This window comes from Sturnus vulgaris, chromosome 6, assembly GCF_052056855.1.
Source record: "Sturnus vulgaris isolate bStuVul1 chromosome 6, bStuVul1.hap1, whole genome shotgun sequence".
NCBI lineage: Eukaryota > Metazoa > Chordata > Aves > Passeriformes > Sturnidae > Sturnus > Sturnus vulgaris.
Window position 1 is genome coordinate 29,635,020 of NC_142248.1, and position 144,179 is coordinate 29,779,198.

The 144,179-nt window shown below is 34.5% G+C and overlaps 1 long non-coding RNA gene across 1 annotated transcript; it reads left to right on the forward strand.

Annotated features, from left to right (window-relative positions):
• The first annotated feature begins 7,709 nt into the window (after window positions 1-7,709).
• LOC148223388 (uncharacterized) lies at window positions 7,710-99,648 on the forward strand. Its single transcript, XR_015804327.1, has 3 exons — window positions 7,710-7,947; window positions 90,579-90,684; window positions 98,731-99,648. It is a non-coding gene; the product is annotated as an uncharacterized LOC148223388 (long non-coding RNA).
• The last annotated feature ends 44,531 nt before the right edge of the window (window positions 99,649-144,179 follow it).

Consider the following 144,179-nt stretch of genomic DNA (forward strand, 5'->3'; position numbering starts at 1 on the left):
TTGGTTTCTTTGTTGAAGAAGCCATGGCATAAGTCTTACTGATGCTCATTTAATTTCATTTGACTCTCATCATTAAGATGCTTTTACACTCTCTCTTGCTCTCTTCTTTTCCTTTCAGCAGGCCACTTGCACCCAGCCAGCCAGATTTCTGCAATACCCTCCTTGCTAGAGATCATACAGGGACAGACGTGAAATGCAGGACATATATTTTTATTTTTAAATAGGTGAACCAGGTCGTATGAACTCCTTAATAAAAGACCACTCGGTCTTTCTACATTCTTAAAACTACTCAATTGTTTGTTTGTTTTTTTTTCAATCTCATCAGACTTGCTAATGAAAATTATGTTAACAAATAACCCACTATTATTTAGGACAGAAAATAATTTTAAGTCTATGGAAATAAACCCCTAACATTTCCAAATTACCTCAAATCAATATACTTGGGAAATATACTTGCAGAAAACTATGAAAATCAGAGAAATGAACTGTACTTTTTCACAGCTTTTACTAAAGAGAAATTTATAATTTTGCACTGCTTAAGTAGCCTAAACGAATATCATAGGACCACAGAATATTCTGAATTGCACAGGATCCTCCAGTCCAACTCTTAATGTGTGGCCCATATAGGGATCAAACCTGCAGCCTTGATATTATCAGCATCATGCTCTAACCAACCAAGCTAATGTCAGGATTGTTCTCCCACAAGTTCATGCTTGTCAGTTACTGAGCTTTGTGATAAGGAGATTAAGTCATGACTCAAAGCAGGTTAAATATTTCAACTTGTACTCAGAATCAGTAATTTGAAGATAAAATACTTAGTTTTGGTTTTTTTACCAAGCCTGTTGTTCTGTGAGATGTAGACAGATATATTATTGTATAGAGGTATAAAATTATATGTATTTTAGCATCCTCACCTTTGAAAAAGAATGCTGTTAAAAAAGATATTTCAAATTAACAACTAGATTTTGCTTCAAAGCCTCTGTTGACCTACTATGCAATTTGGATTTTGAAGACTGCATTTCCTCACTATACAAAGGAAGTACAGCAAAAGCAATCTCTATTGGATATTTAATAAAATTTTGTATCTCTGTTCATAACATAGAGCATCTTTTTGTTGAATTTCCTCTGATACATTCACACTAATTGGTGACAAATGAGAATTGTGTTTCAGATTCAATAGTGTTTTAAAGTACTTTTCCTTTTACAAGAGCAGGTATAGAATTGTTATGGAATGTGAGATTCCCATGTCTTCTACAAAGCCACAATACTTGCTTTGTTTTTTCTCCTAAATTTTTTTGCTGTTATTTTTATCCTTATCTTTATAGTGTATTGCATGTTTTTTTCTAAAAGAAGAGCTGTTCCTAAATCATGACTAGCATTTCCAATCAGCCACCAATGATGAATTCTAAATAATTAAAATAAAGTCAAGATGAAACTGAGATATATTCACACCTTATATACATCGAGCTATCTATAATGAATATTCTATGTAAGAACACAAAACGAAAATTTCAAAAGATAACATTTGTCTTCTATATTTTTACTGCTATATATTCCAGTACCAGCTGTGATTTCCAAACAGCTGGAAAGTTGAGATCTACTGCATTTAAGTTTTTCAACCTATTCTTTTTTATCTTGATATAGGTATGTGCTCTATAGATTAGATGTAGAAGTTTAGAAGACATGAGTGTATTTGAACAGATACTGTTAATACAAAGTGCAGAGCAGCTGTTTGACTTCATTTTTAAATCCTTCGAACAATTCATATGACTTAAAAGACTCAGAAGGTGTGACATTTAAAAGATTTGATTTAACCATGAGCTAAAGGCTTTGACTATACAGTTGCTAAGATATCTTTATATGCATAATGTGCTAAGGATCTGTAACATGCACAAAAATGGGACACTTAAAAACAATTTGATACCATTGAGCAGCATTTGCTCCTGAATAACTGGGTACTATTCTTTAATAACATAGGGGAAAGAGAGGAAATCAGACTCAAAGTATTAAAAGCTTTTAATTATGTACCTATTATTCTTCACTTTGGACAAATTTGTAGTGTTTTTGGATACTTGGTAGGTCAAGGGATGCTCAGCAAGCTCTTTCCCTCATGTTTAGTCCTTAAAAATATCTTTGTTTTAAATTTTTCATTTGCCTGTGATAAAAAAAAAAAATCTATGAGATGTACTATAGGAAAAACTTACCTCTGAGAAAAAAATTACACTTTTGCCAAATCCATAGCTAAGTATTTCTTAAATTGTCCAATGTCATCTCACATTTTTAAATCAACAACTTATAGCAATCACAATGACCCTCATTCAGAAAAACAAGGATAACCAAATTAAGCATCTTAGAGAATGAATATTTGTTTTTCCTTTTGACAACTTTAGGACTTGTAAAATTATTTTATACTGTTGACTAAGCTAACCTTTTGGGGTGAAATGAGAATGGATCATGAAAACAACTTCAGCAATATTGAAACTGACTCCAAGTCTTCTTTACAGAGTTGTTTTTTTTTTTAAAGATTCAGTCGATTAACCATAGTATCTATCAAAAGAAAAACAGTAATTGAAAGGACATTCCTTTTGTATTATGCAAGCAATAGTGTGAACTGGAATTCACTGCGAAATATGTAATTAATCCAAAGAGTGCTGTTTGTATTTCTTAATATACTGTACAACGTAGACCTAAGAATTGTTTTTCCATTCTTCCTCTTATTTACTCTTTACATTCAAAATAGATAGAAGTTTGTGCTATGTTACTGGTAAGATGTTACTGATTTAAACATATGACATAGTTGTTAATAAGTGCATGAAGTGCAAAGAAAGATGTGAATTGTACTGAAAAGCCAGAAAAGAGCACTGCTGTTTGATTGCTTTTTGCTTTTCATACTATGCTATCCATATTATTCTACATTCTACTGAGATTAATTAGTTTAATAAACCATAAAGAAGATACATAGAGATTGAAATCCAATGACTCTTCTATATGCCAGTTGGTTTCATGACAGTTCCTAAAAACAATAAAAGACACAAACAAGAAAAAGAAAAAAAAAAAAAAAAAAAAACCCACAAGAAAATCCCAAAAGACAAAAACAAAACCAAAAACCCCTCATCAACAAAACATTTTGGTGATTCTTTTATCATAGGTGACTTTGTGTATAGTAGTTTTCTCAAGACGGAAAACTATTACCAAATTTTGAAAATTTATCCCTTTATAAACTAGGTTAAACTAAGTTAAACTAAGTGGATAAAGACAATAGGAAGATTCTTAATTTTCTCACATTCACTTTGAGGACTTCAGTGTTAAAAAAATGCAGTTTTATAGACACAAACACACTGGCTCTTGGGCAGAGGTAGCCAGTCTAACTCTTCAGCCTAATCATGACGTCGCCCTTGTCAAAAAGGGTGTCTGTCTTTTTCCAGCCTTCAGCGTACTGTATTAAAATAAAAAGGAAAAAAAAAAAAAAAAGAGAGAAAATCAAAGATGAAAATTCAAGTTAATACCACCTGGGCCAAATAGCACTCTTGGCAAAAATAAACAAGATTGGAACTTTCTTCCAGACAAATAGATCCACAATTTTTTAGCTATTCAGTGACATGTGCCTTAGCCAAGCCTTTGGTTTTACTCTCACCTGTATCATCATCTGTTTTCTGAGGTGATACATGTCAGCTCAGCAATAAAAATAAAGCAATAGAGAGTTCAAACTTCTTCGTTTCTTCATTGCCCTCTGTACTGAGAGTGCTTGAATTGTTCAAATCTTACAGCTGACCCCCAGAATTCTGCTGCTGAAGATCTGCTACCACCTCAGTTCTAAATGAGCCATTTTAATATAAAAGCTTTTTCTGCCACATTCCTATGGTCATACCTATCCGTGACATAGGTAAGAGCTTGCTTCTTCCCAATCTTCAATTCAGAAGAGATCTCTTAACTTTAGGAAATGAATTTTATGCAAATTGAGAATCCATTCAAGATCCTTTAAATGTGATATATGAAAAATTATTCCTTGTAAATGGGATGTTTATAGATTCTGATACTCTAAATTCCATAGTCTGTATACTATCACATGGAAATGAATTCCATAAGTTCTTTACTCATTAAATGAAAATCAGTTTCAAAGTAAATAAAAAGACTATTTATATTCTTTGGGCTCTTCACAGATTTTTGTCTCTTTCTCTTCCTTAATTAAATCCCCTTTTGAGTAAACAAAATTTATCATCTCTGTGGATCATCAAAAGTTACGTTTCAAATGGTTATCCTAACATGTCATCAAAAATCTACCTGCTTCTTCCTTTCATTTTATCATATGACAAAAATTAAATACATGCCAATTTGATGTAATGACCTGCCATATGCTTCTATAACTGAATTAAAACACACCAACAATCAAAGCTTTCATGATCTTTCCCTAATCCTTAACATTCCTTCTTTTTGTTCTCCCCTTTCAACTCAGTTTTGTGTGCTGAGCACAATTTTATTGAACTCTCACCCTGAATCTGATTTTTTATTTCCTGGATTGTCTCAGTAGCAAGAGATGTTCACAATTTTCAATCTATACCTGAAGAGCAATAATAAAATTACCTAAAAGCATGATGAATGTTTGAGCATAATGTGTGACAGGCCAAAGTTAATAAACGAGAGTTCTTTTTGCTATCAGATTTGACAAACGTTCAGGCTGGCTGATACTCCTAGGATAGTTGTGCAGTTCATCAGTCTTAGAAACAGATGCTATATCAAAACTGAGATGAGTTAATTAAGATCTGGCCCATTAATATTTCCAAGTACTGAAAATTTAGAAGTGGACATTGAAAGTTCAAAATTTAATGGCACTGATTTGAAGAAATGGGGAAAGATTGTTTCTTTTCCCTCAATTAAAAGAAGAAGGTGGCATTTTCTTTTTTCCAAAATAATTTTTCATCAGGTTTTGTATAGTAACAGCATAACTGTTTCAGAGCTGGAGGTATTATGTCTGTGGCAAAGTTTGCAAGCAGAAAGCCAATAAACAGATTCCAAATAGAGCCATTATTTTGCCTTCTTTACTGGGCTGTTTCTCTTAATGATTGTGCTCTCTGCTCAGCAATACCTAGCAACAGTTTTATCTTATTTATAGTAGAGGTAGTTAGCTTGGGACATGCTATAAACTACACCTCTTAAAGGAAAGACAACATAAAATCTGTTATAGTAAACAAGATGTCTGAGGATTAAAGAGAGGGAGTGAGGAAGAATTAGAGGGACTTCAAGCTTATTTTTTTTTTTTTTTTGAGATGATACGTGATAATATATTTTCAGCCTGAAGACAGTTCATTCGTTTTTCATTTATTGTTAACTTCCAGGACTGAAAAAGTACAAAAATCTGAAAACTAGGCATCTCCAACAGTCAAAACTAAAGAAAACCTCTGTGAAAATTGGATTCAAGGTTTGATCTTAGGAAGCTGCAAAAGTCTGTCCCAAAGTAATCGATGAATAATCTTCTATCTTATAACTTTTTTCTTATCTTAAGTTCTTAATATTTTCTTATTGTATTAATCTTTGTTCCAGTAATGCCAAAGAGATGCTGCACATGCCTCATTCTCTGAAATCTGCAGAGGTCTTAAAAATAATACCATCACTAGAGACTTCATTAATGCATGAGCCAGAGACAGTAAGATAAAATAAAGTTATAAAAATCTAGTTCAGAATTTTGGATTCTTTGTCCAGATATGCCAAAAAGTCATTGTAAAAGTTGCAAAAGTAATTTAAGTTACAATCTACCTTGACAAATTTTTAGTAATTAATATTTAGTAATTAAACTTTTACTCCAAGTGCATCTAACCTGTCCTTGTAGTCAGTAGGGATATATGGGCACTTCCTAAAGACAATTCATGAAGTGTCTTTGAAATATATTTATTCATATGTACTAAGAAATCCTCACTGCAATTTCCTGGTTTTCTGCCTTGACTGTAGAATGAGCTTATCCACCCAAAAGTTATGCAACACTAATTCTATCCATATTTATACCTCTATTTTCATCTACATAAAAGGAAGCAAAATTACAAAGAAGAAAGCTTATTATTCACTGAAGAAATATTTGGATGTGCCATATAAAAATGCACTATGAATCCCAAAGCCTTCAGCCTTTCTGAGTGAAAGAGGAACTGAGGTATCTATGTCGAAATCTGCCCTATGATCTGACCTCCACTTTATATGTGCACTTCAGATGTATAAGTACCTCAGAATCTAATTACCAAAAGTTCTAATATAAAGGGCCTGGGGCACCCATAGATGACAACATATTTACTGCTGTATCCAGATGCTGTTTGGAAAAACAGTATTTTTGCATTTGCTTAAGTTTTTCTATTGCTAAAACATGCTATTGTACACCATCAGCCCTTCTCTTCTCTTGAACAGAACAGAACATACTGTATTCTGCAGGTAATTGCAGTTTAAAGGCACAAGCAGTATATTATTTGCTGTAAGTGCTGGGACTTATGTCCACATCTGTAACCAAAATCAATACTCATGCTTATCTATTCCTCTTTCCAAAGACCTCTTTATTTATAGGTGATAAAATTCAGCACTAGGTTTAAAAGGCTCTGAATCTCAAACTTAATTAAAGCACCTGTTTATCACCAAACATAACAAGCCATAAATTATATAGATGTTTCAGTTTATTTTGCACTACAAACATGTCACTTTGATCGATATGGATTTGGCTTCTCTCGTGTACAGAAACAGTCTTGAAAGTGACAGCTCACTTTTTTTTCCAGCACAACAGTAGGAAAACTTGATGAATAATTGTCAAATATGATTGACTGGGGGGAGATTTTCAAAGGCACAGGTGCCTGATGCCTATTAGCTATCAGTGGAATGTAGGTGCCTGGCTCCTGCCTGTCTTTGAAAGTCTCCTTCTTAGATATATCAAAAGCCTTAGACAAAGTTATTTATATGAATTGGAAATGACCTTCCATATATTTAAAACGGGCTGAAATTTATAGAAAATTCAAAAGGACTGTGTAGTAGATTTATCAGTTAGAAAAGTTGGAAATTCTGCTAGAGATGTGGGAATTTCTACTGAAATTCAAAAAAGGATACAGTATGTGAAAGCGGGAAGATATGATTTACAAGGAAAAGATTTAGGCTCTAAATCAATAGAGAGAAAACTAATTAAAGGAGTTGATTCACTTTTGCTAACCTGGAAATAGACCTTAAGAAAATTGAATAAGCTGCATAAAAACAGAGCACAACCATACCTTGGAAAGGAGAGCAGTATATTTCAGTTCCTTCAGGATAATTTTAATATTTTATTAATTTGGGGAGAATAGGATATTATTCTGGAGTAATATAAGTTCCTCCTGCTTTGAGTGTTCAGTAAATAGATTGTACTTTAAAAATTGAAGGAATTAATTGCATATGCCTATAGAGTGACAGTAAAAAACCTTTACCTAAACTATTAAAGTGCAAGAGGAATTACAGTGCAAGGCCTAGAATTCCCAGTTTAACATCTTAATTGCTCACATTTCTTTTTTATTTACAGTCTTATTACTGCAAAAAAATGAAGAGCCTTGGTTTTGTGTAGATGGGTTATTTTAAGAGATGTCATCTAACACCTTTGTATGACTGAGAGTAGCTTTCCTCCTACCTTAGTATTTTTAGTACATCTAAAAGGTTTTGAGGCTTCCTATTTGGTAAGTGCTGCCTATGGAGACTGCACAGCCCCATTGGAAATCTCAGCAATCCAAGTGTGAATCTGACAGATATGAATCAGGACCTGATGATGAGAAGGAAATGTAGGAACACTTCATAAATCTGGTTGATTGAATGCAGTGAAAACAGCTCTCATTCAAATTCCAGGAAGCTTGGTGTTTTTCTTCATCTCTGTTTACCTTTCATCATTCAGTCTTCCTGGACATAACATCTAAATTGGTTTTTCTTCATAAAATATATTGAGAAATGATTAACCAAGTGATAGTAAGTATTGCTTTTTTAAACTGTATTTTTCTCTAATGATTTAGTCAATCAACAAAAATAAAAACAGTTCTATGTGATTCACCTTGCCATCCATTCTCTGTGAATAGAAGAGACTGTAGTGCAGAAATAATCCACTTAATGATAATTATTTGAAAGTTATTAAATTTGAAATGATTTATGAATATTAAGATTAAAGAGATATATTTACAGAACTTTGGTAGTATTCTTAAATAAGAAACAAATAGGGAAACATAATGCTTAACTGACTGATTCACTTTGTTAATTATGACTCCTGTGCTAGTTTTGAGCTTTGTGGATTGATAGAGAGAGGTTTAGATGAGATACCATGATAAGAATTTGAGGATTTGAGGAACTTTGAGGATTATTTCAGTAATTTCTAAATTTGTACTTTTTTTCCTACTTAGAAAAGACCTTGTAAGTCTTTTTATATCAGATATCATTGAAAGTAACCCCTAAGGAATAAGAGTGAAAGTGTACAATATATTTCAATGAATTATGTAAATTTACTATCTAAATATTTTTCAACATAACATTCAAATGCTTAGGGCGCTTTCACTGATATACTTAAATACTTACACTAAAATAAGATCAAAAATGTCTTACTTGTAGTGCTGGTAACTGTAATTCTTCTTGAAAGCTTTTTAAAATCTCACTACTGAAATTTTGGGTGGATTTGTCTTTCTCTTTAATGTGATCATTAAATATTTCTTCCCTTCTAGTTCAGCTGGATTGTGAGCTAACAGAAATTAGCAGAGACATGGAGTAATTTTGTGTGTTTTTGAGCATGTTCAGTGTCAGATAGAGGTTGCTAGGAAGCTGGATATATGATTTGATGTAGAGCTGAGAAAACTGTGCTCTGTGACATCAGAGTTTCAAAGATGGCAAAAATTATTTTGACAGCTGTTTGCACAGTAGAGAATTTTATTCTCTTTCTAATAAGATAAACTATGTGATAAGCATTTTAATTTTTTTCGATATTAACTCAAGCATTTCAATTAACTAAGTGATCCACAAGTTGCTTTTCAGCAGCATAATTTTCTTTATTCTTTCTTTTTCTTTATTTTTTCATGAAAACATTATATCAAGGCTGAGTTCTGAACACCATCATAGTAGTCACTATATATGCATAAAATCTAGACAATTTTTATCCTGTTGGTCTTACAATGCAATATAGGAAAGCATAGTATAGAGCCTTGAAGAGATAACTGAGAAAGCAAAACAGGGAATCAGTCTATTCTAAGTACCACACCAATATCCTCACTGCTAAACCATGCAGTCTCTCTTGTCTCTCAGCCAGAACATTGACTCAAATTTGAAACCATATTTATTTAGAACTGCTTTGACATGCTGCCATTTCTATATTTATTTTTCAAATATTATAAAGTTAGCCACATGGAGGTGAGATGGGAGAACAAGTGAGAAATGAAAAACAAAACAAGAAGAAGCAACTGCTCGGCTCTAACACAACTGGGCCAAACAATGGTGATGGTGTGTGAAGCAACAGTATATCCTGATGAGTTTTATACAGTCTTTTTGTCCAACTACTTAAAGTGTCTTAAGTGCAGGACCTTATGTTAAGAAAGTAACAATTAGACACTTTATTTTTGTTGTTTAGCAGTAGACAATCATTTTGTGTAAGCAATTATCTGAGGTTTACAAAAGATAAAGGCTTGTAGATGTGCAAATTGAAAAATCACCAAACAAACAAAACCCCTCCTCTTCACTTTAATTTCCTTCTATTATCTCAAGAATATCATCACATTTCTGTAAGTCTGAAATATGAGGTAAAGCTCTAGAAAAGGTTTCTTTTCAACTAAGCACAACCAGATTATCTTGAAATTATTAATCTATATGAGTATAACAAAGATTTCTTATTAATTTACTGGAGTTTAGCAGAGGGGTAGAACTCACACAGAGAAGGAAGTTGTTTTCTCACAGGAACATAAAGCTGACAGATAAGCCAAACCATCCAAAGCCTTTTGAATATTTCATTCCTCTATATCTACATAAAGACCTGAATAATGGCTGCCCCTCATCTGACCTTTTCTTCTCACCTTCATTTATATTGTCCTCTGTTGCAATAGACTTTATTTCCAATTTTCTGGCAGAATTTAACAATTTTTGTTTTCATTTCTGTATTCTTTGCTCAGTAAACATCTTGATTTGATGTTTTCTTTTCTTTATTCCTCTCTGCTCCTTTTTACTGATGGATGAGCCCTTACAACAGAAGGCTGTTAGAGGAGATGGCCATGGATGATGTAGCTATGAAATTTGGGAAGAATGTACAGAGTGACTGATTATGGTTGTTTTAAAGGATGCTGACTCATTGTAAAGGAGACCAGAGGGGAGCCTTTGCTCTCTATGAATGGCTAAATCAGATGTTTGCTCTTAATCCCTTCATTAATCAATAATATAAAAAAAAGAAATATGTGACATAGAGAATTTAAACAGAAACAAACAAAAGACCTGTGAGCAGAGCAATGATCTTGATCTGGCTGTTTTGGAGTGTTGGGGGTGTCTAGTGTCTTGATGATGAGCTCAGGAAATTTTTGTTCTATTGTAACCAAATGAATTGCTTCAGTCGGCTAAGCACAATTTGTACTTGCACTCTAATTCAAATCAATTCCTGCATCTGGCTATTAAATCAAAATACCATGTAACTTAAAATAACTTAAAATAAGTAAATTCTATATCAAACATTAATGTCCCATGTGTGGAAGAAGAAAAGAAACAGGTCAGAGTCCTGCACTCTGGAACCACCAACAGTGCAGAACATCCTCCCTGACCTCCAGATTCCCAGAGCACATCTATTCTTGTCAATGCCTGCACTCATCAGAGAACACTGTATTCCCTCGGCCCCATGCAAAGAAATAGTGCAGTGCTTTTCATGAGAAGTTCCTCACAAAACACACTTTTGTTGTGTTATCTCAGATGATTTCACAAAAGAAGTGGTAAGTTTCATAAGCTAAGGAAGAAAAGCTCATCTTTGCAAGCAGATTGTTGTTACATGAAGTGCTTCCAAATCTATATGTGAAATCTTTCTATCTCTCTTCATTTTCCATGACCCTTAATGATGAGTTTTAGGTCAGCCTTTAATCCACAGCTATGAAATCAAGGAAAGGTTCTGAACAAGTTTAATATCTGTGTCTTGACACTTTTAAGCAGTGTTTACCTAGTGAAAAAGAAAAAAATCTTTTAGAAATAATCGGGTGAAATTAAAAGCTAGCCAAACTTTAATTGAAATAATTGCTAATAATTGTCTCTGAATGACAATGAGCAACATACAATAGTAGCACAAGCTCTGAGGGGCTGTCCAGAATTTACTTCCTTTGACATTCTGAAGAAGATAAGCATTTGAATACTCAAGAGGTTTTGGCTTCAGGTGATAAATCTGCTCTTTGCTCTGATCACATGTGTTTTCTAGAATCTGCTCAGAAACCAGACAAAGGAGATTTTACTTCATGCGACATGTGGCTAAAAGTGAAGCATTCTGCCTTAGGAGATTATGGGGAAAAAGTTCATAGATGTTCTAAACCTCATTGGTTAAAGCTGTAGAATTCAAAGGAGAACAACTGAATTAAAGATGAAAACACACCTTATTCTGAGAGTCCTTTAACCACAGATTTCTGTGGGAAGTATTGGTATATCCTTCTCTTTTTTTTCCAGATTTACAAAAACATTTTCTATTGTCCATTTTAAGAGACAAATCTCAAATTATCTTTTCCCTGACTGGTTGACTCATTCATCTGCTCTAATGTTTTTTACAAAGCACAGGAAAAAAGTACTCCTAGCTATTGCAAAGATGTCACCTTTGACATATATTAGTGGAGGGGGTGGGGAGGGTCAGGCAAACTGCCTGAACTTACAGGATGAAACCTGCAGAGTCAGCAGACTTTTATTCCTTCCCTCCTACTCTGTTTCCTCTATATCTACTAATAAGAGTATAAAAGAGTCTTCAAACAACACTGCATAAACTCTGATTTATCTGCCCTGTGGGCAGGGTAGATGTGCACATAATTCCTAGAAATCTATAGATGGCCTGCTACCATTAAAAAGAGGCCATGGAGAAGTGGGAAAGTAGATGGCAAAGACTTGCTTCAAATCACTTTTTCATCCAGTTCTTCTAAATGTTTTGACTTTGCAAAAAAATATTTGATTATAAATCTGTGCTATTTATATGCAGAAACTAAACATGCCAGTAACAAATAGCTGTCTGTGAAAACAGTAGATGACCCCTTAATACAAATACCATGTGAAGGGTACTTAGTTTTATAGATGATTTGTTAGGTGAGAGGATAAAAGCACTGCATGAAATTCCTCAGTGATTTGAATTTGCAACAATATGTAGAAAGCCATATGGATGTTATTGTAAGGGGAGGTGGAAGAGTTGGTATCCTTTTGAATTCCTAATGGCTCTTAGCATAAACTAGCCCTGGGTTTACTGAAATAATACATTTACCAATATGTGATCCAAAAGTTGACTACTGCTTTTTACTTGGTATTTGTGTGATCTATATTATCACTTATTTTATCACTGTAATCACTACAAGGTGGCTCACTGAAAAAAAAAATTATTTTATGATATATTTTCCAGCTCCTGAATGACTTATAAAGGTGTAAAATTCTTAAATAATTATTTAGGGATATAGCTTATGCTGCCCTGGAATATAAACTGATTCAGAAGACTCATTCTCTGCATTTGCTTGTTGTCCTTAGCTGTTTAATAGTTCTCAAACTGTCACTGCAGAGAGAAAAACTAGGGAATGAATGTTGGGATTGAGACAATAATGGTGCCAACTATACCTCAGAGAAAATATGTTTTCTAGATTTTCATAACCTCTAGAATGTAGTTTACAACTACTTATAAACACAACAACAACTCCTCTTTTAGGCAAAATAAGGCACATATTTGAAAGTCTGATGTTAGTGGAGATTTTAAAAAATGACGAGTGGTGATGCCAAAATTGATTGTACATCCAAAATCCATACTAATATTGGGAAAAATTCCAGTATGGGATTAGTGTAGGGAAGATAGATAAAGACTGAAATGAATAGTTCCACTTTCAAATATTATTTAACAGGAAGTATGCCCCTTTAAAATCTCAGTCTTGGTGAACACTCTGTTGACCAAAAGTAATAAAGTTCTTGTGCACGGTGGTTTTTTCATGTCCAGATCACAATGCATTGAATTCTCTTAGTGCATGTAAACATTCTACTTGATAAACAATAAGCTTATTGTATGTGATATTACATATTTGGATACAACATTTCATATTTTATATTGTGAAGAATTTTCAGTTCATTTATAAGGAAAATAAGCCAAATTCAACTGCATCTGAAAATTGCTATGAAAGAATTAGCAGACAAAGTGAATAGCAACAGGCAATTGCACAGCAACGCTACAGACTACACTAATTAAGATGAACAAGGAAAATTATACACCCTCACAAAAGGAAAAGCAGAGAGAACAAACTGATGTTGCTTGACAGCAAATGAAAAGTAAAACAAAGGAAGGTGGGGTCTTTTTATACATACATGCATACATATGTAGCTAAGCTGTAGAACTCATTGAGAAAAAATTGTGGATTTCTTGTATTATTAAAAAAGTAATAACTAAAATGTAGCTAAATTAATTAAAAACAGATCCAGCCTTGGCTGTACTAAATAGAATGGTTCAGTTGAAACTTTCTTATACAGCAATTTTCTAATAGTAAAATCTCTGCAGTGTAGGATTTTATGACATGGAAGTATCACTTTATTCTTGCCCTATTTTTAATATATTTCCTGGGCCCACATGCTTAGTTCCACTGGACAACAGTATTCTAGACTGAATTATATTTGAGATGATCAATCTTCTGTTCTTCTGTTTTAAAGGAAAAAAATTCAAATCCCACCTCTTTAGGAGAACCTACAGGAAAATAGATATACATGGAATGTGGTTTATATTTTAATTTCAGACAGCACAGTAGGTTGGGTTGTATTGGACTCAATTTGTCTGAGAGATGTATTTTTTATAAAATAGTGTGAATATAAGTCTTTGAGATTTTAAAACATAGTCCTCAATACCTGCAAGTTAGAGAGAAAGAAAGGAGAAGCTGTTGATTTAAGAGGTGGTAGATCTCTAGGAAGGCCAAGTTCAAGATTCATATCCCTCTCAAGTGACTAAATCGAAGAATAAGGATTTTGACTTCTGCTTTGGGTTTGGTGTTCTGAGGTACCATAAACTAGCAGAGAAAATAGTTCAAAGAATAACAGCAATAGGTTAATAAATCTGTATCCATGGAATGGGGAAACTTAGTAAAACTCCACAGCTGTTACAATTTTATCACTTAAAAATCTCATTTTGTTGGCTATATTCAGGTGCTATAACTTCTCTTCTAGTCCATGTATTGATCATCTATGTTTTTAAGTGCCTTAAAAGAATGAGAAAATTCTTTTTACCAATATTAGGTAGAAATCCTGAATGAAAAGATTTTATTTATTTAAGTGGTTCAGCTTTGTAGTAACAATAAATTCTTCCATGTACTTGTTGTAGCAGTTATAGGTAAATCCACTTTGCTACAAGAAAATAAACCAATAGCTTTACATGAAAGAGTTTGGCTGTCACACAAATCAGGAAGAGCTCAGAAAGAGCTCACAAATTTGTCAGTTTTCACCTCACTTTTGAAATATTAGTAAATAACAAGAACAACCAGGAGAAAATATTTAGTTTTTTGTTAATCCTGGATGTCTTCATTTCTTTGTACTCAGGCTAAGTTTATGAATATTGTCATCTGATTTTCAGGAATGTTTGGTGCTTCAGTCATCTAAGATAAAAATTGAACTGATGGATTTTCAGGCTCCTGAAGAGCTACATCAATTGCATTCAGAGGTTGAAATGTGTATGTCTGGAATTTTTTGGCCACATATTTTTAGAAATATTTTGTCTAGTAGCAAAAATTGTCAGGGTCAAAATATATGGGGGAAAAGTCAAAGTTGTGGGGAACCTATACCAATAAAGGTCTGAACCCCACCATGGAGATGGACTCTGATACTCTCTACATTTGCCCAAAATGCTAGTCACTCATGGCTAATGCTTCTTGTTTTGCAGTGAGCTGCTGCCACTGGTTGATCTTGACAAATGAGTTCATAAAAAGGATATTCCTTTTAATGCACGGGGTATGCTGGGTCTGGCGTTGTCAGGCATTCATTATTTGCACAGAAACACATAAAATATTTTCTTGAGAGGGGAGACACCCTGCACTGCAGGTCCAGTAAAACAGGCTAATCAGGGGCAGATTTCATGTCTGTCTGCCAAGTTAGAAACAGAGCCAGTGAGTATACCACATACCTCTGATGCATTCAAGTGTGCACCTGGTGTTAGTTAATTGAGTGAAGACTTTTTTTGCCTGTGGGTGGAAAGGATTTAGTGACTGAAGTTTTTTCTATTCTCCCACTACCCCTACCCACAATGAGAAAGAGACCATGATTGACTGGCCTGTTTTTCAAGACTGTCTGGTTCAGGACTGGGGAATGTTCAAGGTTAAAAGGAGAGTTATTTGATTTCAAAAAATAAATAAACATGTTTTAGGATACATAAGGCAAATAGAATTCTTGTCTCAAGTAAACCTTAAATTCTCACTGGCATGGAAATGGAGAGTGGAGTGAGAAGATTCATTATAGTGATTTTATTGCTGATTTCTCCAGCAAGGTGTTTGGAAGTTGGTAAAACACAGCTGGTTTCTTTTTCCATTGTCTATGTCTACACAGAGCATAAGGGCATGGCTACTGAAAAACAGCACACTGGTTTCTGACAAGGATAATAAATAAATGACAGTGTAAAAACTTTCCCAGATTTGAAGCATGCTAGAAATATTTAACAAAATGCAATTCACAGCAACCATCTATTTTGGTTCTCTTTTACAAGTGAGGGAATGGAATCACAGAGCTTTGAGGGCTATATCCTGCACACTACTCTGTGCTACAGAAGACCCTGTGGAATGCAGAGGTTGTAAAGTTCTGTTCAGAGACCCATTGTGATTTACAGCTCAAAGATTTGGAGTCACATGATAGGCAGCACAAACGTGCTGCAGCTCCTACTATACTGGAAGGAAAGCTGTGACCAAGCTAAAATACAAAAAAAAAAAAAAAAAGTAATTTGTGAATGTAAGGGTTATTCCTGCCTCATGCTGCTTTTCCAAGCATGCTTACTCATGCTTATAAATAGTGGGAAGCAATCATTCTGAGTCCTCCTGCTATAATCAAACTGCAAAGCAGTAAAAGATTCAACACATTGACAAAATAGGAAAACCTTGTATTCCACCAGAAAAGGTGGAAAAGCTTAGTGTTAGCAATGAAATTGCAATTTTAATAAATCCTCATTAATTGTCAAGCTCATCTATGTACTAACACATGGAGGAAAGTGTTGTGAGATGAGCCCATAGAGAATTTCAGACTTTTAAAAAGTTTTATATTTCAACATTTTATGAGACGGTAGACTACAACGGCAAATAAAAGAGCTTGCTAATAATAAGTGACAGGGAGGACTGTTGGGGAGATTTAAAAGTAAACTGTAATGATTGATGATACTGAATTAGGAGAATCTGTGGACTCCCTCAAATGTAGAGATGCTTATTTGGAAATCTGTAAAGCCTAGAAAGTTAGGTAATTACCAGCTGTCTGAAATTTAACAGAAAGTGATGCATTCTTCACCCAGGATAGGGTAATATTGCTAATGCATACAAAGAAGGGGATTAAAGGCTGGAAAGCAAAGAGAGCTGTGGGTTTGGGTTGATGGCAAGTTGAACAAGAATGTATCAGTGCATCAGGAGCAGCAATGCCTGCCAGTCAGGTAGGTGATTGTCCCACCCCGCACTCGTGTGGCCTTGTCTCAAATCCTCTGGGCAGTTTCAGGGCACCTCAGTACAAGAGCAATAAAACTATGAATGTGTTCACAGGAGGGCAACCAAGCCTGTGAAAGGTTGGAGGTCACTTGGCATGTTAGGCCTGGAGGAGACAGAAGGGTGATCTCATGGCAGCTTGGGCTTCCTCCCACGGGGCTGTCAGCGATGGGACCTGAAAGAATTGAAGGAATCTGCAAGGTTTGTTACAAAGGGGAGGTTTAGGTTAGACACAGGAGAAGGCTCTTCACTGAGAGAGTGGTCCATCACTGAACAGCCTTCACAGGGATGTACTAGGGAATTCAAGGAGCATTTGAACAGCTATCTTAGTCATATGATTTAGTTTTATGTATAACTAAAAGAGCAGGGAGCTGGACATGATAATACCTATGGATCCCTCTCAACCTTAGATATTCTAGGATTCCATAATTTCTGAAACTGTGGAACCAATTTCAGTAATTTTAGCTGGTTGCTTAAGAGGTTGTAATTGGCCTGTATTACTATGAGCTTCAAGTAAAATATTTTTTGTCTTTTTTAAGAGAAAAATAAACCAGACCCTACTGAAGGCAGCTCTGTTTGTAAAAACTGCATTTATTTATAAAAGGAGGCACATAGATCAAGTGCTAATGGAACAAAATAAGAAATTCAATTTCTTTTGAAAGTGATATATGTTTCTCCACTGTGAGAATTTGGTGTAGCTCATAGTCATGTACAAGTGAAGTTTGTCATATTTATTTTTTTTTATTTTTCAGTTTCCTTTTTTCAGTTTCAGCTTTTTTACTAGGAGGTGGAAAAGGTATTAAACTTTTCAAAAAGAAAGCTGTCAAGATCTTGTCAGTATGCTAAGGTGTGAAGGTTGTAACCATGCATGCTGTGATTTTAGGCTGTGGATTAGGAAGGCAGTAAAAGAGCAACCTAAGAGAGTATCTGAGTCATCTCTTTGGAGTGACACATTTGAAAGAGCTGTCTCCTACTTAATGTGTCCTTGTCACTGTACGTGTTATGTATCATCTAAAATGAATCAACTTAAACTCTGTCCCCCTTCTTAACCATTTGTTCTTCAGCCTAAAAGAGAAATGGAATTTGTGTTGGCCATCTGAAATATTTATTTTACTAGTATGTGAAAAAAAAATATCAGAATAAATTGCATGAAATTTAATGCAAGGAGTTAAGTCTCAGGACCATTACAATAGCTACTAAAGGGTGAAACACATTAAAGCCTACACATTTATAAGTTTGTCAGTGCATTACAGCTCTCTGCAGTCTTCTATATCCTTCAAATGCGTAGGTGTAGGAGAACACAAAAAAATGTCACACTGTTCTGGTCGCTCCCACCCGTTTAGCAATTTCTCTTTCCAAAGTGCCAGGCTATAGGGACTCAGATTTAAACTTGAAAGAGGAAGCTTTATTACTCAGCTGCTTAGGTCTGGTTTTGCTTGCTCATTCTGCTCCAAGTCTCCCTATTTAAAGATTAGATCACTTAAAGGAATGAAGTTTAACTCCCTTCTGAAATAGTTAGTAATATCCTTTTCCTGAGAAGAATCACATGATTAGGAATGTCATAAATGTCCGTGTTAGTGGCATTCAGCAACAGGAAAAAGCATCAGAGGTTGAGGTGTTAGACCAATTTTTGGGAGATTTTTGAAGTGAATTTCCAATCAGATGTGTTTTCAGAGTTTTCAGGTTGACAATCAGATGAAGAATGCTGCACTCCTACAACTGAGCCTGATGGATCCCAGAGGATCTCTGCAATGTGATGCAATATTCATCTCAGCTCTCAGAATCTCATCGCAGATTCCTAATTTCTCTCTGATCTTTCCAAGGCGACTGGGATAGTGAGTAGTTTCAGCAGTGATATAAAGACAGTGAAAATACTTATAGAAAAACATCAAAAAAAGAAAAAACAAAACAAAACAAAACAACTTTTTGAGGGAAGCATAGACAAGATGTTGTCATGTCCCACACTTAAGGATGAAGTTTAAATAATGGGGTTTGAGGGACCACCAGCACTTTTTACATTGCAAGAATGAAGACAGAGAGGCAGCTATCTCAGTATTCAGATTCCACTGAAGTTGCATCTACTTTGTACTTAGTCATTCATTACAACAAAAAAAAATCTAGTCCAGGAAAGATAGATTCCATGAAATATTTTAATCTAATAAAAACAAAACAAAACAAAACAAAACAAAACAACCAAACCTGGTTGAACCAGGAATGCAAAAATAGGCCATGAAGGTTTGAGGGCAAGTTATGATGCTGAGATACCGAATTGTAACTATTACAATTTGAAAGGTAGATTACAGGATACATCAGTCCTTAAGTCATGGAACTATTTGTGAAAATGGACAATCTGCAAATAAGAAGGGACATTAGATATTGAAAATGCATTTTCTAGTGTCAGTGACTCACCTTTTATATTAGATAAACTTTTTCAGAAAATAATCTAAAGTTGGATTTGTTTTGAGGTGGTTTTTAGCATGAAAAATATATTTCTTGTTTCTGTAAGAAATTGTGGTCTATGTTCATACACAACCCCAGTGAACTCAAAGTCTTCTTGTAAACCTTGTGTAAGTGCAGTCCAGCAGAAGACTTGGCTGAAAATTCAAAGTAGCATCTAGAGTTTGTGAGGATGCATACTAGTATCACATAATAAAAGAAGAAATATTAAAAATGTCACCAATTAGAATTGTGAATTAGCCTTTGGAATTATATATATATATATATATATATATATATAATTTTTTATATATATCATTCATATATAAAAAATTATTACAAATAGGTATGGCTAACCAAAAGGGTCCATTAGACACAGTTTGATCATCTCTAGTAAATGCTTAAAGTCAATTTTCTGCTTTAGATCAAAAGGAGAAAGAGCAATAACATGAGAATAGAAATAATATTATCTTTCCATTTTAAGCAGGTTAAAAGCTATTTTTAATACCAGACATACTGAGGCAAGACTTGTTATTTTTGAACTTTCAAGTCATTCATTCTGTTTTAATCTGTGATCTGATATTTTTATGAGGCATTGTTGAGCTTGGAGGAGGAGGGTTTCCTGTCAAACTGCAGCTAGCAACTTTTTCTTCAGCTTTCAAAATGAGAGGTCCAGCTACAGTCATGCAAAAATTATTATAATAAAAATGTGATGGAAAGCAGGAACTTGGAATTCTGCAAGAGCATGACCTTTTTACCCTTCCAAATCTTGCTTTTGACTCATGTCTTTAATTTGTTGGATGTCATTTTCTGTGGATCATCATCGACCAGCATTTTGTCCCACAAACTTTTTGAACTTGCTCTCAACATTTGTCTGTCTTGAGAAACAGACATTTTTTGGGGAGAGAAAAGGTAGAGCAAGGAGAGAGAAACAACCCCAATATTTATACCTCATATCCCTGGTATTAATCCCTGAAATTAATTCTGGTGTCAAACACTCTCTTTGACCCACTGATTTCAAATCATAAAACATTGTACCTCGTGTTTGTTAAGTGCTAACTGCATAATCAGCACCTCTCTCTGTGCTGTTCCCTGTGGATTCTTTCCTGGCATTCAGCAGAGTCATCAACTCCTTCTCTCCCAAAATTATCAGCACTTGTAGCAATACCAAGTGGAAATTTAGGGACAGATGTGTTAGGTCATATCTCTCTCCTTCTGTGTTGCTATGACCCTGTCTTATATACAGTCTTAGTTTTGCTTTATATCATCCATGGCTCAGTTGCTTAAGGAGTTATCCTTATGATATCCTACAGAAAACATCTGTCACATATATTCCCAGTTATTTCCAAAGGATGTAGAAGAGTGCTAGGGAATAAACAAGAGCAAGCAAAGTGCAAATATTTCGAGAAATAAGAAACATCATGAAATATTGATGAAACAGTTGAAATGTCACCAGTCAGTAGATGAGCCAAGTCCCAAGGGTAGTAATTCTTTGTATGATGCACAAAGTTAACACTTTTCAATGTCCTGATCTTTGACTACAGGTGGGAAATAAAGCAGTTTCATAATTAGAACAAGGGGTTCATTCAGGACTTCAGAGCTGTTCTTGAGTTCACGTTGATTCATAAGTCAGTCTAAAAGAAAGTCTTTCCACTTACCTGCAATGGACTTAAGAGGCCCTGCTACTGGATGTGTTGAATGATTAAAGTTCCAGAAGGAAAAATGTTGTAAGATTGTAAAAGAGTCTTAGATATGAGCTCAAGAACATCACTTTGCTCTTAACAGTCCAAGTTGTAATGCCAACAATCATAAAATGCTCTTCTCATCTCCCTTGTTTCTTATAAAACTCTATTTTCTGTGGTTAAGGGCTACTTCCCAAGATCTTATTCTCTATATACTATTGTGTATTCAACTTACTGAGGATAAAAAAATGAAAGGGGGTGGGGGGAAGAAAGGAGGGAAAAAAGAAAATAATGTGGGCATTTGTCTTTTCTCTGTCTTCACAGAAAATAGCACAGTACCCAAGTTAAGATGTATCTTGACAAGACTTATGAAGAATCATTAAGGAATGAAATAAAATAAATGAAAGAACATTAAGGAAATCATGCAATAACTTTCACTGGTTATCATCAAAGCCATAAGAGCTACTGATTTTGTAAACTTTTGAAAATGCTGGATAAAATTTGCACTTAGACTTTTCTGAAGAAGTGTGAGATTTAGCATGACTGAGTTTATGAATTCCTTCCCCACTGTTCAGTATAGCTTTTAGATGCAAATAAGACAATAAATGCAGCATTGCAGGAGAGAACAGATCATCCTTTTGACTCTTTAACTGTTACCTTCAAATTTTCTCAGACAGACAAATAGTTATTTGTAGTTCTCAAGTCCAGATATCATCTGATATATGAAGGTAAAAAGTACTATGAAATTAGTCCTTCTCGCCTTGAGTGAGTAACTTGATTTTTGTAGATATAGCCACCTGAAATTTCATGTTTGTCATCATATGGTTTTAAAATTATGATTAAGGGATTGTCAGGAGTGGGTTGCTCCAAGTTTAGCAAGAATGATGAAAAAACCTGTGTTTTGTTGAATAGGAATAGAATAGGCTGAAAAATTCTCTAACAGAAATCCAGTTTATTTTGAATATTATTTATCACACACTATATATTGATTGATTTTTCTCATGCAAATATAAAAGAAAACAAGCTGAAGTAAGTAGCTCATTAGTTCTTTCAAATGTAAAAAAAATCTTATTGATGTTAATGCCAGATACTGCACTGGTGATCTAGACACCAAATTAGTGGTGTTGTTTTCACTATGGCTTGTTGAACTACAGACTGTTTTATCCTTCCTGGTCAGTTTTACCTCATTTTCTTCAACATTGATTCAAATCATTGCCTAAAAATGCGGGTTTATGGTTGACAGTGGGTTTTTATCTTCATGATTTGTTATACATTTGACCTTTGTAGAAGATTCATTGGGGTTTAATTCTGCTGCGGGTGTTTGCTTACCAGGAGCTCAGAGTGAGATGCATAAAACCAAGTTTACATAAGCTGAACGGTCATTAGAGGATAATGACTTTCAGTCAGTTCTCTTTGAGACTGAATTTGAAGCAGCATCTTTAGGGTCAAAGGCTTTGACTCGTATATCCTTTTCCTCTCCTTTGCAATTTACCAGACCTTTATCTTGTTATCAGCAGCTGTTCAAACAAGGATATGAAGACATGTATTTATTCCCTTGAAAGAATCAACAAGAAGCATTGTGAGATGCTGCTTCCTTGAGATGGGTTTGCAAAAGCTGTTTGAAAAGCAAAAATAATATTTTGCAGGGGTTTTTTATTGACTTGAACTTAATAGTGATTAAAATAATGATGAATTCCTGAATATAGAGTTCTTGTATTTAATGGGCATGAAGGGTGTTAAATCAACTGTGGGAATCACATTCCTCTCATGAATTAATGAACAGCAGCAAAAAAAGAATTATCTGATATTGCTCCATTAATGCATCTTTGTTTTATCATCAATTTCCTATAGAGTCAGAAAAAGACTCTGAATCCCAGAAGTCTTCCTGACAACACCAGCAAAAGATTATCTTACTTCTTTGGAATTTGGTGGTTTTTTTAGTATTACTTTTGTGTAAGTGTAAGACTTTTGAAATAATTTTTCCTCTTCCGAAAGCAGGGAAAAATAATACTGTGTACAAAACTAAAGTATTAATTGTTTCTAATTATTAGTCTTGTTCTATTTTTAATTTAGAAGCAAGAGTTCAATTAACCAGTGAGCAGACCTATCAGCAATATCTAATGAACTGGAAAGTTGCTTTACTTGAAAGGAATAGTGATAATATCATTGCCTGCAACAGGCTTCATATTTTTCTATGTAATATGAAAGGATTTTAAAGAAATATTGAAATTTTAAAGAAATACAGCTTTACAGGGAAAACAAAAAGAAAACACTCCAGACTGTCAGGCATGGCCCTGCTTATCTAGTGTGTAGATCCTAGTAAACTGCTCTAAGTTCATGAAGAAATGACTTAATTTGCAAAAGTTTATACTGTAAGGATGTGAACTAAATCATTACAGACCAAACCTAAGATAGACTGAACCTACAATTTAATTTTTTATTATAACTTATTATTTGTATTGGAAAATGTTCATGTTCTTTCATTTCAATGCTATCAGAAGCAGTGACCTGAAACTGGAAATTTAACAAGTAATTTTATTAGATGACTCCACTTACAGAGGGATCCCTAAGTTGCAACACGCAGGTACCTCCTTACCTTCTAAAACTCTGTGAAAACCATACTCTTCTTTACTTCCCTGTGCTTACTATCCATCCCATTTCCTTGCATAATCCTTGCTTTCTTTGTGCCGTGTGCACACCCACAACTGGTGGTGTGAGGTCCAGCATTAGGTCTTTTACCTGTCTTTGACATGTGTTCTAGGTTCCCTTAAGTAGCTTTCCTCCAAAAAGTTAAAGCAAACAGATAGACTAGACAGATGTTTCAAAGAATGTATGCTTTCATTGAACGTAGTGCTTTCTAGAAACTGGTAAGAATACATCATGCATTCAATGAAATACCCTTGCAATATAATGTTTCCAATCTGTTTGTAAAGAAGATGCCCACAAGACCTTGGGTACAAATACCAAAACTTTACAATTAATACCTGCTTATTCGGCCCTTGATATGTTATGAATGAACGAATGACCAAAAACTTGTTAGTCAAGAGTACAGCTCCTAATTGATCATAACTTTTTAACTAGCTATAATGTTAGTAACATTAGGGTAGAAACATTGTAACAAGTTAAAGAAAGCATGATCAAAACGTACTGCTCTTTCTGTCCAAACAAAGGGTAATTAACTTGAATAAAAAATCTAACAGCTTTCATTGTAGACAATTGTAATTTGTGGATTTCCAAGTTCGTAGAAAATCTTTAATTCTATAATTGTGAAAGGAGAAGAATTTTAATAGTCAGATATGGAAATATATTCCTCAAAATCTTCTGTTAAATTAACTTCTGTAAAATATTAATTTGAAGTTCTACTTTCTTGGATTTTTTTATACATCTGATAAAATGGATGTGATGAATTCCTTTCAAATCCATTACTTTGTAAAAAATGCTGTGCTTGCAGTTAAAGAAGGTATAAAAAAAGTAAGAGAGCAAGACTTTTCATCCATGAAAACTGTCAGTCAGTGCATTTATACATTAAAAGAAAAATAAAAAGGCCATTTGATTTGGAAATATAAGAAAGAGTCTTCATATGAGGAGTGCTCAGGGAAAGTGGTCAACATCTCTAAAGTGGTGCCATATCAATAAGTAGGGAATAAATACAGCTGAGGAAATCTGACTTCGGAATGGATTGTATTGCTAGAGGACTGATTGGAATAAGTTATACTGAGATTTCACTACTGACCAGGCAAACTCCAAGGCCCAGCTGGGATCTCTGAATGTTGGTAGCTATACAGGGAACACAGTCCTGGTTTGTAACTGCATGCTGCTAATTTGCAAATGACACAAGCCTATTTTTGAAAGCTCAGTGCAAGTCACTCCTATTTCTCTCTTCTTCAAAACCCTGACATTCCATAAAACACTTTCCATTAGTTGTTTTTTCTCACTTAAAAAAAAAAAAAATCTTTTTAGCTGGTTGTCATCTGTCCTTATTTTTCAAGAAAAGTTGCAATCCTGTAATTCTCAAAGACACCCTCTCACTAAGCTCCCTGGTATTCTAGTTACTTTAGCAGAATGAAGTCTCCTGAATATGCCATGCTAGAGAATTTCTGGTGAAGGTCCAGTCTTTTATTACAGAGAACCGTAAGCATCCTTCTCAGGTTCACATTCAGAAGGCAAAAGTTTTGCTTACCGATTGATTGATCAATTTTGGATTCATTTTAGCAGACTCCATTAGCAAAAGTTACTTGATGTGTTTCTAAGTCTTAGAACATGAGAGAAGAGTCTTTTCAAACTTGACATGTAAATTGCAGTGTAGAGAAGTGACTACTGACTGCATTTATTACCCACATTATTGGCCAATTTGTCAGCTGCTGCTGAAACCACTTGCTTGCTCTGCCAGAGAAAGAAAACTTCCCACATCAAGAGTAGATACGAGGTAAACTCTGAAAAATGAGTTTGTGATGTACCTCTACAGCACCAAGTGATGAGACAAGGGAGGGACAGGAAGATAGTAATATCAAAGCATTTATGTATTAACAATTTATTTATATTTCATTCTCCCACCTCCTGTATGTGCATGTGTGCTCTTTTATTGAATAATCTGTTGCAGGTAGCTCAGTTTGCAAACTGGTGCAGATTGAGGTGCAGATTGAGCTCTGGGTGTGAGTCAGAAACAAGAGGCCATGAAGAGTGAACCATTGCATAACAAAGGGTCAGTGAGTGAATGGACACTGGGAGACACAGCAGGAGACGAAGACTTGGGTGGAGGAATGATCAAGATTTGTGGTGGCTTGGGCTGTGAGAGGATAAAAGTCCATGGGCCCTTAGCTCAGGCTCCTCGGTGCAGTGAGTGGAGCAGTGAGGGAGCCTGGTGTGTGTGAGTGGGGTGTGCAGACACTCAAACGGGACCATGGGAACAATGGAGCTGCCCACGAGGTGAAGGGGCTTTGGTCCCAGCACTCAAGGGCTCTCGTGTTGGGAGTGTGACAGCCAGAGCATGAATTCAGGTCAGGCTGTGAAATTTCCTTAACGCTTTTACTGCACAGGAGCCAAATATAACTCGGTTGTTCAAGTACTCTTGTCTCAGTGTCTAGAAAAGAGAAGTGATTATTCATGCAGAAAGATAATTTAACCACTCCCTGTTTTCTACCAAAATTGCCACTCAGGTGAGCAGGTGTCAACAGTTAATGAGACATTTAAAACCCTCCCTTCAAGTAGCCCAATAGCAGCAGTTAAACCTCAACTATGTCTCTGGCATCTCATACTAACAGGACTTGTTCCTATGAAGAAAGCTGTTCACTTGCTTGATGTTTTATCTGGCACTTGTCCATGCACAAAAATCAATCTCCAATTCCTTTTAATGTTTAGCACTAAATCCAGAAACAAAACAAAGCATATGAGTCTTGCATTTATTATAGCAGCCTCCTGTGTTTGGCTTCAGGGCAGCCTTCTAATCAAGGGAATGAATAAACAGTCACTGACTGACTTTCAGGGAATATGGGAGACAGCTCAATCTTCCTGAAGGTCAGCACAGAGAAGGGGCCTCCAAATCATACATCAAACCACTATCATCCTGTTAATTTATCCTGACAATTATTAAGATGTTAAAGCATTTATACTAATATCTTTATTGATGGAGGCTGAGGGACAAATTCAAACTTCCTTTAAATCTCTACCTTCATGAAAATGGAAGTATCTTATAACCAGTATAATATTTTCAAATACAGTTTCCCTGACTTTTTTTCTTAAAGTTTTCTTATTGGTCTCTCTTCATGTAAAATCTATAGAAGTATAAACTTGTCCATGAGCATATGTGAGTGTTTCTGCATGCAAATAGTAATAAATAGGCATAAAATATGCTTTACAAGACAACGAAACTTTATACCCGCAGTTTTTTTGTGGAGCTGATTCTCTAGATAGTTACAGAATTATATTTGCTCTCATTCTTACTTTGGTTGTAAGAATCTTAACTACTGTGATCCCTTCAAACTGAATAGATTTCCTACAGATTTTCCTTTAGACTACTCCAAGGACATATGTGTATGATCACAAAAGACCCTGGCCATTAATCCAGGATATGAAAACTGATGAATGTCATATTCAAGTGTTCTTTTGACCAGTATTTGCTAAATGAGAACTGGGGCTTGTTCCAGGTGTATATATAAAACATTAGTTTTTATTCTTCATGGCTTCAGGATCTCCTGAAGGGTCTAGTTAATGAGAAAAAAAATGTAACCATTTTAATCTCTTTACTACTGTTTAATATCACAATTTTCAAGGCCTATATTAGGGTTTTTGGGTGATTTTTTAGTGTTTGAAGTTGGAAATGAGCTTAAAATGAACACTTATTTTATTTCCTCATATCTTGAAAATTTTCTAAAACATTAAATGATGAATTTTTGAAATTTCACCTGACCTTTTATTTTTTTAAAAAAACTTACAGTATAATGTCCTTTTGCTATGTGATAACACAGATAGCAATCTGTTCCCAACAAAAACAGTGTAGTTTTTTCACAGTTGTGCCAATTTTGATTAGTGAAGCAACACAGCAGACAACCTGCTGCTACAAATACTTCTGAAATATTGGAGTTGATCAAGAAACTTGCATTACCTTATCCTTACTAGCTGAAAATTTAGATTTCAGTCCATAGAGAAAATGAAAGGATGAAAAACTAATGTCACAGAGAATAGTGGGAGTTCAGTAATCCCAGATGGCTCATCAGGCTAAACAGAAAATGAAGCACATGGTTTCAGGCAACAGCAACTTTTGATTTACCTGCCCAAAGGGGGAAGACAATATTTCAAAATATTTCCAGTTTATGGATTTTTATATATTTTTAGTGCTTAGCTGCCTGAATTTGGTAGTTTTGAAAAATTAAAACAATTTTTAAAGCTGCAGAGATTGCTTAGAACATAACAAAATGTACATATTCATCAAGTCATATAAATATATATATTAAAAAATATATATATTAAAAAAAATACATATATTCAAAATATATATATTCATCAAGCCATTCAGCCTCACTGGAAATCCTAATTTCTTGTAGTGTCATAGAATTGTGCATCATTGGTTTTTCAAACTGTTCTGTTTGTCACAGATTTGTCATATAGTTTTGTGCACAATTTTTTAAATTTCTTGCTTGCTTGTTTGCTTTCTTTCCTTTTTTCTTGTTTTCTTTTGCTGACTTTCTTTAATTTCTTTTCATTCCATTCCTTCCTTCCTTCCTCTTCCTCTGTCTCTTGCTCTCTTTCTCTCTCCTTCTGTTTTTTATCTCTCATTTTCTTTTTCTCACTTTTAAAGGTAGAATAAAACTGAATCCAAGCAGAAACTTTTCAAATACATCTTTTTAAGATGAAAATATCCTGGCCTTTCCACTATCTATCCTATTTCTTTATACAAAGATGAAATAAATAAATGAAGTAACTAATATTTCAAATATGTCTCATAATTAGTTGTTGAAAAAGAGATTCTCTTGTTTTAAATTCTACAAGCTATAATCAAAGTTAGTTTTCCCAATTTATAGAAATTTCAGGTATTTTGAATTATGCAGAAAACATGAATCAAAGCAAGATAATTTAAAAGGGAGAAAAAACAAAGAAGTAAAAGAAAGATGGAATACACCTGCTTAGCAGAATTTATAGTTCAAGTCTCTTGGCTGTACCAATCACTTAGAACATTAATTTGTCTTTTAAAGGATTAATGTGTTTAATTAAGTTTATGAAGCAATTCCTTAAAGGCTAAGTCTGTATCTGGCAGAATAATAAATTCTTTGGAAAGGAAAAACCCTACAACATAGCTTCACCCTAAACCAGTTTTTGTGTCCTTTTTCACACAATAAAACCTTTTGAGTAAGTTTCAGAGTAACTGATGGTTCCCTCCATTATATTTGCTCTTTATTCTATATTCAGATTATGTGTCTGAATAAAATACTCAAGCTTAAACAATGTTTTCTTTTATATGCAGAGTCCTCACTAACTGTTGAAATCAGAATAAATATAGTAACTGTAAATGACGAAAATGTAGCATCATCTATTGTTGGTTCTGTCAGTGGCTTACTTGACAGGCATTTTCTTTGTACAAGTATGAAAACAATTATTTAGTTTATATTGGTTATAGAGCTTTCTGAGGGATTCTCAACCTCTTAACTTGTACAAAATAATTACGAGGAAATGCTGCCATTGACGTCTCCAAATGTTGAAATCAGCTTGACTCTAACATTTTGACTGCTAAAATGTCAAAATTCACTGTCTGTATTTCAGCTTGACCTAATGTTATAAAATTGCAATATACAACAATCTACTAAGTGTAAATATCTTGATTGACTTGAAGAAGAAGACCTTCTCTGACAGTCACATACCTTTTCTGTGATTTTTTTTTAAGCTCTACTTCAGACAATTGAATTCACTGGCAATTGTCCCACTGTTCTTCTGCTGATTCCCAGAGAACCAAATACACAAAATGTTAGAGAATCATGTCTTCTGGTAACACATACTATGTTTTTCAGCTACTAAGTAGCAGTATAGATGGGGGAAATGTAGCTTATGAAGCATGTTATCTGTAGGTGATATTAAAATTATATTAATTTTCTGTGTATGAAAATGTTTGAAAGGAATTGAATTACTATCGAATTGAATGTGTAATTAATATTATTTCTTTTTGTGTGTAATGATCACTTTACTCATCCCCTCCCAGAACTGGAAAACAAAACCATACTCATAAATAAAAATAAGTAAGATTTTATATGTCAGATTATTACAAGACTAATACAGAAATGAAATTTATTCCCATAAATGCTTTTTTCTGCATAATTAGATTATGGAGAATTGTATCTGCAGCTTGACAAGGTGGACTCAGGTAATTTAGATAAAAATTGTATTGATCTTTGTACCAATGTCTGTTACGGTTTTCACCACTTCTCTATCATAATTTAAAAAGGAAATATTACATTTAAAAATACTTTTCCATAGCTATGTTTAGTCCAGTCATGTTAGTCAGTATTAAATGTATGTAAAGTTCAACATGCAAATGGTAAGAATGCATTTTTAACATCAGTGACTTGGAAAATTGTACACTAAGGAAGCTAAAATGAGGATAGTGGGTATCTCCATATGTTCTGTGAAATTTGAATTAATATTAATTCCAGTCAAGGGGCAGTGAAATCCAGTGATGTCAAGAAGCAATTCTGTAAACGTTTGAATCTATGTCTGTTTGCTTGGCACGGTGTGCCCAAGATGTGGTTTAGGAGGTGTCACTGGCATCCTGCACATTCTGAAATGACAGCCCTTGTACCCAGAGGCATCTGAAAAGGCACCAGCCTTGGGGCCTGACTGCTTGATGCATTGCCCATAGATTAGTTGGACTGTGTGTTTTTTGTAGAGTTACAGATATGGATCTGGAAACTATTCAAAAATATCAACTCTTTGAAAGTATCATCAACTCATGAAAGATATTCTGTTCCACACTTCTTGTGGGCCAAGCTGTGTTAATTATCACAATTCTACCCTTTTTCCTATTAATACAAATTGCTGAATTTACTGAAATAAGGTGGTAAAGTTGCAATTATATTAACATCCTAGAATATACTTCTCATAGATGAAATCTTTCAACTTGGAAAATTTAAACTTGAAAAGAAAAGCATAGACTTTCTTAATTTTTGGAATAGAATTTACAGTCCTGGGATGTTAAAGTTAAATGCTGTAATTTAAATCAAAGAAAAACTTTTGTAACGTTCCATTGTAATGAATAGGACAAAATAGACTGGGAAATTCCCTTTTGGTGATCTCAAAAATAAGTATGTTGACACCTTCAGAAGCATCTGTAAACAGTGGATTAATATATTAGATTTTTTAGGTAGGATATTAAATTTATTCTTGTTGCCATAAGAATAACCATAATTTCTGCTTTTTAGAAAGTTTGCGTGTAAAATTAGAAGATAATATATTAATACATTCCAGAGTAATTTACATTTTCAGAAGCCTGTTTGGAAGTAAACAAGAATTTGAATACTTTGGAAGCATAAAACATAGGATTCCAGTACTAATTTTTGTAGAATATTTTCCTCTGTTCATTCTTTTGCATAAGAAAATCTATTATGACCTAAATTTAGTATCAGGAATATGAGAGGGGCTCTGAGTGTTTATAATCACTAAATTTTAGGGAAAGAATTCCATATCTTCTCTATCTAAATTATCTCCACAACAACAGGACATATACTTCATCAAGCATATGACATGAACTAGAGTTACATTATTGCAATTTCATACTCTGAGTAATTGGGAATAACAGGAGGTAGGATAGTTGACACATCTAATTTAGCTATCTATATAGTCAATAGAAAGGAAGTTACTACATTACAGTGAAGGATTGAAAGTATTTATGACAGTACTTTCTCTGAGTTCCTCTATGGAAAAGACTTCCAGAGACTTCTCTATGCCTGTAAGAATTTGGAATAACTAATCATTTCTTATTCCCAGACGAGGGAATATCTGTTGATTTCTGTTACAAGGTGTGATCAGCCACTGCTATTCCTCTAGAAATAGCAGGTTAATGTGGAGCTCAGCTGTCTGATAGCACGTGTTACTAAGAACTTACTGGAAAAAAAAATTCTATGTGAACTTTTTGATTGGAGTTTTTTGGGAAGGTTGGAAAGATTAGATACATATTAGAATATCAAATTCTAGCAGCAATTCTAGTTCGCAGCCCCAGTTAAGGTGGCAGAGTTCCTCTTATCCCTTCTGTTTGATGTGTCAGTGTCACACGAGTGAAGGGTGAGACAAACATATGTTACAAAAGAGAGACAAAGCTGAAATACAAAAGCTCTCAGTTATTTTTTTTTTTTTCCTGAAGTATGGAAAGAAAAATAAGAAAAACTATGCTCCCGGCTGTAAGACAAAATCATGTGAAAGCAGGGTTTGTGGCCTGAACTAGGACTGTTCTGGTTCTGGTGAGTCTTTGGCATTCAGATCATCCTTGTTCCAGCAAAGTTGGGATCACTGCTTGCATATGAACTACTGCCTGTTTGTGTTCTGCCTATTTGGTCTTTTTCACAGTGAGACACTCCAATGTTTCTTCTCTTGAATGTTTGCCCTTAGTTGACTTTTATCCCTTAGGCTGACCTCTCTTGTTGATAACTTCGTGGGTTGGTAACAGCTTGTTCAAGATTTCTGAAAGTGATTTCCAGACTTTTTGAAGAACATATCTAATTCAAGATAATCCCCCATATTCAGTGCATTGTGCTAATCATAACCAATATTTTTGCAGGAAAAAGTGGCACAGTGATCCAGTTAATATTCCAGTTTTGTTAATTACGTTAAAGCGTCAGTAACATAATTATTTTATGAGATATTGAATATTATTCTCTCTATTGCTAATTTGAAACATGAGTTATAACTCATCCCAGATTCTTCAAGGCTACATCCAGTGATTCCTTTCTATTGCTTACTCTGTGAAAGTGGGATTGTTAATCCTCATTGAAAAAGATACTATTTATAATAATTCCCTACTGTCTTTTCTAATATATATCCTTGTTTCATTTAAAAGTATGAAAAATGACCTGCAGTTGAAGATTGAATTAAATGGCACTTCAGCTTTCCACTCCAAATGAGTACAAATGCTGTAGTAGATTTTAAAAGTGTATTTGAGTCTCCAGCCCTGCCAATGGCTACCGTGTTAGTAGTTTTGATATCCTATAGCTCAGTGCCAGTATTTAAAATGCAAATATAAAGAGGTGCTTGGATCTTAAAGTTTGCAAGCATAATGGGAGCTATCTGACAGTTTCTCAAGACACTGTGTGGACCATGAAAAAGGAAATCTCCAGCTGTTGTTTTAGGAATTAATTTCCTGTCAGTGACGGTAAAAAAGCAGCAAAAAGTCAGTGCATAATCACACTGTCTTTGCCCACATTCTCTTCAGTCTGAACAAACAATTTTCCACTCTAAGACTATCAGTTTCTATCTCTAAGATCACTCATTGCAGGAAACAAACATGAGAAAGACATTAAGACACTGTGATGTCACTAAGACACAATCAGTTCAAAGCTGGACATTCTCTTCCTCACTGTCTTTATATTTTTTTCTTCAAAATCTACCAGTCTTCTCACCTCATAAAAACTTGCTAATAGAGACCCTTGTTCTGCCTAAACATTAAAAAAGTTTCCTTCACTTACATGTGCAAATCTTTATCTCCATCTGTTTCTTATTCCATGTTTCAAGCCCATCTGTCTTCTTTATGATCTAGATGCTCTTTCTCATAACACTATCAATGTGGTAACTATGTTCATTTTTTTAATGATCTGGAAAATATTTTTGCTTGACTTTCTTATTTTTTATATCCTTCTCTCTATGTCAAATACTGATTTAAAAAACTTGTAAAGGTCTTTTAGGTCTTAAAAAGTCTGTTTCCTCTTTATTCTTCCAGACAAGCTTCCTTAGGTAAAAAAAAGAAAAAAAAAAAAAAAAAAGAAAAAAAAATCTGCTAAAGAGTCTTTAGTAGTTCTATATAGAAGAGGAATGGAACATAAGTAAGTAACTGTCCAATGTTCATTAATCCGTGGAATGTTTCCAAATTTGCAGTACTGCCTGTTATCCTGTTCCCCATACCTGCTCCTTACCAATACCCCACCTTTGCAGAATCTCTGAAGATAATTTTACATCATTTAAGCAAATAAACAAACAGAAATAATTATCCTTTTATAGTGTTACAAAATGGAGGGGAATTTAAAAAAATGTATAGAATAAAAGGGGAATGTTAAATATGCATAGAATAAAACCAATTTTTATTGGATTCAGAATTTATAGATACATATAGTAATTTCTATGGGATTATGTTGCATTAATCCATATTTTATTTGAAGGAGAGATAGGATTTTCCATTAAAAATTAGGGGAAAAACAGCAAGATGGAAAGACAATTGGAAATGGACCTCCTCCTGCTCCACTGAGTACATTGACTTCACCTCACGAAAACATACTTTATGTGATGCAAGAAGATAATCATTTAACAGAGGCCTAGAAAAAAAGAGTATTATATTTCATTATTATTTCCCCTAGCTCATCATAGAGCTTAGCACCACTGGGTTCCTTAGTGCAAATGTAGGTAATGCTTTTTCGCTTACTCGGGTCATTAAATGTTCTGCTTCCAACAGAGTCTGAACTCAGATACTGATTCTCTAATGAGGCTGATATGGCAAAAGTGATGCAACAGCAGAAAGAAACAACAATTCCTTTAGTTAGAGGCTATTTTTTGTCCTATTACTGGAATACTACAATATCGATAAGGAGGAAGAAAAAAACCTCAGTAAAAGCTTGCATATACTGATCCATGTAGAATGGATAACCCTGTTATTATGGCATTTGCTAAAATGGGGACATCCATATTTTTAAAAGACAGTTTATTTAATTGGAAACAGATAATTGAATCTGTCTTCCTGTGAATGCATGGAAAACATGGTTAAGATACCATCTGACTTTCTAATAGAAATAGTAAATAGATTTTCCTTTCTCTGGCAAACCATGGGTTTTTGTATCGAAACATTGCCCTGTTAGCTTTTTATGATTTTGTGGTTGTTTTAAGTGAACAAAGTTTTCTTACGGAGAATTCCATTCTAAAGTCACAGAAATGTCACAAAAAAACTCTGGTTAGTCCTGAATAACTTCCTAGACGGTGGTGTTGGCATGTTTGTGTTGGTTACTTGGTTTTCTATTGTGGATTGCTGAGATATACTACAGAGTAAACAATTTCCTAAATCAGCTCTGAGATTAAGGGAACAGTGCACATACATAAGCCTAAGCTGTTACACTTAAAATCCTTCAGATCGTGTGTTGTCAGCTCTTTCTTACCTCTATAAAAGCCAACAAATAGTTCTGTGATTTGGGCTACTAAAAAATTCTAGTGTTAAAGATGTAGAATCTTAAATGGCTTTATGGTTAGATTATTGCTTAGAATGATGCTTTTATATTAATAGTTATCTGGTTTTATTTATTTATTTATTTTCTCTAGATTGGCTTGTGAATTCATAGTGTTATTTAGAAGTTGTCCAATAGGTTTATGTCACGTACTAAAGTACTTGAGCAAATACCTGTTCTAATATACATGCTGTATTAAAAAACAAGCTTTTTACTTTTTTTTTATTTTCTGTCTTTACCATGTTCCTGTGTCTTACTGTTTTTAGGGTTTCTGAAATAACAGTTAAAGTCACTGTTTTGAACAAGCTGTTGGCACAGCCTGTTTTCCTCCAAGAGCAGCTCAAATTTGGAGAAACCTCCTTGTGTAAATAACATTCCACATCTACTTTGTTCTAATGATACCACAGTATTTGCTAAACATAGAGACAAAAGTTCATTGGTCTAATTGGCTAAACCTGACTCTATTGTGGTAAACCATGTTCAATTTCATAATGAAGACAAGAGCAAGCCATGTTATTTTACCATGTGTGAACAGCCACATAAAACTAGAGTTCAACTGTCACTGTTTTCCCTAAAAAAGGTCCTTCTGCCAAGAAGCTGAAATCATCTGGATGTAATTCACAACCTGTTGTGTGAAGTCTTTTCTACCTAAAAAAAAAAAAAAAAGAAAGAAAATAAATAAGTATCCTCCTTCACTTTTTGACCAACTTTGTAAAAAACAACTTTAGAAAATAATTTCCTGTGCTGCAGAAGTGTTCAGAAATCATGCTTCCTTTAGAGACAGCATAGCTTCTTCCATACAAATTGAGAATTCCTCCTCTTATTTGTCCCTCTGTGCTTTGTATAGAAAATGGCAAGAAAAGATGTTAGAGTCACTCTTGATAAATGTTCAAAGCTGGAGTCAATACGGGTTGCAATACCTTATGTACAGATCAGTTGTAGAAATAGGTATTTGATATTGCCTCTACCAATAGCATTTTGAGTGTACAGATGTGAATCCTTTAGATAATATTTGTTTAAGATTGTAAGGGTATTAATTTTAAAAATAACATTTTAAAAGGAGAATTTCACTTATCATGAAGTCAACATTTTCCATTATGCTTTTAATCCTTCTTTCTTTTTGCTCCAGATAGTTTATTCTCATGAAATTCAGCAGTCATTAAAATCCAGCAGACTTTTATCACCAAATTCAAAATAGACAAAATTTTATCCTGCGATTCTAGAGGGATTAATTTCAGTGTAAGGAACTATTCAGCTTGAATAGCAGCAAAAAAATTTGGTCACAGAATAAACTAAACTCTTGGGTTTTCGTTTCTTTTTGCCATTATAATGCTTTCTTGTACTGTAAAGGTAACATTAGAAGTTGTCCAAGACCACATAGCACTTTAAAAAGCAGCCAGATAAAGGATGCCTTCAACACGTATAATGTGAGGTACATGGGACAACACATGTCTTAATTCAAATGTGAAGGAATTAAAACCCACATTGCATTTGTACAGTAAGCAGTTCAAACTTTTCATTTTCTTGGCAAACTGCCTCTCCTTCTCCTTAACAGCATTACATTTGTGTTTATTTAAAATATTCACATGTCTTTCACAATTTAGAAAGAAATCTCTCATTTATTTACCTAAACTAAGGCAGTAAAATTGATATACTCTATAGGGGTCTTTATTCTAAACTTCGTTTTCTCTGATATAAGGCTACTTTGGCTTAGCTTTCAATTTTTGCATCCTGTAAAAGCTTACAGTCATTCTTTTCATCATCTCCAAGTAGTGCTCCTCTCCTTTTCCAATCTATATATGGTAACTGTGAAAGGCACTAGACTGCTAATTGATATTATCATGCAGTGGAAAAGATGAAAGAAAAATAAGAGTAAAGAAAAGTTTTCCTTGATATTTGGAGCCAATGAAAATGTGTTTCAGACAACATCTAAGTGGTACAGAACAAGTTCAAGGTATCATTATTGTTAATTGTCTTTGCTTGATATCATTATCAGCTACTCCAAAAATGAAGTAGTCAAACAGTAGTTTTCTCTTCCATTAAATATGACCTAATAAAACTTAGAGAATATGCTAAATTGTGAGCTGCAGTACAAGTATATAGTGTATAGATAAAAGGACAAAAACTCAGTCCAGGTGGGATCTCAGCATCTCCTTTATATTTATGAGTCAGCATAGTTTGAATTCTCCTGTGTACATTGCAAAATAAGCAATCATTAGCATTCAGGAATTTGTTGATGAATGCAGTCTAACAACAGGTTACAAAGTCGGGACTCATAATGAAAGTGCAAGATGAACAACTTTTAAGTCTATGGAATTGAAATTATTAATCTGCATTAATTTACAAACACATCTAGATTATCTAGGATTTCTAAGACAGTTGGTTCATCACTTATGCTCCTACAAGTTAAAAGTAGGTAACTAGTTCAGAAATTGCAATAAATATCAGTTAGAAAGTAAAAAAAAAAAAAAAAAAAATTAGTATTTTTTGAAAAAAGCTACTGACTAGTTTTAATTGTGATATTTCCACATTTTAAAAGGTACCTAGTGTCAATAAAATTTTATGTGTTAAAGTTCCATAAAGTGTTACTTGTGCTTATTTTCTGTGATTCAACGTGGCAAACTATTGAAACTGTCAGAAGGGCTGAATATACACAGATAGACAGACAGTGACTTTAAGGAACAGAGAAGCTGCTGTAACGTACAACAAATACAAAGTAGTGTAAAAAAATAAAAAGTACTGGGCGGCATTTCAAATAATTTAGAACAACACTTATCTAGAAATCAGTCCCCTTTTCACACATTTTCCCATATCTTTAAACAGTAAAACACTCAGAAGGAACCTAAGGATAATTTTTTTTCCCAGAGATGGAATAGATCAATCAGAATATGTCTTAAATCTAAGCAGATGAAATTGGTGATTTTAAACTTTTTTCATCTTCCATCACAATCAGATGGTCTATTTCTATTTAAAAATAAAATTAACTCCAAAACGTCATCATTCCTCAGGTGCTCACATGAGAATATTTACTAATTGTTTTCAATTTTTTTTCCACTAAAAATAGTCAGTGAATCCATGTGAATTAGTTTGGTATGCTTTTTTTCTTCTAGTTCAGCAGAGCTTAATGAACTCTGACCTGCTGATGATAGATGCTTTGTTAAGTAATAATTTAACCAACTCATTTTGTCTCATTTTTGTTGATATATTTTTTGCTTTTTGTGATTTGATTTAATAATTTGTTGCCATTAAAAAAACCTCTCCTTTTCTTGGATTGAATTAATGAATTGTTATTTCCAAGTTGCTAAATAATGAAATAGTAGTTACAGGCATTTATTATTAACACGACTATAATAGCAGAGTAAGATTTATAGCATTATCTTTTGGCCTTTGTAATAAGTGAATAAAACTGGAATCAGGTTGTTGATTAATACTTGTGTTGATGATGATGGAAAATAATCCAAAATTGTTTTAATCAATTACTTTGCAGTATTCATTCCAAAGATTTGTTTACAAAAATATTTCAGGCAACAGACTCATTTCTTGGAGTATTCCTAATCAAAGGAAATTAGAAAAGGAAATTGTTTAAGAACTTATATATATATATATGCATACATGAGGGATTTTTTTCAAATCAGTTTCTCTTCCAAAGTTAAGAATCAGCATTTATATCAGTCCTTTGTCTAATTTCCTGAATCTTATATAAAACTCAACTAACAAGATGGTAAATGATCCAGTATCTTCCTTTGTATTTGAAGATCTTTATTCAAGGCACTTCTAAAGTACCTTGAGGAGCTGAGTATCAAGGAAAATGGCTACTATGCTTGTATATGTGTGGTAGGTTTTCAGAGGTGCCCATATTCTCAGGACTATTCTTTCTTTCATGAAATTTGCTGTTCTTTAACAGAATATTTCTCTTTTTCAACACAGCAGGTGAAGCTTGTTGGGATGAACTTTGTCTAAAGAAATCTGCATCTTTATGTATTTAGTATACCATGAGAATGATGTGGTTAAAAATGCCAGATTTGTAGATCCTTTATAGGATTATTAATAGCAGCCATTTACCAACATTATTTACAAATATTTTTCTTGTTATCATAAATGTTCATATATCTAGTGGAATAACTAGGTATACATCAAGAAACAAACAGCAAGTGGGGGGAAAGTAATTTTTTTTTTTGAGTGACTAACCACAATAAATTTTTAATGTGACTAGTGCATGCTTGGAGTCCATTAACAATTTTTAAGAGGAATTTTAGAAACCAATTAAAAACAGGTTAATTCAGATATTTCCTATATCAGTCTATCTAAGTGAAGTTGCCAAAGGAATCTATCCTTTATGTCCACTGAAAGATAGTTTTGAGATTTACACTCAGTTCAAAATTCTGATCTAGATTAATTAGTTAAACGTTTTAAAGAATTTTCCTGTTTGAATATAAGTAGTTAAAATGTAATTGACATCCCTACAGGAACAGAGAACATCACACTGACTAGAAGGTTTGGCACATCAAAATGACATCTTAAACTTCATGGCAAGCAAGAAGTCATAAAAAAAATCTGAGAGTAGAGTGAAGACACATGTATACTTGAAACATTGTTTAAGTGAGAAGCTTAAGTTTGGAGGAACATCTTATTTAAGATTCAGAATTCACCCCTAAACGTAAAGACATATTTTTCATTTTAAAAAGATGAAGTAAAGCTCATTCCTGTTTCAAAATATCTGATTCTAGAAAGATGGTTAATTGGTTGCAGCATATATTTCTTGTAGTGATTCCTGAAAATAGAACAATTACAAACCAAATAACCAAAAGATCTAGGATGAATCATGAATATGCAGGACTTCATCACGGTAAGTGGTTATGAGCTTTTAGTCTCTCCATTTCCCTTATTCATTCCTGTTCATGTTGAAATTGCATCAGCTCAGGCTAAGGAAAGCACAGACTTTTGAACTTTGGTGAATTTCTTCAAGCATCTCAAACTAGTTCATTGGAATGTGTGCACAAGCACCAGCGGTGAGCACAGTCATGTTTCAAGGGAAAGTATCAGATACCGATGTTACTTTATGGAGGGCCTGATACAAAGAATGTTATGTTAAGATCCACCGATTACAGACTCTCCACTGAAGCAACACCTGGTTTCTCTACCTTGATCAGGCTAAATCATTATTTGTAAGTGAAATTTGCTCGGACTGACAAATCAGAGGCTTCGCTGCCACACATGCTGAAATGTACAGCAGTGAAGACGTTGGGAATTTAAAATATAAAGCCTTGGCATTGAACTGCTTTCCAAAAATAAATGTATACCAAACAGGGCTTTTTGTCAAGGTCATATTTTCAAGCTGGCTAACTAAACTTCATCATTCTGCTTAAGTTCTTTGGATGCCAGTCCTGGTAAATAAGCAGGGCTGCAAAGGTATGCTCTCTATTATGAGTTCCCAGCATGCTTGTCCTGTAGTCAGAGCCAAGCTTCTTCATGAAACCTCCTGTCTTTGGCCTCATGTGATTTATGGGTAGAATTTCTGAAGAAGGCCAGTGCAATTTTTTTCTACCAATTGCATGTAGCGTATTTGATGTAACTGGAGAATAAAGAGAAAAGTGCTGAGATTAACATAGCAATTTCCTGCACTGAACTGAAACCTTGCTAATCAATTTTAAGTAACCAGCTAATGCATTTATATAATAAACTATCAATCTCAAATGCACATTTTACCATTTGGATTGAATTTAATAACCCAGCATGCAATTAAGTGACATTATTGACAATGGTTTGAACATGTAATTGGTGATTTGATATTACAATTGGTGTTCTGTGGTGTTCTCAAAACAATTTTCTAATAAATTCACTACCATTAATTTATTCCTTCATATTATTCTACAGGACATAAAAAATATAAAATACTAACTAACTTGGAACGCATGAATAGCTGGGATTTTAACCTCCAAATTCCTCACCTAGGTTCTGTTTCCAAATATTTTGTAAAAAAACCCAACCAAACAGGACATTTTAAACAAATGCTATCAGCATATCTTTTTCTATAAATAAAAAGACTAGCAATATTTTGCAGTATATTCAAGTGATATCAAATCTGAGCTGAGTCTATGTTTGTTTCAGACATTTTCTGCTATGTTTAATGGCTACAGAACTATGTACTTAATTCTTGTAAATTTTCACAACTAGCATGATACTAGCAGTGCTGCAGTAAATATAGAAAATGTCTAGAAATATACAGGTACAAATGTGTGTCACAGAATAAAGAAAGTGTTGACATTTAGAGAAAACTCAGAAGTTTTGGCAACCAAACCTTTAACTAGCTGACTTATTCATTTATTCATGTCCTGAACTTTTTCTGTGTGAAATTTGATGTTTCAAAACCTCTCAGGTAGAAGAAATCTGCTTCACCAAGAGAAGGTCAATATTTCAGCTGCACAATCTATCTGTTAGACACCAAGATCCATCTACATCATGGCAGAACAAGTTGTTGTTATCAATAGCCTATTTTTTCTATTTGGTTACCTGTTCTACTCATTAATAATTCCAGTTATGGCATTACAAAACTTTATTTGACAGCTTATTCCACTGCGTTGTTTAATTCTTCTTTCAGCAGTAAATCTTTTGTCCTAATATTTAGCCTACGTTTTTCCCACTGAAGCTCGAGGTAATTATTTCTTGTTCTGTCTTCCTTGACGATGAAGTACAATTAATCTCTTTCTTCTTTATAGCATCCTTTTATGTTTCTGCAGTCTTCACCAAAGTACTGTTATATAATTAATTCATATTATTTATTTCTTTCTCAGCACATAGATAGTAAATAAAACATGAATGGCTGAAAGCATAGGAGATTCAGAAAGAAGGGGGCTGTGTATGTGTGTATGTTTGAACATTTATATATTTTTTAAATGTCACAAAACAAGTCAATATTACCTAAAGCACAACTTTCTGTAAAATTCACAGGGCTGTTCAAAGCCAATAACACATTGTCTCCCACTTGCAGGCTATTTACCTTCCTAAGTACAATCCTTTAACACATGAAGATGAAATAACATTATCAAGAGGAAATAAAGTAGATAAACCCAGTTGCCAGTAGTTTAAGGAAGAGGGACAAAGTACTTAGATCCCTTTAAAATTTTTTGAATGTTTATATCACTGAAATTTCAATTAACTAGCAGAAAGCTCTTTATTCATATGCAATGGTTGTAAATTGCACCTGATTTACAGTCAGTATATTGATATTGTTATAATCTGTATGTTTTGTAGCTAACTTAAAACTAGCTTAATTTAAGATGATTTATAACATAGGAAAAATATTTTTATTACAAACTTTAAACACTCATTACACCCAAAACAAATTTCTTTGAATATCTTGAATATTGAATGCTCTGTTCTAAAAGTGCATTAAAATTGAAAGTTTTTGCACAGTATTATGTGATGATGTAGTGTGCTGAGTATCTTATATGAACATAAAATACATTATGTTTTAAGATATAAGCATTTTTAGACATCAAATGTCAACCTTATTCCTATGTAATTTGACAACTGGGTATTTAAATGCATCTCTTGCAAGTCATATTCTCTGTGCTATCAGTCTCTCTCACTAAAACTCACTTGGTTTCATGAACCCACCTGGTTTCAGCAGTGACAAAGATAACTTCCACATGAAATATCTTGTACTCCAATAGCAAACCCACTCATCCAAGTTAGAGGTTGTAGAGTTTGATTACTCTTTATCACTGTAAAAGGGAAAGTTCTCATGACCATTGCAAACTGGTATGTCTTTCTTATGGCAGATAACAATAACAAGCTCCTAAATCTCTACATATTGGCAGAATTATTTGGTCGTTCTGGTATGAGACATGGTTAAACAGTGCATGACCTGAAAGACATCAGTGCAGAAGCAAACAGCTTTGTCAGTGAAATCATGTATTTCTCTCATACACAGACATTTTGAAGGATTTGTAAGTCCCTGATGCTTATCAAAGCATTTTGGTTTCCATAGGCTATTACATGATAGTCACCATATTCACGTCCTGCAAAGCACCAGGCAAGTGTTAAAAGGTCTTGTTGTGCAGGTAGTATGCTCATAAAATTCAGCCATGTTTTGACTTCTTTTACTTTTTCTCATATTACACAAATTTGACACATATTCTAACAACTTGGGCTCTATCTGGGAAAGAATTTGACCTCCTGCACTAGGATATGATCTGATAAATGTCAAGGTTGTTTGGTAGCTCTTTAAATGCAGTAAAAATGGCAATGACAGTATGAATGTGTGCCTAGGAAGAATAAAGTTTTCTCACACTTAATGTTTGATCTGTAGCACATGAACGCTATGTTTTTTCTGGTCCCAAGACAGATTTTATTGATTCATTCAAGGTATGATCTGGTCAAAGAAAATGAAAGCATGATGGGATGCACAGAATTCTGTTTATGGAGTTTAAGAGGGGGGAAAAAAGTAAAGCAGATATAAGCCTGTCCTTAAAGATTACTTTTAGCTATTATAAAAACAATACTACAATATCTTGCTGAAAACGTGCATATATATAACTCTTTGCACTTGGGGCTTTCAAAGTGTTTTATAAATATTTTAATATAACAGTATACCTGTTGGAGCTAGGGAGAGAGCTGTTGAAGGGAACATCTGGTTTAATCACCTGATGTGCCTCCTTCCCACTAAGAGAGAGTCTGTTCCTTCCACCCCAGTGGTGAGTGAGGGGGTGTAGAATAACAACCTAGACATGCCCACATGGCTCCAGTCTTCACCCCTCAAGTCTAGCGTAAAAAACTTCTATTCTGGCTGAAAAGCAAGACAGGACTCACTGTGGAAAAGTATATCTTCATTATATAGCTTGTTTATGGAAAAAATACAAAGTACACAAGAAAATGCTTTAAATGTAGGATGTTTATGCATGGGAAAACAGAATTTCTAAGCTGGAGAAACATTTTAAGATTTTTTAAAAGATGTGAAAAGGGAGAAATATAATTTGGGAAGACTCAATAAAAGTGTCATTATTTACTTGATTTAATATATATTCCTTTGATTCAATATACTTCTTTATGTGTTGAGGATCAATGGCACGTTATAATCAAACCTGTAGCACTCATACCATGTTGAAGTTACATAGGTTTCAAGTAAAATACCTTGAATTCCTTTCAGATATTTCCAAGACCCATCTGACTCTCTAACGTGAAATGCACTTATAGAAATAGAAAACTAAATTATTTATTAAAATTATCCATTTAGAGCATTTGAGGTAAATAAATTATTACAGAGTCACAACAGAATTTGGCTAATAGCACAGAACAACATGAAGAGGATAAAAAGCATAAGGTATGACTACAGGCTAACCAGGTTCTAGGCATATACTTCATGTACTTCTCTTTTCCCTGTCAATATTGAACACATTAGTCAAGAGCCTGGTTTAAAAATGATTCTTTCCATGCTGAGACCAATCTGTTTATTTTTGATCTAATAAAAATTAAAACATTGCATTTGCAAGACTGAATGTTTTCAAAGGGGAAGGGAAGAGTTTGAGTGTGGTGAGGAAGTGAATCATCATCATCATTATGGACTGCTGATGAGGATCTTTTCTGCAGATATTCCTAAGAAAACTGGAAACAGCTTCATAGCTTTATTCTGAGCAAAATGATTAGTGATTAATCATCCTCTATAACAGAGAAATATTCATATTCATTATTCCTATACATAAGCAAGACAGCCTTACATAAGTAGCTTGAGAAATACAGATTTGATCACCACCCAAGTGAACGATACATAATCTACTTTAAATTCAGTTCCTGTCCTAGAAAGAAATTAGAAAGTTGTGGAGGTTTTGTTTGTCTGGTTGGTTGGAGTTGGTGTTTTTTGTTTATTTGTATATTTGTTTCTTTCTTTAAACTTTTATTAAGAGGCTTTTTGAGTTTAGCAGTATGTTTGAAAGCCATCATGCATGTCTCCTAAATGAGACAGGAAAGAAGTCACCCATGCTTGTTCTTCCATTTTCTCAACCCTGCTTAGAGCAAGACAGCCCCTGGCTAGAGCATAAATCAGATCAAAAGAAAATCCTTTGTGCTGACGTGACTGAAGACAAACATAAAAAGATGTAGGGATAAAGAACATTAAAACAAGAACAGAAAAGCACTCTCAGCTGATTCTTCTCTCCAGATAGAACCAATCCTGTCAATCAGAGCTGCTGTCTCTGTGCCCGTGTGAATGGCCTCTCTCCCCAGGGACAGCTCGTTCTCCCCAGCTCCCGTGTGCTTCGTTCAGTTTTGGAGGCAAAGGCTCCTGCTACGTACATGAGGTCTTGTATATCTTTTAGAGAAACAGATGCAGTTCTCTGATGACAGGCAGAGACGAATTTCTGTCTCCTGAGGTGGTGAACTTAGCAGTGATGGCAGCTGGCCTAGTGCCCCCCTTGGCCTTTGACCAGCGTGCTGTCAGATGCTCCAGCCATCATATCCCCAGGCACTTTCGCCATTTCCTTGGGCCTGAATTCAGACGGCTTTTCTGTCTTGAGATTTCTTGACACATATCTCAGTGCAGACCCTCTGCATAGCACCCACCACCAGGATTTGACTGTAACTTTCCAGACTAATTCTGAATTCTCAGATTCCCTCTGGAGCCTCAATATGCAATTGCTTAAATGGCAATAGTGGGTTTTCATTAATTCCTTGCCTTTGAGCTCACATAATTAATGTTATTTCACTGCTCGGGTTTCCCTTTTTCGTTTGGACCCTTCTAGGTCTTTTAACTTTTTAAAAAGGAATACTTTTTTTTTTTTTTTTCTGTTTACTTCTTTATAGTATAGAATGCCAAAATTAGGCAAGGCTTTTTGCAGGATAGTCTGCAAGCACATGTGTGAGCACATATACCTACGGTCACTCTGCTAGAGTCCTAGATCAGCCTGATTTGTGGTAAATGCCAGGCAAATCACATATTGGATATGGGTGTAATAAAATCCTCTTCTAGGTTCTCTGTTCATGGAGTGCATATGTGAGGTGATTTTTACAGCACTAAGGTAATGAAAAACCTCACCTTGATAGATTTAGAGGTTCTGTACCAAATTTTTCCTTTTTAATAAAAAATTTATATCTATCTCTCAAATTACAACAGTCTCCTCCCCTCCCCCTTTCTTAAATTTCTTTTAAAAAATTCATTTCAAGTTAAAGGGAGGGAGAAGCAAGGCTATATCTTATAGCAAGAATCCTACTGTCAGCGCAGCACAAAACTCCTTAAAGAATTCAAACAAGTCAAATTCAGTAGTGAAACTAAAACAAAGATTAGTGTCAGCTTGTTTTTGGTAGATGAAAACGCTTTCATTATGAATTTTGTTTCCAAGATAGATTCTTTGTTCTCTGGTTATGTGATTTGATAAATTCGGTTGCTTTGTATGTCTAAATATGCTTGATTTTTTATTAAAGTGTAGGGGAAATTCATACTTGACTGGTGGATCCTGCATGTTTGTTTCTGTTCGTTCTTGGCCAGCAAAGTAACAATGCTTGATATTTATGATATTGTCTGATAATTAGGTGCAAAACTACTTTCCAAATATTTCTAGACAAAACTCTTGTAACAGGTAAGCAACGTTCACTTATCATCACAAATGGCAGACAACCAAAGCCTGCAGAGCTTGTTTATTTTAAAAAGTCATCCCACTCATAAACAGATTTTCAAATGAACATTATACATGGTCACATGTAGCCTATCCCTTATAGTAGCTGCTGAGAGCTGTCTACTTTTGAAACCATAGCTACTATTATATAAATAAGTAGAAATTTTTATCTTTGAAGTCAGCTGTGGCTCTTGAGCACACTAGAATACAGAGCTCAGGACTCCCTTTAAAATACGTGCTGAGGGAAATCACAAAGACCTTATTCCAAACCAGAAGTATATTTTCTTCAGAAATCACTTCAGAAGTTAGGCCAATAATGCCTACTTCTGTAATACAGGCAGACATAATTAGTATAAATGAGCTATTGACACAAAAACAGAAGCTCTTTTTTACCCTCTGTGCATCACTTATAATTGATTTTATGTTAAAGTGCATTGCTTAAAATGTCTCTGTTGCCAGATTTCTGGGACCAAATGCAATTTGTCACTTTGACTAAAAATTGCAACATGGAAAGAAAAGAATCCAACAAAACAGCTAAATACATTCTGCCCTTATGAAAATACAATTTTTCTTTTTAAAAATTAAGTGTACTAGATAACAAAAACCTACTTTATTTCTAATGCAGTTATAGGTACTTTGGTGACATTTGTTTGCTTGTTTGTTTGTTTGGGTTTTTTGGTTGTATTGTTTTTTTGGTTTGGTTTGGTGGATTTTGTTGTTGTTGTTGTTGTTGTTGTTGTTGCTGTTGTTTTAATGACACATTCCTGAACAAACTAAAAAATGCCAGAGACAGGTCAGAGTTTGTTAGTCTGGGACACGACAAGACATTTGAGTCTCCAGATTCATATGTGTCTGCTTGTGTGTGTATATATTCTCTGCTAGCCTTCAAACATAGAAATCTTGTTAGAGTTTGTCTTGAAACATTTGCCTTGTGTAATTTAACCCAATACAACAAAAAATGCATGATAGTGGAAAATCATATGGAATAACTGATGGTGAAGGAATCAGTTAAATCTGAAAATGGCTATTAAAGCAATCTTTATCAAGAAAAAAAGTACAAAAAATAAATGAGATTTAGCTTTGAAACTCAATTACCATATTATCTCTACATATCCAGAATAAATGCTTGTACAGCCTCCAAGACATTAATCATTATTATGATACTGTGATGTTTGATCAAAAGTTGGTTTGTTTATTTAATTTTGTTTAATTTTTGTTCTGCTTTCCATTGCTTTGTTTCAAGATGTTTTACATGGTTTTGCTGGAAATAACTATTTTATTTTGGACAAAGAATGTTGCTTGAAACAAAATTCCACTGAAAGCAAAAGAATCATTACACCTGTTAACATGAGATTGCAATATTTCCAACCCTTTCCACAAACAGTTCCCCTGTCTCAGCTTTCCTCTTCCTCCTCTCCTTTTCTTGTCTCTCGAGTCTGTCCTTGTAATAGTCAGTGCTTTTTAGTATTGAATATTTACTAAATAATCTACCAAGTACTTCCTATATTTTAGTATTAGAAGTGTCAGAGAAAAAAAAAATTGAAAAATATTTTTCCCTGAAAGCAGAAGCCACTTAAAGGAAGTATATTCCACATGAAAATGAGTGTTGATTTAAAGATAGTTACAGTGCTTTTTAAACAGATGCATATAATACATACAATTTCTTAATATTTCAATACTTCTAAGGTATTGTTTTCAGATTTCTATCGATAAAACTCTGAAATTCTTACTGATTCTCTCTCAAAAAATAGCACTAGAATTTTAAATTAGGAATTTCAGGTAGGGTTTACATACTCCCTGAAAGAGTTTCTACTTAAAAATTAAGGTAGGAATTCTTAAGAGTTGACTTTAAAATAGCCTTTCTTTTCCTTGGAGAGACACATTCAAATAAATTCTGATTTCTGGTGGCCTCATAACTGTTATTTGTATTCGTTCCACTATTTTATGTTTTCCTGGTATAAAGAGCAGGATGTTTACATTTTCTTGCTTTAATAGGATAGAGTACTCCCAAAGGCAACAAATGCAAACTGGTAGTAATACTAATAATGAGTGGCAGTTTTTGTAATCAACTGTGAAAATGAATCACAATTTTCAAGTGCAAAAATGCAGTGGTAATTTCCAAAGAAGTGTTTGTGCATGGCACAATCCATGGACTCTTACAATGTTTTGCATCATTCTTCATTCCTTTTCAGAGACCAAACTGTTCTAACTGTGTGTGGAGAGACTTTCATTTCTCACTTCTTGGAGAAGAGAAAAAAGAAGCCAGAGATTGTCACTCCTCTCTCACTTAGGAAAAGACGTGCAAATGTAAAAAATAGATCTGTGTTCCACTGCTGCTGTAAACAAACGAGCAAAGGGGGAAAAAAAGAGACTCTCTAAGGAAACACAGAAGAAAATGATTCCTTGTCTGCATTAGGCTGCAGTTCAAGCAAGTGACAGAGTTTGGAAGAGATGTGGAATGACACTCCTGTCTTGCTGCAGCTGGCAGTGGGAATGTCCTCATCTGTTTACAATTCACTCTCCCTGTTAGGGTTGCTGTAAATTTGCTATAAGAATGTGGTTAGCTATCTCCCCTTGACATATTTGCCATGGCACATATATATATATATATATATATATATATATATATATATATATATAAGTTTACTTTTTTCCTACTCACTGAGGCCATACAAAAATTTTTCTTAGTTGTTTAACCAATATTTTCCTTTTTGCCATATCCTTATGAAACTGATATATATATAACTGTAGCCCACAATTTATTTCATTTAGTGTAAGAGAGAAATGCCTTCCCTTATCTTATCCTTTAGTGCTTGAGTCAGATAACCAAGGAATGCATTAATCCTTAAGATATAATTATATGCCCAATAAGGATACACAGGCACGTCTTAACAAAAAGAAATTTCCTTCTCAGTGGAAATAATCATAATAATTTTTACTCCCATATCAAGAAAAATAACAAAATAATTAGGAGGTATTTTATATATAATTTCAAACATTTTAACAGTACAGGAAATTTTTTTAAAAATCACCCAGTTCTAAAATACATCTCCTCCAAAAAAATCCTCAATTTTCCAAAAGTTGTCCATCAATGTAGTAAACTGAAGACTAAATGATTTGGCATCAAATTTACTATGTGTTTATTTTAAAACCTTTAAAATTGCAATTATGATTAGTTATGTATGAGGAACTTTATTTATATGAACACAAAGTTATTACTGTAATAAAAGAGGTCTGAGAAGTCTGCAGTGACAGAATTATTAAATGTAAGTTATACATGTCTACTTATTTCCTATGGAGACTTTGGAATCAAGCCTAGGACAACTGTGGGTACTTCAACCAGACATCTCAAGGGAATATGCCTATTTTACTACTAGCACAATCAACCCTACAAATTTCCCTTAGGTCCTCATGGATTTGAAGCTGGACAGTTAGGAAAAGTGTTTAAAGGCTAATAAGATACCTGAATGCCATTGTTCAAACAAGAAAATTAACTCCAGTATTTTGATACCCTAAACCAAGGAAATTTATAAAGTTAGAAATGCATTACACAAAAATAATTTCTTGTGGCTTATATGACTCCAGAAGGACAACGAATTAAAAAAAAAAATAGTAAATATTTAATGTAAAAATACTTAATTTGCCATTTGCTATCTTCTCAAAGATTTTTTTAACCTCTCTATGTAGTAAGTGGCTTTGGTTTTCTTTTTTTTTTTTTTTTCCTAAGGGTGAATGCATCAGGTTTTCAATAGGATAGGACACACTATCTGTAGGTTTAATGTGAGAAATACATTTATGAAAACAACTTGAAAATTGCTTCAGACATTTTTTGATCAGGAAACTCTGTGGAAGAGTGAAAACAAAGAAATGTACTTATTTGCAATGATATTGAGGGTTTTAAGGCCTTGCATCTTGAACATCGAATGAAGAAATCATTTATTAATAAAGCAATGTTGTGCATTACCCAGTAGAATAAGTAATAATTTCATGGTAAAAACACATGCAAGAACACAAATCTCAGTATCATATATATCAAGCAATCCAAGCAAAAATGCGATTAATTTGTTTTGAAGTTCCCACTCCTGGCCAATATAGTGTCTGGGTCTGAGATGCTTATTTCCATATACTCTTGAAAATGTAAGGAACCTCAAAAATAGTGAAAAAAATTAATAAATTCAAACATTAGAAAGAAAAGGAAACAAACAAAACCAAAACAGAACCAGAAAGCAAACTATATTGTCATGATATGTAACAGTTACTTCAATGAAACATGAAGATTAGCTTAAAATAGTGGAGAAAAATTACAGAATGGGTAAGAATATTGTGGGGAAAAGTCCTCATTCAATGCAAGTAGTTGTCAAGAATCATCTTATTTAGCTTCAAGCTAAAGATAAAAGAACAACTGATCATCAGGAAGAACAAGTCAACTTTTGAGTAATATTGAACAAAACTTCACACTTTTTTTTACTAATATATGTTCCTATGCAATAATTATTTGCATTATACTCTTTCCCTTGGAGAAAGTTTTCAAAGAACCTTAGGGTTCTTTGCCTCCTAAGTGGTGATCAGGGTAACAGGGCCACTGTGGCTATGAACTCTCAGACAAGTTTGGTGAAGTTTCTTTGAGTCTCAGAGTTCTACTCTCAGTTAAGATATTCCTTAACTTCACCAAACTCTAAACTAGATTGTTTATTTTTTTTCATTTGGAGGTCTGTTTGTCTTTCTCTCTTTCTTTCACAAAAAAAATGTAATTTCATGCTAAACTAACAAGCCTTTTTTGTAAGTATTAGAGAATTAATATTAGAAAAAGATAAGGCTAACTCAGAAGTTATTCTAATGAGTCAGTGACATTGTGTTAAAGCAAAGCCCGAGAACAAGTTTAGAATCAGGCAGATTGAACTAAGTAATGCAGTATGTCAGTCTGCAGCACAGAAGCAATTTTCTACCTCCTGTGTACCTCTGGCAGCTATCTACATTTGCTGCTCTCCCATCAGCATCAGCAAATGTAACCACTTAAACTAGATCCTTCTGTCCTGATCAGTTATATGGAGAAAAGGCAGTAGAGATCTGTCTTAATCCATGTGGGATGCCCTTAATGCTTACCCTAGAGTGGACAAGTTTTTTCTTACTAGAATTATCTGCTTTCTGTTTCTTACACTAGCTATTTATCTGCTTCCATATCTCATAAGGGATTCTTGAAAGCTTCTATCTAAACCAGGTCCTAGTTATGTAGAATTAAGAACAGGCTGTTGAAAGTTCAGTCACAGAACATGTGCTGTCACTTTCAATACCATTGGCAATTCCTTGAATTGGAGAGGATTTGAAATAGTCAGGAGTTTTCATCTGCACTCAGAATATTGAATATTCTTAGTAAAACATAGAAGTCAAGTTATCTTCAAAGTACAAAACCTATTTGTCAGAGATGAGATCTGTATGGAAATGGTGAAAATCCTGTTTGGATAAAACCCTGCAGACACATACGAGCAAAACCTGGGTTCTGACACTGTAGCTCAAATTCAGAGTGCAGCATTTTTTGTGAGCCATCTTGATGAATGAAAACTAAGTAAAAAATTTGCAGGTGAGGTTCACAGTGGGAAAATCTGGCATTCTGGAAAGTGACACAGGATCTAGGTACACTTCCAGTCATTCCACATATTATTAATTTTGAGTAGTTGGAGGGGTGTTATCTCACACAAAATATAAATCAAAATATAAACATAGGGTCACACAAAATATAAACATTTTCAAAAAAGCCTGCTCAGGCTTTTTGAAAAGTCATGCGTGCACTGGTATTATTTTATTGGGACTGTTGCTTTAGGTCTCCTGTAGGATGCTCTCATATGTCCACTTGTCTTTAAGCAGAGGAGAAAACCACAAGAGTACCTGACATATGCTTGCCCTTGCATGGTGATGATTTAGCTCATCTGGTTGTCTATTTGTTGTTATTATCCATCAGAGGCTGAAATAGCTATCACTGTTCTATTCCTATCCATCCTCATAAGGATTTTATGCTCATGTAAATTTAGACCACACTTCCTACACATTCTATGAAGAACAAGTGAAGATAGAGATTGCATAAAGCCAACTTTTGGCAAAGGCATTATTTTCATTCCATTTTTGCTTAGAATATTATAATATGTACAAATCTTACACAAATATGAAAAGTAGTTACTATCTTCGTAATGAAATATTATTTATCATTTTTATCTATTTATGAATTACAGCAGATTTACTAGAATCAGAGTCTGTTTTAGAGCGAGAAACCAAGATTAAAATCACTTGCCCTCAATGGCCTAGGAACTTGTCAGGAGCTGTAGGAAAAAAAGGTAAATGCTTTTGAATCCCTTTCTAGTTCAGAAGGAGAGATTATTTTTCCCCTTCTTCTTTCAAAATACCATTAAACTAAAATCCCCAAAAAATTGACCAAATGTGTCTGTTTATATTTTGGTCACCAGTTTAACTTTGCAGTCAAACTTTTTCGCAGTAATTTGGCCATCCTTTCAAATGGTAGCATTGACAAATAACAGCTATTTGAACAGAGAGCACTATATATCCAGAAGCAAACTCCATGGTGTATATCAAAGTATTCATCTTGCACCATATCTTGAAAATTCAATTCTTATAAAAGCAAAATCATTACATAGACACAAATGCTCTGAGGACAGAACTGGGAGCACATGGGGGTTGTTTTCAATTGAAGCATAAAAGAGTTTTAAATCAATTTCAAAGTTCAATACCCTTCAAGGGAGGGTAATGAGGAAAGTATATGCAGCAACCCTGTTTTCCTTGAGAATATTTTGTTAGTTTGCTGTGTTACCTGGGAGATTTTACCCTTGCTTTTTCTGGATGAGTAAGTAAGTGGAGAACAATATGGAAGCATCTGAGAGGGTCAAAACACATAAAGATTAATTCTATATTCTGACAGCCCTTGCACAGTTGAATCCACAGCCCTGACTTAAATTTTTATGAGATTAACTTGGTCTATATGGTGAATGAATAATACCTCTTTAAATTAACTAACTGGCCAAAAAGGGCAGGAAACATGCTGAATTGGAGAGGTAAAGGAGTTACTTCCTATTTATTGAACTCTTACCAAGTAGTTCATTGGCTCAGAGAAGAACTTTGATGAGTTTTTGTCCCAGTTTTTTCAAAGCCAGCAAAATAGGTATTGTGGGCTGGTGGAGAATTAGTTTGAGTTTAAACTAAATTAATTCACTTTAATTCATGTAAAATGTTTTGAGACAGGAGAAAAGAAAAATGGACATTCATATAAACATATTTTGAAGACATTCTGCTACTTGAAAGGTCAGAAGCAATCTCAATTAAGACACCATAGAATGAAATAAAATGGTCCTGGTAACATAAAGAATGCAAAATAACACATAGATACCAATATCATGTATAAGACAGAAGTTAAAAAGTGGCCTATATATGTTCTCTTTTCAGTATATTGAAATGAATGAGAAATTATCTTTACTTAATATGGATGATGTTCTCTATGTCATGGTTTAAGATGACAAGGCAGCTAAACACGACACAGACTCTTGCTCACAACTCTCCTTGTAGTGGGACGACAAAGGAATTGGGAAAAAAAAGTAAAACTTGTGTGATAAAGACAGTTTAATAGTACAGAAATGGAAGACAAAATAATGATGATGCAAGTAATAATAATGATAAAAAATTTAGACTATACAAAGCAAGTGATGCACAACATAATTTCACAAGCTCACCACCTGCTGACTGCATCCCTTAGCCAACTTTCTCCCAGCTTTATATGTTAAGCATGATACCACATGGAATGGAATGTCCCTTTGGCCAATTTGCATTAGCTGTTCTCTCCATGTCCCCTCCCAAATTCTGGAGCTCCTCTACAACTACTCACTTGTGGGATGGTTTGAGAAGCTGAATAGACCTTGACTTAGTGTAAACACTGATCAACAACAACTAAAATATCAGTTTGTTATGAATATTATTCTCATCCTAAATACAAAACAACTCTACACTATCTACTTGTAACAAAATTAGCTCTACCCCAGATGAAATCAGGACAGTGTCCAAAAAAAAATGTTATTAGGAATTCTAGTGTTAAATCCTTTAATTAAAGGTGTTGCTAATACTAAAAGTCTAATAAAAAGATATTTAGTGACATTTTGCTTCTAAAGATATCCCTCAGATAAGCCATACTTAACTGTTATTCTCTGTGTTAAATAATGTGCCAGTATTTATTTAACATATAACAACTGCCTTATTTAAACATCAATTAAGTACATATCAGAGATAATTAGTCTGAGGTGTTACTGTTAATATCAAACTTCTTGTTGTTTTTCAATGGCTATGTGCAAAATATGATTGTTATTTAGTAAAAATAGTTCTGTTCAGTTTAATTTACTAGAATTCGACCTTAGGATTCTTTGCCTCCTAAACTGTGATCAAAGTAACAGGGCCACTGTGGGCTATGAACTCTCAGACAAGTTTAATGAAGCTGCTTGTAAATAACCTGTGAATCTCTGCTGAGAATTAATATATACCACCAGGATGCACTGTCCCTGGAAGAGCTCAAGGCCTGATTGGATGTGGCTTTGAACAACCTGCACTAGTGCCCATGTCAGGGTGTTGGAACTAGATTATCTTTAAGTCCCTCCCATGATGAACCCGTGAATTTATTAATACCTGTGGGATAAAAATGTATCCTCTTGGGAGTGTGTCTGAAAAAAAAAAAGAATTTGTGCTCACACTATGAATTGAAATCCTCTTCTCCCTAAATTTAGTAATTTTCATTAATTCTGTAACAAGTCAGTACAATGCAGAAGAGAAATTTCGTGTTTCCATGAAATTAAGAAGCATTTGGGATTTAATTTTTTATTTTAAATCTCTTAAAAGAAAGAACACATCTCTTTATACAGCATTAATATATGTCAAATACAAGCCTTACAGCCAATACAATTAAACATCTAAGCAATGCTTAAGCATTTTCAAAGTTAATTATTTATTCTTAATGCTATTTATATTCAAATTTCTGATCTTACGAAATTGCTCTTTTTGTAGATACATAAAACTTATTTATGTATCAAATTCTTTATGTAAGTATTGAAAGTTTTCAAGAGTTGATTCACAGCTGATCTAAATTCTGATGAGAATAATGCTGGCTTTAACAGAATTTAAAAAATCCCTTGGCTTAAACTGAAACTTGTCTGAATAAAAACTGGCTATAAGTAAGGAAGCTGTAATTTGGCCTGAAATCAAAGAAACTTTCAGACATTTATTTTAATCAGCCATCAGTCTTGGTGTTTTTTCCTCTGAAAAACTGTGATTAATGTTAAATCTGAGTTAGTATAAGAATCCTAAATTAACATTCAGAAGGAAACAGTAGTAGAATATTGGAAAACTCTTCTGGAAAGAATTAACTTGCCACTCTTCAGCAGTCCAAGGAGAATATTATATCTTAGTTCTGGAGAATTCTGTGGACTACTTTTCTTTGAAGCAGAAACAGAAAAGAAAGATTGTGGGTTTATGACAGGCTCACTTAAAAGTGTGACCAAAAAATTAAATTTAATGGCCACCATTGATATTTTTTATACCTAAAAGAAGCACAATATCCACTCATTGTTCACATTTTTTGAGACATAGATATGTACACAACACACATATATGCAGAAATATATACACATATACATAGGCACATGCAGACAAATACATTTTTCACACATGGCTATGAACTGAGGAATGAAATAAAGAATCCATGCTCATGAGAACTACCTCTGGGGCTTTCTTCACAAATGAAACATTTTCAGAAACCTGACATTGTCGGGCTGGGGGGAGAGGGTTGAGCAAACGCTGTAGAGAGAGAAGTGCTTGCTGACAGGCTGACAAAAGTACATGTAGCCTTTCCTTCTAGAGGGGAGAGGTTAGGCACTACACCACCACAGCAGAACCTTGGGGTATTACACTGCTATCCATTCGCAGCTTTCACAGTGATGAATGAGGTCTTAGCAGATGCCTTGCAGAGAACTGGCAAGACAGAGAAGCAGAAAGGATGAGATTACTCATATGTCTGCCCTTTTACCCTCTCAGCTTGGGTGAGGCAGGTGATTAAAAGATAAAGTCTTGGGTGATCTAATCAAAGCCATCTGCTCCCACTCTATTCAAGTAAGAGAAATTCTCAGAAGCTCAAGGAACATGAAGAGTTGGTTTAATCAGAACTTAAACAGAAATATTATTGTAAAAGCACTCAGGGGCTCTGAAGACAATCCTCCTATTCATTGAGGAGCTCCAGATAGATGGATATAACTTTCTTAAAGGGTTCTCAGACTTCAAAATACCCTCAGCTACATTAAGCAAAATTAAGGATTCAATAAAATCTGATGGATTTGAGCATGAGGAAAAAAAAGGCAAAACCTGTCACCAGATACTTACCTTAAGGGGAATGAGGCTTCTTACAATTTCTTTTAAAGCATTGAATACTGGCTGAAACCATATGGAACATATCCATTTCTGTCTGGTGATGACAAGGCTCATTCAGAAGATTATTAACAATGAAATTAATAAATGCATCCTTAATTTGAATTTTTTCCTAATCTTTCGTAATAAGCAGGAGAAAAAATCCTAATAGAATATTCTGGCATCTTCAGCCTTTACAATAACCAGGAAGAAACATTTACAAAATTGACTACTCCTTTTAAAAGGGAAAAAAGTAATTAATAAATACCCCATAACCCAAGGAAACTAGAACTTTATTCTGTGTACAGATCTCCTCCACAAAAATGTAAACTTCTAATTTCATTAAATTGTAAATGAGAAAGGATGACCAGCTTTTTCAGTTGAAATTCCTGTTTTAGTCTGCTTGGGTTCATGCATGTATGATAGTAAAGAGAGACATGGGCATTTCTGATAATCCTAGTGAAATGCCTGGTATTGCAGCAGAGGTTTGGCTGCCTTGCACCTATTTTTATTATATTATATTTTCAAAGGAATGTTAGTATGTCAGCCACAGTCTTTCAATGAAATTCAGTAGTATTTTGAGATGCACAAAATTTTCATCATTGCATCTATTTGTGGAGACAACATATATTCATTCTCCCTAATCTACCTCTAATTCTCTATGCAAATACTGCCAGGCTCACTCAAGGCCACTGGATTTAGTTACTCACTTGACTGAAAAGCATGTCAATGCAAATTCAGGCTGATAAACCAGCACACAAATCTCCAGGGCTTCAGCAAGTTATAATTTAACCACAGTATTAACAAAACAAGATAGCAATTATGCAAGAAATCAGCTGAAAGGTTATTTTTAATTTTAAATTTCTGCCTCTGTACAGCTGGGCGTTGGAAGCAAAAAGCAAGACGAGACACGTGTCCCCATTAGGCAGGCCTTTGGAAACCAAGCAGCATACTGTACTAAGCATTATGCTATGGATGTTTCACAGTAAATTTATCAGCACTAGCCCTGAAAGCAAATGCTTTTCTGGTGTGGTGGAATGTTCTTTTTAATATTAGTGTATCAAATATTTTTGGCTCTGACAGTGACAGCAAATTAGTGCTGACTTCATAAAGGCAGAGTTGTGTGCAAGCTTGAGGATATTACAAGGGCTCTTCTGACTACCATAAGTCCTCACCTCTAGGACTGTCTTGTCCTGAATTCAAGCTTTACCATGAAGTCAGATCAGCTGAATTCTTAACTTTCTCATTCTTCACCATTTAATCACTCCTATATTATCCTTGTAGAGGTCCTCTAGCAGACCTATTTACATTAAAGATTTGATTTTATATACTCCCATTTGTTCTTGGTAAACTTACTGCTCCTCCTTATTCATTAGCTGCTCAGCAATATCCTTTTACTTAGAGCTGGTACAGCTCCCGTGTAGTCCCAGCCCCTATAGGAGGCTGTTCTGGAGCCTCTATAAGTCTGTGAAGATGGAGAGGCTGCTCTCTGGCCCCTGACAGTCCTGTCTGCCCCTGCCTGACCTCTCCTGGGGCTTCTACATCCTGTCGATGACCTAGGACTCAATGTCAGCATTCCAGGGCCATCAACCCTCCTCCAGCAGCATGGCAGGGCTGGTCTGCAGCTCTCCACGGGCCTGGCCAGCCTGGCTCACCTGTGGACCCACAGCCCATCCTGTCCCTGGCCCATTTCCACCTCCATGGAAGTGCCTGATGGCTGGGGCTGGGCTGTCCCCACTGGCCCACAGCTCTGTTCCTGGCTGGGACCATGGGCTGTCAGTCCCTGCCCTATTCCCTTGGAAGGAATCCCTATGAAGGCCCATATCCCTGTGAGAGCTGGTGACACAGCACCCTGAACACATGGTCAACATCTCTGTGAGACAATTGAGAAGAGGCAGGGAGTAAACTCAAACACTGGAAGTCAGCTGATTGTACCCATGAATTGTTAGGATGTTCCATGTCCAAGTTTTGGCTGCTCCAAGACAGCTAGTACTGTTCCAAACGTCCTAGTCTGGATATTAACCATTTCCAGCAGACAGGGTGTTCCTACCTAGGAGAGGACATAATAAAATTGATACTAACTCAACCTGGTCATTCTGTACCTCAGGTCAGAGAAAAGTCCATGTCACTCTTAATAGAATAAAGGCAAAATAAACTCTCCATTCATATTACAGGCTTGATTCTGTTTCCTGAACATACAGTTGCTGGGGTTTATTGGAAATAAATTGAGGAGTATGTAGCCTGAACCTCAGCAGCCACAAGGGAAAGCCTTGGGTAAACAGTAGGTTTCCCTCATATTAGTCAGTTCACATGAACATCTCATAGATCCTGAGGCATCTGAGATGTCACTTATATGATAACAAATGTTCAATTGAATTAAAGCCTTTGTGCTTACACAAGCACAGCACCCCTGTAATAGACAGGTTTCTGCAATATAAAAGCTTTTGAAAAATGTGACAGGTAATTTTAGTTTGGAAAAGTGCATCATTGACTTACTTTTTAAAGTTCTAAAATCTTGAGACACAGTTTTGTAAATCATCACTTCTGTGTAACACAAACGAAAATATGATCACTAGAAATGTTTCATATAAGAAACAGCTTTAAATTAAGAGGCTTTGATGGTGCATACTGTAACTAGTTTTCTGTTCTCCTGCTGATCTGATTTAGTCCGGCCTATTTACATTATATAGCCAAACACACAAAAGTAGTTTTTGCATGTGTGGAATACAATTCAAAGTCTTTTGAAATCAGTTGGACACTTTTCTTGATTTCCCAGGAGAATTAGGTGTGTAATGAGCATCTCAGATATTCAGATGGGAGGTTTCAGCACATAGAAATAGTTTTGTTTTAACTGGACAGCTTTGACTGTCTCCATATTATGTGTGAACTTCCATGTTCATGACTACACATTTTAATTACTTTAAAAATGCCTGAAGCCAGAGGCAGACACTTCAAACTGCATAAAAATGAATGAATGAATAGCAATAGTAATGTTCATTTCTTCTGATGGATACACAGACTGGCCCACTCTTAATATAAACCGAATGTTTGTACAATATACATCAAACTTTTAAGTATGAAAATTAGCTTTCAAATTACAAATCCTGGATTCAAAATGTTTTCATAAGTTTGACTTGACAGTTGAGTATGAGCAAGAAGAGCAAAATAAGACATGCGATATGAAAGTCTATTTGCAGACCTGGAGTTACTCTCACCACATCTTCACCTGCGTTAGGCTAGACATTATGATACTATTCTCAACTTTAATACAGCTCTTTTTTTGAGCTGTTTAGGTAGTCTAGTAACAGGTGCTTTTACTATTTCCTTCATCTTCTTACAGATGGATTGGCAGAATTTGAAACTAAACTGGAATTACACCATTCCTGTAAACTTAGCGCTGGTCTTTTCTCCAGCTACTTCTGTGGTTTTGCTTTCCATCTGGTTGCCATGCAAGCTTCTGAGTATTCAGAGCCAGAAGAAAAAAAGAAAAGGAAGAAAAAAACCTTTTGAGAACATACTGCCCAACTGATCACAGATCAAAATATGCTTTAGTAAAGGCATTGCTTATTTCTATTCCTTCTTCTTCCCCCACTCCAGCACTTTTCATGATCCTATTACTGAGAAGTTCATGACATTACATTTGTGACTGCCATATAATTTTATTGAAACATTCATATTCTCTTTTATTCTTTTGAAGGGCAAAATATTAAAGTGATATCCCTCTTGTTTTTTGATTTGGTTTGGTTTGTCTCCAAGGGGAAAATAAATATGTCCCTTTCCTGTGTGTCTGGCCAGCTTGCTAAAGCCTTCATTTCTCTTCTGAAAATTCTACCTGGCAATTTTAAACAGAACTCCTGCAGCCTAAAGACAATTGCCATTGGGTCACAAATGAGACCTTTTATCTTTTCTTTTTGTTCATTCAATTTTTTTGTTTCTGTTCCCACAAAAATATTTTGCATTTTTTTCATCTCACAAAAATAAACTGTAAAATCCAAAATCTAAACCAAAATGATGGACAGAGAATTAACAGGTTTCTCTTCATTTGCCTGATCAGACTATTCAGATGTGAGAGTAGCACTAAAAAAGAATAGGGTAAGGAAATGGAGAATGTTTGTATTTAAGTTAAACCACACACCTAAAGGTTGTCACACTTGAAAATTCCAGAGCCAAGATTCATAAAATGTAAAAGTATTCTTGCACTGTTAGAACTTGGCAAGGCTATGAGAAAATAGTAAAATCTTGTTTTCCATTTATTCTGGCTAGCTGACATTTTTGCCTCAGTCTGGCATGCAGTAATCATTAAGAGAACCTGGCATTTCACAGAATTTGGTAAATGAATGATGACTTTGGGGACATTTTCCCCTTTTTATTTTTTTTTCCTGGGCATATAAAGCTGGTATCAAATGTGACTGAAAAATTACATTTACATGCACACACCTACATAAGATTTTTTGTCCTGTAATTACTATAGCTATTTTAAATGCACACTCTTCACATGTATATATGGATTTATTCAGGCACAATTTTGACATAGTACATGTGTGTACTATAGTTAAAACAAGATTATGAGCTTTTGTACATGAGCAGGAAGATGGGAGTTAGGACTTGCCCTAACTTCTGTATAGGAACTACCCATTTTTTAGGACAGAAAAACAGAGGAAAAGTCCTTTGGTAAGGTTTCCCAAGAGAGTAGTGAGTATGTACATGTGGGACACCTAAAAGTCAGACCACTGAAAGGAACCTGCCTTCAAGTGTCTTAATATCAGTTTCCTGAAAGGACTGAGAAATTACTATCTAGACAGAATTTGAGTGCTTATGCTTTAAAAGCATAAATCCCAGATTTAGCAGGATTCTGGAATCCCTCACTTATATGGACCATCTAACTCTAAAACTATCAATGTTTAGTTTTTGCCAGAAATTTTCCAATTGTCTAAAACACTATTTCTGTTTTTATGAATAAGTATTTCTTTTGGAACAGGACTAGGTTACTTCCCCAACTCAGACCTCAGTATAGGCAAAGTAGATGCTTTACCATATTATGCAAGGCTAACTAATTCACAGAACATCAATTTTTACAGGGTAATTGCATCTACTGTTGCTGGGAAAAAGATAATATTATCTCTTTCCTTCTCTTATTGCTTTGGTATATTAATACAGTGGTTAGGACTAGCATACAAAAATTCACAGAGTCAGAAATTGACTGAGGTTGGAAAAGATCTCTGGAGATTGTCTACTCAACTCACCTTACTCACAGTAGGGTCAACTAAAGAACATTTTTCAGGGCCATGCCAAGTTGAATTTTGAATATCTTCAAGAACATAACCTATGAGAATGACTTGTACCAGTGTTTGAGCTGTGCAGAAACAAACAAAAAAGTTCAAATAGCTGAAAAAAAAAAATTCCAAATATGAACAATCCCAACTCTTTCAGCATTGCCTCATATTTGGGCTGCTTCAGGTCCTCAGTCATCTTCACGGCCCTTGGCTGGAGTCTCAAATATTCTTAATGTAGAAACTGACATAAAAAAATATATAGAGATTTACAGGATAAAACTATTCCTCTTTTGTCACACATTTATTTTATTTTAAATAATTTGAGCCTTGTGCACCTAAACTGTTGTTTATTGCTGTGTGAACTACAGTATATTTCAGGATTTGGCCCCTCTGAATTTTTTTTTTTTAGCCAGAGAGCAAATAAAAGTGTTTTGTGTGGTTGTATCTTCTCCTTTTGCCATGTCACAATGCAACTCTAGAATACATAGCTGTGTGATAAGAAGTGCATTCTTCCCAGGTTTGAAAAGGAAAAGCTGTTTCTCCACAGAAGCCTAGATTTAATTTTGCTGACAGGGATTTTTGTATCAAATATTATGCACGTGTGCTTTCAAATGACAAAAAATACTGCAGGTTCTTCATGGACAAAATTTTACCTTCCTTGCATATTGCTTGGAAAACTGCCCCTATGATTACTGTAACATTAAACAATATTCTGGAAGTTAACACATGTATGTTTTTGCAAATAAAGGCTTAATTAATTGTTAAGAATTGCACTGTCTTGTTGAGTGTTTCAGGCAAAATCTGTACTAAGAATGGATATTTACTTTTGACTACTGAAGGTGCAAAAGCATACAGCATTTTATTTCTGTCTACTAATTAATTTTCACTCTGAAAAAGTAGGTATCATCTGGGTGCCTGATTGCTCAGGTGGACAGACACTTCTGTTCTAAAATTTGATTGACAATATTTCCCATCCCTGACCTTCTCTCTCCTCAAAAACTAAAGTGAAATCACTTACCAAGAAAAAATAATTTTCCAGAAGTTACTTTTAAGCTAAATCAAATTCAGTGAGAAATTTGATATGAAGACTTCTGGAGAATTCTGGAAATTAAAGTAATGACTGAACAAAATCATTATAGGGTCCACTCACTCAAGATTTTTCGCCTGTTTGATTCAGCCCTAATCTGGAAGACAGATTCTTCCACAACTTCTTTCTCCCTGCTCCACCTAGGAGAGGAGAAACAGAAAAAAAAAGAGTTAAGTCCATTGTTGAGATAAGAACAGCTTAAGACATGAAATATAATAAAATACATTACTAATACTACTTGCAATAATAGATATGAAAAGGGCTATCAATAACAAAAAGAGAGTAGAAGAAAACTCAAGGGAAAAAAGTGATGCACATTGCTTACAAGCACCACACAGCAACAATTTAAATGTCAGTGTTATAAACATTATTCTTATACTGAATCCAAAACACAGCATTGTACCAGCTACCAGGATGGACAATGTGTCACACTATTTTCTTAGATTCTCAGGTAAGACTAGTCAAAGTGGTGCTAGATTACATCAAAGTGTACATTCACATATTTGGCAACAGGAAAATGCAGTGAACTTAGCAACTTATTTTATAGAGATCATAAAACAGCTCTCATGAGGTAACAGTCTGAGGTCACTACTACCCTGGACTGAAAGTGAAACAGTGACCCATGGTATGTAATAAAATGCTCCATATTCCATTATTATTAGGGTGAGTTCCTTTTATCTTCATTCCAACACTCTTTTTTTGGCTGTCACCAATCTTCTAAAATTTAAGGCATGGATTGTAGGACACATATTGAGAAAGTAAGAAAATTACATCTTGAAAAATATTCCAGGCTGGAGCTTTTCAGATCTCTTCCCAGTCGATAAGCTGGTCCATCTCAAGGCTAGGGAGAATTTCTCCCAAGGTGATATCTTGGTCAAAATAAAAAGGAATTAATAACAAAGGTAGAGCACCTGTTGTGGTGTGTGACCAGGCCCTGGGAATGGGGTGTCTTCTCTCTGAACCAATCACCTTCTCTCTACTCTTGGAATTGCGAGTCATGCTATAAAACCAAGTGTGTTTCTAAATAAACTTGTCTCTTTCTTTCTATCATGAAAGATGACCATGTAGCTGTGCATTTTATTTCCGCCACACTTAAAGGGTTAAAACCCCTTTCCACAGCTACAATGGATCCTTAAAATCTGGGTTATTGCTAGATTAACACCTACTTGTATTAAGAGGAAGGATAAAAGATAGCCTTTATTCTGAAAGAAAAAGAAAATTAGAAAGAAATATACTGATGGATTAGATTTGCTTTGTCCTTATGTGTTTAGGATCTGGCAAAGATGTTTTGGTTAACATGAGTGGTTTTTCACTAGGTTACTTTGAGGGGGGGAAGTTATGTATTATCTATTTCAAAATCTAGAGGAAGTATTCAAGGCAGACAGAATAAAGCATATGAAAGAAGGACTTTATAACTATTTGGAAAACATTTTAGAGTATAGAAAGAAGTCATGTTTATTGAGCAAGTACTCTTTTATACATGTAAAGGAAATCTTCCTTTTGTTTGCTTATCCAGGCACATTTTGCATATGGCATAGAATTGTTCCCCCAGACCTGGATCCAGATTCCTAATCATGAGCAATGGTGTTGTCCTTGTACTGAAGCTTTGTCTGGGAAAACAGTTTTGGGAAATGATTTTTGTTCTTTAAAATTGTGACATTTGAGGGGTAAAAGGAAAAATATCTAGGGGGCAAGGGGGTGACAACATGACCCAAAATAAACAGACATAGGAGAATGACCCAAAAATTAAATTACCTTAAAATTAAAATGTTAACTTTTTCATTCAGGTAAAATAGCCTATAAACTGATTGAAATGATTCTATAGCAGGCCAATGTGAAAATAAACTGTTCAAGCTTCTCATCACAATAGAAACATGGAAGAATGAAGTAATAGAGCTTATTATTTTTAATGCTCATATCCCTTTTAAAATGTCTTGTGCAGGAAAAGACAAACACTAAAAACCTCCAACAGCATAGTTGAAGTTTACTTGGCCATAAAAGCTAAACTGTACAGGGTAGTTTGCTAGTACTCCTAGTATTTGTACTTAATTTATAATCAATCACAGAATCAGAGAATAAGCTGAGCTGGAACGGACCCACAAGGATCATCGAGCACCATCTCAAGAGTCACACCATGATCCCAAGAGCGTTGTCCAAACTCTCAAACTCTTGAACTCTGTCAGGCTGGTGCTGTGGCCACTTGTGCCCAAACACCCTCTGGGTTTTCCTGATATCCAGCCCAAACCTTCCCTGACACAATTTCAGGCTATTCTCTCAGGCTCTGTCACTGGACACCAACAGAAATTGGTGGAAAGCAGATCAGGTTTGATAGCAAGGACTTTCTTCTCATGAAGCCATGCTGGCTGTCACCAATGACTGTCTCATCTTTCAGGTGTTTTTCAATACCTCCCAGAATAATCTCCATAATTTTAGCAGGCACTGAAGTGAGGCTAACAGGCCCTAGGGTCATTCTTCTTGCCCTTTGTGAAAACTGGGACAATATTTGCCAACTTCCAGTGAGTTGGGACCTCTATAAATTCCCAAGACTGCTCAAAAATCAAGAGAGGTTGTGCAATGATAAATCAACATCTAGGGCACCCTGGATGCTGTCTAATAGCTAAATTAATTACAAAAATTATTTTGGGACAAGAATTTTCTTCTGGCAGCAAAACCATAGATAGGAGCTCTGAAACTTCTCTTCATCTCATTTTCCCATCACACCTACAGACTCACACAATATTAAATTGAGGATCTCAGCAGTAAATATGAATCTCACAATAGTGATTTCAGGGATACATTTTCTGCAAATAAACCTGGGTGGCCTGATTTGTGACTATATCTCTTCTTCATACTTCAAACAGCATCTAAATAAACAAATTAAAGAATTTGGACACACTAGTCTGCAAAAATGAGGAGACCATGAAATCAAATCTTTGGCTGAAAAGTGTGGCAGCAATCAGTGATGGGTTTATTGGAGTCTCTGCTATGGCAAGTGGTTTTTCCTCTTTTCTTTTTTCTTTTTTCTTTTTTTTTTCCTTTTTTTTTTTTTTTAACTTAGACACAATAATAATAAAAATAAGAATAATAGCAGTAAAAATGGTATTTTGATTTCCTAGGCAGCTTTCAAACTGTCAGAAATGAAAATTAAGTTATGTGAACATGAGATGAGAAAAACTGTAAGAAAGCTGTAATCTGTCACTTCTTGGCTCTGAATTACCTTATTATTTAACAGTTACTAATATTGCTTAGGGTAAAATACTGATCAGCCTGAATAAAGGTGGGAGAATCTGGGGTCATTGTCAGGGGAACACTTAGACCTTCTCAGCATCCCTGCTATCCGACAAGGAAGTAGATTGAAAACATTGAGAATCTTGAATGGGAGTTGCATCAGTACACATTCATGCTCTTTTTGACACACCTGGAAGACTAGGAGGAGGCTCTACCTTCATCAAGGAAAGAATCTAATGGAGCAAAGTTGTGAGGCATCTTTGTTGTCATCTAAAACTCAGCTTTAAAAGCTAACAGTGAAATCCAAATTTCTTCCCTTCCCCTTAAGGGTGGATCATCACACCTAAATGTTACTTGTCTTGATTTTGGATGCAATTATTTTTAACAAAGGTCACTCAATTAAATGGAGTCAACTAAGTTTCAGAAATCAAAAGCACTTCCTCTCTAGACATTTCATCTGTGGTTCAGGAGAGCACGTTGCAACTCCTATCTCAGTTGTGCTGATGGATCATACACTTAAGCCTCTGGATGCAATTGTCTGCACTGTTTGCATCCTTCACACTTTGGGGTGGTAAGATCATAGTGTAATGAGCATTACCCTAAGCTAAATCCATATTTAAAATGCAAAAGAAAGCCGTGTTAGCTTCTGGTGTGCCCACACTTTGTCTGAGATGCCATTCATAGTCACCAGCATAGAATTATACCATGTAGCCTGTTGCACTTTGTTCAGCATTCTCAAAGCTAGACAGAAAAACAGTGTTTAAATATTTCTTCTTTAGATAGGACTTTATGGGCTTTCAGTCTGATATCGATTCCATGGTGATGCTGTCTTAAAAGCAACAGAAACCTTTTCTGAACAATTCGATCTTCACATAAGTTTTTGAGGTCAGTTTCATTCGTGGGGTAAAACTTTTTCCTCAAATCAGAAAAAGCCTTTGTAATAGAAATAAAATACCATCACCTTCAGATTAAAAACTTTAAAAGCTTGGTATCCATCGCTATAAATCTCAGATATATGCAATTTGGATAAATGTAATGAATACACCTGATGGAACCTGATGGTTTATTCAAAGTATGCAGGACTCTCTGCTTGCACTAAAAGTTGCAAATATTAATAAGTCATAAAGATGTTCTTTGTGGGTTTTTTTGCAGGGCTATATTTGAAATGGAACCTTTACTTGAACTTTTTTTAGGGAGTCAGTGTTGATTGCTTCAGGACTAAACTGATTTTAGACAAAGCTCTTTGAATGTGTAGTTGAAAAGAACATGTTAACTATCTTAAGAAATCATCTAATATCAAGGAATCATCTCACCAATCCACTTAGAAACCTAATACTTCCTCCCTGGCACGTTGGACAAAGATGGCTCAAAAGAATCAGTGATTAAGACATTTAAGAATTAATATAGACACACAAAATACTTCCCAAAATATGTGATTCTATAAAAGATAAAATTTATAATACATTAAAATAAATGTGTTTTTTGGTTTTTGTTTGTTTGGTTTGGTTTTTTTTTTTTTTTTTGAAAGAGAAGAAACAATTTGAAAATTTGTAGTGATGGTAACAGGAAAAAAGGAAGTGCATTGACCCAGTTTTGGAGGGAATGATAAACAACTGCAATATTTATGTCAAGTGTCTTCAGACCAACTACAATGTATACTTTGATATGGGGACAGTATGATGATGAATTTTCTTTCTACTAACAAATTATAATAAAATCACTACTGCCACCAATAAAATGACTAGATCATTGTTTTCCAGTTTCTTTAGACAAGTGCTTTCTTCAGCTTCCTGCTTCTATGAGAAGGAACATAAGATTTTTTCTAGACATTTGTCAGAACATAGAAATCAATTCTCTGCACCTGTGGCCTATTACTTTCCTCAGAACTAAGACTGTTACATGCCAAGCAAGTAAAATCATTCCCAAATTTAAAAAATAATTTTTCTTGCCTTTGTACCTTTGCCCATGCAACATTGAAAAGTAGGCTGATTTTTTTATTTTTTCCACAGAACAAACAAAAACTCATTATTGTTTTAATCAGTTTTTTCATAATTTTCTACTTAATATTGCCTTTAAAATTGAGTATTGAAACAATGAATGGTTTGAAGTAAACTTGTTTCATAAAACTATATCCTAATGGTTGGAAAAGAAAATGTACTGTGGACAGTAAAAAGTAGGAAGTTGGGAGAATAATATTTGGATGTTTCCAGAAAAATGTTTCCCACATTTCATCATTTGGGAATTGAGGACACTGGTAAGAAAACATTGTAAATATGGACTTCAAAGGAGCGATAAAAAAAAAAAAAAGAAGATAACTGCCTATTGGAAAAATACATAACCATTGTTCTCATCCTTGATATTCTTAAAAGTCATGGGTTTATAATAATCTAGTTAAGTTTGCCATGCTGTGTATAATATCACTTTGTTATGGGTATTTCTCTGACTCACTGCATTGAAGGTCACTATGAGAGTTCAATGCCTCAAGAAACTTCCACTTTTGTTGAGATAACAATCTTTTGCTTTGTCCACTTAGAACCTCAACTACTTTCGTTCCTTTTCCCTGCTTGTACTTTTAGTAGGAGAGGTCTTCAGCTTTGAAATTCTATTTAATTCTACATATAGATAGAAGTCTAGAGTTTCAATATGTAGAGGAGCCAATAGGAAGAGTGGATAAACAGTAGGGTTTTAGATACATTAGGAACTGTAGAACTTTATGGACAGAGGAACTTAAGTAGAAACCAGCTGCGTCGTACTTATAATGGTAAAGTCACCCCGAACCCAAAATGCTCGAAAGGATTACATAAATCAGAAGTTAATAGAAAGCCAGTTGTTGCAGAAGAACAGGTAGTTTAGGCTGACACAGTCTGCAGATATCAAAACTAATGCTAAGTGTGTCTCCCAGACAAGAGGAAGGAATCTCACAAGGGAAGCATAGTGCTTTATGCATAGAATATGAAATGATAATCAGTGAAATAGGGAAAAACTTAGTAGTGTTTCCTTAATTATGCTAGGAGCTTGTAAAATAACACATGAAATTATTACAATTCTTGGAATCAAAACAATTACCCTGACATACCAGGGAACTCAGAGATCTGGTGGAAAGAAGATAAGACATGGAATGTTGTGTTGCCAGGCTTCCAGCTTCATAGAGATTCTGGACTAGGACATAATGGAGGAAGAATGAATCTATGAAACTTAGGGAACATTAAATTATTAGGATCATAATTTAAATGCATTATTAATTTTGGAATAAAAATGTAGAATTAACGTGGAACTATGTCTTCCCGTATCAGAAAAATACAAAATGCTGAGTGAGATAGAAAAATTTCCAAGTTTGGGAGAAGTAATAAATGTGAGAGATTCTGATTATCGATCTAGAAATCTGATAGGATTGAATGGAATGAGGTGTAAAATTCCTTTTTTCTATGATGAATGTTTTATTTCTAGAACAATAAAAAAATCTTACCACTCAGAGGAAAAGATTCTGTTAAAAATGTGGTCTTGAGACATGCAGGAGGAACCGTTTCAAAAGATATTATTGGGAGATTTGTTATGTGATAGTGACCATGCCAGAAGGAGTTTTAAAACCGCGAAACAGGTTAAAAAAAACCCCAGAATATGACTTTTCAATTTTCAGAAAGGAAGAATGATTGACAAAACGAATGGGAGAGCAAACCCTGAAAAAAAAACCCAAATCAAACCAAACCAAATCAACCAAACAAACAAAAAACCCAAACAAAATGTAATAAGAAAACTCCCAACAAACCGCTAAAACACTCTTTTCATCTTGAATTCTACCTAAAAATTATTGCAGTGGAAGTCCAAGAAAAAAGAATGTGAAATTAAAATAAATCAAAATAGACCTCAAAATCTTATGTTAGGTCAGTAGCTCAGAACACAAGCTAACAATGATAACAGATAAAAACTCAGCATTGAAGAAATTAAAAACACACTAAATATGGATAACAAATGAACCATAAAATATACAGAACATACATGAATGGAAAATTAAAAACACCTCAAAAAAATTTAAATAGCCACTGCAAAAGTGTGCTTACAATGATAGTAAATCTTTCACTGCACATATTGGAGCACTTCCGAGAGGGAATTGGTGAGACCATACTGTGACAAAATTCTGAAAGATAACAGGTGTGACAAGGCTGTAGTAGATAAACACAATTAATACTTTGAATTGGTTTATAGTGTGGAAAACATCGAATAGATTCCTACATCTAAAGACCTTTTTCAGCTTATAGGTCAAAGGAATTAAATCACTGTTAAAAATATACAGGATACATTAGACAAAATAGATAAATTAGATGTCCATAAGTCAGGAGTACAGGGTGATATTTCACCCATGGTGTGAAGCCATGGGTGTATCATGGTGAGGCCATCACACATATAGAGAACAAAGGCTGTCAAGATTGTCTGTCTGTGATAAAACATCCAGCTAGGATTGTGGGAATTACAGGAATGATGAGTCTGAATCTATAATAGAAAAATAAATTCTTTAACATAGCAGTAAATAGAGCCTTTTTGGGAAAGAGTCAGCGTATCTTCTGTAAAAGGCAATCCCTCCTCACTCACCTACTTTTCATGATTTTAGAGACCTGGAGAAGAAAGGAACAATGAACCTGCCAATCTGCGACTGCTACTAATCTCCTTTGTGGAGAAGAACACTGAATTGGGATATTATTAATCCTGAAAGCTAATAAGGAGCTGTTGTTAACCAAATTGCAATATTAGAAATAAAAGTTCTTCAAATTAGAAGGAGGTTCTTTTCAGGCAGATAAAACACAGTCCTTCTAAAAGCAGCAAGTAGCAAATTTACAGAGTTTACTGCACTATAATGTTGTAGGTGGAGGCACGCAGTAAGCTGAAAAATAATTAGATGTTCATTTACTAAAATGTCTAAATAACAGTGTACCATTAAACAATAGCTCATGGCCATTGACAGAGTTTGGACTGCAAAAAGCAGCTAGAATGGTGTTCCCTCTCTAAACATCTCCTGCTGCCTGTGTTGAAGATTAGGATCTGGGAACACTGAGCTTTCCCATGATTTTTTTAAAAGTCTTTATTTGGGCTGCTAAACCCTGACATAAACAACTAATTATCTTGTATTCATAGACACAGTAGGCATGTTGGGTTCCCTGTTTTCCTTGTATGTGAACCATCCTAATATTTAAAAGAAGGTATAGCTTCTTTTTCACCTTAATTTTACCTTCATGTTTTGGGGTTTTTTGATTGTTTTGTTTTGGTTTGTTTGTTGGTTTGCTTTTTTACACAGATATACAGGTGGAAAATGGACTAAGCACAAAATGACCTAGTCCCTTCTTGCTGTTCACAACATCAGTATCGATATGCTGAAATACTGAGACACTAATGTTGTACCATGCTGCATATTGCTCTTTAATAAAAAATTGTGATCAATCTGATCATCTCCAGACCAATGTCTAGGAGGAAGAAACATAAAATCCAAAACCAAAGCCTAATGTACCAAAAATCATGTAAGGCATGTGCTTGTTATTTATTTTATCACTTTATATTTTGAAAAAGAGCCTTCAGTAGCCATTGAAACAGATGTAGTTGAGTGTGTCAGTAGATTACAAAATTTCAGGTTTATCTCGGTAGTGGAATCAGGGTAAGAACACGTACTGTTCAGTTTGCACACAAGACACATCTTAAACTTACAGATGCTAGATATTTTCAATAATAAAGGCAGCTGTCAAATTACCGAAGATGTCAGAGCAGATAAAATCCTGCAGCTGTGCTGAGCTCCAAAAAGGTTTTCTTTGACTAGTATGCCACTGCCTCCTTCACTATCATACTAGGTAAAACTTGAAAGACATCAATGGTTTCCACATGAATGATGTTGTCTTTGCTCTTTTCAATAATAAAATAACCTTATTTTTTTTTTCTTTTAGATATACCATTTAAATAGCACAATAAAGCACACTCTACATTTTTTTTTAATTTAAAGCTCTATTATAGCAACTAAAGGATTTGAAATGTGACCACCTTCAACACTCCACATGAAATTTTATATATGGGCTCTACAGGCTTCTTTGCATTAGCAGAAATCAACATTCCATTCCTTTAATTAAACAACAGACACTTCTTGATTCACTTTTGTCCAAAGGAGAGTAATAAAACAATGATGACAGTGATTTCCTAGCCCACATGAAGAGGTTAAAATGCTTAAAAGAAGAGTCAGGCAAAGCTGAAGAGGAAAAGGTGTAAATAGTGCCAACAGCTGGCAAAATATACTTAAGCCATTGCTCAAAACCAATCCAGGTAATTTACAATGCCAGCTGAAGCCCAGTCTCACTCTGAAACTTCACCCCAACCCTTCCCAAGTATTTACTAAGGTTCTTGTACCAAAAAATAGAATGACAAAAAAAGACATCAGTTTCTTGATTTTCATCCTGGTGATTTGAAGACAGCAAGGACATATGTAAAGAATCTACTGTATTTTTAGAGAAAATAAGACCAAGAAGAAGCCTTTTATATCATAACCTGTTATACTTTCTGTAATGGTGGACTATGGCTGGGAGTACTTCACTGCTTTGTCTGTTCTAAATAAAAGAGGCTCCAAGCACTTCTTCTTAGGAGAATCAATTGTTTACAAAGAAATAATGCTGTCTCAAATAGGTGTGTTTGGGGTTTTTTTTACTTGCGATGTATGGTTTGTTTTTTTTTAAAGTTACTTTTCATTGCAAATACCAATTTTCCAAATGTTTAACTCAGTCCCAGTTGTCTATCATAAGACAAAGACAAAATGACACATACACACATAGGAAATGCAAAAAATAATTCATAAAGAAAATATTGCAACTTCTGGAAACATTAATATTTTTATGTAATGCCAACCTATAAATTACGGGGACTAAACTCCAAAATTCACTTCATCCAGTGACATATAATTAAACCTTAGGAGAATACAATTATATTATCTGAGCAATGGTCTGTCTAAGAGAAAAAAGTGTTAATTTCCATGGATGCTAACAGAACTTGGAGCAAACGAAGGGTTCCTTCCTGCACCTCTCACTGGTTCCATTACCCTCAAATCAAGTTATCTCAGTCTATATTTATTTGGGTACATATGACTGTGAATATAAGAATAATCGTTAGATAATTTATATATAATTTGCAGGTAACTACTAATAGGAATTTACTGACTTGTATTTAAGAATGTAATATCAGTTCTTGAGGGTTAGAAGGACTATAATAATTGAATAGCTCTGGCTATTGCTTATCATTGAATTGTAATCTGAATGTATGATCAGCATTACAGGATCACACCAGAAGGAAAAGTCCCTACTTAAAGCTCCCAGGCTAATTGTACAGTCCAGCAGAGAGGACACTGCTGTAATGAGGTATTTTGATCCATCTGACAACATCATTTTGTTTTCTGTCATGAGGAGAAACACAAAGTGGGAAGACAGATGCAAACACCACAGAAAAATAGAGGAAAACACAGACCATTTTGAGGAGTTTCTCTTGTGTACATACTGGAAATAGAGAGAGTTCATACACTCAGCATCATACAGAACACTAAATAAAATTACTCCTGCACAAAAGCCCTCCTTGAGACAGCATCTCTTTTCCTTGGGCTCTTGACAGTTTTAAAGGCCATTACTAACACCTCCTCTGCAATCTACTCCTCTGCATCACATAAGTGTCAGGCAATCAGATCAAGTAAAACTCACATTAAAGTAAATTAAAGTCATGCCTGCATAAGGGACAAATGTAAACCCAAGAAGGATCTTTTGGTTTGGCCTCAGGAGCTCAGGAGCAGCCTCAGAGAGAAAGGATATACCCAATAAATAGTGCTCCAGGTCAGATAATTTTCTGGTCCATTAGGTTAAGTTCTTGAGAAGCGACAATCTATTAGTACTTTGTTCTCTTAAATATTCATATAGACAGATAATAAACTTATGATAATTATACCTTAGAGACTTATAAAGAGACACTTAAGCATGCATCTGTCTGGAGTTTTGATGAAGTGCTATTTCAATTCTGATTTCCACTTAGAAATTTGGACAACTACGTATTTTCTCCTTGTTTAATGGAGAGAAATGTATTTTACTGTTTTCAGGGATATGCAATGCCAAGAAAATTGCTTGAGTCTGATTTAGGTTGAATTTGGAGAGAATGAGAAACATATAAATTAAATAGCATATTAATGTATTGTTTCCTCGGTTTCATGTCACAAAATAACCTAGAACTAAACACATCAACTCAGGCAAAGCCAAGGCTTCCTGACTGAGGATAAAGTTTCCCTGAATTGCAGGAAGTTCTCTTGCAGAGTCAGTCAACTAATTTATGATTTTCCTATTAATAGTATTGTTTCAATGATTAGGAATTTGTTACTCAGACCAATTCTTCTGGCATGCTTTGCTTATCCTTCTTTCACCTTATGAATAACATAGACATTTCTCGTCCATCTCAAAATTAATAAGGAAATAAAAATAAATAGGTTGCTGCATTTTTTCCTAAATTGTGTGGAAAGGTTTTACAGAATCTGTTTTCAGAAATAGAAATAGCAACTCCCAGATAACGATGTATTTTGTAAACATCACTATTCATGTTCTTTAGTATGTTCATGGAATATTTCTTCATACTAAAGTCAGGCAGGCCATAAAAGAAAGAAAATGTTCCCTTCCCCCTCCTCCCTTTTTTTCCCCCCTGAATTGCTAGTGAGACTGCTGATACTGTGCCTTCCTGCACTTGTCATAAAATTCCATTGTGCTTAGATAATACATTTCTTAACCAGGAATAATTTCAAAGATGGAGGAGGTCCAGGTGATTGAACGGCTTTTTTGCATAAAATAGGCAAAGCACTGAATCTTTTTGTGCTGTAGTTTAACATGCTTCTGAGATTACACGTGAATAAATACATAGGATGTATCTGAAAATAAACTCACAAAAGAGTTTCAAAAACATAAATGGTCAGTGACACTTTGAACATTTAGGCAATTGTTCAGGATCAGAAGATGCTAACAGCATGTTAACAGTTCATGAGATAGATCTAGAGAAAGGATTAATTCATACTTAGATATACATCTCTTGTTTGTGTCCAGGGGCTAAAATATAGACATTTCAAATTATTTTCCCCCCACATGTTAGGAAACATTTCTCAAATTCTGAGTGTGGTACTGCTGTACATTGAATTAAGCTGTGTCTTATCTCAGGTTTCCTTGCATGGAATTATCTCTTGTTAAACTTATAGCTAAGATGAAAGTTAAAATATTAACAGAATTTAATCCATGTTGCTCACATGCCTCTACAATTTCCTGAAGACAAAAATCCTTACATTAGAAAAAAACCTGCAAAAACAATCAACAAAACAGAATGGTTTTTTTGGGTGCAAACTGGTCGGGAGTAATTTACTTTTTAGTTCTGTGGAGTTTTTTTGTGGTGTTTTTGTTAGTTTGTTTTGTTTGTTTGTTTTGGTTTTGTTTTTGTTTGTTTGTTTGTTTGTTTAGGGGCAAAAAATAAGACATTTCAACAGACACTAAGGACTTTTCAAAACTCTAAAAAAGAAAAGTGCACCGTAAATCCCATGCCAAATTTCAGCCTAGAGAAAATTACTGTACTGCAGTCTTGATGGCACAGATACACATAGACAGGCCTTTCACCATATCCCTGCTGTCGTTAGAAATACATAATCAATTGAATTAATGGAGGCTGACAGTTTCCAAGCCTTTCTGTTGAGAAAGTTTCATAGCAGCATATATGTACACCTCAACAGATTTCCACAAAACCCCACATTAGGAAAGAACAGATGGAGACCTTTAGACAGTTTTGGAAAATCAGCATCAGATGAATCTCTAAAGCCACAGTGAAAATTTCCAGAGGACTTACCACTGGCAAAGAGACATTTCATGGATTTTGTTACTATCTTCACAAATTGAGGGGGATGCTTATAACTTTATTTTCAGAATTGCCAATCTCTGAGAACTTATGCTTCCTTTGTTGTTGTTGTTTTGTTTTTTTCTTTGGTGTTTGTTTGTTTGTTTTTTCCAATTCTGTCTTGGTTTCAAGTATGTCCACAATAAACTCTCATTAGCAACATACTATTTGTTTGAATTGTAAATCAAATATTGCTCCATGAGCACCTTTAAATTATTTGGCAGCAGTTTGAAACTTTCCTAAAATGTTAGTCTGAAAACAAACTGCATCTTGACAAAAAGTTATACTTTTATCTCGTGCAGAATCTAGAATTTAAAACATTGGATCAACTTTTATAGTAAAACAAATCTCTTATGTCCTTTTCATGCACTATTATTTCATTTTTCAGCTGAGAAGTTTCATTATGTATATTAGCCTTTGGTCTGCATTGGGATATTAAGAAAATAAGTAACCCCATGTTTTGACTTTTTCAGGCACTTTGCACATGCAAGGTATGACAACACCTTGAAGCTATTATCCATTGATTTTGAGGAATATATGTTAAGGACATACAATGTTTTTTCCCTCTCCATTTCTCAGCATACATTTCAGGAAACAAGATGAAGAATAGGAAAGGATTTAGTCCACAGGAAACTGTAGAATGAAAACAATTACAGCAATAAGCACATTAAATACAATAACATATGAGCGATATTCTCTTTAACCCAGAGCTATACCAAAATGTTATAATTGAATTCTAAGCGTCCAAAGACATATGACTACATATGGTGTGTACTCTTCATGTTGAGACTACAATCCCTGAAATCAGTGATTGATCCTTTTGCCAATTTTTATCTTATCACCAAGGAATGAAATGGTGAAGCTGACTGCCTCATTCTCTGCAGTCACCATTGCTTTATATGTGCAGCTTTGAGAATTATTTTTCTCTTAGGGATGATGACAAAACATCTATCCACTATATAATGCTTATGCATCCTCACAAATGCTGTTTTCTATGTCATTAAGACACTTTGATGAGTTTAAAATATTCAGTACATTCAACAACAGGGAAGGGGCAGAACAGGCTGCAAGGAACTTTGGTCATGGGCCTTTCCTCCCCACCATTCAGAATAAGACATTTTTCATAAACGAGTGACCATGACCATATAGTCATGGAAAAATTAGCCATATTCTTCTACAATACTAAAAGTTACATTGCATGGCAAAATAAAGGTGTTTTCTTTGTGGATAATTGTTTAGATGTTAATATAATTTCAATTGTCAGTTTCAGTTGTTAGTTTCCAGAGAGTCTTTAACTGATCAGAAATCTCCATTTTCTTATCTTTTTACAGGTTCAGTCAACAACTGGGAAGTTATATTACAGTCTCCTAATTATATCTCCTTACACCTTTATCCTATTTATTTGTTTAGCCCAGAAACATGTGGATGATTCATTTGGAAGAATTTTCTGAATTAAATGTGAATATTATCTTAGTGCTTCTATAGGCATTAGACTAATGGTTAAGTAGTTATTATTTCCAGATGTCATTCCTTTCTATCTACACCTAGGTACTGCTCAGCTGTGTTTGAAGTCAAGGAATCTATTTACACACACAAAAGACAAAAAGAAAAAAATCCACATTGGAAAATGTTCCATACAGCTGAACTGTAGACTCATAAATTCCTCACTCTAATGTTTACATACTTCTGAATGGCTCCAATTGCTACCAGCCAGGGGCCTGGGTGTTCTGCTTGCCACAAAGAAATCTGAAACCTGGAAAAATTTCATAAACAATTGTCCTTAACCAAGAACATATGCTCACCCGGCCACTATGTAAGGCATTAAATATCCAGGGAATATAAAGAAAGGGGAAAGGGGAAAAAGAAGAAAGAGAAGAACACTGAATGCTCTGTTAAGTGAAGTAGGATTGTCAGTTAAAGATCACTGTTGTTCTACTTTAGGAGATTTTGCACCCTCAGTGTTTTACCTAATACATACTTTCATTTTTTTTGTCTGTCTGCAGCTATCTCCTATGAAACACTTATGCTAAATAAATGCACTTTAAATATCCAAAATTTGCCTTTATTGTTGTTTACCTAGTTTATTCCCCACACTGGATTTTCAAGCTTACAAGTCAATTTGTCACAGTAGTAAGACATACATAGAATCTCTCCCCCTTACTACATATAAGCTAGAATCCAAAAACAATGTTTAAACTGATTTTCCAACCTCCTTAAACAGTGAAAGTTTCTTTCCCCACAGTTTAAACTATCCTCAGCTATTAGGATTCCACAATTTCCTTTCAGAAACTATTTTACAATCTAACAGAGCCCACCATGGGCAAATTCTTCTTATATAATTGAGCCCACATTTGCTTAATATGTATTCTTTAGCTTGAAAAATTAATAGATTTGATTGTTAGTTATGAGAGATTAATCCTGTGGCTGTGTCATTCTTTCAGACTGCAAGTTCAGCTCAAAAAGTGGGAAATTTATTATAAAGCATAATATCTTTTTGGGGTTTTTTGGTTTTTTGGGAAGTATGATGCAATATTGTGAACTTTCATGGCTTCTTTTGTTATTATCTAAAAACACTGTATGTTTCTCTCCTTGGGAAGAAGCCTCCACAGAATCTGTGCTGCTTTGGCAGCATGATTAGGAAAAGTTATGGTGATTTGACTAATTTTATCCCTCCATTACTGCTGCACAAGTAACATCATGTGCATTGAATGCTTTCATGCCTTAACTTATTAACAGAATTTGACTGCAATTGAGTATATTTAAATGGGAAATATAAAAGAACTCTGAATATTGCTTGTTTAAGAGCATAGATAGTTTAGCAGAAAGATATCAGACTAGTTAATATGGCATTGTAAAGAGAGACTCAAGATCACTACCCAGTATACCTCCCATTTTACCCCATTTTGTGTTTCAGATGTGCTTTTAAAATTGATGATGCAAAAATTCCTAAACAACTTCTATTCAGTCTGAACAGGATCTGAAGTACAACTATAAAAATCAACTATAACAATCATTCTTACCTAAGAGGTACATACATCTACACAGACACATGTTTGCAAAAGTGAATTCTAAGAGCAGATATATTGAAATCAGTTTCGGGTGTTCTGTTCAGAAGGAGTAAAATTCATAAGGAAAACAAAAGCCAAAAAAATGTTTAGCCATATTTTCTTCCTGTTGCTTTTGTAGGATATAATCTGTCTTGCTTACATCACAGGTTCTTCTATCAGTTTTGTCACTTGGTCTCTCCTACTGTCTTAATCAACAAAACCACAGGCTTGGTCTGCCCTGCTATGATTGTACTACAAGTTTCAGATATACTTTGTTGGACCTCTAACACTTGATGGATTTTAATTAACGAGTCTTGGCAAATACTTTGTGAAAGTTATTTCACGAAGAGTTAAGAAGAAAGAAAAAACATGGATTCAAGAAGAATAGGGAGACAGAGCCCTTACAGAAATAAGAGAAATTGTAGTCTCATCTTCTTCAAAGTATTGTCTTCAAAGAAACATCTGAAAAGAAAATTTGCTAAATATATTACTGACAGACAGCATGCAAAGAAACCTGCTCACTCAAGCTAAGCTGCACTCTGAACTCTAAGAGCAACAAAAATGTGTCTGTTTTCATTCCTCCATGGTTTCTTAATTTGAATACTACCATATACTGATACTGTCATATGTCTCTTCTGGAAATGTCACTCTTGAAAACACCACATTCAGGCTCACCTCTGTTAAGTAATGACAGTACTCACACTGCAAACTCTTGGTGACATGTTGGTCCATCCACACCTCTGGTGATCTGCATTCTATTACTGCTACAATAGAAGAATAGAAGAATATAGTACAAAATGAAAATGAAGAAGCATATCTTTGATTCCTTGAAATAAATGTGGGAAACAGATGAATTAGCTAAACCCAAACATGGATCAAATCAGGAATATAATTCTCTATAGTATAACCAAGGTCAATTTGTCCTCTTTCCCATGGTTGTAATAATGACTTAATACAGAACAGGCTTTATGAGATATATTTCATATGCCATTATGTATCACATGCAAAGATAAACAAAAAAACCCTCCTGCATTATCCAGAATTGTTCTATGAATTTCAGATAGATTAAAAAAAAAAAATCAAACCTCATGAATATATTGTGATGACATTATGGAGAAGAAGCTATCTTTTACCACTTATTAACTAATGTTATAAATGTCATCCCTAAATTCCAACACAGGCAATTTATACTGGGAAATTTCTAAGTGATCTCTATATATGAAAGCTAAAGAAGAAAATGCTGTAAATAATTTTAAATACTCTTTCTCTGTCCACTTTGTGAAAAGACAGATAAATTACTTGCCTGAATCCTCCAGTATATATTGCATGTACATTGTTTGGTCTCAGGTCTTTTAATATCTCAGCATGTCGAATTCAGTATTCTACAACATAGATGAAGGATAAATCTATTTATTCTAATTGTAAGGAAAATATTCACCGAAGAGAGACCTTATAAGATCCCACAGTTCATCTGAAGTTTCCTTGTGCTACTGTGGTACTGAATAATTTGACTGAATTTTTTTACATGTTTAAGTTTCAATATGATTATATGTGCATATATACACAGTTTATTAAATGTGATCACTCAAGTATATGCAGAAAGGAAATAAAAACTAGGCCTATAGTGTAATTGTAGACGACTTTATCATGTTTTAATATATCTAGCATCAACTTTTATGCTGTTGAACATACTTAAGCAAAAGGAAACTTCAAAATGCTCAGAAATAGAATAATTATGCTCTTTGATCAAGCCTTGAAGGGGCAAATATAAACTGATTGATGCCACTTTAAAGGCTGGCTGAACAGTCAACAGCTAATATTATGCAATATTTCTTGATAGCATAAGAAAGAATAGAGAAAGGTTCAGATTTTTGTCTGAAAAAGATACTAGAGACTGCAGATTATTTTATATGCCTTGGTTTTTGTTTGCTTTTTTTTATTATTTCATTTTGTAAAGTGACAAGAAAGAAATACAATGGTTTTAGGAACAGTTTATGGTGGGACAAGATAAAGGGGCATGTTCATATTCTTCCTGCTGTTGTCAGCAATTTTCTTTGTTTATGCAAAGCAGCTTGGTATAATGTTCTTGAAATCCTGCTAACAGTTAAAATAACTCAAATGTTCCCACTTCAGGCTGCCAAATAAGATCACTGATGTCTTGCAGTTGTCACATATGAACTTGTCAGGCTTTTGTCTTTCTTGCTATAGGGCCAGGAGTTGGTGTCCCAAGGGAAGGAATACTCATTTCTATGCCTTAAATACACAGCTTTGCTGAGGTTTGCATTTTTGCAGTCTAGGTAACCCTGAGAGTCTGTGTTAATGTTAAACATAGCCTGAATTCCTGCTGTTAACAATCATTCATTTAGTCATATAAACTGTGTGACTTCCTAAAAAGAATGTCCTAACATAATTTAACTTTGAAATTATATTTTTGTTTACACTGATCTGATTTTTCCTTCTCTAATTTGCTTTCCTATTTTTCTTACTAGTTTCAAATTAGGGTTTTATTTGTCTCGATAAGTAGTAGTGTTATCTTTAGATCTAATCAGTCTAGTCCCATAGTAACTAGTAGAACAATAAAATTGAAATAAATGATTGCCCTGTAACTTATCATTGTATGCATATGTTCATGATAAGACTATTATTAGAAACTGCAGTGCCAGATGAGAACACTTTTTTATCTTGTTATTGTTTTAAGGGTGAGTGTCAGACCTAAGTTTCAATGCATGCTTTAGTGAATAACTCTAATTGAAAATGTTGTATGTTTTACTATGTAATATATCTTTTATCTATCTGCAGAACTCTTACTATGCTTCTACATACTTTTGGTTTGCCAAAGACCTGACTCCAAAAATCACTTTCTTGGTGGAAACATTTGCAACACTTTCTTATACTTCATGCAATCAAAAGTCTTGCCATCAGTTACAAAAAGGAGTATTCTTGAATTGGTTAGTTTGAAATAAAATCCCAGTGTAGACTAAAGAGTTTATAGTTTCCACTACAAACATGCAATCAGGTCAAGAAAAATTGAAAACTTCTCTGTAGTCTTTAACTGAGCATATGAACCTTGAAAGAATTACATTTTTCCTGGTCTTTAGTAAAATTTTATATTGTATATAACTCGTGTTGAGAATACACTTTTTCCTCTCTCACAGATAACACAACTGCATAGATTTAGTTAAAATATATTTCCCAAATTAAGTGGAAACCCATGTATGTCCCTTTTCACAGTTAGAGTCACCATGCAAATTATAAATTGTAGTAATTTGATGACACTGGTCATATTTTTTTTTGCTAGTTGTAATGTAAAGCAAAGCTACAGGGCAATTTGTTGTGATCAAAAGAGTGTTATGAGTGGGAAAATTGAATGTTTGAGGTCAGGATTAAGGAGTGTCAACAAAGACCTTAGAAGTTGGAGATCTGGAATAGCAGATCTTGCCACATTGTCCAATGACTGAATCTCAGTGTTGGGTTTTTGTGCCATCCCAAGTAGAAAGAAACATGCCCAGACCTCCTAACAGTTTTACAGTCATATTTCAGGAGTTCTCTTAAGGACTGTCAGTGTTTGAGCAAAATAAGATTTTTGGTTTTCTTCGGCTTTATTGAAAATGGGCCGTAATATTTTTCTTTACTTTTTAAATCAGGAGGCTCTTTTATGACAGAACATGGTGTCATTAACTCATGTTTTACCAATGGTTTGAAGTAAGTTGGCTCTTTCATCTTTTTTTTTTTTTTTTTTTTTTTTTTATGGTGACTCATGCATTTGACAAAGATCATATGACAAATTATTCCAAGTAAATTTTCAGATTCACTGGAATTGTTTCCATCTTAATTTTTTTTTTTTTTTAATTTAGGTAAATTTACTGTACTAGCAACAGGTACTGTAATAGCAATATGTAAGAATTTGAGCTTAATAGGGGTTTGTTTTTCTTTTAAAGCTATTTTTCAAAGGTGAGTTTTTTCAATCTAAGGAATGAAATTTGACTTCTCAGATCGGCAGTAACACATTCTGCATGAAGATAATTAGATAATTTTTTTAAAAGTTATCAAAACTTTTTATAAAATTATAAAAACTTTTTAGGATGTTACTTTCTTTCTATTGTATAATTATGCTGTGGTGTTGTAGTGGGTAGTGGTTTTAGTTTACCAATTTGAGATTTCCTGGCCAATGCACCAATTATTGGGTTTTCTTTCTTTATTTTTCATTATTGTTTGGTAATATTTGTTTTATTTTCTCCACAGGATTTGTATAAATTTATTTTCTCTGTGGCAAAGTCAGTTTGGCATACATTAGTGTACTCTGAGGTATTTTTTTATCTAGTCAATTAATAGAATTTAATGGCGTTCTATTTAAAGGGAAAATGGAAAAACAAAGGAGCCAACAATGAGAAAAAATCCACTATGATACAGAATAGAAAAATCTATTAACAAATACTTGATATTTCAAACTCTGTGAAGGTCCATGAGCACACAGGGTGTATGGCTTACTGAGTGTTTTAGTGTATCAAAATATAAGTTTAGGAACAATAATGAATTCTCTATTAAAAAGGAAAAAATACAAGAAAAAAATCAATACCTTCAAGTATTCAAGCTGACTAAAAGAGCTTCAAGTGACTAAGAGAGTGAGAACATGACAGTCTTTAGATCAGAGTTTCACAGATATATTTTTTTCCTTTTTTAATAACGTGTAAACTAGACCTCTATTTAGCAAGGAGAGGGATAAGAGGAACTTTTCAGTTCCTTTGCTTGCCTTTATCTTCTTCCACAATTTCTTTTGCTGGTAAAAGCACCAGCTTAGATCTTTATGATGATAAAACAATACTAAAAGGGAAAAGTTATCAAATATGTCCCTACTTGCTTTCCTCCTGCAATCCAAGAATGCATTTGATTGCAACAAAAAGAATTCAATGAAGAATTGAGAATTAAGGTGACATTTTGGGTAATTATTCTTAAATATGTCAAGTCACATTACTGAAAAAAAATTTGCAATTAGCTTATATGTTCTGTTTGAGAGCTACATTTCTGTATTTTTCTACTCTAATTATAAGATCTCTAGCATCTTATATGTAGTTATATAAAATCCTATTATATGATTTAAAACTAACAAGTGTGTTGTTCCACATGATGGAGAAATAAGTAGGCCAACTAGACATCAGCAAGAAGATGGAAACTGCACCCCGCAACACCTTCTTTGTATCATAATCAAAAGATAATTAAAGTTCATAGCTGACATTTTCTCAGTGTTCCAGTGATAGTTACAGTGAAAGAGAGACATTTTAATACGGAGGTGTAGAGGACAGTAGGCTTTAGGAAGAAGTTTAGCTGAGATTTACAGCTGAAATAAAGGTAAAACAAACAATCAAGCAAATTTCAGAAAAAAAAAAATCCAAAACCAACCAACCAACCATAAACAAACCCACAAAAACCTATCATCAAACAAACCTAAACAAAACCTGTGCTACTAAGTAGTATTACATATATTCAGATTTTTTTCTTTTACTTTTCAAATATTCCAAAGCATTATTTTTAATAAAATGGACTATTGGTGTATCAATAATTATTGCTACTGTGCAGATATAGAGTTTCAAGTGGGTTGTACCCCATATAGTTTATGTATGGCTAATGGCTGCTATGGTTCAGTAGTACTGAGAAACTTAAACCAGGAGCCCTGATGTCCAGACCACTTCTCCCTTCTTTTCACAGTAATTCCTTTTGACCTGTCCAGAATTAATTACCATCTGTCTAATGCTATCTTCCTAGCTGAAGGTGAACTAATAGTAACAACATGGAGGCTGCAATAATGCCTACCAGCAGATTTCATTGGGTTTCCGCCAAATTTACAGGGTCCCATCTGCTTTGTGAGGACATGTTGCAACAAACTCAGGTGCTCTCTTAATGACCTGACATAACTGTTTAAAGAGATGCTCATGATTGTAATATATTGCTCTCTTAATTACAGCAGCAGAAATTAGCTCTTGCTATGCTTTTATGTTGTTTGATTTTCTTACTTCAGTCTTCTTACTAACTGCATCACCATATAAATTATATCACATTAGATTCCCTTCAATCAATCCAAATTCAGATATGGTGCTTAAAAGAGTGTAAGTTTTAATTTCTTGCATGAATGCACACCAGAATGGCAGTGGTCCTCTTCTCCACCTAATAAATTAAGTGAAAACTTTTACTGTCCTAAAGTCAGTTTGGATGCTAATGAATGCATGGAGTATAGGAGAAACATGCATTTGAAACTATGAACCAAGTTGTTTTCTTCAACTTCCTCGTTCTACCTGAGCTGGTGACCCATTTTCAAATTTGAGTCACTAAAAAACAACTAAGCTTGTTTAGTATTCTCAGATGACATGTGAAGGAAGAAAATATGAACTGTAGAATTGCAGAGAACAGAAATTACAATGTTTGAGGGAAGCATCAAAGTAACCCATATAATCCATATGGGCATTTTGCACTTTTGGAATGTTATTCACATGGGTGGTATCCCCTAATTTGACTATTATCTCCATATGTTCTGCAGTTATTAAGGGAAGTTATGGTGACGGGATATCTATAATTGGGATGTACACATATCAGCTACAGGTCTATGAGCTCCATAACACATTTCTCTCTTTCAGGAAATCCATGTGGTTCGAATTTATTGAAGATTCATCATTCCACTGTCAGTTATGATGAGCTAAAATGAGGTGCTTGGATTGTAGTGCTTGTAATTTAGTAAATGCAAAGTAGAAAGAGGCATACTGAAACAATTTCACTCACTTTGGTGAAGCTTTCTGCTCCTATTTTTTTCTTTTAGCTTCAGCATCAGTATATTCTATCTTCTCAGACTGAGAGAGCTGAGAAAGACATAGCAAAACAGTTGAGAACTAATCACCAACTTAGAAAATACATGTCATAGCAACCTTTCTGGGCACTTTCCTTCAATTCCTCCTTGGCCATTTCTGCCAATTGGAGTACTAGTACCTCTCTGAAACCATTCCCATACTCACCTGATTCTAATACAGTTATACCATTGGAGTCAGAAATTGCCCCAGAATTACTATCCATTAGTAATTTTTAAATGATGTCATTTTTTAAACTCACAGTTCCTTTCACACTGCAGAAGAATGAGCATAGCTTCTGATATAACTGGAATAGATATAAAGGTTATTCCTTAGAGCTTATGGAACCCCACACCTGAGATTTCCAACATCTTCATGAATTGCCAGACACACAACACAGGCCATCCACAGGATACTTGTAAGACAGACAGGCTGTGTAACATGGGAAAGAAAAAGAGTGTCCCCAGTTAATGTTTGCTATGGAATTGCTCTTTCAATGTAGTATAAACTTTGCCTCTAAGTCTAAACAAATGAAATTGAGCCAAATTTGGAGAAGTTGTAGTCCTGAGAAAGAGAATTAATATTTTTGTCTCTGTTCTAGTAGCATAATAGATTAATTCAAGGAGCACTGATTGGAAAAGAGTTTTTTGGTCAGTCAGTCAGTCAAAAAAAAGTTCAATCATTGAAAATATGTCATAATATCATACAACGTTTCATTTATAACTCATAATTTTGATCTCTTGAGTCTTCATCTTGCTCTACCAGTGTCTCCTATATAATAAACTTAGACTTTTAGCCTTCATGTATTGAATATATATAAATACAGTGTGTTTCAGATTTATAGTGTCAAAAAGGCCTGTCTCAGTTGTACTGATTCTCCTAAACAAAGTCCTGTTTTATCAACACTCACATTTCTATATAGATGTGTGCATTCATGTGAGATCACGTATTGCCAAACTGCTGCACATTAGCTGCAGGTGTAAAACTGCCACCATTGGTAGACTCTAATGACAGAATATGTCTATCATGGGTCATCTTTTTCCTCTCCATATTTAAAAATAATGTTAAATTGATTTTTCTTTCTGCAAGCATTATTATCCTTCTAAATCTACTTAGTGTACATGGATTAGTTTAATAGGAGAAACTGTTTCATTAGACAACCACCATCTTCTTTCAAGGAACCATCTCCAGCTACAATCTCTTCAGGGGATTGAAGGGAGAAGCAAAGAATCAAAAGTGTAGAACCATGTATTAGGTCTCAAAGAGTCATTAGTCTTTCATTTTGAGTGCTTGTGATTAACTTGGCTGTCTGACATGTCAACTGAGTCACAGTCTAAAGTCCTCTAACCCTTTTTATATTGTCTCTGTGATCTTTTCTTAGGTGTCAATTAAAAAATTGTTCTCATCATAGACAGAGGGAAAGAGAGAAATGAAAGGGATGAAACAAGCTTGAGCGTAACTTTCTTATAATCCTATAATCAGAGAGACAAATTAGCCTCAAGAGGAGACAAAGTGAGAAAGGACATTTGTAGAACACAGAAATATAAAGACACTGTTATTTCATTAGTTTATTAGCTGCAAAGAAATGGAGTTTGAGAAAAAAGCACAGCTTTGTTGAAAAGAGGAAGTCAGTAATTTATTATTCCAAGTCTTACAGTCTCAAAAAGTTTGCAATCTCAAATTCACCTTTCCCACTCAATTCAACCTTAGAAACCTTATCAAAAATGTAATTTCACTGATGCTTTGCATATAAGGGTTTACCCAGCCTCTCAACCTGATACTGTGTCTCAGAGAAAGAAGAAATGGTTTCATTTTCTTTGCCAATACAAAAAATATTTCCCTCCAACACCACTATTCTCTTTCTATCCCATTCTCTTTAATCAAAATGCGTTTATGAGGCTTTCCTCTCAACCCCCATAGCAGCAAGATATAATTTTTTTTCTGATCCCTGATATGATGCATCAGTATGTTACTGATCTTTACTAGACATCAGACTTACTGTGAGTCAGGTGAACTTGGGGAAGCACTGGATGGATACAGGATTCCTTATTACAAAGATGCCAGCCAAATGATCAGGTCAAATTCCTTCAAGCCATTTTTATTGTGAAATTTATCTTAAGTATAATAATTAGGCTCCTCGATTTCAGCTGGAACACCTTTTAGTACTGGAGCAAATGACTCCCCAGATGGCATAAAGTTGATCTGACACATTTAGGCTGGGTCCTGGGAGGGGTAATCCATGATAAATTCTAATGTAATTCCTGATACTGCCACCATCAAACTATATTTGATTTTTTTTTCTGTTGAGGGGGAAGAAAAGCCATCTATGAAGTGCCCCTCACAGGTGAAGTTTAGCCATATTTGCCTAAAAAGGAAAAGAAAGAAATGGTTATTAAAAAACTATCTGGATTTCTGCAACTCATAGACAAAATATTTGGAAAGTGCCTGTATGGCAAATTCATGTTATCTTTCTATGACAAAATAAATGGTACATTTTGGCTACTGGACATTTTTAAACTTTTGTCTAAACATTGACATCTATTGATAGGGATCTTTTTTATGTCACAATTAAATCTCATTCACATTACATTTAGAAGTTTTATATATTTTGTATTCGAAACTGCTCCTGGACTCACAGGATACTTTTTATCTTTACTGTGTCAAAATGTCAATGTCCAAATATCTCACCTTATAGAGCTTTCTCACTGACTTAAAAACTTAACTTATGGTGCTACAACGAGGTGGGGTGGGGGGTTGTACATTAATGCAGGGATGGACTTCATAGGAAAGTGTTCTTAACCCATCTTTCTAAAATCTATGGTCATCCAAAATCATCAATTGCCATTATGCATGATTTCAATAAGAAGCTTGTAACAACTATATGAATTTCCTTGACTTAGATGTTTTCATGAAATATGTGTATTAATATATTAAAGTGTTATGGAAAGCAATTTTCAAAGTAGGAAATGCTTCATGTTGAAACGTAATAATGAATTACGAAGAGGGAAAGGGCAAGATTCATTATGTTTCATTTATTAATAAATCAAATAAAGCAGGTGAGACTTTGTTAAATTATGGCCCTCCCACTAAACTATGGCATAGCTACGAGTTGGAGACATGATGGCAGTTTGAGATCTGCCCTCCCTTTTTTTAAAAATTAACAGGTACAAGATCTTTATTCTTATTAGAATTGAATGCTGATACCATATGGATCAAGAGAGCTGATTTTAAGCACCTAAGGCAATTAAAAAAGCTTTAGCATTCAGGAAGAGTTTAGGGTACATGCTTAAACCTCAGCAGTCTTAATGTGTGCATCCTCATGGACTTGTTTGTCCGTGGTAAGGAAGATTGCCCACACAAGAAGAAATCTGATATCCTGAATAAGATTAAGAGCTATGAAAGAATAACTTTTACATCAGCACTTGATTAATCCCTTCCACAGTGGACTTTTCTTTTTTCTAACAAAGCCTTTCTTTGATCAACTCGAGCAGACTTCTGTCAGCTCCATGATCTGTTTTGCCTGTAATAAATAATGAAACATGCTTATTCAGTAAGATGTTGCCTTCTGTAGCTAATTATGTCACATGTGACATAAACCTATTTAACCTTTTGGTAGTAAAATTAAATTAAGTAAGTGAGAGATGTGTGAGATTTTCTTAAGAGAAAGGATATATGGCTTCTTGTATCTACCTGCAGTATGGAGATATCGATGATGGTCTTAAATATTTCAGAGACCTGATATTATTGTTAGATATATTAGTAATTCCAGTTCCAAAGATTTTCTGTTGTTTCCACAGATGCCAGAAGTTTCAGGGGCTAGACAACGGTCCTTTTCAAATTTCATATCATCTTTAGTTTTTCATGCACCAGCTGTGAAAATCAATTAGCCTTGGTGAAACTAAGCTGCTGCATGTTCTCAATAATGAAAAATACCAACTGTGTTCTGGTGATATTCTCTGTCTGTAAAAAGAAGGATGATGCTTCTGATTTTCTTTCTCACGTTTTTCCTACAAAGAGTTGCCTTTTTACTTCTGCTTTTGAAATTTACCAGATGTGCCAGACAGGTTAACACAGGACACTGTTTAAAAAGGCAAGAAAGCTATCCTGTAGCCCAGTTCTGACATTTGTGATTCCCTAAGGCTTGTGCAAAGCCAGCTCTCAAAGTAAAAAGCATCTGTCTGAGTGCCAAAGTTGACTTACACTAATTCCTTGATAATATTATGATGCCCAGCAATTCCTTGGGAATTTACAAGCTGTTTCTCTTACAAATGTCTTCTGCTTCTTTCTTTGCTTAGGAGAACAAGACAGTATCTTTGAACTTGAGAAATTTGAAGACAACGTTTGAAGAAGAGGATAAGAAGAATCTGCCTGCACTAATTACAACTTTATAAACAAAGAGAGGTGCATCCATCTAGCATCTTTTAATGATTTCAATATAAATAAGAACAAGGATGAAAATCCACTTTTAAGGCTCCAGTGTTTATCATCTCTCAGTCATTTTGGGTTTGAATTTGTGAGTTTATTTTCCCTTACCCCTTCCCTCCCAAGAGTCTCAAGTTTCTTTGGTTCCTTCTACTGCTATTACTTTTAGTAGGCTACACAAATCTAAGAACAAATTAGGAATGGATCTGATGTAGATGCAGAGAGTTGGAATAACACACTGTGTAAGAGTCATTCCTTGAAGAACTTTCTGTACCTATTAAGCATTTACTGAATTGCTGAGAAGCATCTAAATTCACTGTGTCAGAGGGCAGAGTGCTTTTCTTCACCAGGAAAATTAAATTTTGAGTTAAATCCTGAAATGTGCCTGTTAGCTTATAGTATTATATCCTGGCATTTTTCTGTGTTTTTATTCACACTTCAGTGATATCAGTTACCTCTCACACCAATGACTGAAATACCACTGTCCCAGTCTCTTGCTTCAAACAAAATAAAACACAGAAGTCCTTTCTGTAATTTAATTTTTTGAATGATAATACCATTCTTTTATTCCTCAATTTAAACATAAACATATTCAAATACAACGGTCCCACCTCTCCCTAAAATCAGAACTACAGAACCACAGACCTTATTTGGCCAAGGAAGGAGTACTGGGAAAACATTGAAAGTAAATGTATAAAACCTGCAATCTTGGCAGAAGCAGTGTAAGTATACTTTGAGTTATTTTATGTCTGTCTTCTACTATGAAGCCACTATATGTTTCCAAGTTATGCCTGGATTCTATGCCTGGACATGGAAAGAAAGATAACAAAATATAAAGAGGCCTGTCACAAGCTCTGACTTTGGAAAAATAATAGATATTGCAATGGAATTTTTGTCCTCATGGTTGCAGTACCATCTATATATCAGTAGAAAATTCAGTGAACTGAACTGAAAAGAACAATACAATCAATCCTATTGTAATTTCACTTCTTTATTAAAGTAAGAAATTAGAGTGGTGTAAAAAGTGATGATTTGGTTACTTTTGTGTAAGTCCTGCTTTTTCTTGTACCTCCTAGATATGTTTTGCTTCTATAAAACCTTCATAAAATAAATCAAACCTGAATATACTATCTATGAAGCATATTTTAAAAAATCAGTTGTTTATAGTGCTGACTGAAAAAAAAAATTGTAAGGACTTACAGATTGCATCATAGATCACCTACAAATGAGTGAATCAGACTTCTAATATTTTGTTTATTATTTGGTAGGGCAAGGAAATATATTTGAAATGGAAAAAGTCAGTGTTAGTTAGACAGTTAAAATATATTTTATTCATATTACTCGTGTGTTTAAGGGAGACTATAAAGAAAAATCAGAAGAGATGTTTCAAATATGTAAATCTTCCCTTTCTCCTCACATTTCTTGAAAGTTGCTCTCAGTGATGATTTCCTTAGTTCCTAGATATGAAAAATAGACAGTCTATATGAAAAGTAATTTTACTTTATATGGTTTTCAATTATTTATCTTCATTTGCAGAGGCAAGCTGTAGTGTATATCAGAATAGGAATTGACCTCCAGAATTCTGCATCATTAAAATGAACAAAAAATAAAACATATATATGAGGTACTGCATTAGTAATTAGCCTGGAATATTTTTGCTGTTTTTAATGTACTGATAAAATTTCAAACACCTTTCTTAAATGATATAGAAATATGCTTTATGCATTGCAATTACTGTAATTATCTGTTCTTTCAATAGACAATGATTTTCTCTTAGTCAGAAAATTCTACCAATGGAGACAAAAAAAAAACCCAAACAAACTAGAGAAATGTACCTTGAATTTGACCAAGAAGAAGGGATTTTCATTAATTTTGGGCTAAACGAGCTTAACAGTATCTGATGTTTTTCATCTCAACAAAGTGTAATGTATCAGCTGCTTCTTTACGTCATTTTTAATTTCTGGAATCAGTGTCAAAATAGTTCTGGAAACACCATATAACATGTAACATTACAGGAAAACACGCATGGATTGTTCAAAATGCCATTAAGCAGAGTTACTGTCTTTAGGCAAAGTTACCCAAGATCAGCCTCTCTGTGGTTTTGTTTCAATGACATCAGATCGAGTGGCAAATGTTACCTGGCTACCCCACCACAGTGCAGCTCCACTGCCTGCTGGCATCCCAGTCCAGCTCATCCATCTAACATGAACCTGTCCTTCCCAGATCAAGTGACAAGGAATGTGACACATTTCACTGCAAAACAAGAACCAGGAACCTAAGAAAGGCATGTGTCCAAGTACCATTAGCTTCAAACAAGCAGCCAGCTCCTCTCAGCCTTTAAAAATCCTTGTCACCACCACAACTTCAAACTTCCAGGCTGATTCAGAAAAGGTATAGAAAGGCTAGCATTATAGGAGTCACAAAGATAGAGTTCAGCAACAGAATAATTCCATATATCAACAAGAGAAAACCAAATTTGTGGGTCAAACTCAACTAGTATAATTTTCTCAAAAGACCATCTAGTTAAACATTATTATTAGTACTTCTTATTTATCTGGTCCTGGAGTCATCCAGCACCATTACTGAGGTACACTGTTAGAAGTTAAGGACAGCTTTATATGCTGTTCTTTTGCCAACATGATTCTCTATAAACTAGTAATTTAAAATTTCCCAAACCATTTTTATCAATTATTGTTTTGGGCACTTAGTACCAAAGATGAGTCAGAGAAATTAATGGAAAATACTTTTTCTTGTTCCATTGGACATCTTGCCCCTTCCACATAGTTTCTAATAATCCCACTGTTTACCTAAAGTCCAAAGAACACCTCCTTTAAAAAAGCTGATTCCTGTCCTCTTCACATCAGCCTTGTTTTTTCCAAGGCACACAGGATTTTTTTCTTTGAGCTAAAAGCTTTGCTTCATCTTTGCAACTCAGGCTGAAAGACTTTTGTCCATAATAATGAATTTTACCTTTTCAGTTTCTGTTCTCCACTCCAGCTGATGATTACATTCCAACCTTCACCTGAAAATGAAACGCTCTACCAGCTTCACTGAAATCAACAGATATTCCAATAACTCAGGTTTTTACATCACACTACCAGTTCAAACTGCCTAGAGAGAGAAACAAAATGGAAAAGATGGGCACTTGTCAATATGGAACCGAACAGAAAACAATATTTTTTTTTAGAACAAGACCCATATTTACTGAATAACAATTCTATGGGAATAAAATTTCAACAACTTGTTTTATTAAATTGATAATTTAATTCCAAGGTGAATTTATTAGCCTTTAAGACAAGGAAAAAAAAAAACTTTAAAAGGTAATGATATCCTCAAATCAATTTGGAATGTGTGGTCCACTTACTATGAACTTTACTGATTACCAAGAAATAATATCTCCAGAAAGGTCTTATGTCTTAATTTAAATCACACATTTCCAATAAAACACTAAAACTAGCGACTGAAGGAAACTAATCAACAGAAATCAGTAATTCTGAAGCTTAATCTCATGGTCCTAAATATTTATTTTATTCCTAAATCTTTAATTTAAATGTCCTTATCTTATTAATTATTACTTTGAAACAAGGTGCAGAGTAGTTTTGAAGCATCTACTATCTTCAAATAGTAAATGTATTGTCTTTTTCTTTTCCCTTTCCTTTTGCTTTAAAAACAATAATCTTTTAGGATTTTCTTTTTTTTTTTTTTTTCCAGTTTATCTGTTTATTGGACAGTAAATGTGAGTTTATAAACTGCAAAATTCCCCATTAGGTGAACTTTTTTTTAAAAAATGGAAATTTTCAATAAGCAATAAGAAACACATATTTAAAGGTATATCTGTAAATCAATAGGTGAAATATAGAGCTATTCAGAGAGAAGAAAAAAGTAATTTGGAATACGTTATGTGTGTTTGCCTTCCTACAAGATAGCATTAAGAATTATAATTTTTTATAGTTTCTGTACTCTTTTTCTGAGAATCTCTATATATTAGAAAATAGAATCCCAGTATCTGCTACTTCCATGTTTCCAGAGAATCCTTGAGTATGTTAAGTTTACACTTTACATTTTGAATAACAATTTTAGTCTTTTATAGTAATTCCCAACCAGAGGGCACTGACTGAGATCCTCTCTGTATATGCTACATGTGTTTTTAATACTACGTTTCATGAACTCTGGATTTTGGGGCTTCATTTCCTTTTCTCATCACCTTTCTTGGCTCAAGGGGGAAATTCAAGGCATCAGAGAACGTCAAATTCATCACTTGAAATGCAATGAGACCTCAAGACAGATTTATTGCTTTACAAATGAATCTAAATAAAAGTAATTAGTTAGTGTTCTTTACTAAAAAAATAAAGATAATTTACCTCTACAGCGAAATCCTTCTTGAGATTCAAGACTTACTGGAATTATCCCTGAGGGTGATCCAATAGCACAAGAGTAAATGCACTATTAGCCAATTACACATAATGACTCTAAGACGTATCAGTTGTGATGTCATTCAGGTGATTTATTAGATTTACTTCAAAGAGTCTAATTCTAATCTGTATTTATTAAACATTATATGCATGCAGTACATAATATGCAGTTTTAAATCTTGCACCATGATACTAAAATTCCAATACCTTCTTTCTAAAGAGAGGAAAATGAGCCTTGAAGACAGTCTGTATTGCATAAAAATGATGTCAAAGATTTCCTGAATTATCCCAGACTTTATGAGTTTAAGACCTGATGTGCTTATGGGATTACTTTAAATGAATCCTCAATTTGATTTCACTTCTAGTATTACCTAACAAAAAAAACACAAATGAAGATATATTTTAATGCTAGTAATTACATAGAAGAGAGAGGAGAATGGACTTGAAGGATTGCCTGATCATGTCCTGGAGTTAAAGAAAAGTGTATTGTTTTTATCTTGAATAAAATCATTAGAAGACTTTTTTTTTTTTTTACTCAAAACCTCAGAAGTAAAAGAAGAAATGTTTTTCTGAAAAAGAAAAAATCTAGAGTGTCATAAACAAGTATTTTCTCTCTCACTCATCACTATAGCAATATATACAGTTATCTCCTTAGCACAGTTCTATGAAAAAGTAGCTCTGATGTACAAAAAAAAAAAATGAAAGAAAAAAAATAACCAAAACTGAAATTGCTTACCCAACATAATTAACTAGAAAAGGAATAAATGACCATGTTATTCATTTATACAGCATGGTTCTTTCTAAAGTCACAAATCTGCCTGTGATATCACACTGCATTGGTGACAGTTTTCATGACTCTCTTTTACACTGTGGATGTCGGGACAGACTACTCACTGCCTGTGTGAGCAGTTCCTGCACAAGGAGCAATTCTAATGCTGGCTGGGTGCTCAACAGACCTCCCTGTTCCTGCAGTAATGAAAGGCATTTCTGAGCAGGGCTTGGAGGTGCTTCCTAGAAACTCTTCCTTTTCATCTACAACCTGTTTGTTTCCTTTCCATATTTTGTTTTTATCTATTACATAACTACAATGCTTCTCTTTACATTTCCTCCTTTCTCCATGGATTTTAGCTTTCACTAACAAGTACTTCTTAAAAAAAATAGTTTAAAAAAGGGGGGGAAAATTCCTTTATTCTTTCTGCCAGTTTTTATTTAGGCGATATTAAGAATGTCCCACATTCTGTGCACTTAATGTTAATTTGTGATCAATACTCTATGAAAGGAAATTATCTTCTATTGCTTAACATAATCAAAAATTGGCCTCTAGGTGCTGTGCTAATAAAAACTAGCAATAATAAGACCAGAGATAACCCATGCTCTTGTCTTAGCTGTATAGCTGTGAATTACTACAAATTACAGATATTTCTGTAATTAAGGGTTTCTTTTGTTTTTAGTATAAATCTCAGAAAAAAAGGTTTGATTGATTATTTATTTATTTTCTTTTGATTACAGTATGTTTCCAATTGTGGAATGGGCTAAACAAATTCTTCATAAGTTAGTGCGGACCTCATTTCTTTGGCATAAATCCAATAATTCATTTAAACCTGAAGGACACTACAACACTGAAGAATTTAATCAGAATTCCCTGATTAAATGAATCATTGTTAATAATTATTGTTTTTTTTCTGATCCCCAAAAGAAAAGGTAAAACAAGGAGAAATTCCTCATTGTTGAGAGGTCATCACCAAGACATTAGTGCAATCAAAAACTATGAGATTACCCTACAGTCTCATATGATTAATCTATGAGACAGTGTTATTACAATTAAAGAAAAATCTACCAAAAACGTATTCCATTGTCAAATATATATTATAGAGGGATATGTCTGTAGTTTTTCAACACAGCTTTATGCATGAAATTTTCTCAAAAATGTGATCTATTTATGATTTTTCTTCACAATTTATTTATTGAAGTTTAATTTCAAATGAAAGAAAATTCTATTTTAAATTGTGCGCTATAGCAATACAATGTAACACTGGAAGCAACAAAATGTTCCCCTTTTGTCTGTCATTCTCATGTGCACAACAAATATGTTGTCAAATTTGTGCTCAGTTCAGAAACTAAAAGTTAATGTCAATTCTTCGGTTTATATAAACAACATTGCTTGGATGTTTCAATGCTAATTTGTACCAGCAGAGAAGATGTGAACTGAAGTATCTACGATGACACATATAATTTGAAGGGAGAATGCAAACAACACAAAGGATTTGCCTATTCTGAGCCACAGGGAGCATAGGAGTTTAATGCAATATAGTTTATGTTTTGCAGGTCTGGCTCAAAATCTTTTCAATATAAAGTCCTGATGTCAATTAAGAATACATTCAGAAATCTATTTTGTTTTGCTTCATTTTCAACTTTGCCATATGTCTGTGCATCACAAACCTGCAAATACATTTGTTGCATGTTTAGTCTTGGTATGTTTAAGGACGCTAAACCAAAATGATGCTAATAGATTGTACAATGAAAGGGTGCAATTATCTGACTCTGATATTATTAGGTTGCCTATTTTTGAAGAAAAGACTTAATATTTCCTATAACGTAACAAGCAATAACTTGATATCTCAACCTTCATGTGTTTCCATGCTTACATTTAAGCATAATTAGACTACTTTTGGGGCAGTGGAAGTTTTTATTACAATTAATTTAAAGAAATGTGAGAATACGCTTGACACAAAAAGTCTGAGACAAATTTTTTGGATATCAGAGAGAAACTGGACTGTATTTAGGTCAGATAAAAGGTTTGAAAGTCAAGATATAATGAATTGTTGCTCTGACTAATGTGATATCAGTCAAGCTTTCTACTTCAAATTAATGCAGATGTCTTCAAATTAATTAAACTCTCAGAAAAAAAGACTCAATTCTAGATCTTTCCGTAAATGAGATATCTGTATTACTCTGTGCAAATAAAGTAATTTAAACTAAAAATATCAAATCAAGTCTCCCAATAGGAGAAAGATCATCTTGCACTTAAGAGTATTGAATTGAAATTTGATGTATTTGTGTTAATTTTTTACCTTTTATTGTGATTGAGTTTCTGTGACACAAAGCAATCACTATGGATAAGAACAACTCCTCAGATAAAATGAAACAGTTCTAAAATTAATCTTTGGGTTCTGCAGCTTCATTTTCCCACAATGAGATTTTGACCTTTCCTCTTATTAAAAAAAAAAAACAAATCAAAACAAAAAGATGAAATGTAGTGTCAGAGTAAATGTCATTGTGTCATTGTGCATTTGATTACTAAACTACCCTAAACTGCTCGAGGGTTGTAGATAGAGACAAGGTCCCCACAAGGGAGGAAGCATTTTGATCAGTTTTAGATCACATGAAGTTTTTCAGAATCTTTAAATTTAGAACGTGTTCCAAATAATTATTGTTTTTCATGGATTTCTAGTTCTATTTGCAAACTGAACTGTAATCTTAAAAAAATCCTGAAATGTAATCTTTCAAAATAACCAAGAGCTCCAAGATAATTTTGGATCATGTTTGGTTTAGTTTAAAACAAAAGCTGAGGTTGAGCAGAATGACTGGATGTTTTTCATTGTATCTTTATTAGATCACCCATTATCTACTTCATTCATGGACGACTCAGAACCTAAAGCAGATGAAAAATGCCAAATTTTGATCAACTGCTAATGAAATTCTACTCATACGATTTGAGATACTGCTGAGAAGAGACAAAGCAGCATCTGCTTCATCAGTATTTTAAAGAGCCCACAGGATAATATTTCTGCTTCCACACAGCAAAAAGCAGAATTCTATGTCTTTGTATACATGGCAGATAACAAATAGAAGACATTGTAACATTAGTTTTGTTTGCTTTTTAAACTGTATTTTTACTGTTCTTTCTCTTAGTAACTTTACAACAATCAGAAGTGAAATCTCTCAAAGAGCTGCATATTATAAGTGCTTTACTGGTATTGTTATTTCTGAAAGTTCAAAGTTTACCCACCTTGATAAAATATAGAATGTTGCTGTATATCTGGTTTAAATTTCTTATCCTTTATTAAGCAAATGCATAGCTTTGTCAATTGTGTAATGGTGGTCTTGAACAAACAGACCTCATTGACAAGAAAATGGTGAGGTTTCACTTTTTATTTCCCTGTAAATGAATTAAGGATGGCAAATAAAGTCTTAGAATTTGAATTTATCAATAAAAATATCTCTTCATGACCCACATGGCTCAGTAGAAGTTTTGGGTTTTGCTTTCCACTCCATAATTTCTGAAGGGGTGATTTTACATGGGTTCTGCTGGTTGTTTGGAAAAAAAGGCAAAGAAAATAAATCTTTGTACATTTCAAAATATGTTAATATAAGTTAATATATTCAAAATATATTAATATAAATATATTAATTGTGGCAAGCATTTTATTGTTGATCATTAAATTGTGTAATAATAATCAATCTTCTACACTGGAACTCTGCAGTGATGGTGATTTCACAAATAAAGAAATAAATAACACTGTAGAAGTGAGAGATGTTTTATGTACATATACACCAGTACTTCTGCATGAATTTAACAACTCAGTGGTGCTGGAGCACAAATTCTAATGTAAGTCTCACTGGAGTCACCTCTTACCTTTGCCCTGGGCTGTCAAGGCCTGCATTCCTGTGACTGTAATCATCTACTTTCAGTGATTAGGGAAGGACATTGAGTAAATAATGCAGGCCGATAAATTCATATTTACTGGGAATGGCAGACTAATTAGAAGAGATTAAATGTCTTGTATAAAATGAAGAGACTTGTATAGCCCTTAAGTACTTGAATTTACCTAAAAAGTTTTAAGATCTCTTGTCTTTATTACAAGGAATACACATTTGATTCCACAGCTCAATTTGCACAAATCTATTAAACACCAAGAGAAAAACTCAAAAAAATAAACCCATTTAATCTTTAAATAAATATAGAATTTGAACAATGTATTTGAGGTTGCATTTAGTTTTTTTGTAGGCTTATTTTAGTGGTTTCAAAGACACTGTACCAGGTATTCGAATGAAGCTGAAAGATGAACGAGGATTTCCAATAGACCATATTTTTCATTTATAAGCAGTTGATATAGCCTAGAAACTGCTGGGATATATGGTATCTCTTCAATGCAAGATGAAGGATTCACTCCAAGGACTATGTACCCTATAAAGAGCATCAAAGACAGCTGTAGATCAAGAGGCAAACAAGGCCCTGTAGTCCAAAGCTTTATGGGGAAAATCAGATTATTTATTTTGCAGGGCCAGTAGGAAGTAAGACCATAGAGAAAAATATTTCATATCCGAAATAAACCTTTAGGTTTTTGTTGAACTCAATTTAAACCTGATTATATTAAAAAATAAGAATCCATGCCTAAATCACTTTGTAGTCTCTTAATATCTTAATATCAAACTTTGATAACTTTATTGAAATAAATCTCAATATAAAATTCACACAACCCAAAGTGACTCAGTATTGAGCCTGTTCCACTTACTAATTTAGACTATAAAATGAGAAATGCAAATAGATATAACTGAAGTGTATTAGATCCTTGGAAGGTGAATTTTCAGTTCCTCATTTTTAAGATACTGAAATCAAAGTTTTGCCTTCAATGCTACCTACCCAATAAAACGGAATCAAAAGCACTGTTTTCTGTTCTCTTACTAAAGAAATGGTACCAGGCAGGCATTGCCATAATTTTTATGTTACAAAAATGGCAAATTTAAGTGCAATGAACCTGTGCTGTAATAACAATAAACAGCTAAGAATTATTAATTCTGTAGGTTATGTAGGATGAAAGAATATTTTTTAATAATAATTCACCTTCATTAGCTACGGTATATGGAGTTGTTTCAAATTCACACTGAATTAATATTAATAAGCAATAAATTAACTCTCTTAGTAACCCAGAAATAAGCAGAAGTTTACTCCATTAACTCACTCACTTTCCTCACTGCTGCCACCAAATTTACTCCAGCTCAGCAGAAAAGAGAAAGAAAGATATTAAAGTGTCTCTTGCTATCTTTGCAGGAGAATACTTGGGAAAATAAATATGACAGTTGCTCATTCTGTATTGGTTTTTAAAAGGTACAAAACCCATCAAGAGCTCCAGAGGAAAAAAGCATTAAGGTTAATAATTCATAATGTTAAGTCCCAGATATCTGCAGAAGAAAGACAAATAAGGGAATAACTATGACAAAAAAAAAGTTTAAAAAACAGCTCTTTTCAGGAAAGAGGTTATGTTGAAAGGGAAAAAACAAGAAGCCGTTTAAGGAAAACACAGTTCAATATCCACTGCAATTTGGAGATGCACGGCATCCAAACTGGATGTGCAAACCAAGTCTAGGCTTGGTGCTGTCAGTGAGTTCACCCAGGCACAAGCCAGACTGCTCGCCCTGACTCCCGTGTCAGCAGATTGCCTGAGCTGACAGCAGCTCAGCTCCGGGCTGTGTGTGCCCCTGGGGAAGAACCTGCCATGTCGTGGCAGAAACAACCATTTCCAACCTCCGGGGAGGCTTTTGATTGTTGCAGGAGTGTGTGCTCTTCAAATAGAAATTTCTTGTCTTCCCCGGGGATAAAGCAGCGCGTTACTACAGCATTTGTAACTGCCACCACCTTGTCAGCAGCATGTAATTATGTAAAAAAAAAAAAAAAAAAAAAAAAAAAAAATTACAGGAATTTCCCAGTAGACAAAGAAAACTTATAGTGTCAGATGTCTTACAGCTGCAACATGGTTGTTTCTCTCTTTGAAATCTTGAATTCTATAATACATTGGAAAGATGCCAGATTCTGTGACTATATTATTAAAGATTTTGTGGCATTTTGAGTAGCATGAAATTTGGGTGGAAGGAAATGTCATGCCTCCTAAAACTATTCTTACAGTCTCTATCTGAAAATTCAGAAGGATGACACTCCACACTAGGCTCGGGTTTTTCAGATTAAGTGTCAAAGAGAGATGGAAAAGGAAAGGGAAAGGGAAAGGGAAAGGGAAAGGGAAAGGGAAAGGGAAAGGGAAAGGGAAAGGGAAAGGGAAAAAAATCCCAAAACCCCTGGATAGAAGTTTCTCCTGAACAGATAAGTTCTGTAGAAAATTCTATGACAGCTCAAGTGTGCAGAATCCTAGTACAACTGTAGTAGGAATGAAAGAAGAGATTTAGTATTAATGTGATTTTATTTGCTGCAAAATATGTACGAATTCTTTAGTTATTGTGTGCTGTGTTGTCTGAAAATATAAAACTCACAGTACATTTAGGCAAAAACATTTTTATACTGTCTCAACATAAAGAGATCTCAAACCCTTGAACCACTTCAGCATGTTAATGAGAAATTTTAGTACTAAATTGATATTATGTTTATTATACATTTTCAAAGAAGTCCAGTCATTTATGACATTTATAATATCTTATGCTCTAGAAGATTCTTCTGAAAGTTTTAAAAATTAAATACACACACAAAAAAAAAAACCCTAAAAAACCCCAAAAAAACAAACAAAAAACAAACAAACAACAAACAAACAAAAAAAACCCCCAAAAAACTAAAAAGGAAAAGAGAAGAAAACTCCAAAGATTTGTTAATTGGTTATTGAAGCAAACCCTTTGCTGTCAGGACAGCTCAAGTCCTGCCAAAATGTCAGTCACTAAGTGGCCTGAAAAGCTGCATGATAGACTGCAGCTTTTCAAGAAATAACTTATTCAGACTCATTAGATTCAGAACATCCTGCACTTCAGCAGCTGCAGGGATTTATTTTTCATAGTGTTCTCTAAAAGATTTTGTTGTTTGCACATTCAAACTCTCTTCTGAACCCCAGAAACCTTTGAAAATGCTTTACTTAGGAAAACAGAGAAAGAGCATGTCTGTAGGAAAAAGAGTGTTTTTCTAACTCAGCTTCACTAACCCAAGTAAATAAAATCAGTCGAATGCAGCAGTCAGACAAGTTATCTCAGTCTTTGGTTGGGTTAAGCCCTTGAAACTTTCCAACACCTGCAATGACTCTGTACAACAAATGACAGTATACAAAGTGATGGATGTCTGCAAAGCAGCTAATTTGCTCCACCAGTTTTGGTTCAAATAGAGCCCATAGCTCAGCAGGAGTAATTAAAATTGCTGTCTTTACTGGTATGTTAACTTTAAATGATCTGAGGCAAGCATGTTTAAGTTAAGAACACATTTTTTCAGGGTGGAGACATTTTGTCCGTCTCTAGAGTGAACATAGTTTGGAGTATGATGAGGAGATAGAGCAGATCCAGCTACAGAAATGGAAATCAAGGGCACACACCCGTCCTTAGTGCAGTAATGACACATATGGCTGTGAGAGCCCTCTTAGGAGAACAGAAAGTCATCATCAGCTTACAGCTATCAACTAGGAGTCTTACCAGCTTTAAAGGCAATATGTGCTGTCACCTCAAAGTATTCTTCAGTTACACCATCTCTCCTGTAAATATAGCTCCTGAATTCTGAGAAATCTGACCAAGATCAGAAATGAAATTAAAGAATGGGTATCAAAAGATAGCTATTATATGATTTGAATCTTGTTTGAAGGGTTTTAATAATTTATAAGCACCAATTTTCATAAAATAAAAAGTTAAAATTTAGCATGGAAATAAGCAAAAAGTATTATTCTATTTAAAAGTATATTTTTTAAAGTTTTTAAAGTTATCTTAATTCTCTGAGGTAATTCCAGCAAAGGAGGAGAAACAATCATGATAAGTAAAATTTTGAGAAGTATCTGTGTAAACAACCTGATATCTTCAAACGAGTTAAAAACAATTCACATGGTCTGTGAAAACCAATTCTAGCCATATCACAATTGGCTGCACAGGCAGTATAAATGGTTCTGCATTATCGACACTCTTATCCAAGAAAGATATTTAAATGTTTTGCTCTTTTGTTGATATATAGTAAGCTCTAAAGAGAATAAAGCAATTTTTTTTTTCTGAAAGAATAAAATCTATAGAAAACTTTAACACCTGTAAGAAATTATGACTTATGATTTGGGGTAAAAAGTATGTTTCTCTATCTTCCAATTAAATCCAGTATATTTCATCCACTATATATTGAGCGTGCTCTGAAAATAAATAAATAGTGTTTCTACCTAGGAAAGCAATTATACTGTAAAAAAATCACAGCGCTTTCAACCTAAGTGGTGTTAAAATAATAAGATAAGTGCATTGGTGTGATTCTCTCTTTTCTTAGCATACTTTGACTTACCTAAATAAAGATTGCAAGATACAAACTTGAAGTTGTCATCACTTGAGAATTAGTGTTAATATAACCAAGAGTGTCTATCATTCCCATGGTATAATACTTGAGACACAATGTTTTTTGTTACTGATACTGCTTAGTAATGACAACTTGAACGTTTAAACTCAGTCAGGCAAAAGCCACAAATATGTAAACTCTCCACAGTGTTATCAAAATGCAGTTTAAAAGTGTGAAACATCAATTTCATTTCCTTTGGAAGTTAGCTGGTTGTTGCTTCTGAATCTCAAGTATTAGACTGATATCTATGCAAATTCCCAAAATGCACATTTCTTGGATTTATGAAGATACTTTCAACTTGAGTGATGGTGTATGTTGGTGAAATTGGGACTCAGACAGAGTGAACTGATCTTTTTATACTGTAAACCATGCTTTTCACTATACTGCAGTTTTAGCATGTTGACACAATTTATCCGCCTGTAATTCAAAATTGTACCGGCACTGCTTTTTTTTTTTTTTTTTTTTTTTTTTTAGAAGTGCACAAGATTGTATTCCTCACACAACTCCTGGTAAAGTGTATTTTTTTTCTTGACAATACTGGAAGTGCTGGAAGTGTTTTCCAAGACACAGATAGGTCATCTGGCCATGATGCAATTTTCCCTGGACATTTTTCTTTGCAAAAAACCTAAACCAGTAGTAAACAGAACAAATGGCTAAAAAGTCTCTATGTTCTCCGTACTTCCCTTTGAACTGTCATGTAAGTTGTATGGGTCTACTTTAGGTTTGGAAGAATACTGAAAAAAAAGAGGGTAAGAAAATGTATAATTTTCAGCTATATTAAGTAACTGAATATGTTTAATGGAATTTGTCGAGGAAACAGGTAGATAATAAAAAAGAAGTAACTGACAACCTCTGAAGTTCCAGGGGCCATTTATGCTCCTAAACTGAGATTACGTTTTTAAAGAAACTTTAATTTTCAGAAAAAGAAAGAAAAAAGTAATGTTTCCATGTATAAAAGCACATCTGTAAAACATACAGAAATATTACTACATTTATTGAAAGTGATTAAAAAAAATGATTTATTTGTTTGTTTTTCTTAGCACAGAATTCTTTTTACCCCATTAAATGTCTCTGGTTTCTTGTCTATTTACCATACATTGCAAAATTGTTCCCTGTTGGATATGCATTAGTACTTTGTCCAGTCTAAACATCTTGAGCAATGGAATGTCCATTGGGAGACTTATTTTCCACAGTCTAATACATCTCACTGTCAGAAAATTGTTTCTGATATTCAGCCTAATTTTTTCCTCCCTTAATTTCCTCCCATTTCTCCTAATTACATCTCCTTATGCCACCCTAAATCATTTGTCCCCCTGCTTGGTGTTTATGGCCTTCAAATACTTGCACAATGTTATCATATCCTTATGAGTTGTCATTTAGCCAAATTCTGTGTAGAAATTTATGTAAATTGGCACTACTATATATTGATTTATGCTGTTTATACCACCTGAGGATAAAAAGCACGGCATTTGATTCTCATGAGAAGATATTTTATACCAGTTTGTGTCATGACTCACACCTGCCGAGAGAAGAGAGAAGAAAATTGTGCTTCAAACATTATGTATTTTACCTAGTCCCCATGGCCTGCTACTGCTGCTTTAGTCTGCAAAACTGTGATTGGATTCAAACACGTATATCTATATGTATGTGTGTGTGTGTGTGAAATACTAGACACTAATACTGTAACAAATCTCCAATGCCAGCATTTTTAACACATTTGAAAAGAGATGACCTTAATAGGGTACGTTCTTAGGCTTTTTCTACATGCAATGAATATATTTTTCTTCTGGACTGGTAAACTTTGGAGGAACATCATGAACCTACTTAGGGTTACATTACAGTGCCTATGTCCCAGCCAGAAAACTCTCCTGTAGAAAGTAATTAGTCCTTGAAGTGCACTAGATAGCTTCTTCTGAGCAGTCTTTGTACTCTTACCATCACCTATTCTGATCAGACAGAACATGGAATTTGATGACAATTCTGAAAACACTACTAATTGCTGGAATAAATCGTGTTTCTTGGTAAAATAGTGATTGCTTTTCAGCAAGCTCCAGTTCTGCACATTTTCAGCAAGTTACAGTTTAACTAACAAAATCTTCCATGGTCTGTGTATCCTATAATTATCTAGATACATGTGTACTTCAGGCAGTGGTACAAGATAGATTGGGTTATCACAAGAGAGATTTGTGTGATTTTCATAACATTCAGATTATAAGAAAGCTGATAACCTGAGAAATAGCTTCCTAGGCCTATGAAATTTATCACCCTCATTCATTCTGTAAACTCTTCTTAGAGGACAGAACTGAATTCAGCACAGATGTAATCTTCTGAGCACAGCTGCACTTTCATCTAAAGAAGCACAGTCTTGAAGCAGAACAGTAGACAGATAACAAAGATTCCTTGCTTGCCTCTTCAAACCAGCGTGGGTCTGTACCAAACACATGACAAAGCAGGTTGGTTTCAAATAAAGAGCAGCTCAAAGGGTGTCTCTCTGACAAGCACACTTCCCACACATCTCTTCTCAGTGTCAAAACTCTCACAGCAGGAGCCTTGGGAAACTGCAACGTGACCTAGGAATGCAGTATAGGATATAAAATGTGGATGTTAGAAGAAAAAGTGCTCTTTTATCACAATAATCACCAAATTATTCAGCAAAGAGATTATATTGTGTATGTAATCCTCATACTATTTTAACACTCTTTGTAATGCCAATGTTAAGTCTATTCATTACAAAAAAGGAAACCAATCCTTAATAGTTAGGAATATTATTTCTGGACAATACCCTCAAGCACGATGAGAAAGTTTTAGTGATACAGATTAAAATCTCCCCTTAAGAAAATGCCTGTAATGCAGTTGACAATGATCTGAAACACACTTTGGAAGGGTGTAAGTGCTGCTGAGCAGGTACTTTCTGAAACAAGGAGGATGGTCTGTGCCCCTTGCTGCGGTGTGCACAGCACCATCTGCATCTCTGGAGCTGCACATGAGGAATATGATCATGACTGAAAGCCACATGAACGCATAACAGTGCCCATTGTTCACACAGGTCTGTTTCTATGTCAGCAGACACTCAGAAAATCAAAAAGGGGGAAGAAATTCTATGTTGCAGTGAAGAAATGAACACCCATCATCAGTCAGTCCTAATGGACAAAAAATTATGATACTACAGAAGGATCCCCTGACACACATAAATTTTCCTCTGTTAGTAGGCCAAGAAAATTAACAACAAAAAAATAAATTTGACCAGAGTAAATAAGTAAATAGATAAATTTTCTGTGCTACTAGAATATCAATGAAGGCACTATTTCAGCTTAAAAAACACCGCTCCACATGGGATTCACTAAAGATTAGTTTTTCCAAGAGCACTAATTATGCTGACAAATAAAATACCTCAGATATTCCTTCAGTCAGTTCTTCCAGATTTTTCAATTTTCAAAGCTGCAAACTGTATCAGTGTAGAGGTAGTAATAGAGGGGCTGGGATTAATCACATTTCTAACATAGGTAAATCACAGATACCTGGCAGAAGCTGTTACCTTCACTATCTGTCATGTGTTTTCCTAAGTATATTCTTCTTGAATTGCATTACTAAAATTACAAAGCTTTTTCCTAATGATGTTCAGTGTTGTAAACTTTCAACTCAATATTATTTCTACGTCTCACCAGCACTCTATCAAGTTTACATGCTTCTGGAGTTGTTATTAAAGCATTTCAAATTGTTCCTGTTTGGTTAGTTTGTATCTTATCTGTTTGATGGAACTCCAGTCTGTGTGTGTGTGTGTGCATGAGCATGTTTCTGCATGTGTGTGGTATTTTTCCCTTTTGAATGCTTTCTAAGCTGAAGTACATAATAAAGAAAAATAAATAATTGTTGGGGCCAAAAGAGCCTGTAACATGCTTCCAAATTAATAATTTCTTCTCAGTACTGTCAAATTGGGCCTTCCTAGCAAACTGTGCCTTTCTTGTTGGGAATAAAAACCTCAGCAGCCTGGACTTTATTATTAATGGGTTCTATTTATTACCATTTTAAGTCAGAAAACTCGCATAAAATATTTGATGTGGAATCAGGGGAAGTGGTAGGAAAAAAGGGAATAAGGGGTAGAGTGATCAGCACCAAGATGTGCTCCTGTTGCAGTTTTGGTGAGTATCCACATAATCCCCTTCAGGTATGGCTATCTGGCAACAAGTGCCAGAGCTTTTCCAAGAGGTCTGAGTTTCCCCACCCCAGGGGGAGTGACACAGAAATGTCCAAATAGTGAGTACAAATGCTTCAACCAACTTTCAAAGGTAATTGACTACTGAGGTCAATTAAAAATAATTTCAGGGATGTGTGTGTAGGATTATAATATTAGAGAATGCTTTCTAGTCTAAGGTCATTCAGCTACTTGATTTGTGATCTCGAATTGTAAACTTCCCATTTGGTCATGTAGGTACTCTGATATAGATGAAAACTGAGCAAAGTTTAAAGATATTTTCTTTCTGAACATAAGTTTAAAAAATATGTAGAATACATGAGTTCTGATTTTTCATCAGAATGGTTTTTCAAATTAATTTCTGGAGAGGAGATATGAATGTTGAAGGCAATTTGGGCCTTACCTTCAGATTTCCAGTGTAACATACTGCCAAAACAGCTAAATGAGTATTTGGGCATTTAGGAAGGTCAGGTGTAGCTGTGGGATGCTAACTCCTTTTTTTTTCAACAGAAACAGAGAGGTTCTTTCACAAGATGTTTACAATATGAACTCAGATATTCTGAATATTCCTCAAAACACTGGACATTTTTCCCTACAATAACTGTGCAGACACCTACAGGCTTTTCAGTCTAAAGTGACTTTCTGGATATCCACTTTATTTCCTCTTTCTAGCCCAATTTGTAAAATTAATTTTCTCAAATTCCAGCAATATTTATAAAGGCAAAAAATTATACTGCTATGTGACTACGTAAGATACTAAGATAAGGTTCCTCCAACCTTACAAGTACAAAGTGAGAAAGAGATGATGGTCTATAAGTGTCTAATTTGTGGAACTTACTGGAAAGCTCTTGGGCACTCATGACTGCTCTGTTGGTGTCTCCCAGCATGAGCAAATCATGTGCTTGTGTCCCATATGTAGTGCTGCAGAGGTCGAAAATTGAGCCACATGTAGCATAAATGTTGACTCTGCATAACAACAGCAGAAAAACAACTTTCCTTGTGTTTGATTTATTCAGCTATAGATATATATAGAAATATTGCACTTAGATTGCTATAACTATATCCCTTAGGAAGTCAGCATAATTAAACCTGGACAGAGTATTTTCAGCAATGGTAAAACAGAGGCAGATTGATCCAAGTCTGTTGTTTTATCCAAATCAACAAAAGTCATTAAAGCCCACAGTTTTCTCTTAAATTTTCAACTGGAAAATATATTTAATTTGTATTGTCACTTTGAATATAATAATTTCTAAATTAATGCAATTTTAAAAAAAAGATATAAAGCCGAAATTTAAAGTGCAAAGCAGTTGGTGTTTTGCATTATAAAATATTAATTTCCTGACACTAGTAATTTTGATAATAGGTCTAAAGGTACTAAATTAGAAAAAAAATGGTGCTAAAACTTGCCATGAAATAGAATAGGTAGGTGTAAATGCATCAAAATTTGCATTAACTTATATTTATTTATATAAAGAGTTTTAATTTTTTTAATTGAATATATTGAATTTACTGCATTAAGCTTAAAAATATTTTAGACCTCAAATATTTTGCCACTGAAGTAAGTGATAATCTTTCTCTTGGCCACAGTTGATTTCAGATCAGGGAACTATGTTTGTGACAGGGAAATCTGTGAGTACCACTTTTTCATGTCAGTGAATGATCTGATAATACCCCTGATGCATTTCACAGCAAAGAACCAAGGAAAGAAAATTACAGCCTTTGGCAGTCTCCATTTCATTCTTGTTTGACTTGCAGGTGTTCCCTTGCTTTCAAATACTTGTGGTCTGGCCATATTTTCAGTGTAGATGAAATTAGGGCTTTCCTGCTATTGAAAGGGGAAAAAAAAATAACGTTCCTTCTTTACAGTGAGATGGATAGCAAAGAGAATATGTTATTGCTAGGATTTCTCCCTTTTTTTAGAGATGTCAAATTTTACATCTGTTTTAAAACTACATAAAGAATCACTTAGCTTTTCTTTGGCAGTGTTAAGCAGTATTCTTTTTATTTTCTTTACATTATTGAATATTCCAAACAAACAAGATTTGTCTCCTTTTGATGAAGATTTTCTCACATTCTTGTCTTTTAAGATCTTAACATCATTCTTTTTCAAAAGCAGAAGCCAGACTGGCTGTGTTCCTTTAGGACAAATAGAAAAAAATCCTTTTTTTTTCTACATTCCTCACATGTTTGTGCATGGTACTGGAAAGCACGTATATGCAATCTTGCCTCTGGAGCATTGCTATCTGTTCTTCACTATGCTGTCAAGAATTTATGCCAGTACCTCTGACTTTAATCTGAAAAGGTCAGGCTGTTAAATATATAGAAATAATATAGCTCTTCTTTAGCTCTATCTGAGAACAGATGGTAAATCATCCTTAGAAAAAGACAGAATTTGGGGGTTTTTTGGAGAGAGCCATTCTGGAAAGTTTCTTCAAGGCTGTTTGGAAGAAAGTGATACATAAAGTGGTATACATGGGCCATGAGAAGGTACTCTCTGTCCTGTTAAATGCCATTAGGGCAGTTACAATGATCTAAGACTAGGCTGGGAAAAAAAATAGAAGTAAATAACCGATTAATCCGTTTCCCATCTTCTTTTCTGCATGCATATTGTTTTAGAATAAGTAGCTCTCCAAAAGCTGATTGCAAATCATTCCATAAATGCTTTTTTTTTCAAAAATGACATTCAAAGAAGTCTATAAATGCATATATATGTCACAAAACATGTTTATGCAATTTGTTAGCATAGGCTGTAAATGAATATTTAAAATTAATTTTCCATAAATATTGTAATCCATAATACTTTAAATTTACTGCTTCTGTATGTATATGTATTTTCTTATAGTTTTATTTTATCTTTGGAGCTGCATTCCTAGTCCATCTGTCTTTTTAAGATTTGATTAAAATTTGATGTCCAGTTTGAGATACTAAAGGAGGAAGATTTGTGGCTTATACATATCAATCTTATGAAAATTTCTGTTCACTTGCCATCATTAATAGATTATAAATATCAGAACAAGACGAGTGTTACAAAGTCTCAATTTAAAAACTGACTACTATTTATAATTAACTGGTTTTCTTTCACTTACCCTGTATGCCTACAGAAAGTTCTGAGTGTGTGCTCTTGAACTTTGGAGTCCTTCCTACTGAGTCCTGGTACTCAGTAGAAAGCCACTACAACTGTTTATGCATACGTAGAAATTTTTAACTCGAGGGATGTAAATGCTTTGCACATGTCTTGTCCCAATATCAGAGATAATAAATAATGCTACTTTTCACTTATGTGGCAAATTTGCACCCATTAGATAAGCAAATTAAGGTAAAGAAAACAAATGGCAAAGCCACACAAGTTCTGCTGAGGCAGCAGAGCCATTTTTGAACTCCAGTCTGCTGACAAACAATCTGCACCAGCTTTGTCCCCATGCACAACATTACATTAAGAGTAAGACTGAGTGAATACAGTTACTAAATATCAGCGAAATAAAATATTAGTAGTGTGTAGCTGGCTTAAAACTGTACTCATGTGGGGGGAGGGGGTGAAAGGCATCATTTCTTGTTTGATAAGCAAATGACAAGGATGCACTGCAGTGACAGATAAGGAAGGCATCACTGTCTTATTATGATCTTTTTACTGAAGCTGATTTTATTTTGTTTTTCTGTGACTCTGTTCAGTTGTCCATATTTGCTGTCTCTTTATTTTCCAGAAATGATAAGGAGGATTAATTGTGTTGTTTAGTGCAGTTATGATCGATCTAAAACACAAAACCTAAACCGTCAAGATACAAGAATTATCAGGTACAAGGATGAAAAAAGGAAATAACCAGGAAAGAGGAAGAAGTGTTTATAAAGCAACATATATAATAAAATCTTTGCAATAAACTGGGTTGTAAGGAATTTTATTCTTTAGTATTTAGCATATAATTTTTCTCCATTTTTCTAACAGTGTAAAGAAAGGATGGTTCTGTAGGTAGATAAACTAAGTTGTAGGAAACTGTTGTAGGAAATCCAAGTCCATTTATAATTAATGAAAATGTATCTTTTAGGTCAAGAGAATTTGGGAATGACTGCTACTATTTTAGATATTTATATGTACAAAATAAGGCATCCTACAGTTGTGTCATAAAAGGCAGTTTATGCTGGGAGACTTAGGAATGTGAATTTCCTGGCTATGAGAATAATTAACAAATATAGGAAAAATAATGTCCTCGACTGCTAGAGAAACACTCTAGGAAAAGGCACTTCTGCTGTTTCTTCTGTCTCAGTGTTCCAAGATATACTTGAACTGTCTTCAAAGTAAAGGATTTAGGGCAAACAGGAATGGAAGACATATTTATCCCAAGCCTTCTCCCATATTTCCTATTTACTAGTTTTAATTTGTTGGCTTTTAGCACCCAGACTTCTTAATTTTCCAACATTTTGCTGTCTGTTCAATGTACAGCCCAGCCAGTGGATTATATTCACAGACATCTATAAAAGAGACTGTACACTGATACATCACATAAAGTACCTAAATCCTTTGTAGTCCATACACATCCTGCCCCTTTGCCTCCTGCTTTTAAAATGTGTACAATGGCATTTTCTTACCTAGTTAGAACAATGGAAAAAAAGAAAACATCAAGTACAAGGGATACAGCTAAATCATTGTAAAAAACTGTTCTCAAGTATCTAACTCAGACATAGTAAACACTACACCAGACTTCAGGCTGCCAAAGACCATCTTTTTCACTGATCCTCCATAATTTTAATGTTTTGCCAAAGAAAAATTACGATACAAAATGAAGGCACACTTTGGTTCTTTAATATCACTAGCATAAATATAGAATTTCCTCTGTGTGTTTCATCTCTCTTTTCCTGCCAGATGTCAATATCAGTGTTGCAGAGTGTTGGTGAAAAAATTGGAATGCTAGAATAGTGAAAGAGATGTTTTGGAAAAGACTCAGATATTTCCTTGTAAACAAAGATGTAATGTTCAAAGAAAATGTCCAAAATTATGATGTTACATGGTCAAACTCTCATTTAGATGGTAACATTAAATATCTTAGACAGGTTCAGCATTTCAAATTGGAGACAGAATTTCAGAACTCCTATGCAAGTTATTGTAAAATACTTTGGTTCATAGAATGATAAAGAAATATTAAAACTGATAAGCAGTAGTATTAAATAAGTATTGCAATTGACATGGTAGCACGGCAGTAATACCAAAGAAGGTAAAACAAATCACCCAAAAAATAAAAAATAGCTACATAACTCTGTATGAAAATGTGTGTGAAGCTGGCATAAAGAATCCAGACCTTTTGAACTGGCATATCCTGTCCAAATATACATTAATTATCTTCACTGCTCTGCTGTGTGTTTTACATGCTGAACAATGATTCAGTCTCTAAGGTTCTCCTATAAGATTATCCTTTCGAAGTGAGAGAAGAGCAAAGCAGAGGGAAGAGAGAGGCCTATATGGAATTTTGTCATAAACTCAGAAATATTGACATTGCTTGTTAAAATCACTACCAGCACATAAACACTCAAAATCTTATTTTTGTATTGCAAACTACTGCCTAAAAAGTCACTAACCACCACCACTCCCAGGAAAAAAAAAATATAAAAAGACCCCAAAAAAAAATAAATTAAATAAATTAAAAAAAAATCACCTCATCACCACCCTCCCACCCCCCCCCCCCCCCCCCCCCGCAATTCTCCTAGGATGTATTTTTCTGGTTTAGAGTATTTAAGAATATAATGAGCAGGTATAGATTGGAGACTATTTCAGATACAAATACTGAATGACTTTGGATCAAAAGAAACAGCTGGATCTGAAAGAAATTACAGTAATATAACTTGGAAACTAATGGGAACACAGTAAAATGATTGTGTGTCAGGTACTCTGTAGAAAAGAGCAGGATAAAAGAAATTACATGAAGGATGTACCCAAAGATGATTTTCTTCCTACTCTATGCAGTGAAAGAATCTGACCCAAAGTATTTCTCTGACAATGAAAGGGTTACACACACACACATATATCTGTGTGTGCTTGCACTTTTAAATTCATTTTAAAAAATAAACAGATCAATTTTTTTTCCCATGTACAGTCTCTGTACTATAATCCCATTAGATTCCAAACTATGATGCTGGGATTTCTTTTCTTTTCATGTTAGTCATCACAGTTTGATTGCCACCTTTACTCTCAGTTATCCTTCTTATTTCTCTCTTTCACTAAATGCAACATCTGTCTGCATAGGTCGATTTCAAGAGGTACTATGTCTATTCTCAATCTTCTCAGGAGTGCACTTTCAAAGCAAATCTCACAGTTCTCTTCATATGTCTCTTTGGTTCACACAGTGGAATGGTCCAGACCCAAAAAACTGCATTCTATGTGACCTAGGAGTGCATGCATTTTATTCCTACTACAAATGGGCACTAAGATTTTGGTTACAAACAAGAAAAAATGAGAAGGAGTCTAAATTATAGATATTCTTTTGCTATTGCAGTTATTAATTCTTTCAAATATATGACCTCTTGAGCCTTCACATTCTTCAAGGAACAGCATGAAGAATAAAAATTCCTAAGAAACCTGTTTCACTTCTGCTCATAGGATGTGCACATTTTTTAAGTGTATGGCAAAGATTTCTTGAAATAAGATACTTTAGCAATGAAAGTTTCTGCTTTTCTTCTGTCCATAGATTATAAATCTGTGAACACCAAGAAGTCTTAGCTGCAGCACAGTTCATAGACAATTTTGAGAAGCCCAGTTTTGCTAATCATCATTATTCCATAAAAATGTCAACGTCTCTTCCAAATCCAATCCCATATGCTCTTGATCACAATCTTCTGCCTTTCATCAGCTGTGGCCCTAAATGACCTCTGTTCAGTCCTTTCACCCCAGAGCAGTTCATCCAAGTTCAGTGATAAACTGTAAAAGACAAAAGAAGGAAATCTGCACTGGATCTGTATCTTTCCTTAACTTAAAAATCCTTCCGGCCTAATGAATTAAAAGTTCTTCAAAAATTTATAATCTCTTTATGTTAGACACTCAAAAGAAATACGAGCCCTTGATGTTGTGCTTAAGTTTCCTTCTAACTATTCACTTTCAAGAAAAGAACAGTTTCATTTTCATTTTACTCTGATTTTTTTTTTTCAATTATTATTTTTAGAATGGTACTAGGGAAATCTAAATTTGATGGAATCAAAACATCAGAGATCTGGTTACTGAGTTATTAAAAGCAGCTTAGATCTGGTGTGGGCAAGAAACTAAATTAAATATGATTAGTGAGAAGAGGAATTATATTTGTAAAACTACATCTATTCTGAAACTACATCTAAGAAACTCAGGTATGGGTCTTACCATCTTTCATGTTCTCAACCTATAGAATCATAGAGTTTGTTTTGAAAGGAACCTTTTAAAGATCCTCCAGCTCAACCCTGCTGTTGCTTCATTAGATCAGGTAATGTCAATGACTACACGACTTGAGACCATGTGCTCTTATCTCTACCTCCTTAAAAATCTTTCTTACCTCACCAGTTTTACTTGTTTACAGCTCTCATTACCTATGGCATGCTGTATTCAAGTTTTATAAAATTCTAAACAAGAAAGTGAATTTTTGAGTTGATATTTTGGTGTTCCTTAGGAAACCTAAAAGTGATATTGGTCCATCTCCTCTGACAGCATAAATCATCACAGCAACACTAAAATATACCAGCTGAGACTATCTCACAGTAATTCCATTCCATCTCTGTTATATGCTGTCTGTATGTCTTCTGCACTGCTGAGTTAGTTTAGCCAACATCTATGGGGACTTTCCATTTTTTCAATTAAGAGAGAGGTCATTAGGGGTAGAGTTTTGAGAAAATACAGAAAGCAGTGTAGGAAAAGGTCTTAAGCTCATAAATGTTCTTAATTATATGTTGTGTCCTTAGTGTAAAGAATTACCTTCAGGTCATTCTGTCTCTTTTATCAGAATAAATCACCATCTTCATCTATTAGCTAGTGCATTCAATTCATGACATAATAGTGTCAGAGGTGGCACAGAATATACACATATATACTCAAATTCCAACACAGTGACCCAAATTGTGTCTACAGCTGCCAAGCAGAGTGCCATAGACATTTAACAGAGAGGGCTTGTTTTAAAGGAATATTTTTTTCCTACGAAGGGAGGTAAATGGAACAACATCTTAGTGAAGCAGCCCTAGAAACTAGATTCAAAACACATTTATCTCTTACTGAAAGTGTTTGAATACCTCATGTTAATGTTCATATTAGAAAAATACCAGAGTATATGTCCTAAATGGCAATTTTTTCGACAAATAGAAGGGACACTGGAAAAGAATAGTGAAATAAATTTTAGGACTGAAGTCCTTTAACAGTGTTTCATCAGTACAAACCATGGCAGAAAACAAGTACACAAGTTAAAAGGTTAAGTTTACCCTGTATTTTAGCAAGTTGGAAGAAAAAAATTATTCTCCATACGGAAACATTTAATCTTAAATTTTAAGTGTACACACACCATTCCTCAGGAAACTCATATTCTTGGCAGTCCAAGGATTACAGACAGTAGAAATAGTCAAAACTTTTAAGCTCAATGACTATTTTCTCAAGAATTTTCTGAAGAATTCCTATGTAACAACATATCTGTGTCATATTTACAAAACAGGAGAATTCTACATTTGCACAGTGCAACTTTACAAGCCTACTGAGGACTGCTACGACTTGGGCAGAACAGCTCTGGTATATCTGATTTCACAGTGCATGTAGCATAAAGTCACTCTACAAGAGCAGAATAACTTTCAGGTGTTGGAGTTGCTGTGTACCTGCAGATCAGCTGCATAATATATGTACATCCAGCACACTTATGCTGTGATCCTGAGCTCATCAGTCACTGCCAGACACAACCCGAAAAACATGCAGTGTTCTTGAGAAAATTTATTTCCTACCTTATGGATGACAATCTCACATTGACCTTTGACCTCCACATTATGGGTATGTAATGATACACCACCTCCAGTCAAAGAACTTAGGAAACATAGATGATGAAACATACCCATAAAAAAAAACCCTTCAGCAAAAGGTCTTAATACAGCAAGTATTTTTACTCCAACAATACGTTTTTAAAAAAATCGAATTATTTAAATATTTTTCCAAGTTGATTTTTGTTTTTAACAATGACTGCTTGGTAATAGAAACACAAATAATTTTATAGTGTTTTAGCTCTTTTTTAATATTCTACTGTTTGTTTTGCAAGACCTGTTCTTTGATAAATCAGTCTTGGGCACTAGAGAAAAGAAAGCTTCTTTTATTATATGTTATATATAGAGAAAGCACAGCATCAGGAGATATTATCCCTTGCCTCGCAAAGCATCTTACTTACTTACACTGCATGTTGCACATGCAGAAGATTACGATGGTTATGTACTTTGAATTCCCAAAGTAGTAACATACCATGGATTGGTATAATTTTGCTAATACAGCTGAATCTGGATCGAAACCACCCTTCACAACCTACCTTAATCACAACCTTTGTTTGTGTCAGTAGTAGGGCTTTCCATGATGCACTTTTCTAAAATCAGGACACGACCCTGCAATGCCTCTGTTCCCTAAATATTGACAACATTCCTGTGCTTAGAAAACTGTCATAAGACCCGTGCATGCCAGATATTATCTGTAACTTGACATGAAACATGCTGAAATTGTCTCTGAGTGAATATAATAATCGTTCTCCTAAAAAAAAGATATCACTTGATCTGAGCTGGGGAAAATATGTTAATTACTGTAAAATATTCTTTGTGAAAAGAAGAAAAATCACATATAGACTGTTAACCACGCTGCCAACTTACAATCTAACAAGATTCAAAGTAACAAGGACATAAACTGAGGTCCCATCAAATGATATTTTTAATGGCCAGGAATGTGAGTAGGGTAAAACTATGTAGGATGGATTAATCATAAAGCAAAGGTATTTAAATACTTTGGTACTTCTAGGAAAGCTACAACTATGTAACTCCTAGAAACGCTATCTGATATTATTTTCATTTTTGACAGTGGTCTCTAGAGTTAGTACATCAGAAAGCAACAGATAAAAATGTTATTACAGAGGTTTGATATGCTGTGGAAAGTGTATGTTGTCCTAGAGTTCTTGTGAGTGACGTCATGTATCAGTTTTGTATTAATGTCAAATATTGAGTGGACTCAACAACTCACCTCAAGAGGTCTGATTGACAAGCAGAAAAAGGAACCAAACTTCATCTCTGAGGTTTTCTGATTCAGGTACTCTGTAGTAAACTCACTGATTCAAGTACAGTGTTAAAAAGTTGTTCAGACTTTTCAGAGTCTAATCCATTGCAATAGCCAAGCCTTTTTCCACTAATCACACCAGCCATACACTGAGAATCCCTGCAGGGATGCAAGAGATTCCCAACTGTGCAACAAGACTCTAAATCAAAACAAAGCATCTATCAATCTTTTTCTGAAGGAGAGTAAACTACAAGACTACGTTTAGCAGTTAAGGGACAATTAAGTAAATGGAAATCATAACCCAGTACTGATCTTACCTTGTCCGTCTTTGTTGCCAGCATGCAGGGAGGAAGAATCCTTTTGTTTCTCTTTTACCCAAGAATATTCTATTACCCCATTCCCTTCACTAGGAATAATTCTTATGATCATCTCTCTGACCCTTCTAATGAAGTTGTACCCATCAGTCACAGAGAGAGACAGGAGACTTATCTTTAGGTAAAAAAGCAGAAATTCAGGCCACATTGCTGTCCATCCAAGTAACCCCAGTGGAAGTTGTTGGTGTTCACTCATAGTGCAGTGTGTCAAGAGCATGTAAGTGCAACTGACTACAAACAGCAAGACACCTTTGATCTCTGAGGAGGCTTTCGGAGTTACATAATATTCCATTATTTTCCGGAGACACTGAATAGGAACCTTCTTTTACTCTAGAGGTTTGCTTAATTTTCGAAAAGACAGCTACTTTGTGGGTCTGTAGTACTTAGATATCCCACCATGTCATGACTAGTACATTTAGCTGACAGTTTGAAAGAGAAGGGAACAAGTAAGTCCTAAATTCTGAAGTGAAATCCTAATCCCTTTAATATGAAGAAGATTTTTCTTTGTTTTTTTTTTTTTTTTTTTCAATAATGACAATGGAACAAAGAATGTATCCTTGACCATGCTACTGATGGACTGTGAGGACTTGGGTGAGTAACAGAAACTTGGTTGTAGTGCTGTTTGTTCATTAACAAAATAATTTGTCCATTATCAAGTAAAATAATAAAATGGAGACCCTTTTCTTGGCTTAACAAATCTAGTGATGTTAATGTTCTGTCAGATTTCTGGAGAAAATATTTTTGTAGTTATTTGTTTGCTATTATATCACTCTATCACCTTATGTGTGCTCCATTCAGTAGTTAAAATTATGTAATCTATATTTTTCAAACAATACATATGTAACATAATGACAGACACTGCCAGAGAAATCTTAGGTAGATAGACAGACACATGATATAGTTTAAAAAGCAGTGTCACAGCAGTGCAGTATGATGCTATTGCTGAGAATTGTTCCAAATCTGAGCATTACAACATAAAGAAGAGTAGGGGTGGAGAGAGGATTTAAAAGTGTCATATTGATTCACATCACCTTTGGTATTACATTTTTAAATACTGAAAAGTTTCTAAAACAAAGACAACTTTACATTAAAGCAGATAGTGACATAATTTGTCTTCATGTTACAAATCATAATCAGTCCTAGTATAAAAACTACTTTCTTCCACAACGTTTTTACCAGATGTGAGATTGTTCGTGGATGTTCAAAGCCATGGCAATACAAGATGAAAAAGTCTTTCTAAGAGATAACAATTTTATTTGCATGCAGAAGGATGGGTAACAGACATCTGGACTAGCAGAGTGAGCAACAGCAGTGGCAGCATGAGCAGCAAATTTTGTTATTATTAGCAATTCAAATGCAGGTATCAGATTGGTTTTGTGTTTGAATCATTCATCAGGGTTTGCTCCAAGGCTGAAACTTGCTATCTGGAATTTCCATAAAATTTCTTTCAAAACACTTATTTTCTCCATAGAATGAAATAAAGGAAAAAGAACAGAGAAGAACATATCAAAAGAGGTATTCCAAGAGTATTCAGATTTTTTGATTTTTGGAACATAATTGAAGAATTATTTTCAATCTAAAAATTCAGTGCAGACCCAATTCTATAGAAAAATCTGGAATTAGTTTCTCTTGGACAGTTCTCTGACTTCTATACATATGAGAAACTTTCAGTGATTTGCATGCTTGAAAGAATCACCAGCTCTTCATCTTTGTTATTAACACTCCAGCAACTGTCTTGTTAAAAACCCTTATTCTGTTATTACAATGTGTAGACTTCCTGAAAATGGCTCTTTCTGCTTATGTAATCATCTTTCAATACTGCTTCCTACTAAGACAGTCAATTACTAGCCATTCTGCCCTGTCAGAGCAATGAAGCATTTATGTACTTGAGATATTCATGTCTGGAGCTTTAGTTTTAAATCTAAGAGCTCCCATCACCTTCTGAAATTCTTTGCTTTATCAAGTGATTTTGTTATATAAAGCCATTACTGAAGGAAAGACTGTTTCATTATTCATCACTTGCTATCACCAGAAGTCTTGAAAGTATAATAGAAAACAGTCTCTGTTTCAGCATTCATCAAGGTAGATAAACCATTATCTCACTACATTAGGAGAGACACAGACAGAGTACATCGCATTTTTAGCATCCCTGAATGCTTGAAGTGTCATGAAGATCTAAGGCCAGATACGGAGAGGTAACCAGATACATTTTATTTCTGAAGATGTGGTATGGTGGGGAGTCAAAATAACTAGGGACATGGAAAATTTTGGATCCACACTTCCAAAGCATCAGTCGCTTAAACTTAGACAGCACAAAAAAATAGTCATTTGACAGTCTGAATCAGTTTGGAGACTTGACCTGGCTGGTTACAGACCAAAACTGCTCCACCACTCCACCACTCAGCTGGAAGGGCAGAGAAAATTTTATAAAAGTCTCTTGGGTTGAGATAGCAACAGGGAAAGAGCATTCAACATCAGGGGCAAAACACACTTGGCTTGGGGAAATTAATTTAATTTAGTACCAATCATATCAGTGTAAGGTAGTCAGAAATAAAACTACATCTTGATACACCTTCTGTCCATTCCTTCTTCCCAGGCTCAGTTTCATACCAGATTTTCTCTGCCTTCTCTCCCCAGTTAGTGCAGGGGAACGGAGAATGGAGGTTGAAGTCAGTTCAGCACACGTTGTCTCTGCCTTTATTTCCCCCTCAAGCAGCAGTGTGACATCTCTGGGGAACCAGAGTTTATTACCAGAAATTGAATAAAAATGAAAGAAAAAAAAAACCCTATTGGTCCTTATTTTAAGATTTTGAACTCTTTTGACTTTTTTAAATGTTAAAAATAAATGTCATTATGTTATTAGAGGTCTAAATAATCAGTTTATATTTGATTCACATTCATGGTTTTAAGATTGTCACTGTAGTGACGAATGAAGAATTGAATGTGCAGAATGAAAAAGGAAGAAGAAAGACTCTCATCCTGGGGAGAAAAGGAAACACAAAAAGTTGAAATTTTAAAATAATCTGTGGGTTTTTTTTAATTTTCAGACAATTTTAAGCATCTTTTGTGTAGGCTTTGATCTTAACACAGAAGTCAAAGAGTATCTGACTTATTTACATATTGACAGTTATATCTCTTCCCCATGTAAGCAAAAATATACTTGAATTAATTCAGCTTCCTTCCTCTCAGATAGTTTTGCTTTTTACTCCACCTCCAGATACCAGTACTTATTACAAGGCTTTCCACAAGTCAACTCCTTCATGCATAACATCGCATTACAACAAACAACAAATATTTGCCTTCTAGTCACTGTATATTTACTGTGTGTGGGCTTTGCAATACACTTGCACTGTGACATACTTTACCAAATTGCTGAATCTCATTCGCCTTCAGAAAAAGCTTGAATAACTCACACAGTGTGATCCTCTTGCTGCTGTAATGGATTAATACATGATATCCTTGGGAAAATATCCAGGCATATTTTACACAGCTGTGTTTTGGTGGAGATTTCAAAATTAAAAAAAAAAAAAACAAACACGTTTCAAGGAATTATTTATTGCAATTTTGTCTTTGGAATTATATTTTTGGTCAAGAAAAACATTAATATGGGTCTAGTATCTCAACAACACTTTGCCTACCTCTAGTCTACCTCAAGTAATAACTGCATAAATGTGAATAAAAGTGTCTGCCCCAAAGAGAGCAGGAAAACTGAAATAATATTGGGTATTTCAGCTCAGGAATGAGGTACATTGGCAGCTAATAAATAGATTTGTATTGCTATATAGCTTGGCATATAGTAAAAAAATGAATATGGTCACTTTTTTCTGTAGTGAATCATGTAGTGCAATAAATTGAAGATGAAGATAAGCAGAAAATCTACCAGGTATTTGTAGCTCTTCACTTGCTTATTCAGCATATCAACTGCTATTGCCATTTGTTTCTTGATTTTAATTTTTATTTTATTTTTAAATAGAAGAAATCAAAGTGTTCTTTTGATTTATCTTCCTTCCAACAGCAACTTTAGCTTCATTTCTAAGCTTCTGACACTCATTTTTCTTAAGCTGCAGTTTTCTATTTGTACTCTATATGCTGTGTACAATAAATACCTGTATGGAATGGGCTCTGGGAATTTTGCCATAACCGAGTAAGTGAGGACAGAACTGCTATCTCATCCTTCCAGTCACCATACTCAATTTCTTCTTTGAAATGTGTTACAAATACCTCATACTGCATTAAAAAAAAATCAATTCTAGTGAGTGGAGTAGCTTGATTTAAACTGTCCAAACAGAAAAGTTAAAAATAAGGGAATAAAACCACTGTATTTTCTCCAAGCATGAGCTTCCAAATAGCCTCTTTTATGGTATTCCACAATATTACTGCTGGGCATTTACTAATTAGATTAATCACCATGTCATTTTCCCATCTCCTGTCAGATGTCAGAAACTCACCTCCCAAACCAATTTTTTACAAAAACTTCAAGTTAAAAACAGAAGCATCAAACTTATTGATTAACTAAACCAGTGACTGTGGAATTCTCATCCTAGGATTCAGTATGATGGGGAAAGGATGATGACAATAAGGACTTTTAGCAAACAAAGAGATGTCAGTGTCACTACACTGCAATTAGAAAAACCACAAGTGTTAAAATGCCAAAATCCACACAGCTCTTGCGGCAGGAAGTTCAGTCCAGCCTGAAAATTTTGTATTTGTTAAACCCTTTTTTTCAACAAATTTCCACTCAGTGTTTAGTACCAGACAGAGTCAGGTGAAAGCTCACTCTGCTTCTCTGGCAGGGTTGCAGCTGTAACTTTGCAGTGTGCAGCTCCGGGATGCCCTGGGAGACACAAAATCACTCAGGAGACCTCCCTGTGGTACCTGTGCTGACATTACCGGTCCCATGCCAGAAAAAGGGAACACTAGCACAAATGTTTAGTCAGAATGGAATTATATTTGCCATGTGGCTTTTATTTCAGAGGGTGTCAATAAACAAGGGAATTTCAAATTCACTATGTACACACTTTGCCATAATGCATCCTATATTTAAAAAGAAATAAAAAGGTGAAATACCCTTACCAATTGTTCCCACAAGAATAGTACCAGTCTTTTTTTTTTTTGCAACAATAATGTTTTGCCACTGTTTCCAAAAAAAGCGCCCAAATATTTCTTTTGATAACTGTCAAAATATAAAATATTTTCAGAATAAAACTCATCTATTTTGAAAGTTGTCTTCTGAGTGTAGCTCTGAAATGTTACCCCTAGTTAGAACACAATTTTGACTGTACCATCTCTAAGTTATCAGCGATAGACAGGAAACACAAAATGAAAATTAATTTTTTCAACCCCTTTAAAATTCAGAAGCAGTAAAAACTACAAGCTTCTGCATTGCAAGAATTGTGTTTGTTTGCTAACTAGGAGCACAGCAATCATGGTTATAGTTAGAGACCTTTAATGAAGAAGTTCTGTATTGAAAAAATAGAGAGAGAAAAAAAAAAAAAAGATAAAAATATGACTCATTTGGAATCTGCTAAGATTTTAACAGTTGGGTGAATTCCCCACCCCATTCAATATCATCCATGGGATAGGAAAATTGCACATTTTCTGTGTCCTTCAGTCTGACAAGCACAAAAAGTGTTGCTTTTAAATGACTGCTTGGACAATTTGCATGATGGAGATTGTAACTGCCTCTCTGAAATACAGAGAAGTACTTAGAAAATTGCTTTAGGAGTAGGCACAAGAGAAAACAGAAGGTTAAAAAAAAGAGAGAGCATAATATGTTTCAAGCTCTTTTTACATTTTTTTCTATGCTCAAAAATTTGTTCTTTCTGTATCAAAGACAATATTCTGACTAAGAATATTGAACAAATATAGACAAACAAGTATTTTACACAGTCTTGCAAAAACTGCCTTCAACAAACAATAGTAATCTAAAGGGCAGGAGGAAATTTGTGACATTTTCCTAAGGTAAATACTACTTAATTGAAAACATTTTCACCTTAAAAACTATAAAGACTGTCACATCTCCTGCTATGCCTTTTTGATTATAGTAAGAAGAAGTTTAGGTCAGAATCAGCTAACACGAATTAATCAGATGGAATGAAACCAAATTTTACTAAACGACTAGGGAATAATAACTTTTGCGTGACATACTTTTTAGGCAGAAGAGACACAGCTACTATAGTGTTTACTGCTAGTAATTTCTGAACAATTTCAAAGTGATGCTGATGCTGGGATGCAACAGAGGTGTCAGAAATAGGAACAGCGCCAGTTTGAAATCTGGCTTGTGTGCTGTTAGACGCTAGGGATGTCCTTAGGCAAAGCAAGAAGTTTCCTGGGGCAACAGCATGATGAGATTTTGATGGCAAAATCTGCAGAAGTGGCAGAGCAGCTTCTGCAGACAGCAGCCTCCCAAGAATTGCAATGTTCTGCCTCAGCAGTCCTTGGCTACGGCCCCTGGTTTTGCACATCCAACCTTATCCTTTTATCACCCCTAAAGCACTCTCGCTGAGGAAAAAATCCATTTAAATATAAGTTTATCCCAGCAGAGGAATTACAGCATGGTCCTGTACTCCCCTATCTACCTCCCTAAAACCAGAGATGCTGTTATTTCTCAGCAAAGGACAAAATCTGGGGACATAGGAGGAGTTAATTGCAGGGGCTGTTGTGCTTTGTCTATCTCAGGACACTGATTTCTGGGGGCAAAAATTCTCCCTAAAGCACCTTTTGAGATTTGGAAAAGAAAACCAGTGAGAAATCGGTTGAGCTCAGGGTAAGAACCTTGATCTTGAGAAATTGGGACGATGAAAAAGTGACATAAGTCAGTAAAGACAATGTCCAGTGCTATTACTATGTCAGCAAATTATTACTGCAAGTCCCCTCACAGGCTAATAACCAGGCAAAACTTTTTTTTTCTGTATCTGTTATAAAAAGGGAAAATCTTCTCTATATTAAGGAAGAAGATATGTACAGATTCTGGATAATTTCTACCTAAATTGATCTGTTTCATTAATATGATGTATTTCTCAGTGTTTGATTCATTTTGAAACAGAGCATTAATACATTGTTTTAATTGACCAACCATTACTTATGGTGGTTATTTTCAAAGATGACATTTCTGCTTTAAAAAACATTTATATTGTATAAAGGGGTTATCTCTCAGAAAATCAGGCATAAAAATGAAAATGGAGTAACCAAAAGGCAATGATGGTGATAATTCAAAAAAAAAATTTAGCTGTTTATTTGCTGTGAATTTTTTATTATTTCCTGGTGAGAAGAATTAATAACCCTGGACTGGATGCTTATACCGTTGGAAACGTGAATCTAGGGAGCATCTTCAGAATGGTTTGTTAGAGGTGAAGACCTGTTATCAAGGAAGCACTTAGGCATGTGGAATTAGGTCCCTAATTCTTGAGTGTCCTGAGCTGAGTTATTTTGTCACCATACACTTTACAGGCATCAGCTTCTGCAGTTCTAACCTATGCTGGTGCTCAGTGCTGTTGTTACTGGCTTTGACATTGAGTACACTCTTGGTCAGAGCAGGTGCCCAGGGCAGGGAAGAGCCGTGCATCCATTGGGAGGCAAATCATCTTTACAGTAAGGCTGATTCTTGCAAAAATATAAAAGACTCTTGTAAATAAAGCTGCGAGCAAGGGATCTCATCTTGTAGCCGATTACCCAACAGTACTAGTCATGGTTTCTCTTGAGTTCCCCCATCTTGATTTATTGCCTTTCATCTTCAGTGAGGACAGTAGATGAGCACTCCCCTCTTGCTCTCAGAACAAATCATGTTGATTGGGAAAAAGAGTCTCCTGGGAGGACATCTGGGAGTGCAAGCACAGCCAAGCTAACCATGAGCTTCCCTCTTTCTGTATAAGTTATTTGGGCTGTCACATGAAAGTGACCTTATTCACACTAGTGACAGAGTTTGGACACTGGAGGGATGCCTTCAAGCTGTAGGTCCAGGTGCAGATAAAAGCTCTTCTCCTGTAACCCTAACCTGAATGCATCAGGTCCAGACAGATTTCAAATACAGCCCAGTGCTTGCCAAAACAGCTGGCTGTAAAATGTAAGCAGTTTCACGCTCAGAGGTGCCACTCTTTTGAGTTCTAGCCAGAAGTCATTCACTTCTGCCAATGTGCTCACAGCAGGTTACTCAAATATAGGGCTGGGCTGTGTTCAAAGAGATGGAAAGTTTGTGTTCCTGTAAAGAGCTTTTAGGTACCTGAGTCCTTAACTGGATAGAGCAAAAAGTACTATTTGGCATGGTTAAGGATTATTAGGACCAGGTTCTTTCTTAGTATCTTTTATTGAAAAAAGATAATATAATCTCAGTTTAGAAAAATAGACAAGAACACCTCCAAACATACCCAAATCTCCCACTGAAGATATTCTTCCACAATTGGTGTCTTGCAAGTGATTCCAGTAATATTCTATTTTCTTTTTATGTCTCTCTGCTGGTAGGTTGCCATCACTCAAGCACTGAATTATTTAATGCTATGGAAATGATAATGATTTGTAGTTCCAAGCTACTCCAAACAGATGGCAGTAGGAATTTGTGGATGCTCCATATTCAGGACCTAAACTTATCTATTTTTTTCATTAATTTTGATTTTTTTTTTTTGTCAGCATTTTTCTAATAGTTGTAAAAATATGTGCATTTCCAAGTAAACGAAAGACTAGTTAATTTTTTCTGATTTTAACAACAAAATGGGGATGAATAAAAATGCTACCAAAATTTTGAAGTTCTTTTAGGAAAGAATAATCAGTTTCTTGCCAGCAAAGAATGCAGAAGTATATCTGAGCTTCATCTGGTCTCACTTACATTTTAGACATTTTATTTCTTGAGCAAGTATCTGCAGAAGCTGTATAATGCACTGAGTTTTACACAGGCCAATATCAAAGAATATTATTTCCTAGTAACTACAGATCTAGAATATTAAAATTCATGTCTGCATTCAATTTTTCAATGGAAAAATGTATACAAGAGTGAATCTATATAAAATATATAAAGCTTTTTTGAAATTATTTTTTAAAAGTGTTTGTGAATCTAGGTGTCAGCCTTTAAAGAACGGAACCATTTCATGCCCAATGTTACTTAAATAGAATGAGTTGTGGGCCTCTATGTTGTCCAGATTTGGGTTTATGTGACAGTAATGCTGCTCTCCATTGTCTTTCTGTTTACAAAGGAACAAGCAATCTTTTCCCATGAGGGGGTGTGTTTCTGGTAACTAGAGGACACATTTGCCATCTAATTAGGTACAGATTTGTCTTTGTGTTCTCTCTTTTCACAACCGTGGTTATTTTGACTAATAATTATTGCTGTCTAAAGCGTCAGGATCTATAAAATCAGCACCTTGCAAGACCCTTGTGAATCTGTGAGTAATATTTCTATTAGACAATTACTATTTGCAGTAAATCTTAATATTTCCGGTGTAAAAAAAAGTTTTCACACAGTCTAAAACAATCTTTAAAATTAAATATTTTCCAAGGCTGATTTTAACATAGCATGAGAATCTGAAAAATAACTTGTGGATAGGTGTAATTTAAGTGAATTTAATAGCAGTTTTAATCTGCACATGTGTGCAGCAACTGGGGTCTTGGGTTAGCTCTTTGGAGTACAACAGGAAGTTTAGATGGAGCTACTTTCTAACATTAACAATGTAAAAAATTACCTTGTGTTCATAAATCTTTCATTTCAGTATTTGTTTGCTGCTAAGTTCCAGGAGTTTTCATTTCCATCAATACTTTTATGTGTGACAGCTGGTGTTTGAGTATACAATTAGGAAGTGCTGTGCTGGAAAGTTGGCAAATTGTGGACAAGTGGAGAGAAATGAAATTTTAAGATTTTGTTGCCAGGTTTTTAAACTGATTGCAGATTTTATGTATAGACTATGGAAGCAAACAATACAATCTAAGCCATTTAAAGATATTGAAAATTAAGCAACCTCAGCTTGAAGCATATTTTCCAGCATTTTTTGAGTTTGAAATTAACAAGCCCATTTCTGTTAAGATATAAGTACAAATTTAAGTTACTAATGGAACTCAGGGTGTAGTACTGTGAAATTCAGCTCTCTGGGTAATGACCAGTTTCTATAGCCAAACCAGAGAAGGTAACTCACTATTGTTCTATTAGGTGTGTTCTCCTGTGCCAGCATAAAGAACCTGAAATATTTCAATGTAAAAAATTTTATCAGAGTGATGTTTACATGCAATTTTTATTTTTGTTTGAGTAATCATAATGTGATTTTGTATTATTAGTGCCATTTTTAATCATAAATATTATAAAATCTTGAATTAGGCATTTGAAAATCAGATAATTTAAAGGTCATGACTTTTCTGTTATAATTTTTCCAGTTCTTCGCTTTCTGAAAAAAATGAAAGATAGGAAATTGTTTTATAATTAAGGTATATCCTATTGGATATAAATGTAACCACTTTGTAGTCATCAGAATCTACACTGATGATTCTCCAGGAGACAAATAGATCTCCTTGTCGGAATACAGCTTGTATTTTCTGTTTTCAATGAGATTAAGCAAGTACATTTTTTTTATTCTTATCATACAAAAGCAATTATTCCAGCATTTTCACAAATTTTAATCTTACTTGAGAGAGGGAAAGGAAACTTGTTCAACCACCTGCCTGCCACATTTACATTCATCTGGAAGACAAGAACTGCTTCAGGAAAACTCTGCTGTATTTTATTCTTTAGCCCCCATTATTTATTCCTCCTCAGTGCAATTCCTCCTCATGGAAAGGTGGGAGGACCTTGCAGCTTCACTCCCCAGGCATCAAAAAATGCTGAAGCATGCCAGAAGAAACAGAAGAACAGAATATAAAGGTAAAATTAAATGTGGAGGAGGACCTGCTTTGCCACTTTCATGTGAAAGTAGAGTTGGGACAGAACTGATGCACCATCTGACAGTTTATGATTTATTTGAAGTTTGGGTGGGTAGAAGTACTCTCTGAACAAGAAATGAGTATTTGCATGAGTAAGGCCTATAAAAGAGACAGATTATCTTAATTTAAAAATCTGGGGAAAACAGCAACATCAGTTTTCAGAGCAGTACATTGAGTATAACTCAGGCATATACAAAAACCCTTAAATAGAATCCCTGCAGGGGAAAAAATATCCAAACAAAAAATCCAGCAACCAAATGGGTTTTCATTTTTCAGGAGTCTTTACTTTTGGAGGCATAACAATAGAAAATTTATATGCATCTTCATTGACCCCAGCATTTCTGGAAACAGTTATTTTAATAAAGAAACGGGTTTATTCTACATATGAGAGCACTTTAACATGATAATCTGGCATGTAGTCCTAAAATCAGTGATTACATAATGAAGTCTATAAAACTTCTATAAAATACATCGTGGAAAAACTGGTTATTTACTTTTTCCATGCATAATTTTAGTTGTTGTGTTTGAAAATGTAAACTAAAATTTCAGGAAAGAGATTTAATTAATGTAAAGCTATAGTACCAACCTCTCTAATGCATTCAGCTGCCCGATTGGTTTTCTTACAAATTCTGTTTGCCCAGTGCATTGCTCCACATAAGTGATGGAGAGACTGATGACCTGTAAAGGATGCTGTCCATTTTATATAAAGAAGGTGATAACAAAAGGAAAGGGCAGTAACAAGAAAAAAGAAACAACAGTTTTTAAATCTTTAACAATCTAAAGTCTTTCAGCAGTCAGTAATTCCTCCAAAGAATTGTAAGAAAATTTTCTGATGTAGGAAAATCAGTATTATTTAGAACAAATCATTAATTTTAAAGTTCTAAATATGAAAATGTACACATATATATTTTTAATAACAAGAAAGATTCTTACAGATAATATAATTTCTGTCCTAAATAATCCAATCTATTTACCCAAGCAGATTTATAAGTTAGATCTCACACTGCCAGTAACTGATCATAAAAATAAAGAAATTATATTTTACCAGTCAGCAATGAAATGAAAAATGAATGATCCTATGCAATGTGTAAAGGATGAGTCACAGGATGAGTTGCACAGAGGAATTAAATCTATGGGGAGAATAACATATATATCCCAATATCATATTATCTCATTACCTTATATATTTACAATTGTGTCCATCTTGATTTTTCTATATACCCTCATGTATTTTTCCTAATTTATCATGCAAAAATAGGAGTAACGAAATCAACCATAAAAACATTAAAGCAAAGAGCTACTCTCATGCTGAATTCTGTTATTTATGTGTCTGTATCTTGAGCTTGTTGGTGATCTTACCAGAGGACAGCAATCTTCAATAACTTGCTGGCCTTCTCATGGTGCAGTCACTGAAAACCTTAAGCCTCTGTAGCATATGTCAGTGAATAAGACATGTTTATGCAACTAGAAGATAGATGATCCACTGATATCCTGTTTTCTATAGACTGATAAAGTACATGGGCCACCTGAAGGGTCAGGGAGGAATGGTTATATAATGTATGCTGTGAATGTGTCATTATCCACAAAAACATTAAAAGAGCATTACAGCTGTTTCAGGAAATTCACAGTTCAGGGTGAAATGTACCATATGTCCATCAATACCTAGGCACAACAGGGTGCATTAAGAAAACTATTTAGGTGGTTCCCCATTGTGCCAAGGCTTTTGAAGACATATGGTGCTTTTCACCCTTGACTAACGTTTCCTTTAATTCTTTGTTTTCTGTAGCCACCTTGAACATTCTTTGAGTGTCAGTTATATGTGTATGTATGAATGAACATGAGAAAGAGAGGGAGAGGCAGTTACTTAGAAGATTTCCTTAGAAGTCTTCCTTCTCTCTATTCTTAGAAATTGAAAGATCGTGTGCCAAATCTGGCAATTCTCATTGCTTCACAGACTGGGAACAAGTGAATTTCTGACACTGTACACAAGATGCATACAAAATGAAGTCTTAGCCTTAAACCAGGAAAAGAAGATAAAGAGAAGAGTGATAAAATCTGTGTTCATGACTGGAAGGAGAGATAATAGAAATTCCAATAATAGTAGCAGAAATAGTACCAATACCAGTACTAGTAGTAGCACTAGAACAGTGATAGGAGCATAAGAAGCAACACTAGCAATAAGAGTAACACCATTTAAGACATGAATATTTTTACTAATTGACTGTAACTAACTACCTAAATCCATTTATAGATAAACATATAATTCTCTCTTTAGAAAATACATGCCGGTTGAATTCTTTATCACCTTCTTTGAAGAATTGCTGATGTCTAGTGTTCCATGTTGGGAAACTCACCTCTCAATTTTGTGTTCCTTGTTAATTTTCTGAAAACTGATAAGCTGAATGTGCGCTAGATGCTTTTTCAGTGCATAAGCAAATAAGTTCCCTGTCCAAGGTTCCAAAGTTCTCTTCTATCTTAATGTTATCCTTCTAAGTAGATGTGATATAAGATATTTATATGCAATCTAGTAGGGTGGATGAAAATATCTTGCAGACATTTTTCCTGAAAAGTAGGGAACAACTAATTTGTCCAAATGAATTCACAGAGAATTTGAGAAGTATATTGTGAATAGTGTTTCAAGTCCTTATTGCAGCACCCAGTTTCTTAAATTCCTATCATGTGTGTTCTGTGTTCTTGACTGAGATGCTTCCTCCTTAGCTTCTTGTCTAGAATGAATTAATCATATAGGAGATGGGGACAGGAAAGCTAGTAAAATAACTCAGTAAGATTCCAATAAAAGTTAAAGGAGTAATGTCAGAAAAAGATGCATTAAGCTCAACTGCTTTGAAGACTGTGGTAGCTTGTTCATCACTATAAGAAAGTTCTTATTCTCCAAATGCAATGCAGAGACATCTGTCTGTTCACAGGGTAAGTGCCAAAGGCAATCAAAATGTGATGTCCAATATTTGTTATTTCATTTTTTGCTTGCCCCAAGGAGTGAAAATTCCTTTAATACAAGAAGATTTTACTTCATTTCCATGGGAAAATATTAAATATGATATAATTTCATAAAATAGGCAATTTTCATTTTCCCCTTATGTATTTTATTCTGTTTTCATGCAATTACCAAGTATTTAGGCTAAAGAGAAGAAAAGATTATGCATGAATTATTCATTAGGTGGACTCTTAGAACAGTTACTCAGAGGAAAGACTGAAGTTCAAACTCTTACTACCAGAACAATGCTAAAATAAAACACTTAAAGATTTAATGCCCGTCTGAGAGGTGATAGCAATGTAAACCTATTATTTGTGGAGATCTCTTCAATCTCGTTTCTGCTATCTGATTTCTGTCATGAATTCTTCCTCTTCTCAAACAACAGCACATTATGGCTAAGGAACTTATTAGAAAAAGTGGAAGAAAACATAACACTTATCACCCAGCCTATTTTACAAACTGAGTTGGCTTACTTTGGAGGATCAGAGATAGTAATTATAAAATCAGAACTGGAGACACTCATTATTTTGATTTGACAATATATAGGAACACCAATTAATTGTTTAAGAGGGAAAATGGTGACATAAATTTTAAAAAGACAGCCATAGAAATTATATAGTCCAGAACAAAATATAAATTATTTTGTAACTGGATCTGAAAACCATGCTGATATGAATAAGAAATGGCAATTTTTTTAATCTTCTACATAATAAAAATCCAATACACACCAAAAATAAATTATACAGAAAAATAATATTTATTGAGCATATTTTCAGAAGAACTGCACCAGCAAAATTTGCTGATCTACATCAGCTGCATGCACATACATCATGTTCTTAGTTGGGCTGCTACATATTTTAAAAAAATTTACTAGATACTACAATATTTTCTCCAAGCTGATTTAGCAAATTATAGCTAAAGCTAGAACAGAAGACAGCTGGGGCCAGTATTTTTATATCCTTTGCTCCTGACATAAGCTGCACAGTGACCAAAAGCACATTAGCAAGAATGCACTGTATCTAAACACTATTTTGATATACTAGGGATCATGTTGAAATCAAAATTGGCACACAATTTTAAGAAATGAGCCATTATTGAGCCATACCGGACATAGAGGAAAATAAATCTCTTTTACATATTAGTGATTAAATCACTTATCAAAAATAGTATTAAAGAGCTAGAAAAAACGTGACTCTGTCAAAGAAGCAAATATGGTGACATAGGGTAGCTCATGTAAAATTCATATCCCTCAAGGAAACTTTTCTCAGACTTTGAAAAGTCAAGCATCCTGGACAAAGAACTGAACATGCTCATAGTTGCTCTGTGTTCTCAAAGACCAACCTTTCCCAAGTGCACCCACTTTATCTCTCTGTACTAATCTGTTTGACAGATCCTGTACACCATGAAATTCAGTCTTAAAGGGGTTTGGAAGATATGAACTTCACAAAAACCCATTGGTAGTGCCATGAAAGGGATTTTATCTGAGGTGAGGGTAAGGGCAAACTACAGGAAAGATGTACAGAATATCTTACTATGCTGACAATGACATCCAAGCCTATAAGGAAATGTGAAGTGCTGAAGTCTATATTTCACTTCAAAACCAAAGTAGAAAGAGGCTATTTTGTTTATCCTTATTCTTTCTCACAATCGAAGTTTTTTTCCTCATGTTTGAAGGAGGAAGGAAGATATTATGATAATTTTTTTTTTTTGCCCTTTGTCCTCATATGCCTGTCCTCTCCTTCTGTCCCCACTAGGAGAAGAATAATTTTCATGGAGATCTTTTAAAATCCCTCTAATTCATCTGTCTTCAAATGATTGATGCTGCATATTGGTACCAAGTGTAATGTGCTTAAATGAATGTTCCTTTATTTAGAACTTTTTATTCTTGAGCTGTAATAAGCTTGGTAAAAATGAAAATAAAACCTTTGGTTCCTTTCAATTTACTTATTTGCTCTTCATTGTTTCCTTTCATCTTCTCTTTTCCTTTTCCCTTTCTACTTTTACTTTCCCTTTTCCTTTCCCTTTTCCTTCCCCCTTTTCCTTCCCCCTTTTCCTTCTCTTTTGCTTTCCCTTTTCCCTTTCCTTTTTGTTTCTCTTACCTTGGAAAATCTCAGTTCATTGTGGTGTAAAGAGTTTTTTGTCCATCCAGCAATTTCATCCAGGATTAAATTTTCCAACACTTAAATCATTGGGCAGGATGTAATTTTTCCAAGATTTAATTCACTGGAACAGATAGAGAAACTTCGTTTGTCTAAGATTCTCCATCATGAAATTATATCCATCTTCAAACTCCTGATTTTTTAGGGAAATGAGAAACTGAGATCTATGTTTGAACCACCTGATTGTTCCAACTGTCTTAATATGTGAAGATTGTCAAAAGGTCCTGAGGCTGTTGACACAAAATTATGTTAAAGTCATTGAAGTATTTTTAGGCTTCTTGAAAAGCCCCTAAATTTTCACATTACTATCAAGCTACAAGGTGAATTAAAGAAACTTGCATTTCAGTGCCTAGACCTTGTGTTTGAACAGAATGCCGCCTCTTTCCTTTGAGTGAAAATTCCCAGTAGAAATTCTTTATTGTAGTAAAAAGAATGTCTCCCTTTCATTGTAATGATGATTGAAACAGAGCCATATAAATTACCGGAACCTGCAGGAAAAAAAGCCCAAACATCTCTTGTGATCCCATGTTTTACCTTGGCTTGCAAGAGTGATTCCTGTAGTGGCCATGTTTCTCGCTCTTTATTATGTATATATATTTTTTAATACTTGTCCCAATAAACCTCTGTTTTTCCATCTCTGATTTTTATTAATCCCTTCATTTTCTAGTTTCCTTTTCCTTTTGTCTTTGTGGTTAGCTCTTTGGAGCCATTACTCAGAGCAATATCATGTAACATCAATTTCATCAGCATCAATGAGAGAGCAGACTGCCTTTTACCTTAAACAGGCACATCCGTGTCTGTTTAATGGTGCAAGTTCATACAAACTCCCTTCCCTGGGCTTCCATCTTCCTTTAGCAGGTAACAATTTCTGAGGATTAGCTCTGTCTGCCCTGTTGCAAGTTGAATCAGACTGCTGGTGGCTTTGGCTGTGCTTTCTTCACTTACAGGAAAGCCTCTGGAATTAAACCACAGACTCACTTGACAAAAACAACATGTTCCAAAAAGCAGCTGATGATTTGAGGGAAACAGCGAGATTTGGGAGGTAAGTGCTCTGCTTGTTTTCTATAGGTGGACTAGAGTTATTCCTTCCTGGAAGAATAGAGATAGAGCAATAAAGAGCAAAGCTTGGACAAGACAACGAAGGACATCAATAAATTTCTGCTAACAGCTTTGCCCTTTGTCTTTATTGACTTTTGCCTTTTTAACCTGCAGTTAAGCTACATTTGATTGCCCATCTTTTGAGCATGTCCCACTATTGGAGCGTGACACAAAATGTTTCTAGTAATGTTAGGAAATACAGCACAGTAGTTTGCACGAGTACACTTGGGGATGAACTTTCTGTCTTTTATGCAAATACTTCATTTGATAACAACAATTAAATTACTGGGCTTGGGCTGTGTCTGATCAGCTGATCCAGATATGCCTTCCAGGTTTTTTTGCAACTTCACTAAGAAGTATTCACTATCCAGTCTTGACACCTGAGATTATTTGGAGGGAAATATATATATACCTGACAACAGTTATTTGCACTGGCCCTTCATGCAATAGCTCTTCAGATTCCTGGCTACAGCCTGGTAGACTGCTATCCCAGGATTTGACTTCAGACTGAACAGTGCCAGTGAGGATATATATAACATACAGACATTGTCAGTATGATAGCAGAGCTTTTGTAAATCAGCATAGCTCCCTTGCATGAGTTTACTTGAGTACTAGAGTCACTGTCCTATTTGTTTGCTGAACTGGAAGATCTATGTCAAGGATGTCAATAGAAAACTGTTCTTTATTTTACTGGAATGGGTTATATTTGGGACATAGGATGCATTGTGTAGAAGGAAAATAGGTGGTGGTAATGACATACAGACCCGAGTATAATTAATTTTCAAAAAATTGAGTTCAGAGAGAAAATCTTCATAGCAGATTACCTATCTAGTGCAGCCTGGGGAGGGAGGATTGATGGTGGAACAGTTGGATATTCAAGAAGGAACAGTGTCAGATGGAGAGAATGCAAAAGCAGAGGAGCAGGCTGATGAGGAAAGGGAGGCAGAAGGAAACTGCTATGAACTGACTGTAACACACACACACACCAAACACAGAGCCTCACTGTGCTGCTCAGGGTGGTGAGGTCAGTGTGAAGAGAAGGGCCAAAGAAGAGTTGGGAAAAGGTGTTGATTTAAAGCTTATCTATGTGTTTCTCACTACCCAAGTTAGCAATAAATTTAATTAGTTTTTTCCTGTGACAGTGAATTGTATCAATCTCCTGGTCTTTATCTTGACCCAACAGCTTTCTAGTCCTGCTTTCTCCTCATGTCCTGTTGAGGAAGAAGGTTGTATGAGCTGTTGTGTAGACATTTGGGTGTTAACTAAGCCTAACCGGCCAGATCTCTTAATGACACATAAAATATTGATTTAAAAAGCCTTTCGGATCCTAGCCTATCAGAGGATTTAATCCATGTCAGTGAACACAGAGCATTTAACTAATTAGAGAAAAGGTAATTGAATAACAGTCACTAATATTAATGAGTGTGACAAGATTACTAAATGGAATTTCAAGGATCATACTAGTTTCTGACTAACACTTGTAGAGTATTGCAGTGTACAAATGACAGTAGAAAGAGCATGACATTAGATAATACAAAGTAAATGTTAACCTGAAAAAAAATCAGACCTCAACAAACACTCTGGATACTATCAAGTAGAAGCTTCAAAGTCCAAGCCACTCAGCATCACAATTATAAAGGCCAAGTTGCTTCTTGTCCGTGAGAAAGAAGCAAGTTTGTATGATGTACAGTTCACCATAAAAATAAGTGGAAGAATTCTTTTTTTTTGAGGGTAATTTTTTTAGACTTCTATGATGAGAAGAGTTTCTAGAGTGTCTACAAAAATGTGTGCATAGATTTGTGCCCACATTACACCAGCCAGATGCTATTCAGCCATTGTAGGCAAGTGCTATTCCTGAGAGAACGAGATCAGCTGAAATGGAATTTAACTGGCTTGAGCATGATAGATGTGCAATTAGGCTGGAGCTTGCTTATTGGGTCAGGGTACAGGCATGACAAACTGAAACCTGTTATGCACAAAGATGCAGACATGAAAACATGGGCATGCACACAGACAATCACACACTGCTGTGCACAGACTTGGGTGGGTCATTTAAAACAGAATGCTGAATTTCAAACTTGCTTCAGGTCACTCTTCTATGCTCCTGTAATATGTTATACATCAAATCAGATATCAACACTAGAGAAAATAGCATGGGTCAAATATTTCATGATATAGATCTTTTAAAAAAGAATTCGTAGCTATAAAAGTGTGATTGATTATGAATAAATGTGTAGGTAAAATTATAAGATTATAATAAAGTTTTTATTTATTTTCCAAGCAGGATTTATCAATTTGTTTTCCTTACAAAGGGCTCAAGTAATGGTTCTATTATTGTGTTAAATTCAGATTTTTTTCTCTTAAAACACATTGAGTTCCATGAATATTTGCGTGCACACAAAATGCATGAATAGGGGAGACAGGACTAGAATCCTGCATCTACATTTACTAAGGCAGAGTGTTGGCTGGTGGACCTAATCTCCAGAACTCAGAAAATCCTTCCTTCTGTAAGCTGGCTGTACTTACCCAACAGCTACAGCATGGGCACACAGGATGATCCAGCTCCTTCTTCCTTCTCAAATTAATAAATTCCCTTTTTTTTTTTTTCAACATTGATAAGCAATTTTGTCATCCTTGTTTTAGTACAGGAATGTCTACCCTGTTCTAATCTACTACAACCACTGTAACTATTTATAGGCTCTTTTTATGTTCTTCATGTGCTGTCTTTCTGACTATATACCAGTTAAATCTCGTAGAGTGTCAACATATCTTCCCTTAACTGCCTAGGGAATGGCCAGCTTTCATGCAAACTTGTTTATGGCAATACCTGTGAAGGTATACTTTTCTGAATTGCTTTGATTCAGTAATCAGTCCAAGATGGGAATACAAATTATATTTTCTGCAGACTTTATGTCATTTCTCCATGCTGAAAACATTGTGTATTATAGGAGAACATTTTTCTCACAATATTCCTATTAATATTATTTTATACTCAGCCAAGTGGAGTTAGAGCGAAAATAACTTAGAATTTGTTAGGATATTTTCTCTACCTTACATATCTACTCCATCTAAAAAATTACAGATACCCACAACACAGTTTTTATAAAAATAATCTCCATATATTTCTAGAAAAATTGAACCAATTTTTCACCATAAATCCCTTTTATTTTGCTTGGACATTGTTCTCCTGCATTCTGTCCAATAAATTCAGCTGGATCCTATTTAATAAGATTCCAAGCTTGCCATAATTTTTCTGTCATCATTTTGTCATTAAAATATACCCACCCATAACAGACTGCTATTTTGTTTTTCTTTTACTCTGCCTCCACCCTTACAAGTGGATGACATAAGTAGATCTGAAAACTGCCTTTTTCCTATTTCATCCTTGGACAGTGAAAATTTTAAGGTTAATTAAACATTAAAAACACTAAATGAAAATATATAAGAAAATAGAGTGCTCTAGATATATAATGGTGAATGGCTTTTATTTATATTCCATGCTTCTTGCCGAAAGAATTATTTTGAAAATTTCAATGGTATATCATATAAACTAATTAAAGATGTTTAAGGAAAAAAACCTAAATTTTCTGTCTTTTGTAACTAACAATCAAGCATGGATATATGTGTGGATATGAATATCTATACATGCTCAGGTAAATGTGTACATGTATATATAATAATAAGCATACATAGTCTGTTTCACATACAAACACTCACACATATGTACAGAGATTGTATTGTCAGGATGGATCCATGTATGCCAATATGACACTAAAGTCAATCTGATTTGAGAAATACACCTTTCTACACAAGGATGGAATCTGAGATAAACTAGATTTTTTCAGAGTTTTGTACCAGGATTCCTAAATGTTCCTATCAGTGTTCCTATGTAGAAAGTAACGGATTATGCTAATATAATTTAGAGTACAATGTGGAGGTTTTTCAAACAACAAAATTTTTTTTTGTTTTGTGTATTTTAAGAACGATGCCTGAGAGCTTAAACACTATGTTAGACATGTTTTTCATGTATATAGCTTTATTTATCTGATCATATCAGGCCATGGTTTCATGTTTTTAAGAAAGAATGCCTATTCTACTGGCAATTCTATCTCACTGACTATAGGAGAATCAGTAAATAAATGAAAGTGTCAGTCTTGGTAGTCTGGTCATATCAATATTAAATGTTTTGGGTCCTGCATTATGCAGAAATCTGGATAGTGTTTAGTGTTCTGAAGTCAAAGTAGGTAATGATTTACAAGATCATTTATCATAGAGCTGTACAGACTATGATTAATGTACTTGTTCTGAGCACTTCCTTGATTCTGTTCCCCCAAATTTGGGTTCCAGCTTCTGAGAATGACACTACAAATATTTATTTCTATTGCGCATTGTCTAAAAATGATCCTACATTGTCCCAAAGCAATTTATTATACCAAGTGTACAAATGCTTTCAAGTCTTTTTATTTTGGCAATTGGCACCATGCCTTGTAGAGGAGTCTGCAGTGGTTGTTGTGCTGGCAATCTGTATTTAAGCTTTCTGCATTTAATCTGTTTTTATTGAGAAAACCTTAATTTGGAATTTATATGTGAAAGTTCCAGGCTTTTTTTTTTTTTTTGTTTAATCTTTACTATTTACACAATATTACTTTTCACGCTTGCACAAAAACAACTTTATGATGTGCCATAAACACGCACTAAAGACTTCAGTTTTATAGGTTTCTCAAAGAAAATAATTTTTAATTGTACTATCTATCTTAGTGTGGAGCTAAACTGCCCTTGAGATAGTGATTTGAATGTATGCTACTGAGTCCAAAATAAACATATGTGAAGGAAAAATATGAAACATATAAACTATGGCTAAATAATATGAGATTTAATATTACCATTCAGTAATAGCATTCTAAAATATTTTACAAATATTACTGACCTAACAATATTTTCACAGACCCACAGGATTGCATGGTACCTTTTTGACAGTTGCTGTAAAATTCAGTGGGAAGACAGTAGTTTTGAAAGAAATAAAATATTTTCCAGCCTCTATATTTTGAAGCTCTGATAGACTTCTTACCATCTTCTCTTGGAGCAATTATTTCTCTTTACAACAAGGTGAAAAGAACACAAACAGTGGTTCCCTAGTGATAAAAAGACTCGAGTGCACTGTAAGGTCCGAGCCATAAAACAACTGCTAAATCAGACCACATTACAGTGTTCTGCAGACAGAAATTGGAATTTCTGCAGACAGAAATTAGAAGGGCAAAATTAAACTTTTATGTTAATCTCAGTATCCTGAACCATTTAACTCATGGGCTAATTCTTTTATTTTCTCTTTGAAATGTCTCTTTATCTCTAGTTGAGGCACAAGTATATTGTTATCCCTTTTATTGCTTCTTTTGCCTGCATCTCAAGTAAGATATCATTGTGAAGAAGCAAAAGATGCAGAAGAAAAAAGAGAAAAACCCACATCCTTGCAGGACGAAGCTGACATATCCACCTACTGTGGATATATACTGTTACACATCAAAGCTTCCAAAATTTACTATCCAGTATGTAGAAGCTGGTTTAATAAAGTGAATTATTAGCCAATATTTGTCAAAACCACTCAATACACGTGGAGTCATTGCAGCTGTGGTAAACAGAGACAGACACAGGGTGAACGTGTGTGTATATGTAGATATAGATCAGCTGGTGACTGTGCTGTGTTTTTTACTGTTACCTATTCATAAATATCTGATCAGGGCACTTTATATGTACAAATACTACAAAATCTAACAGTAAATGAAAAAATTCTGACTTTAAGACCAAAATTTAGTGCACAGATTTTACAACTCTACCTTTTCCCCACTTCGGACTTTTCCTGGCTTTTAGTGCAAGCGTCATAGCCAAAGTTTTTACTTCTCAAGATTTTCTTGATCATAGGTCTGGTTGTGTTTGCAAGGCTAGAAAGTGACCACATTTTCACTGCTTTTTGCTGAGGGGCTTCTCAGTCTGTTAAATCTCTCTAGAATGGATTAGATTTTTTTTTTTTTTTTTTAACTTTTGGAAAAATAAAGTAATAAAATAAATTTATGATGAGTTGATTGTTCACAGGAAAAGAGAAAAATATGCTATTTATTAACATAAGAAAGTGACGTAGTATGAAAATTAATGAACTAACACTATTTTACCAGTGCTTTTAAGGACACAATTTTGTTTTATTTATTTTGGCTTCTAAACAAGTAAGAAGACAAGGGTACAAACAGGCTTATGACAGATGGCAGAAGAAAGCATCTGTTTTCAGAAATATAATTTCAACCACATTACAAAAGGATATTTTCTGCATATATGTGAGGTCTCTAAATTATAAAGTAATTATAGAACTTCATGTTAATTTGTACCTTTTCATGACGTCGATTGTGGCTTTGTAGTTTCCTTTATTTTTTGGACAAATATCTTCTTACATTTAAAAGCTTCTTATCTGATATTTACACATTTCAGATTCACTCTGTGCTGTGTTCTGTATAAAGCGATAGAAGACAATCATTAGTGAATTTTAAATGATCAGTTGACTAAAATGAGCAGTCAGTAAAAATTATTATCTGATATGAAACTGTTACCTAGACTTGTGAAATGCTTATTCAGCTGCTGAGATAGTGGATAATAAGCACAGATCAGAGAAATACTATGAATACAGCACAACAAAACAGAATGTGAGTTCAAAGAGCTGACCCAGATGAAAAGTCTAGTTTAGTTTTAGAAACTGCCTGATTAGATGATTATACTAACAGTCAAAAAGTCAGGAAAAAATGATAAAAAAACCCACCTGAAATTATCTGTGAAATTTCTACTGTAGTACCACATTAAAACACATATAAAATTTCTTTTATCATGGTAAGGATTTTCTGCTCTGTGAACTGCTTTAAGGCAGATTGTTGAGGTAATTTCTTACCACCATAGGCAAGATGTGTGTCTTCTTATACATATTTTGAACTCCTTCTAAATCAAGTCACTGACCATACATGGATATTCTTGAGTGTGATAATACTTTTTCCAGCATGTGCTTGGAATAAGCACAGTAACATCCCATGGCAATCAGTTAGGATTACACCTACCCTATATTTGGTTATATGCAACAGCAACAAAGACTACCTGGCCTGTGTCTACACTTAAGACACATGAAGTGCCTAAAGACGTCTTTCCCCTTGTTAACATTCCAGTTCTGATGCACAGCTGAGCTGCAGCATTACTGAAACCCTAATTTTTATCTCCATTTTATTTATTCCTTCTATCTGAAGATTTTTCACATGCTGATCCTGCTGACTGACCCAAGTGCACTGCAGGCAGTTGATCAGTTTTCCAGATTTCAGTGGCTAGCATAGAGACACCTACTCTTTTTTGTCTTGGGCAAATGTTCAGGGGGAGTATTTTCTGTATCATCAGGTGTTATACTAGAAATGTCTTGGTAAAGAGGAGGTAATTTTTTGTGCTGTTGACCTACATGTGGAAGAGTTCAGTTTCTTTGCTTTGGAAACCCATTCTTATGTTGACAATGTATTTTCCTCATTCATAAGCTTTGGGCACAGTTTACAAAGTACGCATGATATAAATATAACAAATAAAATATAAATATGTAAAATTGGAATTCATCCATTTGCCCACTTCTTCTGATTACTAGTTATTTTTCTTTGCTGTACCTATATTTGTCTCTCTTTTTCAGTTAAAAATCTGATATATTTAGGCATCAGAAAAGAAGCATTTTGCTTTTCAAATAGAGAAGATGATTCTCTGGAATCCATAACTATTAATTTGGGTGATTTCTAAGAGTGTTAATGGATACTTATAAGTTGAAGCCTGAAATTTAGGTCATGTGAAACAA